Below are 144,179 nucleotides of genomic sequence, written 5' to 3'. Positions count from 1 at the left end.
AGTAACTCTTGTCATCCTTTTAGAATTATTAAATGCCTGGCCAAATATTGCCAAATACATTTCCTCATCTTTGGTAGGTGGCTGGAGATGTTGGGAAGTTAGAAGGCCACAGGTTGCCTATCCTCGCAGAAAGAAAAGGTTCACTGGAATGTTCATTCAGTGATTATGGTCTGCATAATCTGCTTACATCTCACACGAAATCCCAAGTGGAACACTCCTGTCATTTCCTCTCACCTTCATGATAACATTTCTTAATGAAATAACACTTAGACACTTAGTGATGTTGCTAGTGTTGAGGAGATTCTGGAAAGATGCTTACTGCCTGCCCCCCTCACCACCTCCAGTGTAATCCATTCTCTGATCCTAATTTGGTTTTAAGAGGCACCTGTCTAGAGAAGCAACCCAGTCCATATTTTGGGACTAGCCAGAGAGAAGAGGCTAGGGAAGAAAGGGGTCATTCTGTTCTGGTATTAATATTTGATTGTAGTATCTTTCTGGCTTTGGCATGGCATCATTCTTGGATAACCTTTATGGCATATATTACTGAGACCTGGTTAGGCATGGATAAGTGGGGAGAGGGGCTCTGAAAAAGTACCCAACTGAATTTCAGGTATGGCATCACCACGATTGCAGGGAAGGGGCAGGAGAGTAGCTATGGTCATCCAGGAAACCCTTGTAGCTTTCAGGGGTGCTGTTTTGTGGATAACTGGAGATTAGATCCTGTTTGTGAAGTTGAGCTTTCAGAATTAAATTAAACCCTGTTGCCTAGCTGCCTCCCTACTTGAGTTGCTGGAAGCTGTGGCTGGGTTGATTTCCCAGGCTTATTGTGTTAGACTTCAGTCTGCCTTCCCTTGGCACAGAGTCAGAAATGACTAAGGAGTTCATAACCAGCATGGCAACTATGGACCTGGTGACAGATTAGCAGAGGCCCAACTCATATGGTATGTGTGTTTGTGTGTATGTGTATGGGGAGCAGTTGAACTTCAGATTTGACTTTTGTCCATGGGCAGTGGCAACATGATCTGGAATTGGGTGATGTAACCATTACTCCATTGTCATGGACAGATAGATTACTATTAACTTTGGGCTTTTCTATGGCTGCCACCTGCTGTAAAGATGAAACACCTGTTAGATTTGTACAACACAGGTGCCTGATGAACCCCACTGTGTTTCAGAGGGAATTCAGGATTGTCTCTGAGGTTATGGTACATTGTTAAACTGAGGCCATGCTGTTTGGAATGGGCAGGTGATGGTTGCCTTGAATCAGAACATTCCTATGTGAAATCTCTTTATCCGTGGATCCCAGAGAGCTCCCTGGTTGTCATAGGTAGTCAGGAAAATGAAACAGCAGAGGAGGTGCCTAAAACACCACTGGTGGAAGATGAGGAATGAATATGACTGAACATAGGTAATAGTCTTTGTTAAGGATTACCTTGTGGCAATAAGAGTGATAAAACATGAGTATTTCTCCCCACTTATTGCATCTGAAGATTGCTGGCCAACACTGCTATTTAACATAACCTGTTTGCTTAGGTAACAATGGAATAGGGAAGCCCCTTCAAGGCCACTGCAAGGATTGTTCTCAGGTTCTGTTAGATAAAGTCAACGAAATCCATTGCAAATTGGATGCTAGCTATGAACAGGTTAACCCTAACCCTGTTAGTTCTGAGAAAATGGACAGGGTCTTGATGCTGTAGGTTCAGCCTCTTGTGTTTTAGATCCATGCCCCTCCTAGTTGTTTGAGGTCTCCTAGAATGTGGGTGGATCAACATAATGGTGAATGTGTTCTTGAGACAGGGGTGGTCCATCACGTCTTCAAAAAGCCATTGTTGGATCCAACAGAGCTATCAATTTTTGTCCAGTCTCCAACCTTCCCTTTTTCCCTTGCTGTGCATGCTTCCCTCCCATCCCAATTCTTTCTTTTGCCTCTCATTTTATCAAGCAGTTGATAAAAAAAGAATCAACTGATTGTAAGCCTCTCTAAATCATGGCAATGATTTATGGGGACTAAGGCAAGATGTTTGTTTGTCACTTTCCCAATAAAATACTACAAAATATTACCCCATGCATATCATTCATGATCTAGTCCAGAGGCATCTGCAAGGGTGGGGGAACCAGTCAAAAAAGTCAAAATGGTAGCCACACAATTAAAGACCCTGTCATGTGCATTTAAAAGAGTGGGGCCTCAATTGCACGGATGTGAGCACCATTTTGACTTTTTTTATTTCCCATCCCCATGGATGGCCTTCATCTAATCCACAAAGCCACAGAAGGGCTGCATCTGCTCAAAAACCAGAGGTGTCTGCCTCCTGATTGCAGAAGCTGTACTCAACATTCAAGTGGTTATTTGCTTTGCAGTTAAGAAGCAGATCCAGAGGGGTACTGTGTGGAATCATTTGCACAGCCCTGTAAAATATAATGCAAGATCCTTAGGCCAATGTTGTATTTTTCTCTGTGTATGTGTAGAACAAATCAACTGGTGCCCAACATCCAAGTGCTTACTTACCAAATGCTTCCTTATTATTTTTCACATACAAGAAAAAATTGTTCTGCTGATACTGGGCAATACAAATGGAAGATGAAAAAACTTGAAGAAGTTGTAAGATACAATTGGAAGATGAAATAAGTTGACCAATTAGTTTTTGATATTAAGGTTCAAGTCCTTAGTTAGAGTTGAAGCTTGGAACAGTCTCACTGTATCTCTCCAACTATTCTATGTCACAGAGTTGTTGAAAGGATAAAAACAGGTGATTTTTACACTGCTTGCAGGAAGATTAGGATAACCCTAATTTAACTTTATTTCTAGTGTGCATTCTCCACTTAATCTCTGTCTACACTTCACTTAACCTCTACCTTCCAAAGGATTTGTGAACTGCAAGCAACGAGGACACAGAGAGATTAGTTTGTGACTGATTTCATGTTTTCAGAGGAAGTTCCTTCCATTAATGTTCTGCTCCGGAAAACCTTTGAATAATTAAAAAAGAGCACATGGCCTAGCTGGATAAAAGGAAGTGTTTATTAAGTTAAGACTAGTTATATTACATCAACAAATATTTTCTCCTATTTTAAGATTGAAGATAAGTTGAAAAATACAGTATGTTACCTTTTTTCACACTTATATTAATTATTTTTATGGAAACAACCTGAAAAAGGATAATGCCACAGAAAAGGCACTGTATTTCAAACACAGTTGGGTCTAATAAAACTTTAAATCAAGAATGAATGAACACACACACACACACTCCTCTCTAACTTCCCAAGTTTACTTTCACAACAATCCTGTTAGGTAAGTTAGACTGACAGACTGTTAACAAGCCCATGAACTGGCATTTGAACAGTGGAATTTTTTAGTTGTAGTTCAATGCTTTAATACATATGCCCCACTGATTCTGAAGTCAAAGTTATTTCCTTTGATAATTTTACCTGTCCAAAAGCAAGTATGATTTTGGTGTGCATTGGGCTTCTTTCACTAAAAATGGGGCCGGGGGGAATTTAACATCTAAATGAATTAGGGCTAATTCAAATGGTTATTTGCACTGGTTGTTCCCTTTTCACTAGCTCAGCTTTCAGTGTGTAGGGTGGAATAGACTAGTGGAATAATATCATCAACATTGCTTAGATTTATCTATTAATTTGAGCTCAGGCTTAGAGGTAGAATAAATCAGGTGTCATTTCCTATTATTGTTTGCATTCCTGTTACATGAAACAAGATTCTGTGCATGCTAGATCAGTGTTCAAAAGACCAGGTGCCCAATGCCATTTGCACTCAATGTGCATTTGTAGAAGCTCTTTAAGAGATGAAAATCTTGTCAACCACTGTGAATAATTTTACCAAGCTATTTGCCATGGAGGAATTCTTTTGTGGGTGTCATCTCCTTTCAGATCAATCAGCCTGGAATTGTCTGTCAGCAACTGCTTGTCTAAGCTCATGTTTGTGCCATCAGTGATACTATCTAGCCACCTTGTCTTCTTTTGGCCTCTTTCCCAATTGCCTTTGAGTTTTCCAAACATCAGAGGAAGCTTGTGTGCTTTAAGTTCTTTTCCATCTATTTGCCTTGGGTCAGCACTGCCTTTTGACATAATCTTAGGGTTTTTTTATATATATTGAGCAGCAGACTGGCTTTTGCATTTCTTCTTTCACCTTTCATCTTCAGCAAATGATTCCTTAAGGTCTCCTTTGAATTACTGTATATCATTAAAGTAGTCTCAGCAACATATTTGGGGTTGTTGATGTTTCTCCCAGAAGCTTTAATTCTGATTTCTATTTCCTCTAGTCCAGCATTGCTCATGATATATTCTGTATATACATTAAATAAAGAGATAGTATGTAGATTTTCCCAACCTTGAACCATTTAGTTGCTATTTATTCCGTTTAAACTGATGCTTCCTGGCCACCATATAAATTCTTCAGTGGGTATATGGGATATTTTTGAGGGCCATCCATAATTGGTTGTGAGCTACATAGCCAAAGGGCTTAGAATTATCAATAAAGCAAAAATAGGTGTTATGGTTCCCCTGCCCAGATCTAAACAGATTAGAAATGTATGTATTTATTTTAACTCTGTGTGCATTTTTATAGAATAGTTATTCAAATAACTGTGATACATATCTGTGTTAAAACATTTTTATATAAGCTGAACAACAATAAAATGTGCATTTAAGAATAGGAAAGGTGAGTATTCTGCATCCCAAAGGTCAGTTTAAAAGATCTGTGTTGCATGTGTATTGCGTAACATAATTGAAAATCTATGTTGTAGCTTTCATAGTGACAAAGTTCTTCATGGGACTAGACAGACCTTCACCTACTGCCACCATTTGTAAGCCTCCACAATAGCTGTCTACAGCCTAGGAAGGATAATTTTGCTCCATTTTTTCATTACCTTAGCCTATCCAGAAACTAGTGGAAAACTAAGTCTATATTTGGCCAAAAGAAGATCTTTTCTGTAATTTTAATTTCTCTTCCAGGCAGTTTAACAAACTCTGGGAATGTTGTAGTTGTTACTTAAGGTTCATTCCATCCTGAATAAACTGAGCTGTGGGCAGGAGCAAATTAACACCTTGGTTCTAACTGATTTAATAGCTTAGCTGTGATCAGTTTAGTATATAAACAGAGATTGCAGATAGGCTGAGGATGGTAAATCAGATAGTGGTCAGAGAATTCTTTACTGTAGCCTGAAGCAACATGGATACTGCTAAGCCTTTGAAAATCCAAAGCTGGAAAAGTTCATAGGAACCAGTCCAAAGGTTTAAAGCCAGAGATCAATCCATATGGTAGAGAACAGGGAAGCGTGGTGTCAACAGGATAGAAGTCAGAAAGCTGAGAGTTGTTTTCAGCAAGAAGACAGCCGAGGCTTGATTGATTAATGGCATTAATGCCATTTCTTCTCAAGAAATACCCTTCTTGCTCAGATCTCTTAAACAGCTATCTTGTTCTATCACTAGGCATTCTGCTCAGTTATGGATCTGTCTCTCCATAATCAGAGTGAGCACCATCTTTGCTGAGTGAAATTTATTAGACACAGGAACTATCTCCAATGGCTGACTGCCCATTGGCTCCTCAATTACAGGCTGACAATCCACCAAGGTTTCCTCTCCAGATTCAGAGTCTGAAGAATCTGTAACACATACAGGTGAAGAGTTAAGAATCAGTAATAGTTTCCATTGTAATACTATTATGAAGTTTAAATGAGTCTATAAAGAAGTTTCAAATGAAAATGTTGGGAAAATTAGGATTATTTTCAACTGGTCCTTCCCCCCCCCCCCCAACAAGCTGAATAAGTATATAAACAAACTATCATGGAAGAAGAGTAATAGAAAATGGGGAAATATATGTGGTTAAACTATCAATTTTGTAAGAGTATAAAAGGTCAGCTGTAAAATAAGAATGGCTGTGCAAATCCTCAAAGGGATATTTTGCTTTGACAAATGGTTCAAACATAGCAGAGTACAGAAGATGCTTTGCAAAGCAATGTGGCAACTTCACTTACAAGTTGTGTGGCTTGCTTCCTTTCCACTTCTTGAATCTTCAGAATCACCCTCCAAAAGCTCTGAGGAGAGCTACAGCAAAAACATTGCTTCCTTGCTTTGGCATGGCTCACCCCAAGCTTTGGTGAAGCACTCTGGAGAAGACACCTGTCTGCCTTTTCTGACATGGTCTCACGAACGCCTGAGGAGGCTTCTGCCCAGGTGCCATGCTTGTGTGGAAGACTTTTTGGGTGTGGTAAGTGAGAGGTCAGAGACAGAGAGGAGAAGCTTTGAGGCAATGGGAAGTTGTTGATCAAGGCAGATTGCACACTTCAGTGAAGGGAATCACATTGCTTTTGCTGAGAGAACCTCTATGAAAGCAAATCTCAGTTGCCTTGTTCAGGCCTTAAAATAAGTGCATAGAAAAATGGCATTCGTTTGTATACTGGAATGATAGTTATTTATAAATCCTTAGATTCAGGGCAATCTAACTTATTTAAACCAGTAAGATTTCTTATTGTAAGGCAGAAATACATGCACAAAGCATTTTGCAAGCACATAATTCATATTTGGAAATGGGCAACTACTATTGGCATAAATGAATATGAGTTTAGGTAATATTAATTACAGAACAGCCTCAATGAAATTATCAAAACAAGATTAAAACATAACATATGTATAGTTTTGGTTTGAAGCAGGGTTTCTCCTCTTCATATTACACCTCAGTTCTAGCTGTTTATCATCGATGACTGCATAATTTATGCACAGGATGGGGACTTCCCACAACAGAATACTTGGCAACAGAACATTTAGATTCATCAGAAATATAAACTGAATCATTAACTTGGTCTCATACCATTTTCCAGCTCACAGATTTATTCTGGTTTAAAGAAAGCTAAATTCTAGTCTTCTCTGATACTATAAACTTAATAACTCAGTTATTGTTTCAAAATATGCCTACATAATCACAAATGATTTCATTTCACATTCCTCATTTTACATTAAGTTTCACATTAAGGCAGCCAGGACTGCTAAAGCGGGATTGTTTTGTGAAACCTAAAAACCAGCAAATTTAAATGGCATAAGCTTTTCTGGATTACAGTTCCTCAACTGTCACTCTACCTCCTCTGAAAACGTTCACCATAATAACTCAGTTGGCTTTAGAGTACACAGTTCTTTGTTGTTTTGCAGCCTCCCTGCACCCACGGGACTGTATTTCAAAAGCAGTGGTGAAAACATGATTCTTCTTGAAGCAAGGAAGCTGGCACAACTACGTTTGAGATGATTCGATTAAAAAACAGGTCAGTCTCCAGGCAAATGTTTCATAAGAGTGCTATACCTCATGATGCAGATTGGTAATAACTGGATTAAGGGAAAAAATATTATTTTTCCAGCTGCAGAGAACACTTAACTTTAGGACTAAGCTTGCACTCGTTAGGTAGTCAGATATCTGCATTACACTGCCGAAATAGCAAAAAAATGTAAGCAACAGGCAGGTTTTTTATATGGCAAAACATTATTTTTGTTTTTTAATACAAGCAGATGCTCTCTTTCCTCTTTCAGTTGTGAGGAAGATGGAGTCGGAAGGGACCATGGGGCGTATCTACTCCAACCCTCTGTAATGTGCAAGCAAACCAATGAAATCATCCTCAGGAAATGGCTGTCCATGTTCTTCTTAAAAACCTCCAGAGATGGAGAAACAACCACCATTGGTGGGCTCTTCCATTGTTGTACAAATCTTACCATCAGAAAGTTTGTCCCTGCATTTAAATAAAATCTAGATAGCTGTAACTTATACTCATCATTCCTGATCCTAGTTTGTATAACTGCAGAGAACAGTTCCTGACCATCCTTCCTAAGGCACTCTTGTAGGGTATCTGAACTCTATTGTCATATCTCCCTTCACTCTTCTTTTCTCCAGGCCGAACATCCCAAGTTCCTTCAGCCTGTCCCCACTGGGCATGTCATCAAACCTCTGTATCATTTCTGTCACCCTCCTCTGAACCTGTTCTAACCTATCAATATCTTTCTGGAAATAAGATGCCTCGAATGCTTCAAGTTCTTGATCTATTTGGAACATTCAGTTTTCACCAGATGAGACATACATTATAAAAAAATCAAAGCCAAATGACACATATATTTCTCTTTGTGATCAGAACTAAAGTACTCTCAGGAATACAGAAGGAAGCTTCAGTGAGAATTTCCTATTAATTCCATTAACTATTTCAGTGTGATTCTACTGCATCTGGCAAATAAAACAAATCGTCCAAAGTTTTGCCAATTCCTACAGTTAACAGATACAGTTAAACGTACATTTTATTTCAATGTTCATTTCCTTAAATTAAAAAAAAATGTTCACTTCCTTCACTGCTACTGGGAAAAGTAATCCCTGTTCATTTACTAGGGACAAAGTGTATGACAATTGGAAACATGCTAAACAATCCACTGAAACATGAAGATTAAGTTGCAAGGGTCCGCAACAGCAGCAGCAGCATCCAAACCAACTAAGGTAAAGCTTTAACAGAATAAAACTGCTGAATGAAAATTATTTAAGTGTCCATGGCAGTAAGGGAAAGCTCTTTTCATACTATAGAGTTTGAAGTTTCTGATTCAGCAGCACTCATCCAATCAGGTGTAAATGGAGAAATAAAACTAATGATGTTGAGAAGTACCTAAGCTTTCATATTATTTCTGTAGTGTTTCTACAGAAACAAGGTAATTCCATCACTGTGACCCTTATCTTTTTTCTGATAAAATTCCATAATGCTTCCCCATCATGAGTTAAGATAGAGAAGTTATAGACCAAACTACTAGCCTTAGCCACACCCGTGGCACATGTAGCATTTCCTGCTAACAGTAAGGACAGTACCAGTCACTTTTAGGACAACATATCAAAAGTGCAGCCAAGGTCCATTTTCATCCTTCATGCTGTTCTGTGCAAACTAGTATCTCTAATCTAGACACTCTCTTGCAAAACAACATACAGTTCTGTTCAAATCACCACATCCACCAGCCTGGAGGTACTGTCATTGAAAAAGTAAGTATATCACATTTAATGTTTTGACTTTTTCAACATATTTCAACATACAGATATTTGATCTTCATTTCAACAATACTGATAGGTAAAGGATATAACAGGTATCATGTACCACTTACATTTTGTAGTCCATTGTGTAATATAAATTAACATAAATGTAAATTTCACATGTGGAAAAGTAAATACACCCCTAATTTATCACTATCTCAAATACCTAGAATTAGAATCAGGTGCACCAGATCAAGTGCAAATGATTAGAGAGGATCTGGGATAAACCTGTCTTACTGAAACCTCAGACTTTTAGTTTGATTTGCTCTTTAGTGTTGAAGGGTGTGGTGTCACCATGCCTAGCTGAGGCCTTCAGAAAGAAGGTTATAGATGCCTATGCATCTGGGAAAGCATTTAAAAAGATCACCAAACAATTGGACATCAATCATTCCACTATTGGGAAGATCATCTACAAGTGAAGAAGATTTCAAACAACTGCCAACTTGCCCAGCCCAGGCTGTCCCAGTAAGTTCAGCCCCAGAGCAGAATGCAGAATGCTGAAAGAAGTCTCTAAGAGCCCCAGAATTTCATCAGGTGACCTTCAGGTAGCTCTCACCACTACCAATGTCAAGGTACATGAGTCTACCATTCGAAAGAAGCTGCACAAATTAGATCTACATGGAAGGTGTGTCAGGAGGAAACCTTTGCTGTCTGGAAAGAACATCCAAGAAAGACTTTAGTTAGCTCATGAACCACCTAGGTAAAGACCAGGACTTCTGGAACAATGTGCTCTGGACAGATGAGGCAAAGTTTGAGTTATTTGGCCACAGTGCCAGAAGATGTGTTTGGCAGAACCCAAAGACAGAATTTCACCAGAAGAATCTGATGCCAACTGTAAAGCATGGTGGTGGAAATGTTATGGTTTGGGGGCTGCTTGGCTGCATTAGGGTCTGGGCAGCTCACCATCATAGCATCCATTCTGAATTCTTCATTGTACTAGAGGGTGCCTGAGGATCATGTGAAGCCATCTGTTAGAAAATTGAAGCTCAGCCAAAAGTGGACCTTGTATAATGGACTATGAAAATAACTTTGAAGAACAGGAAAAGCTGCAACTAAGACAATAGTCAGATAAGGGAAATCTGAGTCCAAAGCAGGAATGTGCTTTTTAAGAAAGTGTCTCAGTCTTGACCTTCCCCATTTCTCTTGAACATAAAGGTAGGGAGGGGAGAAGCACGTTCAAACTTGCAGGATTCTGTTACTGTAACTTTATAATAAAAGTAGTATTAGCATTCATAACTTTGGTTTCCTGTCTGGACTACCTTGAAGGGCTAACACCTTTGCAGCATGACAATGACCCTAAACATTCCAGTAAATCCTCCAAGGAATGGCTGGGAGAAAAGGGAGGCAGGGTGCCTGGGTGGGTTCTGGAATGGCCAAGTCAAAGCCTGGATCTAAATCCCATGGAAATCCCGTGGGGTGATTTGAAATGGGCTGTGCATGCAAGAAACCCCTCAAATATTCCACAGGTAAAAAAATTCTGCATGGAGGAGTGGGAAAATTCCTCCCAGTCAATGTCAGAGACTGGTAGACAGTTATAAGAAACACCTACTTGAGGTTGTTTTAGCCAAAGGAGACAATACAAGGTATTAGAGCCAAGGGTGTACTTACTTTTTCCATAAAAGGAAATGGCATATCTGTTATTTTTTTGTTGACTAAATGATTGCAAAGTAAACAATTTTTTGTTCAGTAACATCACTTTTATCTTTATATACTGTTCCATGAAGATAAAATATTGGTATGACCACATGCATTAAAAAAGAAAAAAAACTTTCCATGGGGTGTACTTAGTGTACTTTTTCACATGGCTGTATATGGAGTGGACTGACGCATACTGAGAAGTAAAAAGCATTCAGTGACTCAATGGATGTGGCATAAACAAGGGCATAAAACTATGGAGAAGTACCATGAAAAGTGTCATAGTGAAAGTTGCTACATATACTAATTTTATCTCTGTTTCCTTTTCTTTTTATCTCATATCTTTAATTTTATCTCAGGGCTTTAATTTCTTTTAGTATTTCTTACTTTTCTACATTCTGCATAGTAATACTACTTCTTCTGAAGGGGAGCAGTATGGTAGGTATCTATGTATTCATGTATGTACATACGTAATGAAGTTCTGTAGAAGTAACTTTCTACAGAATTGCCTATTTACCACAGCCTAAAAGGTAAGTCCAAAATGGAGAAAGGGATAAGGGGTCAAACAACTGTGATCAGAGATCTTCAAATCACCAGCATAAAACTCATGTTCATTTGGGAGAGGTAGTGAGATAAGGCAAAATATAAATCTCAAACAAATAACAATTTTCCCAGTGCAGGTTTTCTTCATTTGTATATTTAAAAAGTGTGAGCTTGCAATGAAAATATGTACCATGCCACAGATTTCAAATACTACTGTATCACAATTCGATGGACATTTCTCTAATATGTGTTCCTCTGCTACAAAGCTATGAAAATTGGATTCCTGAGAAATAGTTATATTTGTTCAAAGCATTTTCATAATTATATTGTGTTCAGTGGGATTAGTCCAAGAAAAGTGTACCACAAGAATGTAGATCAGAAACAACATATATAAGTGTTGAACAGGCCTCATGGGAAGTGATAAATTTGTGTTTGAAATTTGCTGCTTTGGATTGTACCCATAGAATTCATGTGATAGAGTGTTCATCCACCAAAATAACAATAAAAGGCCTTCCATGTTAAAAAAAAATATGAACATTGAGTTTAAATTAAATTAGACTACATTAGGTAATATTGCACTTCCTATGTAAAAGAAAATATTTGTATAGAACGTAATCATATCAACTCTCCAAACCCAAAAGTATTTCCTCAAATAGCCTTTTAAAAATTGAGCTAATTCAGTTGTCTCCAATTTGGGGTGCCCCAAACATTACCTGTGTTCTGCACCATAAACATTCAGGAATGTGCTTATTATTATTATTGTCACAATAGGCCTGAAATCTTACAATGTTTTTTGTAATGCTTTCTGAAATCTAGCAGTGCTTCTTACCCTTGAACTAATGATCACTAACACTTGGATTTTTAGATAGCTAGATTAGATTAACAAAAAAGAACAAATTCCATAAAAAGCCTACTTTTCATCTTAAATAGGTTAATAACTTAGGCAAAAATATTGGAACAATTTTCCTGAGCAACATGTTTTTACACTAACAGTGTTACTCTGTCTTGCAAACTGTGCTGTGTCAGAAATAGAGTTTGTTTTGTTCACATGATTTTTATAGCAGCAGCCAACGCCTTGAAGGATAAAGTCCCCATCAGCTGCTAATGAAAGAGGCATATGTCTTCTTTGGGATAGCAGCATTGGCAGTCTCCTATCAATTTTCCTGCATTGCACTTACCTATCCTTAGGAAATCTTGAAGGAGGAGTACTTATTCCCTATTGTACCATATAACAGAATTCCTGCTGTAGCTCTTTCAGTGTCTGCCGGGGTAAAAAGCTGGTTGTCAGAAATCAAACATCTGAGACACAGATCTTTAACTGGACAGTATGGTCATACAGCTAAGGGTAGACAGAGCAGAAAGTGTGTAATTTATCTGGACCTATCTGGACCCTGGAGGTTATTCCATCCAGATTGCTTGGCAAGTTTTATCCAGATAATGGTGCATGCCCCTCGTTTTGGTTTATATTTGGCACAGAAAATTCCAGCAGGAGTTAAGGAAGTCTTAGGCTAGATTAACATATTTCACTAAACTACAGTGAAGGCTGTTTGGTTTGAGTTATCAAGCTATGTGAACTCAACTTGCAGTTTGGAAACCATGTTTTACGGTGTAACATGTTGTAAGAACCTAGAAAATTATGACTTATTCAGAACAAAACAGTTAAGGAAATCATGGCTTAGTGAGATGTGAAAATCCATTCATGACCTAGAATTCTTGACAGCTTGTATAATATAAGGATTCATCATACCAAGAAACCACAGAGTGGGGGAAACAGAGGCTATACTCAAAAAATTAATGAACAAGAACTAAATTTAATTAAATTTAAATTCATGCTTTTCAAATGAGATACAGATAACATTATTTTCTGTCCTGTTAAAAGTTACAGTTTGGTGACAATTGGAGATGTCTGTTAAAAGTTACAATTTGGTGACAATTGGAGATGTCTGGAGCTATCCCCAAGGTTCAGGGGGGCCATATGAGACTCTAGCCTCATTTCATACCTCTGTTCTAGCATTTCCTGTCTTTTGCCTTCAAGAGGACCACCTGTGCCAGCAACTTGCACCTCCGAATGCTGCCAGTTCAGCAGCATCATTGGCTGATGTTGCCTTCACCAAATCTACATCCAGGTAGCCTGTATGGATATAAGGAAAATAAGCTTACCCAAATATTCTTAAACATAATTAAAATTTAGCCTTTTCGTAGGCTGTTCTCATAAGTAATAGGATCACCCAACACTCATTTCCACATGCCTGGGAGGGGCCCAGAAGTCAATTATCTCACAGTGTGAAGCTCTGGGGAAATGAAAAGAGCCAAATGAACTTTATTTGTTTGTTTCAAATTTGTTATTGCCGCCCAAGGCTGACTGGTCCTCCATCTGGAAAAGCAAGGAAATTCTGTTGTTTAATTACCCCCTTCCCCCAAAAAAGAGATAGAAAGAACCATCAATAAGAAGGAAAGTCTTTGGTATTAATTCCTATTTGAATCATGATCTTGTAGCAATGAAGTATTTAAGGGCTTGCTCCTATTTGTAACATTGTGCTACTTAGGGGGACAGTGATTTTTGTTTATAACTTCATAGTTTTCTTTGTATTATGACCCTTAGCACAAGTATTTGCAGCCCAGACTAGACAAGTTAAGGCGCTGTTTAGTGGCACTAAGACAAAAGTCATCATGTATAAAACACAGTGGCTGGAGTTACAGCCCAGGCTGGAGTTACAGCCTAGATTTGGCTGGAGTTACAGCCCAGTTACAGCCCAGCAACCTGCTTCTTGTTTAACCAAATCTAGTTTGTTCTTTTCTCATCTATAAAAAGCAACAGGATATTGGTCTGACCTGCTGTATCCATAATATATATAAAGTCTTTTTAGTGCCACATACTGCACTTACATTACTTTCCAAGCAAGGTGGCCTCCATGACATAGATTAACTACCTGTTAATTTTCTCCCTGAATGTTTTTTTTTCTGAATCTTGTAATCGCAAGATATCCTACAAGTAAAAAGTAACTCTACCCAAAACTGTGAATCAAAATTAATAACAAAGAATGAAATAAAATGTAAATTCACTTGCATTTTTCAATGACCAGTTTCCCTTTTATTCTTTTCTATGAAACCCTTCACAAATTGGGCCAGCAGACAGCGAATAGCTCACTGGAAGAGTACCTGTTCTGCATCCAGAAATTCTCAGGTTCTCATCTGCAACTCTTAAGATGAGTTCAATCAGGGATTTTGAAGTTTTGATTTTTTTAGAAATACACTTCCCTACCCAAATAGGAATATATTTTAGGTATTTGTAAAAGGCATCTTCCAGCAATTTGCCGCTGATCTTCCCAACAACTTGATTAGCCTTGATCTTCCTGTCACACTTTCTAATCTTCCCTGTCTGCTAGATCCTCATTTGAAAATTAATGTAGTTTTTGCACTATTTTTTTCTAAAAATATCTCATCCTCATACCCTTCCTCCCCAGAATTTCCACATGCCCCCCAAAAGATATGCCCCTCCAACAGTTTGGGAGCTCCTGTTCTAGACAAATGCCTACCAGATCAACTAATCTCATATGAGAAAGTTTACTATCTTTGTATAACAATGGAAGATAACTACTGTTATTGTTCTATTCTGTGCTTGATTGCTGAGTGACCTTAGTCATGAAAGTAAAGTGAAACATGGAATTAGCTAAAATAAGGTGCACTTTACAAGTAGCAAGTACTGTAAGAACATTTACAAAAGTCACAATGCAGAGATATATTTATAATTTTATGAGAATAGTTTTGCAATCATGTTCACAGTTCAGCCCAACTGAAGACTGCAGAATATGAGTAAACATGCATGGGAAACTCGTAAAAGCTTTGTAATCCTAGACAGGCTTGCCTTAAAAAGGTCACACTTGCAATAGGAAACTGGGCAGAAGCTGCAGTATCAATCACTGATGTATCCTTCTGAGTAACTGATACAGAAACAAGATCCCTAAAAGATAGGCAATACTGTATAAAGATTGGAGAGACCATACCAAATACTTTAGGACCATTTACTGCTGCTGTGTATGTGCATCTGTTTTTTTTTTAATTATCATACCTTAAAATAAAAGAGTTACATTAAAATTTGTATCGTTGGCTTTATGCATAGAAAGAAACTTCAAGCGTTACTGAATAATGAATAATTCCAAAACAACACCTGAGTAATATCTTTATTATAATTAATTAAAATTCAGCAAATGGTAAACAAGGCTTTACGTTTGCCATGTTAAGCAAGACAGAGAGGGAGAAAGCTGGCCTGATGTTGGAACCACAGAGCTGGCAGTTAATTTTTTGATTCACATTTTGTACTAAGCCATGGTTTTTACTGAATAAACCCCAACCCAATGTTGTATGTATGGGTTCATACAACATGCTAAGTCTAAATCAAACATATTACATAATGGTTTAGCTCAGTGTTTGAGTCTAGCCACTCTCAATATGCAAAAGAGCTTGAAAACTTAACTGTGCTCATTACACAATAACCATGTAATTGATGGGTTGCTGACTACATCAAAGACAAAGATGAAAAGGCCATCCTTAATGCTCCTGCTTTCTATGTTCATGCTGCAAGTGCCATTTCTTCTACAACCAAAGTGATACTGCACACACCAAGGGGTAGCTATCATGAGACTCGAAGAACCGTCTATAAGCATATTTAGGCATAAACATCTGCACAGATAGATATTTCGCAGTGGTGGCTAAAGGGTCTTTGCAAAAGATTGTGTATTAAAACTGTACATAAATGTATTCTGTTTGCTCTTGTCCTAGATACAGTTTATATACAAACATAAGAACTAACACATTGTTTAACAAAAGATGAAGCTTTGCAACATTCTATTACCTATAAATTATATTAGATTCCAAAGGGATTGGTGGAATTGGCCCATTGTTGTAGTTTGCTCTACATGTTTCCAAAAGAGGAGAATATGGCAACATTTCTTAGCAAGAAGAAAATCAACTGAGAGAAAGTGCAGACAAAAACAGGATTAAAACTACAACTGTGACTTGGTTTGGATGGTATAAAACTAAAGACACATCAAGTCAGGGGTGACTCCTGGTGAGTACACCCAGCTTTCCTGGCAGAGTTATGGAACTGGTTTGCCTTTGGCTTCTTCTGGATATAAGGGCAGAAAGTAGGGCCAGTTTAAGGTAGTCACAGCACCTGCAAGTGCATTGGGCCCCAGCAAAGTGGAAGCAGGCTGTGGATGAGAAAGGCACAAAAGCAGAGAGTACAGTACAGCTACCTGCTTCTGCATCTACATCTTATATCTGCCTCAGGTTGACCGGGGGTTGGGGCCACAGGTCCACCCACAGACTAATCCAGCTCCATGGGCAGAACAGGTGAAGGAATTTGTGGGGGGGACAGGTCTACTGGTTAGTTAATGTAGCTTTGGGTTGGTGGACAGGTAGATGGGACAATGGTGTTCATTCTCCTAAGCAGAATTTTACTGTTCTGTTCCCCAATCATTGCAAGTCAGTGCAGAGGCTATGGTATTTCCCAAAACAAAGTCTTTTCCACCTCATTTAACAGGAATCCATCTACAATCTTAATCTAGGCCTGTATGTTCTGGAGGCACCCAAAGCTGGTCTTGTACTGGACTCCTACCTCCCTTAAACTGGCCATGGCAGGGAAGGCAATAGTGCCCTGAATGACTTCCTTTCTCCAGGCTGCAAACTCAGGGAGTTATTTTCAGAGGAAGCCTCAGTAAACAGCTGAGGCAGTTTTGCGGGGGGGGGGGGTCGGCTTTTTTGTGTACCGACAGTTTCAAATGAATAAATAAATAAATTGACACGTTGATTGAACATGCATCTTTCCATTTAACAAAGCAAAAGGCACGGAACCCTAGTACAGTATCTCTGCCAGTCTCAAAACGATTCAGGCCCCGGGACGAAGCCAAGGGGAGACGCGAGGCTCTTTCTCCAGTTGCGCGGGCAGTTGAGAGCCCTCGTGAACTCAGCGCCCCTCGGAAGCCGGCCGGAGAGTCCCGAAGAGCAGTCTGCAGAGCGGGCGGGGAAGCCCGCCGCCACTTCGGGCCGCGGCTGCCTCGCTCGCGGTAGGTTGGGAAGTTCGCGAGGCGGGGCTGAGGCAGCCGTGCGCCGAAACAGGCTGGCTGGGGAGTTCTACCCCGTCCCATTTCGCCGCGCCAGGCGAGCGCTCTGCAAGGTGAGGCTTCTGCTCGGGGCTGGGGAAGACCCGCCGCTCTCTCCCTGCGAACTGAACGCAGGGCGCCTTCTGGGGCGGGCGAGTGAGAACTGGCATTTGGTCGCTGGTCCCGTTCCTGCTGAAGTGCTCCTAGGACGAGGTAAACCTGGCGGCTGCTTGGGCTTGGCCAACATTGCTTGCCAAAAGCCCGGCAGGTCGGGGAGCGGGGTTGTTGAATGGACCAGGGGCGTCCTTCGGTGGCACAGCGGCTCAAGTTTGGGCAGTGGGCATTTTCTGCGCTGCTGGTAATGCGGGATACCTTTCTGAAGACTCCTTCGCCTCGCCCTGCTCAGGTATGGTAGTGACCCTTCCCCTCCTGGCAAGCTACGCTTTTTTCTTTTTCTTGTCTTTCTGCCTTTGAGTCAGTGATGACTCCTGGCGGCTGCCTAGACAAGTCTCTGCAGTTTTCTTGGCAAGATTTTGAAAGTGGTTTGCCCTTGCCCCTTTCCTAGGGTTGAGAGAGAGTGACTGGCCCAAGATCAGCCAGCTGGCTTTGTGCCCAGGCGGGGCCAGAACGCGCGGTCTCCCGGTTTCTAGCCCGGTGCCTTAACCACTACACCAGACTGGCTCACACTCTCTCCCGCGCTAGTTCTATCATTCTGAATGATAGGTTGCTACCTTCCCTCCCTCGATTTTGCATCTTGCGTGTTGGATCCGCAGCTCGACCAGCTCTGCGCCTTTTCGGCCAGCTGCCTTTGAGAAGGTCCTAGGAGCTAATTCGAGAGCAGTGAAGATCCTCGGCTGGGAGTTCCGGCTGCAAATTGTGTGCACCCTTAACGCCTGAGCTCCTGACTGTCATTTAACAGTAATAATAACTTTGAACGACTTTAAAGGGTTACCCGAGTCGCTCAAGCAAAGTCTGCAAAGTGTTTTGAATGCTGGGAGCCCGCTAAATAAGTTCCCTATTTCACTGTGAAAATTTGAATATCAAGAAACGCTCAGTTCTGTTACTTACTAAACTTTCTCTCAGGTGCCTTGAAACTGATTTGCTCTTTCACTACTTTGCTGCTGCAAACGCTTCCCATGTGCATTACCACTGTTACCAAGTGAACACTATTCTTTATTATATTATTCGATTTTCTTTTCATGGTGTTATCCCTCCCCCCACTGCCCCCCCCAAGTGCAGAATCCATGCCTGCCTCCTTTAAGGAGTTTTAAAATTCCTTCATAATTGTAAAAAGGATTTTGTAGCCAAACGAGCCTCTTCAATACTGCTTTAAAGCAAAGAAAAACTTGGTTGAAACCTGAAATCTTTGGTGGCTTTTAGTGCATCTATAGTGGGTGTTTTCTAAGAACTACATATTTTGTGTTTTCCTACTGTGGGTATGTGCTTAACACCAATTATTTTATTACAAGAGAACGCAGTGATTACACTGTTGCCAGAAATCCATAAAGGGGAGCTTTCTTTAAATTTAAGAACCTCAGTCTGGAATAAAAAAATCCTGGGAAGTTAAGCACTGTTTAGAATAGTCTCCCCTAAATTAGTACTTTCCTGTTATGCCACCAGTGAGCTGGAGCTCATTGAGAGGGAAATTGGAGGGTACCCACTTGGAGATGTCTGAGCTAAAAGAGGTACTCCTTGTGGAATTATCACTTTGTCTGTTTTCCAGATAAGTTTTTGTGCAACAAACTGAAATGGCTTCAAAGCAAAATACGATTAACTCTAAATAGTCATAAAAGCAATGCCTTTGGTACATTGTAAAGGCTGCTCACAGTGCCTAGATAGAAACTGGGAAAATCCTGCTTTAGGGGGATTCAAATATTTATATTCTACGTAATGGTAACCTTTTTTTGAACATATTAGATGCCAGTTGCTCAACACGGGTCTTAATTTTAGTTTCTTTTACTTACCCTCATGCCTATGTAAGTAATCCCTGTTGATCTCAGTGGAGCTCATTTATAAACAGTCCATTGCCCTTCAAAGATGCCTGAAAATTACTTTTCAGAGAGATACTTTATTAGTCTGTTGCAGCAGAAATGTGAGTCTCACAAAACCTGGATGATTTGAGAAAGTTATTATTATATACATTTTTAATAAATACGATAAAATGGCCTTCCTCTTTTATTAATATCCCCTTTGTTTCTTGTCATTTTCTTTCTCCTCTGTTGGCTGCAGTAAACAGACAGATATTACAGAGGTCTGAACTTATTTCTTGCATAGGCATTTTGAAATTATCCTAATGGCTGTGTAGTGTTCTAGGACCACAGATTGCCCATCTTGAATTATAAACCAAGACAGGTACAGTACAAACCTGTTCAGTATAACAGATAGAAAGTCTAGCAGAGTCACTTTCAGACACTGAAGACTTCTACCCTGGTGAATTATAGCATCATGTTGCCATTGCTGTGCTGATTGAAAGCCTGTCTTCATTCATGTTATATCATCACAGGGTGGCATTCTAAATTAGTAATGTGAAATGTTCCTTTTTCTCTCATGCAAGGTCAGTGTTTTGATCCGTACTTGCACCACTCCTTTTAGTCTTTGAGAACAAAAATCCAAAAGGGGATTTTTTATGAGTTCAGCTGAGTATATGAAGACTCTCCCTTCAAAGGCAGGTGAGGGCAGAGCAGACAAGGACATTGGAGGTGAAACTAGAAACTGAACAAGTTCCACTTCCTCTCATGCTCTGTTTGAACATGTCAGAGGAAAACTTTTGAAAAGAGCTTGTATTCAGAGAGTGTAAATTAGGGCTGTAGATTTATTGGATTTAAGCTCTATTATAAATTTATGTGAATATATATAAATTTATTGGATTTAAGCTCTATTCTACAGAAGGTCGTGAAGAATGACAGGGCTAAGATCCTGTGGGACTTCCAGATCCAGACAGAGAGGCAGGTACTGGCCCATTTACCAGACACTGTGGTAGTAGACAAGGACCAGAAGACAGCGGTGGTGATAGAAGTAGCAGTGCCAAGTGACAGCAACATCAAGAAGGAGTATGAGAAGCTGGAGAAGTACCAGGGCCTGAAGGAGGAACTAGAGAGGATGTGGAAAGTGAAGGCCAAAGCGGTCCCAGTGGTGGTAGGGGCACTCGGGGCTGTGACCCCCAAGCTGGGAGAGAGGCTCCAACAGATCCCAGGAACAACATCAGAGCTCTCTGTCCAGAAGAGTGCAATGCTAGGAACAGCTAAGATACTATACAGACCCCTCAAACTCTCAGGCCTCTGGTAGAGGATCTGAGGTTGAGGAAGACATATTCCACCCATAGGAGTGAGAAGGAATTTTTTTATATTTTTATTTGTTATTGGCTGAATACATCTAAAATGTAAGAGAGCTGATTCTGGATATTCCTTTAAAAATAATAACTGGAGCAGTTAGGAGGACAGCTCTCCAATATTGTTTTACAGTATTTGGAACCACAGTATTGGGACCTGAACCCAGCTAAAATTTAAAAGGTGTGACTTGAGTCTAGGCTATTTAGCTCTGATATACAAATAGGGGAAATAAAAACTTGAAGTTTAGGATTTCTGGAGATTCAAAAGTACATTTAAGTATATCAAGACTAAATTTTTTTGATAGTGAAATATGGAAAAAGTATAACCCATAAGTAAATAATGTTGCTCTGTCACACCAGTGGTCTATTATTGACCACCAGGCTCCTTCTGCAACATCTGTATTAAGAATTTTTCTTTGCTGTACATGTACCCATAAGAACCCCATGTTTTGTTGGAAAAAACACCCAGCTGCTCAGAAGGAAAAAAAAAGGCAAATATAAGCTAGGGTAGTAGACAGCATCCTTGACAGATTGGCTGACAGGTAGCAGTAGCACTACTTTATTTCCTACTGTGATGGTTATTTTTAGCCAAAGGATGATAAAGTGCTTGTGAGCATCATGGCACATATGACAACCCGCTGCCCATGGCATTCAAGGAAGGCAAGCAAAATTTTAATTAGTGGGGTGGGGAGCTAAAAATATATGTGTAGTTATGAGCGTTTCCCATTTGAGCTGCACTGGTTACCAACTGCAATTCAAGAATTTGGTTGTCACCAACAAGCTTAGCTTAGGACCTGGGTACTATGGGACCATATTTCTCTGTTATTTTTACCTGATGAATAAGGTCTTGATGAGTTGGTGTGCTCTGGGTCCCAGTTGTAAAGCAGTGACATCATGTGCGACATAGGATCCATTCATTCTCAGTAGCTGTGCCTGAGCATCCCCCCTGAGATCCCATAGTAACCAGGTCCTAAGCCTAACATAGCTCCAAGCCTGTTAGGCTTTTGTAAAGCTGTAAAAAACCCTGACTTTTTCAACAGGCCCTGGGCTAGGATGTAGTGATGGTAGTTGGCTGGGATCAGGTCTGTTCTAGTTATTGTTTCCCAATGCACTCCACATATTCTGCTGTTCATCTTGTCTTGTTAGCTTTTACTTACCATTTTTTTTACTTGATGCTTTAATTGTATCATGTAATCTAGAGTCACTTTCATGATTGACATGGCATATAAATTGATAAATAAGTAAATACAATCTTCTAAGAGCACCAACTCTGATAGATGTTGATGTTTCCACCTGAAGTTTTGCAAACCTTGAACAACAGTACCAAAGTCTGATAAGATTTTAAGGAAGAGTGGCAAAATCTTGCACGATATGGTGTTCTTGTGAAAAATTTGGCTATTAAAAAGGTATTTTGGGCAACTAACATATCTAATTAATTTTTTACAACATTTTATATTTTCTGGGGAGAATGAACACTAAAACAACATTAGCATTCAGTATTAAAGACTGTTGTGCAATGGTTTCAGTTTCTTCAAAACCTTCCAGCCAAAAGGAGTAACTAAATGAAAATTGCCACCAGAGAGAGTAATACACACCAATTCAGTTATAACCCCATCAGAAGAATCTAGGGAAGTGCTGATGTGATTTAGGAGAAAGTAGTGTCAGTTATTAATTATCTTTATAGTTCTTTAACAGAAATTCCTAAAATAGGTTTAAAAGGAATGTTATGCCATTAAAAGTTTCTGGCTGATTGATCTAAATGATCTTCCACTGTATTTTTAAGGCTTTCAAGATAGTTTATTGTACTGATGTAAGATTTTTATATAAGAATTGAATTTTGATTTTAAATGATAAGAATCATAATGTTTATTCTGACACAGAGCTAAATAGACCAGCCTTTGGTGGTCTATTCTACAAGCACTTTGGTAAAGGTGCAGTAATCTGCCATAGCAGGAGTGTTCTTTCCAATGATTAAAGTTTCATTTGATATGGCACCTATATTTCAATGTGACAGACTTACACTATATTTTAATTATCCTGGGCCCTTGTTTGACCCTTTACAAATAGTCTGCTTCAAAATATAAATTTTCTATTCTGACATTATTGATTTACAATCTGTCATCTGAAATGCTGAAAGGATGGGATTTAAAAGCTAAAAATAACATGCACGAATTGAATCTTAAAATGGGTACAGATATTTTTAAAAAGAAATACAAGACCATCCTGGAGCTTTTAAAGTTTCATTTCAGCTCTCTGCCTCAAAGCATGGTTTTTGCTATACTCTTAAGGTATGCAAAAGTGACCACCTTTGTTGTTACCAGACCAATGCATTTCATGGAATAAAAAGAAACGTGTGGTGCCTCATCTTAGTACTGCACCGCTCTGCATAGTTGCTTAAAACTATGCTCCATTGAACGTGAATGAAACACTTTTGTAGAAGCATGCATAAAATTGGTCTGTCTTTGTTTTGTAAAAACATTTGTTTTAGCTAAATTAAGTTTGCCTATAATTGCCTCAATTAAATCAAAATTATTGTCTTAGCTGGTGGTTTTTAGATTTTCTTACGTCTTTCTGCTGTATTGGTTTTATATTGTGCCAAAGGTCATAGGCTAAACCTAATGTATGTCAATATTAATGAACAATGTGAATAATACAGTACTTTTCTTCTGTATGTAAAACTTAATGGAAAGGGGGAAACCCTTTCTTTCTTTTTACAGTGAATACTCCAACTCATACATTTTGGCTAAATAGCCAGTATTGTCTAATGGGATAGTGTGGGAATGTCAGATTCCCACACTAGTGTCAGATTCCATTCTGACTTCTGCTATGGACTTTCTGGGTATCTTTGAGCAAGCTGTTCTTACTTTTGTAAATGCTTAATATGCTTAATAGGATTAATAATGTCTTAACCACCTTTGATGCAGTTTTTTTTTCTACATGCTGAATTATTGGTTGAATTCAGTCCATGTTAAACTATCATGAGATGAAGTGATTGGTTATTGGTTGGCTGCTTCTGAGCAGAGTTACATTTTTGTGATATGAAGTATATAAAGATGTAAGTTTTTGGATTCAAACATTTTCACAACTTTGAAAATCATGGTTCCCAATGTTGTTGTTTATTCGTTCAGTCGTTTCTGACTCTTTGTGACTTCATGGACCAGCCGACGCCAGAGCTTTCTGTCAGTCGTCAACACCCCCAACTCCCCCAGGGACAACTCCATCACCTCTAGAATATCATCCATCCATCTTGCCCTCAGTCGGTCCCTCTTCCTTTTGCCTTCCACTCTCCCTAGCATCAGCATCTTCTCCAGGGTGTCCTCTCTTCTCATTGTGTGGCCAAAGTACTTCAGTTTTGCCTTTAATATCATTCCCTCAAGTGAGCAGTCTGGCTTTATTTCCTGGAGGATGGACTGGTTTGATCTTCTTGCAGTCCAAGGCACTCTCAGAATTTTCCTCCAACCCCACAGTTCCAAAGCATTGATCTTCCTTCTCTCAGCCTTCCTTATGGTCCAGCTCTCGCAGCCATATGTTACTACTGGGAATACCATTGCTTTAACTATGCGGACCTTTGTTGTCAGTGTGATGTCTCTGCTCTTAACTATTTTATCGAGATTTGTCATTGCTCTTCTCCCAAGGATTAAATGTCTTCTGATTTCCTGGCTGGAGTCAGCATCTGCAGTAATCTTCGCACCTAGAAATACAAAGTCTTTCACTGCTTCTACATTTTCTCCCTCTATTTGCCAGTTATCAATCAAGCTGGTTGTCATAATCTTGGTTTTTTTGAGGTTTAGCTGCAAGCCAGCTTTTGCACTTTCTTCTTTCACCTTCATCATAAGGCTCCTCAGTTCCTCTTTGCTTTCAGCCATCAAAGTGGTATCATCTGCATATCTGAGATTGTTAATGTTTCTTCCAGTGATTTTAACTCCAGCCTTGGATTCCTCAAGCCCAGCACGTTGCATGATGTGTTCTGCGTACAAGTTGAATAGGTAGGGTGAGACTATACAACTCTGCCGTACTCCTTTCCCAATCTTAAACCAGTCCGTTGTTCCGTGGTCTGTTCTTACTGTTGTCATGTTCATTGTTCCAATGCTTTGCCTACATCGTAACGTTTCCCATGTCATGTTTCTGACCCGTGTCTATCACCTGCGGGGTGGGGAATTCCAGCCCTGCCAGGCTGTTATCTTTGTGTTATCCTGAAGGAATGTGTGTTTGGGTTATGACATGTATTCAAGGTTATTTTCCCAGGCAGATGTGTGACGCTTGCCAATGCTGGGAGGGGGTGGTTGCGATGTTGGGGTGGGGGGCGGGATCGGCTTGGAGGCAAGGGTTTTTAGTTTGTATTTGGCGCGCTTTTGCTTATTCTCAGCTTTCTTCGTATTTGCATACTATCCTTTCAATAAATCAGTTTTATTCACTAAACTCTGGTGAGACTGACTTCGTTGGGATAAGGCAATCATTACATAAAGCTGAGAATCATCAAAGAACTTTACCCCGCTAGCCCCTAGCCAGGTTACCTGTGACGGGGAGCGCTAGCGATGTCTGTACTATGAGAAGCCGAGTGGATTGAGGAGGAGCCGGACACCACGATGGTGCGGGTGGCCCGGAGCGCCTGCGCGGAGAGGGCGGCTCGCCGGGAAGAGCTGGGGCTACAACCTGGCGAGCAGTTGGTAACGTCGGAAACGACGGGCACGTCAGGGGCCGAATATAGAACGGGGGACGAGGACGAGGACTCCGCTGTAGGGGACGCCCAAGAGGTCCGGAAACCAGGACCTCCTTTTTCACCTACAGTGGTAGTGGTAACCAGTGCGGCCGAAGAATCGGTCACCCCCGCGCGAATGAAGGCTTTAGAGGAGAAGTTGGAGTCTTTGGCGGTGATGCTAAAGGAAAGCCGTGGGAAGTCGGGGTCGGCTGAGGGAAGACGAAAGGGCACTAGGGAGCAGAGCGCTAACCCGGAGTCACCACCCCCATCCCCGCGGAGAAGAGGTCGGACTCGGTTCCGACAGTCAGCGACAGGGAGGAGGACCCTAGACGTGACTGGGAAAGCCGAACGGCTGGAGGCAGCGAGACCCCCCCCCCTTTCCTGTGAAGTTTGACGGCGATCCTACAAAGCTGTCTTTCTTCATTACTAATGCTAATAGCTACATGGAGGATTGGGAGCAGAGCTTCCGCTCCGAGAGGGGGAAAATCAATGCCATTGCAAATAGGCTGAAGGGGAGGGCGGCGGATTGGTACGTCCAGCTGTGTCAGGCAGAGGCCCCAGAGCTAGAAGACTTCGAGGAGTTCCTGTGGGCGCTAAAACAACACTTTGAGGACCCTCTGGCACAAGAGAGGGTGAAACGGGCTCTGAAGAATCTGGCCCAAGGGTCGCTTTCAGTGGCAGACTACGCGTTAGAATTCAAAGCACTGGCCGGAAAAGTTGAGGATTGGTCCCAGTCCACCCTAGTAGAGCTGTTTAAAGATGGGCTGGAAACTGAGGTCCTTCGGTGGGCTCTGGGGCGTGATGACCCAAAGACTTTGTATGGGCGGATTCAACTAGCTGGCAGCTCTGAAAATGCCCTGGAAACCTTCGCCCATCGTAAGGCGGTGAGGCAAGGCAAAACCATCAAAAGCGCCCGCGCTCCGATCTCTTCAGGATGACCCAGTCAGCGGGTGTGGGAAGAGGAGAGGGAGCGTTGCTTTGCTAAGGGACAATGTCTGCGCTGCGGGAAGGAAGGGCACCGGGCGGCGGCATGCCCAAAAAGACGAGCCGAAGATCACCCCAAAGTCTCCTTGGATTCGTGAATTTTTATCGGCCCTTCATCCAGGGGTTCGCGGAAATTGCACTACCCCTCACTGAGTTGCTCAAAACTAAAGGTTTGGGGGACACACGGAGGGTGAAAAATCCAGGAGCGCTGCTAAAATAGACACCCGCATGCCAGAGGGCTTTTCAGACCCTTAAACAGCTGTTTACATCCGAACCCATTCTGCAGCATCCTGATCCTGACAAACCATTTGTGGTACAGGTGGACGCTTCTAATTTCTCAATTGGAGCTCTGTTAATGCAAAAGGACAACCTGGGACAGTTAAAGCCGTGTGCCTACCTCTCCCGTAAATTTTCAGAGACAGAAAGGAGATGGCACTTTTGGGAGAAAGAGGCTTTTGTGGTTAAAGCTGCTTTGGAAAGCTGGCGTCACTTATTGGAGGGGGCTACCCACCCTTTCGAGGTTTGGACTGATCATAAAAACCTGGAAGCACTGACTGCGTCTCGCAAACTGAGCCCAAAACAAATTAGGTGGGCTCAATTCTTTAGTCGTTTTGACTTTAAACTGAAATTTATGCCTGGGAAAACCAACTTCCTGGCTGATGCATTTTCGCGCCAGCCTCAGGATACCAGTACGGTACCAGATGTAGTGGGAACTCTCTGGACAGAGCCCCAAATGAGTCTGGCAGCTGTAACTCGCAGCCAAACTCGAGCGCAGCGTACAGATGCTTCAGTTTCACCTCGCTTGCCTGTACCCTCAGACTTGCAACAAAGGTTTCTTTCCGAGCTGAAAACTGACACTTGGTTACAAGCAAACCTCAACGAGGTTACTTTTAAACAAGATTTTGCATGGAAGCATGATCGTCTCTATGTACCTGAGATGTTGCGCAAAACCATTCTGTCACGATCCCATGATGACAGAATGGCTGGGCATTTTGGGTTTGGTAAGACCCTTCATCTGGTTAGACGCCAATTCTGGTGGCCAACGCTCCGGCGTGACATCAAAGAATACGTCAATTCCTGCCTAGTATGTGCTGCTTCTAAACGAAAAGTGGGAAAGCCCCAGGGCTTGTTACAACCAGTGGCAAATCCTTCCCGCCCTTGGGAGGAGATCTCTATGGACTTCATTGTTGATTTACCTCCTAGCCAGAGGAAAACTGTCATTTGGGTGGTGAAAGATTTTTTCTCTAAACAAGCCCATTTCATCCCATGTACCACCATCCCATCTGCACAACAGCTGGCCCGCCTCTTCATTGTACACGTGTACAAAATTCATGAATGCCCTGCCCGCTTGGTGACAGACAGAGGCACACAATTCACATCCAAGTTTTGGTGGGAATTTATGAAATTACTGGGTACTAACCAAGCATTGTCAACTGCGTCACATCCGCAGACTGACGGAAATACGGAGGCGGTCAATTCTACCCTTGAACAATATCTGCGTGCTTTTGTCAATTATCAGCAAGATGATTGGGTCGACCTCCTACCATTTGCTGAAGTTGCCTACAACAATGCTGTTCATCAAAGCACTGGCCAGGTGCCATTCCATACCATTTTTGGCCATGACTTTGTCCCGATCCCAGAACTGCCTCAACCAGCCTCCCCCCCGTCTTCACCTGCTGATTGGGCTACACGTCTGGCAGCTGCCTGGCCAACAATACAACAAGCGCTTGCTGATGCTCAAGCCACTTACAAACGACATGCAGATTCCAAACGATTCACCTCGCCACCTTTCCGAGTGGGCGATAAGGTGTATCTTTCCACCAAGTTCATCAAGTCTACACAACCTTCAAAAAAGTTGGCACCTAAGTTTATTGGTCCTTTTCCTATTATTGCTCAAATTAATCCTGTTACTTTTAAATTAGATTTGCCTGCAAATCTTAAATGCTTACACCCTGTCTTTCATTGCAGCCTGCTTAAGTCTTTCCACGAATCAGCCCGCTGGCATCCACAGCCTCCACCCCCTGCACCTATCATGATTGATGGTCAACAACACTTTGAAGTCCGAGGAATCCTGGATTCCCGACGATGTCGTTCTGTCTTACAATACTTGGTTCGCTGGAAACATTTCCCTCATCCTGAGTGGGTGGCCGCCCACGATGTTCACTCCCTTATTCTAGTTACCCATTTCCACGCTGCTTATCCCACTAAGCCTGCTCCGTGAGGTCATTTCCTTTCTTTAAGGGGGGCGATATGTCATGTTCATCGTTCCAATGCTTTGCCTACATCGTAACGTTTCACATGTCATGTTTCTGACCCGTGTCTATCACCTGCGGGGTGGGGAATTCCAGCCCTGCCAGGCTGTTATCTTTGTGTTATCCTGAAGGAATGTGTGTTTGGGTTATGACATGTATTCAAGGTTATTTTCCCAGGCAGATGTGTGACGCTTGCCAATGCTGGGAGGGGGTGGTTGCGATGTTGGGGTGGGGGGTGGGATCGGCTTGGAGGCAAGGGTTTTTAGTTTGTATTTGGCGCACTTTTGCTTATTCTCAGTTTTCTTCGTATTTGCATACTATCCTTTCAATAAATCAGTTTTATTCACTAAACTCTGGTGAGACTGACTTCGTTGGGATAAGGCAATCATTACAACTGTTGCTACTTGGTCGTTATACAGATTCTTCAGGAGGCAGACAAGATGACTTGGTATCCCCATACCGCTAAGAACTTGCCACAATTTGTAATGGTCCACACGGTCAAAGGCTTTAGAATAGTCAATCAAACAGAAATAGATGTTTTTCTGAAACTCCCTGGCTTTTTCCATTATCCAGCAGATATTGGCAATTTGGTCCCTGGTTCCTCTGCCTTTTCTAAACTCAGCTTGTACATCTGGCAATTCTCGCTCCATGAATTGCTGAAGTCTACCTTGCAGGATCTTGAGCATTACCTTACTGGCATGTGAAATGAGTGCCACTGTTCGATAGTTTGAACATTCTTTAGTGTTTCCTTTTTTTGGTATGGGGATATAAGTTGATTTTTTCCAATCTGATGGCCATTCTTGTGTTTTCCAAATTTGTTGGCATATAGCATGCATTACCTTGACAACATCATCTTGCAAGATTTTGAACAGTTCAGCTGGGATGCCGTCATCTCCTGCTGCCTTCTTATTAGCAATGCTTCTTAAGGCCCATTCAACCTCACTCTTCAGGATGTCTGGCTCTTGCTTGTTAAAAAATAATTCCTTATCTCTTCTGGCTAACCTCTGGAATTTTGCATTTAATTGGGCATATCTCCCCCTATCACTGTTGCCTTTTGCTTTCCTTCTTTCTTGGGCTACTTCTAGTATCTCAGCAGACAGCCATTTTGCCTTCTTGCTTTTCTCTTTCTTTGGGATGTATTTTGTTGCCGCCTCCTGAACAATGCTGAGAACTTCTGTCCATAGTTCTTCCGGGACCCTATATACTAAGTCCAGTCCCTTAAATCTGTTGATCACCTCCACTGCATGTTCCTTAGGAATATTAGTGAGCTCATATCTAGCTGATCTGTGGGTCTTCCCTAATCTCTTTAGTCTGTTCCTAAATTGTGCAAGAAGAAGTTCGTGATCTGAACTACAGTCAGCTCCAGGTCTTGTTTTTACCGACTGTACAGATGTCCGCCACCTTTGGCTGCAAAGGATGTAGTCAATCTGATTTTGGTGTTGTCCATCTGGTGAAGTCCATGTATAAAGCTTAGGTTGCCTTTTGCTTTCCTTCTTTCTTGGGCTACTTCTAGTATCTCAGCAGACAGCCATTTTGTCTCTTAGGTTGTTGGAAGAGAGTGTTTGTTATGCAGAGTGAGTTGTCTTGGCAAAATTCTATCAGCCTATGTCCTGCTTCGTTTTGTTCTCCCAGGTCATGCTTACCTGTAATTCCAGGTGTCATTTGACTGCCCACCTTAGCATTCCAGTCTCCCATGATGAAAATAACATCTCTTTTAGGCGTGTTGTCCAGTAGGTGATGCAGATCCTCATAGAACTGCTCTACTTCAGCTTCTTCAGCATCTGTGGTTGGGGCGTATATTTGGATCACTGCGATGTTAGATGGCTTGCCCTGAATTCGAATTGAGATCATTCTATCGTTTTTTGGATTGTATCCAAGCACTGCTTTAGCCACTTTACTATTAATTATGAAGGCTACTCCATTTCTTCTGTGGTCCTCTTGTCCACAGTAGTAGATCTGGTGGTCATTTGATGTGAAGTGGCCCATTCCAGTCCATTTCAGTTCACTGACACCCAAAATGTCTACTTTTAATCTTGACATCTCACCAATAACCACATCCAATTTGCCAATATTACTATTCAATTGTAGAGCTTCATTTTTTGTTCAGGAAAAGTGTTTTCTATAGGAGGGTTTCATGTGGCATACAAGTCCCTTTCTTCAGCCCCAGAAACCACCCTGCCTGCACTGCTAAGTTTCAGCTTCCTGCCATTTTGAAGTACAAAACATATGGAAAGTATAATGTATACCTAAAATAGGTTTAATAGATAATCAAAAGCTAATGATTCTTTGAAGAACAAAATTAGAAAATCCTGGCCCTAACTACTTTGCATTCATATAGATACGGTGAATCCCTGGCTGATTGAACTGGAGGCTATAGATATTTGAGGATTTGTGACACAGAAAGTGATATACTTGAGTCTATTCCTAAGCAGGATGCCAGGGACATGGAAGAGTTCTTACAGTGCTCTAATAGAAGAGTTACCCCCTGCTATGTTTGACACAGAAGGCATGATCTATCTTGGTGTCACAGTCATGGATTTAATGAGGCTTATAAGCACAGGCTGCAGATCAGAAATCATTGCGTTAACTGCTCAAATTAATCAAGATGACACTTCCTGAAATCTTATATAGGATAATAGATGCAAAACTGCATCTAATGTGCAGATAGTTTGAACCTGAAGTATACAATTTTTAATTAAAACTTAACACAATAGAATTTCAAATACCACATACAGTATTTTAATTAGGATTTCTGCCAAACTTCTAAAATGGAAATTGCCCTGAGTTCATCACTGTATCAAAATGAGATAGTATTTTAAAGTGACAGCTGTGTGTAGTAAAATCTGAATTACTTCAGTCAAAACTTTTGCATGTTGATCTGGAAAATGCTTCAGTATTGTTGACTGTGCCTTGCCAACAAATATTCTGTCAAGAGTATTATATCATGAGAATAATGTTCTCTATATTGTTCTTATGGTAGCCCATTTTGGCACGAGAAAAGGGGAACAGCACCAAATACTAGCAAAGTTGCAAGGAAGCAAGAGAAGAGGTAAGCCTTAAACTAGCTCTGAAAAAATGAAAAATTAATAAAGTGAGAAAATGCCCACCATGTTTTATAAAAACATTACTCTGAGATGCTGAAAAACAATCCTATAAAAAAAGAAGCAAACCATAAAACAGATGGTTTATTTTATATACATAGTAGTCTATAACTATAATTCAAGATGATTTTTTTAAAAAAGAAAATGCCATTTGGAGGCTTTATTGATCTGTGCCAAACTACTCTTACTACTGAAGTGGGTAGAGGAAACTTCCTTGTATGAGGACCCATTTAACGTTATTCCATATCCTATTAAACACTACTGAGATGTAGAAATGTACTTGGGTGACATCGTCCCTGATTTTCCAAGAAGTTTGGCATGCAGTATGGAAAGAATCAAGAGAGTCGCTTTAAAAAAAAATCCAAAGGCCCATTGGGGACCAATTGCATTGTCTTCTAGATCCTAGCCATTATATAAGTGAATACAAATTAAAGTTCGCAAGCCATTAAAATGAAGGGTGGAATTTAGCTGACACACATTTCCTTCAAAAATCCACAGGACAGTCAGGGCATGGATAATCAGTGCTGTTGCTCTAGCTTCACAAATCCACTCAAGCATCCTAGAATTTCCCAGCTTTAAGGCCTCTTATGTTAAGTATAATGTCCATCATTTTGAACACTGGATATGATGGTTATGGATGATAGGAGTTCTAGACAGACCTTGGGACTAGAAGTTTGGAAAAACTGTTTTAAAAAAAATAAAGTACATCTTGCCCAACCTCTGAGGCTATTTAGGTAATCGTCACAGAATTTTTCAGGGAAGATCGTTAAAACAGAAGGGGAGCAATTTCTGTACAATATAATGTGCCACTGCTAATGTGTGATATATTTCATGTGCAGCACTTAATTTTCATGCAGTCTTTTCTGTGTATTTTTACTAATGCTTAATATATTGACTGATTTATAATCTGAATTTTAATTTTACTTAAATGATATTTATTCTTTACATCAGGAGCAGGCAGCATGTAAAAAGTCAGCAGCTGCAGCTCTGTAATCTGGCTTCAGGAAGCCATCTAGTGATGTAGTCATGCCACTGGAAGAAACAGAATATGAGTTTTCCTATCTTCTTAAAATTATTATTTGGGAGGTATTTAATAGTGCAAATGGTACTTGGAAGCTTCTGAGAGGCCAACCATTCTGATCATCACCCTTCCAAACTCCCAAGCTTCCCAGAGGGCCCCTAACTATTCTTGGGGAAAACATTTTGGACAGTATGTTGGGAGTTGGGATTTTTAAAGCTGAGAATGAGAATGGTTTGATTCCCAAAAAGGTCCTGCTCCCACCCCATCCTTAATTTTGAAGCAAAACTGGGGGAAAAAAAACAAGCATCACCATTGTGGAATTTCAGCAGCATTATCTCAAGGTGCTGGGGAGGTAAGGATGAGAAGCTGGAAGCTACGTGGAGTTGACAGGCCACAGTTTGCCCCCTCCTCATTGGCATGATAATACTTTGCTTAATAAAATGCAAAAAGTAAAATGAGAAGCTGATAGTTTTGTAAACTGTATTGGTCTCCTAACTACAGTACATGATACTCAAGAAATAATCTGATTTAACTTGTTCATAGACCTGTCTCAGTAGATTTCTCTACCAGGATGTCAGACAAAATATCAAGTACTTTGAAATGATTGTTTTCAAATATTCTATTGATATTTTTGTTATTTTTGTCTTAGTCAACCAGAAAGTACTCTCAATATTCATACTATTATACTCTGCTTTCTTAAGAGACTATGCAGTTTAATATTCCCTCTGCACTATAGTCAACTGAATTATAATGTGCTAGGTTTGAAAGCACATTGTAGTCTTATTTTTTCTTGCATTCTACAAACCATTTTGCATTGCATTTTCATCAGCTATAACATCCTGCTGTGTTTGAGTGGCAGGAAAAAGGAATTTAAATTAATGATTTTCTTCCAATGCTCTAAAGTGGCAAGTAAAATTATTCTTCAGAAAGCTCTGAGCTGGTTTTGCTTGAACCCACTGGTAAGAATCTGGCTGTTAAGAAGGTTTGTCTTAATTGGTGACTGTGAAATTGGCAGATCGTTTAATATGTACTGTACACTGTATAGCTTTTGATAGGAGTTGTGTTTGGGTTCACTTTTGGCATATGAAAGTATTATTCCGAGTGTAAAACTTGTATTAGCTTCCTCCAGTAGTAAATTTATCCATCATCCTGTCTCCAAAAGAGCGGTTTAGCAGCCTATCTTGTTATCAACCTTGCAGTGTGAATTCTGTCATTCTCCTTTTCAGCTAACCTAACATATGCAATCATAGAGTTCCATAAATAGATCCATGAAAAACTAAGCAGGCAGCCTGTGGGGAAAGGGACTGGTTAATCTGGCTGGTAGACAGGCTGCAGCCAGAAAAACAAGTATAGGAAATACTTTTAAAATAGTATTTTCAGCTATAGGGTATGTGTGAAAATGACATAGTAACATAACCAGAGTAGATGAGGATGGGATTTTCATTATTAGGAAGCTGAGTTGGTTTGATTGGATTTGTAAAACGTAAAGTAAGTGCATTAAGCCTTACATGCCTACTTTGCACTTTACATAGCATTTTACTCTTAAAAAATGCTGCTGAAATTGGCAGATCTTGAGAAGCCCAAGTGGTTTCAAAAAAAGAGGCTGGGTGCCCCATTTAGTCCCTGAGATACTACCTGGACCAAGTCAGGAAACCTGTAACCACACCTCAGATTGGTTCACATCGTTGTAATATATTAAGTGTTTTAGTTTTGTCTATATTTTACAGGCCTGTTAAAATGGTTTGCTTGATATGAGTGCTGAGCTGCTAACTGTGGTGAAGAACCAACTTCTGACCTTTCCAGTAACTATCTGCTGATAGGGATAATGTAGATGGAAAGGGCCAGGGAGTACAGGAAAGCAGCTCTTATTCTGTTGTGAGCAAACTTGGATGCCTATACTCATGTTGGATCCAGAGAAGTGGGGTGTGTGTGTGTGTGTGTGTGTGTTGCAACAAAGAAGAAAGGCAATAAGGAGGTTCCTGGGGGAAAAGCTTGGACAAGGAGATTGACTTCCTGGCTGAAAGTGTCAGCTGGCATTTTCATAGGTGAGAGTTTGCTAGTACTGTTCTAGAGATAAAAAGAAAAGTGGAGGAAATATTAAGAACTCACATTTCCATAAGAATTCTGTGCTGGGGAAAGAAGTAACCAGAGGGCTGAATAATTCTTGACTAGTGGAAGAGTCTTGATTGAAAGTTTTTTGCTCACTTTTCCATTATATTTATGCCCTTTTGAATATTCTTCCTGCCTTTTCAGATGATAGCTCTTTCTTCCAATTTAATGTCATCAATAAATCCGATAAATATTCTCACCATTCTTTCATTTAAAATACCAACATATACAGTATCTATATGAACTTAGTGAAAATTTTATCTTACCTGCAGGCTGTATGTTGATATTGGAAGTATGTGAAAATAACAGGCACAGCTGTTGTAGTGCTATAAATTAAACATGATTGAACTGGAACAAATTTCCTTTCCTCAAAATGTATTTCTAAAAAAATGGCAAGTGGTTAGGAAAGCTGTTGTTTGCTGCATTTAAAAAATGATGATAAATAATTCATGTTTTCTAAAAATTTGCCCTTGTTTTGATGTCACCCAAGCATGCATGAGCAAGCAAGAGGAACTGCTAGAGCATTGCAGATTAATATATTTCTGTGGTTCATAAATCTAAGCAATTCTACGTTAGTATACAGAGAGTTTTGATTCAGTTTCCTTTGATCTTAATTCCTTAAGTCAAGCTTCCTAACACTGCTAGGAATATGAGAACAGTCACCTACTTTGTGAATCTTAAGATAGGGATCATAGAGGTGTTTTAAACTCTGGTATTGATTCTTCCACACAGATTACTGAAAGATTATGCATAACTCCTATATTTGCATAAAAGTTACAAGAGAAAGAATAATAGAAAATCAATTGTTTTATTATGTCTTTTCAGATCATATTTTTCTAGAAAAGCAAGACAAGAAAAAAATATGCAGAACTTCTGAAAAGTGAGCTATGCCCTCCTCTGAAGTTGATCAAAAAGTAGGGCCATGAATCTGAAACTAATATATATATCTGTACTGATGTTTGGAGTAGCAGGTCTAATTGTCTTCACATATCTACAGACCTGGATTGAAGACCAACATACAGGTAAAATAAATAATACTGATATCAAGAACATTCTTATTTTTATCTTAGTATAATCAAATTAGTTATTTTATTGAGGATATTGAAATGGCAATTTCATGGCAAAATTGAAAAAATAGCTCACCATCTTCCTGGAGCAAAACATTTAAATTGCAAATATATGGAAATTTCATCCACAGAAAAAAAGACATATAGCTTTGATACTGAGGAAGGCTGCATTTAAAAAAAAAAAGATCTAGAAGTACATGCTTGGATTTCAAGAAAGTTGAATTTAATAAGCTCAGAAAAAAATGCTAAACTGTATTCTAGGAGTAGAGTAGATTTGAGTTGCTGGATTCAACAGCCAAATATGGACACTTCCATAACATCCCATACTGTGAGAGAAGCTGTATATGCGGTTCACCCGATATTGAAAAAAATTCTCATATCCTGCTTAACTGTCAACTATATGCATTCATCAGGCTTAAGTATTTATCTCCACTATTGGAAAGAACAGTGTACTGGGACCCAAATTTCAGACTGTTTTTCTCCAGGGTACTAAAATATATATTATACGAAAAATTGCTTTGTTGATACTGAAGTCTGGGGCTTTAAGATCCCAATATATTGAACAAATTGGGGTATCCTGTAAAGGTGATTCTCTCATTTGATTATTGTCTCTTTGTACTGTGATCACATATATATGTATCTTATTTTACTATTGAATCCCTTCCTATCACCTGATTGCTTAGCTTCATGTTTTCCTCTCCCCAAAGGGAATGTGTTCAATCACATTTAGTCAAGTAGTCTGTTTGTAGTAGTTTACATACTTGTAACCTGTATCTTTGATATGTATAAAGAAACTTTAATTTTGAATACTGCTACTAAAGATTACAGAAATCTTCCCAGAGCCAAGGAAGAACTTCGGAAACTCTTTTTTTTTTCTTTTTAACAGAAAAAGAGCAGAACAGAATCCTATCTGGATAATTGATCAGTTAGGAAAACAATAAACCCCAAACAAACAAACAAACAAAACAGCCTTTCTTGCATTGCTGGAAATTGCTGGAGTATGAAGTGATAATCAAGCAACTCTATTCTGAAAATTTCAATAAATTTTAGTATCACCACTTTTATATTATACAGTAGTAATCTTAATTGTACAAATGTTTACATTTCTGGTGTCTAGTGTGATATGATTTTACAGTGTTAAAAGACTTAAAATGTCAGAAGTAGCATCCAACTCTGTAATTTTATCAATTAAATTTCAGTGGAAGCAGTTTGTGATTAATGTATAACTGAATACACTCAGGACAAACATATTATTGGAAGATACCTGAAACATACTGAACTTGATTCAGAAGAAATAACAACAAGGTTCCATAGATCAAATCAAGGAGACAATAAATAATAGACCTAATCAGGAGCTATCAAAGACTTGAAGACCTGAACCTAGTCTGTGAAGCCATTTAGTGGCCTGCTAGAACCACTGAAATGGAGCAGAGCTTATAACACAGCTGAGAAGCTGGCACAGAAAAAGAATATTATCTTAAAATAGCTTTAATGAGAACACCAGAGAAACACAGGTTATTGATCTTACACACTCAGCCCTCACAAGCATGAAGAATTACATGCTTAGACAGATTAAGTTAAGTTAAAGAATATCTTACTGACTTTATTGTTGGTTCTGCTACATCCATCTTGGTGGAAAAGATGAAGTTCCTTTGTTCTTCTTTTCTTTCTAAATGCTTAGTTTGCCCTAAACCCTTAGCCCTATTTGCTGCCTAGGGCTGTGTGAAAGGAAGGGGAATTCCAGGCTCACCACATGGTGCCCAGAATGGAGGAGAGCAGCATACAGCCATGTGCTTGCTCCTGGTGGAAGGAGGAGGAAGAGAGAGAGAGGAAGTGGGGGTGGCAACAAACAGCTTCCTCAGAAGCAGGGTGAAATTGCATCTTGGGATCAACTAATTTACATGCTAATTCACATGCTAATGAGGCACGCTTGATTTTCCAGGACTTCCAACAGTCTGAACCTCTGGAATGGCAGATTTTTCCTGTGTAATTAATCCTTGGTTTTTCTAAAAAGTTTCTATTAATTTCCTCTTTCAGTGACTTGTATCTCTTGGTAGAGATCCTTAGAAACATGTACATCCATATGAGCTGTTCAGCATAAATCTGTAGCAAGAACATATGTATTTTAAATGTGTATTAGCTCACATTGAATAACATGGACTTTGGACAAACTGACAACTAAGTTTCTGTTCAGAAACTTAATTCACTATACTTTCAGAGTGGAGGAAATATGCACATTTCAACAGTCTTCATAAGGAGGTCAAAATCAGCAATATAAGGGACACAGCATTGCAATGCAAGCTGCTCTTTTTTACACTAACATGCAGTAGATGCCATTGGTGTATTATCTGAAAATGACAGCGCAAAGAGGATGAGAGCCACTGTAGACGTTTTATTATTCCAAATGGTTATAAAGTGTCCCTATTTAACTAATTATAACTAAAAATTTATACATAGTTGAATTTCAAAGGAGTCAAATTGGATAAGTGGTTTGAAATGAAATCTGATTAATTAGAATTTATGGGATTACATGTTCATTAACTATATAGTTTGAATAGAAGACAGTGTTTATATCTTGTGCATACAAGTAGTCCTTGCTTAGTGACCGGTTGCTTAACAACTGTTCAGAGTTATGACTGTTGTGCCAAATGTTGTGCCACCCCCCCACGGTCACATGACTGCATTTTGGGTGCTTGGCAACCGGCTCACCTTTATAACCAGTTGCCAAGTGCCCCATGGTCCTGTGATCACCATTTGCAATCTTCTCTGCCAGCTTCCCCAGAAAGTCAATGGGGAAGCCAGCAGGGAAAGTTGCAAGCGGAGGGGATGGTGGGGAGGAGAAATCCTTCATGGGGCTGAAGGAACGGAGCTCAAATCCTGAAGAATTCTGTTTTGTTCCAGCAGCCCCACAAAGGATTTCCCCTCTGTGCACGGAGGGGAGGGGAAACCCTTCAGCAGGCAGCTCTTTCGCTTCACCCACTTAACGATCTGGGAGATTACGATTGCAACCTGGAGTGCTGGGATTGCAGTCGTTGAGCAAAGCAGTCATGTGGGCATCTCACATAACAACCAATTCGCTCGACCACTGAATTCCAGTCCTAATTGTGCTCATTAATCAAGGACTACCTGTAACCGAAGTAGAAGGTTTTAAAAAGGAATATAGCTGGATGAAAAGCTAAAGAGCATACTGGAAAAATCTCAGTAAAAGTAGGACTTAGTAAGTGAATTGTTTTTGCCAGTTCAAGTATTTGGTAGTTGTATGAATGTTTAGGCTGTTCTTTAAATACCAACTAGGTAGCAAAAAATGGCATATTGAGTGGCTACAACCTGATCGTTGTTGCCAGTTATTAGGAGTATAGTGATCTACAATATTTCTTTCTTTCGATATTTATTAGACTTTCTTCAGTCAAAAGAGTAGCTTATAGTTTAAAGTGTAAATAATGCCATTAATATTGTAAAAGTAGGAATAGCTGCACAATCTCATACAGTTCCAGTAAAGTTATTCTGCTTCAATAGTGGAAACATTGGTCTCTTGTCCTAATAACTGGGCAGTGTTCAGCTAGTAAAGTTTTTGCTCAGAGCAGTGAAAGGATGTTGCTGTTCACAATGCAACAGACAAATGCCACCTTTTGTGATGTTTGCTCCAGCATCGCAACTTGTATGATTAACAGCCAGTTAGGTTCTTGCTGGTTTGTGGCTCTTTCAGTTTCCAGTAAGATACATCTGTCTTATCTATGTATTTAATTTGCTATAATATTACGATGCCTCTGTACAGTTGTCTGAGCGGTGAATACAAATGCAGCTAGTTAAATCTCATGACAAACAACAAATAGCAGCTTGTTGCATGTTGCAGTTTCCCTAAAAACACGCTATTCATTTTGGGGTCTACCATATTCCTAGCTGATTAAAATAATATACCACACTAAGAGAATTAACTTTTGCTGGGAGTGACACAAGTTCAGATCAGCCCCTTCAAAGGCAATATATATTCAGCAAATCATTAAACAACTGTTTTCACTCAGTTTTTTTTTAAAGGGAGGCAGATTGTCAAACCATCACCTTCTTACAGGGTTTCTGTTATAAGACAGCTGCCTCTGCAGAACTGTGAAATGCATACAGTCAAAAGCCTTTCCTCTGCTCTCCTATAGCTTACCCAGAATTACTGTTTGCACCTGTACATTCAGATTACAGTGTATTGAGTGAAGAGGTTTGAATTGATTGATGGACTGATTGGTTGACTTTTACCATTTAAGGTAGTGATAAATTGAAACCATTATGTTTCTCAAGGGTATGTTACAGTCTTAGTCTATGCTACATTGTATAATTAATAAGATTTATTTTTTTCTAAAACAAGTCAATAACCATACAAACAACAACAATGAAACACTAGAATGCTCCAACAATAGCAAGGGTCATTTTTTTATTTTAAAGTTCCATAAATATTATTTGCAACCCTTGCTCAGACATGAGTATTGTATACTTGGTTGTCATTTGACTACAATTGAGTCTGTGAAATATATTATGTCAGCCAGAATTTGAAATGCAACTTACTGCTTCATTTCCAAAGCTCCTTAAGGTATTCTTCAATTATAAGACTTTTACAAAATAATTTTAGTTCACTTCAGCTTGAAAAATGCCATTAAACTCCCTGTTGCTTTTAAAACAACTATAAAGAAAATGGTTTATGGAATTAATGCCATCCTTTTGATCTGTATTAGGGGTTGCCACTGCCATTTAATCCAAAGAGATGAAATGAATTTAGTAACAGTAAATGTGGGAAAAATGTTTATTGAATCATTTGCTATTGTCAGCTTAATTTGAACCCAAAATTTCTCACTTGGGTATGTTTTGGGAAATGGAAGTGAGGAATAAAAAAATAGAGAAATGCTTTAGATCATTCAGTTTATGAAATGTGTATTTAAGTTAAACTTAATATACAGTTGCTGTTAGGAGGCAAGCTGGTGAAATAGGAAACAGGATTTTCCATCCTCAGGAGAACTGATATAACTGATATATGAGAGAACTCAATATAACTCAGCTACTGCTATTGCCCCAGCCTTGAAAAGAGTACCAAAATATCTGTTATGTCAGAAAGACAGGAAAAAGAAATCCTGGAGTAAATAGGTAGGTAGGTAGATAGATCCATCCATCTGTCTGTCCATCCAGGTCCCATCCTTTAGTTTTGAATCATGAAGTCAGGTCCTGAACAAGAGATCAGTCTCAGCAGAGTTGAGATCTCTGTTTCTGCCTGGAAGGGAAGCCTGACAGATGTAGTGCTTGAACATTACTAGGTCATAAATTTCTTGAATTTATAGTATAGTATACTTAATTGCAGAGGTTCCTAAACAACAAAAAATATCAACTTTCAACCCTAAAGTATTGCTGATGCAAACAACGTTTCAATAAAATTTGCAAATATAGCAAATATTGAGGCATTTATCATTAATCATGGTTTTCTATTTATACACATATTTAAAGATATGTGTGTATTTACACACAGACACATGCACACACACACAAATAGACATATGAAAACCAGTATAATATATTGGTTAAGGTGCTGGTCGAGGAGCAGGGAAACCCAGTTCTAGTCCTTGCTTAGAACCTGGAAGCTGGCTAGGTGATGTTGGACCAGTCACACATTCTCAGTCCTACACTGGGAAGTAAAAAAATACCTACCACCCCACACTGGGTTAGCATGGTAGATTATGGTCCATAACCTTCAATGAAGAGGCCTTCATCCTGCAGGGATGATAATAATACACATGTAAGTATTAATTAGATGTTACTAAACCAATCATTCATCAAATTATTCATTAGTTATCATTCATTATTTAATCTTAGCTGATGACTTTTAACTTCAGGGAATACCCTCTTTCAATAAATCTGTAACAAAATAGCACATCATATTGTGCTGATTTATATATGTTAAAAGTCTTTTAATTATGAGTAAAATAAATTAAATTAAAATATTTTAATGAGTTATAGTACTATAAAATTAAGAAAAATGTAGAAATGCATTCTGTAAGGAATGTGAGAAGTCTTCCTGAGTTTGCCTGAGGTATCCCGGTTTTACCCAAAATCTATATTGACTTTTCATTATAAGTTAGTGAAAAATATTGAGTGATATGGCATTGACTTGATAAAGAGGATGGCCCTTTTAGAATCAATATATGGGCAACCTTAGATAACAAGGAATGGTTTTAAAGAACTAATAATAAACAAAATGTTCTGAGAATGAATTTCAATAAGCTTTGATTTCATCTTGCAGCTGGGCCAGAAGGAAGATTTTAGAAATTTTTGTTTCATTTCATATTATAGTATACTATGTCATTCAAATACAGTATGGAAAAATCATGGTTAATCTTTACTATGTAACAGAAACTTGCCAAGTTCAGAGCATAATTTTAGGAAACTGACTATATCAGCTAATTATTGAAGTCCAAATTTCAGATGGTACACTATTTTCTAAATCTAAAATAGAAGGGGAAACTTGTGATTTATTCAGAGTTCCTAAGGCAGAAGAAAGAGAACACATAAATGGAAGGCCTTATAATAAGGTCCATTCTTACAATGATTGTCTGAATGCAGACAAAGCTGCGTAGAGTGTCTGTTTCTTCTTTGAAGAGGTTAAATGTGACGCTGAAGGATTCACATAGGGATCACTTAGCAAAGTACAGTACTTCTCTACCGCTAGAAGTCTTCAGAGTGGCTTCACGTTACATAACAGAACTTTGGAGACCCTGGAATCTGGCAAAGTTGTTCTCCACAGATTCATTTCTGTGTCTGACACATACAATTTGACCAGTGGTGCCTAAATATTTGCATGCAACTGTATAATAATGTGAAAGGATGTAGACCTGCCTTTGCAGTGGAGAAAAATGAGTGGACCTTTAACAGCAGCTTCAGAAAAGATTACTCAGACCCGAGAAAGAGGAAAGCATAAGAAAGAAACTCAAAATAACCCCACCTTGATTTTGTCTGGTATAAAATGAAGAGGAGAGAAACTCTGGCAGGCGTTCAATGAACATTCTTTGAATCTGTACTATGCCTGTTTTTTGACCCTGCCTATCTCTAAAGAATGGTAAATAATAATCTAGAAAACATGTTTTATGATGACTACTAGTAGATATTTCTATTTCATTCTGCTCTTTTTTCATTGTTTGGATTAATCTGTCTGTGATTAGGTTTATATTTATTTTAAATATATATTTAAGTGTCTGCTTGTAGCAATGGTCAGAGGTTCCTCAGAGGTCATGGAGTTACTTGAGCAGCACAAATTTTGTTAAAGCAAAATAACAGGTATATTGTAACAGGAATGTGGCCCATCTTTTTAATAAGGCTAAATAAGATTAATAACACTAAATTATTTTACTAAGAATTCTATAAGTATACCATTTGAAAAATCAGAAGATCAATGAAGTAGATAGATATGCCATACAATTAGGCAAAAGACCACTTTAACTGATTTATAAAAAAAATAATTACAAAGGGTTTTGAAAAATGAAAAATTATGCCTTTGTCTGCATTTTCAAATGAATATAAATTATTCCCAATTATGATTCTTATATTTGTTTAATTCCAGAATATACTAAAGTGAACAATAAAACAATGCAAAAAGTATTAATTATTTTTAAAGAAATGTTCCGCACCTGTGACTGTTTCATTAGGCAGAAATTAAGAATAAAAATTGAAAGTATAAGAGTTGAAAAGTATTTTTGCAGTTTTTTTAATGCAGACTAACTTACTTAATCATTACTTTTTAATGGGACATAAATTCTATTTATTCTGCACCAAAGCCTTCTTAATCCACACTAGTAAGATGAAAATCCACTGCAATGATTAAATTATATGATTATTTGCTTTCTTAATCAAAAGAAGAAAAATACAACATCTCAACTTTATATATCAAAAATGATTGGCTTTGTAATTATTTACTGTAATACTTGATAGAATGTGGGTGAACAACATTTGGACCTTGGTTTTTAAGTGCTATGAAAGAATTTCAGTAAAACTGTTCATATATACTGATATTAAATCCTCTGGCTAAAGTGAGTATTTAGTGCCTTCTTTGACTCTTATGAATCTGTATAAATGAAACTTTGGATTTCATTTATACAGATTCATAAGCTTCAACATATTCAGAAGAGCAATTTAATTCTATAAAGAACAAATAAGCTATTTGCCCATGTAGTAATGTCCAGGATACAGAATGAAGGCTGGTCTCTTATATTCAGTTCAGTCTATTGAATTACAATTATGTTATTCCCAGTTTAAAATATCCAGTGGTCTCATTTACTTAATATAGCAAAAAAAGTCGGTCTTTTTCTTTGATGCTTTATTATATTTTAAAAATTCCCTACAGAAAGGGTTCAACCAAATCTAGGAGATATGTTGTTAAAATTACTGGTTTGGGGCAGAAGGGACATATGCTATATCATAATCTCTCTCCTTGTCTTTCTTTGTAACTTCATTTGAAAGTATGTGTAGAATTTAGGAACCTGATAACTATAGCTTTATAAACCAACTCTGTTTTTCCAGTGAAAGTCGCTCAGGCTGAGAGATGGAGAAATTTCTTTTTTCCTGGTCTGAGTGGGCTGCAGGTCCTGAGAGCTGCAAGGATTGTAGAAGCAAGAATCCTTGCTGGGCCTGGAGTTCAGGTCTTCTTCAATTTTATGTTTTACTATATATTTTTTTTAAAAAAATCTCATTATTTCTGATTCATTTATGAAAACATTACACATTTTGATAAGATCCTAATAAAAATGAAATTCTTTCCCTTGGGCACTGACCAAAATCAATGATTACAGATTCTCAATAAGGACCATGCACCTGCCTACAGGTAGTCCTGATGTAGCAACTGCCTCATTTAGCAACCATTCTCAGTTATGACAGTGATGAAAAAGTAACTTTATGACCAATCCCTGCATTTACAACCTTCACAGGTCTGTAAAGCAAAGGAAAGCTGAAGTAAGATCATAAGCACAGTCACAGTTTCATTTAGTGACCGCTTTGCTTAACAACCAAGTTGCTGGTCCCAACTGTGGTCACTAAACAATGACCACCTGTACTATGTAATTGAAGACTGGTTACCTGGCAGAAAAAAAAATGACACATGAGAAGAGAGGGGTCATATCCAGAGTAATAACTGCTATAATCACTCAAGGCTGTTGTCTGGATGTCCGTTGAAAATTTAACGATTCAAATTCTTTCGATCCTGTTTATGAAGAAGTTTGCATACTTGGGTAAGCTTCTGTTGAGGAGGGGGGAGTCAAGTTTTCATCTTACCCAGTTTGAAAGTTGAGTAATAGAATCCTGTGCTCTTTGGAAGGACATCCTAAGACTTCAAGGATATTGTAGAATCTTATCTTCTGCAGACAGTGAATTGGATGGATGGATGGATGGATGGATGGATGGATGGACGGACGGACGGACGGACGGACGGACGGACAGACAGACAGACAGACAGACATTCTGAATAGTGATAGAATGTTCCCCTACTCTTGCTGCTAAATACAGAAAAAAAATCAGGAATTGGATCTCTTCCTTTTTTCAGACATGTCCCTGGAATGAGACAGGGTCTGGGGTTAATGCACATGCTTTCCAGTGAAGATAATATAAGAACAGTATAATGTAGTAGTAAAATATTGGAGTTGAACTGGGGAAACCCACATTCATGTCGATACTCACCTGTGGAGTTAATTGAGTGACTTAAGAGCTAATCATTCTCTCTGCCCAACTTACTTGAACTTTCTGGCCAATGTGTGCCCAGAACATTTTTCAGGTGGCTATTCTTCCCCATGGGTTATTCTCTCCTTCCAAGTATTGCTTTGTGAAATGAAATGAAATGAAATGAAAATAGAATCATAAGATCATAGATTTGAAAAAGACGGTTTAGGCCATTGAGTCCAACTCTCTGGCTAGTGCAAGAATCCAAATGAAAGCACCCGTGCTCTGAATCCTTCTTAAATTTTGCACTCACAACTGAGCATAGAATAGAGTAAAACAGTTACTTCCCATGAAGTAATTGTTATGCTTCTGGTGATCATCCCTTTTTTTAAAAAAAAAATACACATTTACCCTTTTTTGCAACAGTATCAAACTGCTGGTTTTTATTTAGTTTGCAGTCACCTTCTATTCCAATATTTCTTCGACAGTACTATTATCAAACCAGATATATCCCATCCTATACATATGCATTTGATTTTTGTTTCCTAAATGAAGAACTTTGAATTTATTTGTTAAATTCCATTCTGTTATTTTCTGACCATTTCTGTAACCAGTCAAGATAATTTTCAATTTTATTTCAGTCTTCTAGGGTATCAGCTATCTCACTCAATTTAGTTAATTGAACATTTGAAAAGCATTCCCTCCACTCTCCATGCAAGTCATTAATAAAAATTTGACCAGTAGAGGACTGATCCTTAGGACACCCTACTTACAGCAGTACAATATGGAATACTTTGCTAAATGCTTTATTGAAGCTGAAATACATTATTACAGTATTCCTATAATCTACTAAAGAAAATACACAATTTAAGAAATAGATTAGTCTGGCAAGATTTGTTCAGACTTCTGGTGATTACTGCATGTAAAATTATTACTATCTGTCTCTTTCTGATCTGCTCTAGGATCTTTTCTTGTATCAATGTCAGACTGGTTGGCCTGTAATTTTGTGAGATCTTCCCCTTTCTGAAGTTGGAGACGATTGCTTCCCTCCAGTCACTTGGCACTTCACCAGTTTTCCAGGATTTCTCAAAGATAATCTATAAGGATTTAGCTATACAGCTGTTTCCTTTGGTATTGTAGAGTAAAATTTATCTGCTATTGGAAATTTAAAGTCAGAAATTAAATCACACCCTGCCCATGTTTCTGTCAGTCTCCTGTTTCTATTAAATTTCAGTCCTGCCTCTTCATCCTGCTGTTCATGATTTTCTAATGTTTATTGCTGAAGAAGACTGAACTGAAATAGGAACTGAGTAGCTTTGCTTTTTCTATTACCTGTTAATATTTTGCTGCTTGCTGAGTAGGCGATACAGTATAGCATACAGTGCAAGTTCTCCTCCTTTTCTTTTTCTTTTGTTCCTTATGAACAACTTGTATTCTTCAGTTACTATATTCCAGTCAGTAGAGTCATCTCTATTACATGTTACAAATATTAAATCATATTTACTTTTCTGTGCTGACTTATTTGTTTTTTATTTCTCAGCATTAGTGTATGAACAACAAAGATCATGAATTCTGTGAGCCAGGCTTCTGGCCTAAATATATCAGTGCACCCCACCTACAGTGTTCATGCTTGTCCTGAAGACCTACTTAGTTTCTCCAACTTCCGCTGGATTCAATTTAAAGGCTTTCTGACCTTACTCAGTTTTCATTTCCTTAAAATCAAAACTGCAGCAATATTTGAAACTCTGCATGGTGTTCAAGGCCATATATATGGGCATTTTAGTATCTTGAAGTAAATGGAACTTCCAAGCATGCATCCATAGAATTACAAACATGTCTTGTCCTAGAATTCTACATTTCACAAAGACATAGTCTCAAAGGGGATAAATAGAATCCTGTGGTAGGCCATACTGTGTTTAATTTTTGCAGGCCTAGAGATGATAACAATATGTCACTATTACATGTATTAAAATATTAACAAACTAGATTCTGCTTTTTTACTACCTGACGAAGAATAGCAAATATGACTCCTAAGCAGCCTAAGATTGTACATAAGACTTAATATAGCATATGACTTGGGTCTACATTAAATTATGCTTAATATTATAATTTGATATAATCCTATAGTTTCCTACTTTATAGCTCAAAGCTTTTTCTTTAAATCCATTCAGTAAAGTCTTAACCATAGCCTAATAGTTTCAAAATGTTCTCTGAATTCAAAGCTGGACTTGCAGGAACACTGGTATATGATTTACATGTATAAGTTCTTTAAACAAAATAAACTGTTAGGGAGTTATGAATAGTAATGATATAGTTTTTATTACTAGCAATTTCTTTAAACATGATAGTATCTCGTTACATTTTCAGCAGTTCTGCACAGCTTAAATATTAACTGATCCTTTTTTTTTTTGCTATGGGAATACACCACTGCAATTAGATATCCCTCATGCTCACTTGATCAAAATTATTATGATTAGTCCTCATGCGAGCTCTTGGTTTAAGCTTAAGGAACTAAAATAAGTGTGAGAAGTGGAATATAAGTTGCCCAGAACAGTGAACATCATCCTTCAGCCAATTGAACATCTTCCTTATTACCATGGATCTGAGCAAAACAATCTGCGTATACTCTTGCCAGTAGGTTCTTGCTTCATGAAAGCTGTGATTGACATGATTATTGAAATATGGTTCCATTCTTCCCTTAGCTGAAGACAAATACAGACTTTACCAGAAAAGGACTTAATCCATAGATGAGACATAATAAAACTGAGAACTGAGAACAGCAATAGACATAACAAAAGAGGAGAAAGGAATGTAAAGGTTCTTCTTACATGTTTTTGTTTATTATTCATTTTATATTTTATATATGTGGTTTCATACTTGAAACAAGATGTTTTGTAAAGTTTTTGCTCAGAGTTTAAAATGAAATGTTTGTCATATCACTAATACTTTGTTATCGTTGAATCTATTAATAAAATATAGTAAAATAAAACAAAGTTATTCCATGTCCTAGAGATGTTATCAACAGTGTTGAAGAGTAATAGTCCTATGTATGCACTCAAAGATACCATCTTTATGAGAAAACACAAACATTCATTTTCTTATCATTTTTGGGTAAATGGTGATCAAATTTGGTGAAGCAAGTGTATCACATGTGTTGTCAGTTTGTATAAAACAAGTCATGTGACAGATGGTTGTTTTTTAAGATACACTTCTCCAGGTTCTAAGCCATCTTTCCCTTGCCCCAATCAATTGAAATGTGTAGCTATAAAACATTTTCAATGTTAATAACCTATTTGTGAAATGCTTTCCCTGGAGAGTTTCACCTGGTACCTGTGTTAATTTAAATTGCCCTGTTTATGTTGATTGTGTCATCAAGTTAGTGTTTACTCTTAGTAACCACATAGACCTTTCTGGCTATCCATTGTATTCTCAGAAGTCTTATCCAATATCAAAGTTCAAAAGTATCAATACTCTTTTATTCTGCTTCTTCAAAGTCCAACTTTTGCTACCATGCAGTGTCACAGAGAAAGCCACTGCCTGAACAATTCTGATCTCTATAGGACTAGAAATGTCATGGCATCTGAATATCTTTTCCAAGGCCTTCATTGCTATCTTACCAAGGGTTAGTCTGTGGCATATATCATCTATGACATGCTTATCTTGTCTCAATCCACCTTCCTTTAATATATATTAAGCATATGGGTCACAGAAATAAAGAGTATACAACCTTGTCTCACTCCTTTGTTGATCTGGTATCAGTCTGTTTCTCCATCTTCTGTTCAGACTGTGGCTTCCTGACTTGTGTATAGGTTTTGCATGAGGAAGAGATATTCTGGAATTCCCATTTTCATGATCTGTTCCCCAGTCAGCCTGTGACTACATCTTTGCTAATTGAGCTCTTACCTATCCTGGTACCAATAATATAGTCAATTTCTGTGTACTCCATCTGGTGATATCTATGTACATTGGCTTCATTTTGGTTTTTTGAAGGTTGTGTTAGCAATGAAGAAATCATTGGATTGCCAGAAACTGATAAATCACTTCCTGCTTTATTTCTGTTCTATAAGCTGAACTACATTTTCCTCTTTACTATTTTCAACTTTAATATTCCAGTCTCCAAACCAAAGCAGCATATCTTGCTTGCATCACTGGTTGGATAACTGTCTTATTAAATGGTTGTCCACAAAGTCTAACTGATATTATTTAGGTTTTGCTGTATTCCTGACTATGAAAGCAATGCTGTTCTTTTATTTTTTATGTCCTGAGTAGTAACTGTATAATCTTCTGATCAAAAGTATGCAATTCCTGTCCAATTCCTTGATGCCTAAGATTTCAGCATGTAATCGAGTCATTTCATCCTTCCCTGTGTTGAGCTTTCCCATGTTTATTATTTATTTATTTATTTATTTATTTATTAAATGTAAATGCTACCTGACTCCCGATGACTATGGGCAGCTTACAGTTGTTAAAATGTTTAAAAACAAAGAACAATAGAAAACACAAACACATAGCACAGGACAGAAGAACTATGATAGCAAAGCAAAGAAAAAGATGCTTCTTATATTTCCTGTGTTCCACTTTTTCACTATAATTCTGTCTTTGCAGCTTCCAGTTTTCTTTTCCTGCATGGCAACATCAGCAACTAGAAGTCCCAAAGACTTTAATCTAGCCATGTCATAAACACATTTATTACTCTGAAAGATCCTCAGATTCTCTTCAGCAGCATGTTGAGGCCGTCTAACCTGAGGGGCCCATCATCTGGCAATATATTGTCAATCACTTTAACTTGTCTATCCATATGGTTTTCTTGGTAAAATTTACTATTGCCTTCTCTTGTGAAGTATGAAATGATGTGTTTGCTGTTGTCGCTAAAGGATGCTGAATTGCTGTTTCATGATATAGGCACCTGTTTGCTTTACAATATATTGTAGGTGCCTGTTTGTTCAAGCTGGACAGCTGGTTTGACCTTTACACTTTGGGATATAATACCACTGCTGGGATTATATACTTTTGGCATACCCTCCCAATGTTACCAATAGAAGACAATATCTGTAGCTCAGGGCTGAACTGTGAAGTCCTTACTGCTCTCTGAGCTTGGTTGTTTTCTTGCAGATGTTTTGCTGCCCAGCTAGGCAACATCTTCAGTGCTAGAAGGGAATGGGTTTTTTTCTCTGTTTATATACAGTAGCTTGCCCTGACAGCGTTGGTGGGAGTGTGGTTCTCTTCTTGGTAGCACTGAAGATGTTGCCTAGTCAGGCAACAAAATGTCTGAAAGCAAACAGCCAAGCTCAGAGAGCACCAAGGACTCAACTCTGAATGTTCTTCATTCACTCCTCCCAGAAATAACCCCAGACACAAAGGGCATGTATATTTAGTGATATATCATTGTTACTGTTTATACAGAGTCACTCCCTTCTCATTGCCGTGCATGTTTGCTTTGCATTATTTCTCCAAAACAAGTAATAGATTTAAATGAAACTCACATGGTAGCAACTGACCCTGATTTACTACATTTTTCAGGTAAATATGAACAGATAAAAGATAGAAAGTAGATTTTGAATTAGTAAAAAAACTGATCTGGTCTTTTTGTGAAGTTGCTAGTAAACACAAGAATAGTACTTTTAACTGTAGAAATATGTCTGAAGGACGAAAATGGAAGGCACAAAAGTTTTTCTACACATAATAAACAGTTGTGGTAGAGAACTCATATATGTTATATTTAACATTTCTATCAGTTCCTAGTGTTCTGTAGGGAATGATAGCACAGTACTAGGAAAATATAGCTGCTTCAGACCACATCAACATTGGCCCATCCAGTTCAGTATATTTACAAGGTACAGTGGATGTTATTGGCTTTCCAGGGTTACAGGCAATGGTTTTCCCAACCCAAGAATCTTCCCCCAGAGAATTCAGTCCAGGACTTTGTCATGTAAAATTCATGTGCTACTTTTGACTGACAGCCATTTGATTTATGTCGCACTAATAAAATTAGCTGATAAACACATTATATTCCCTCTCTCTCTCTCTCTCTCTCTCTCTATATATATATATATACACACACACACACAGTATGTTTGTATGTGTGTGTGTGTGTGTATATTTGTGTGTGTGTGTGTATACACACACACACACCATAAATGTTTCCAAATTTTAGGCAAGCTCAGTGGTGTGCTGAAGCTGCTCAAACCAGCTCACAGGAACCAGTTGATAAATTTGGAATTTTGTGAGCAGTTAGATAGCTGAGCCATGATGCCTTGCACACCAGTCAGCTGTTCTGTGGCTAGTGGGACAGCAGAAAAGAAGCCATTTACCAGCACGTCACTGAAACTAGATACCATGACCTTCTTGGCCTCATCATTCTTGAATTCTTCCTGCTTCATCTTTTTTCTTCTACCTTGTGACCAATGAACATATGGAGATTCAAGCTCCAGAACTACTATTTTTGTGTCCTTCAGTCTAGATAATCTACAATCATCTAATTGCTGTTCACATTTCTAATTTTTTTTTCAATTTGAAAATACTTTCTGTTATGTGTATACAGCTTTTATTCATGTCTGGAACAGAAAATCATTGCTGAATTTTGTATAGCAGAGTTGCGATCTGATAATCAACTGCAAGGATCATTACCCAGACATTTTTCTCAAACGATTTATTATTTTTGCTTAAAGCTTGAATGTTGATCAACCTTTCCAACTAGAACAGAAATAAAATTCCTATTCAAGAGTACAGTTTGTAAACCAAAGACTATAGATCAGCTGTTGTCCAATTCATTTTTATGAACTATTTAATTATACTGTCTCTCACTTGTGTGGAAAAAGTAGAAAATTGTTTAGCTGATGTTCAGGGTCAAAGCAGCAGTTTCAATTTATTACTCTGATTTTATTTTATAAAAACTAGGAATAGGGAGAAGAGAAACCATGCCAGGTTGTGTTTATTTTTAATCTAAACATGTAATTGGTTCCTAAGGATTCCTAAGTAATTGGATTCTAAGGATTCCTGAAACCAATTCAATATATTCCTAAGATTAGATTAGATTCCTAAAACAGTGAGACAACAAACCATCTCTTAACAAGGATAGTTTTTGCTGGATGTTAAAAGATTAGCTTGAGAGAAACATGCAAAGGGACTCAGGTTAAAAGCAAGAACAAAAATGATGCTTTGGAATAGATAGTTTTCCAGGCAGATCCTTTTAAATGAAACTGTGAGAAAAGCAAGAGTTCTCATTGTTTGTTTGTTTGTTTTTTGTGGCTAGCAAAATATTCTGAAATGATGACTAATGCAAAAGTAAGTTCCATTTTCCACGCTGAGAAAATGCAGAATTTTGGAAGTGAAAGTGTGGGCATTAGCTGTGGCTTGGGGAGCTGTTTGTTCAGTAAATTTAACCGTTTCTTAACTTCTAAACTTTCTTTTCCGTTCCTTTCTCTTCCTCCTATCTCACTCTGGCTCCTTCCTCCTCCCTTTTGTTGTTCTGCTGGAAGGAGAAAAGTGAATGTGGCTGTAGTAGTATTTTTTTCCCGTGTGAGAGAGAACTACTGTTGACCACGTGCAGTCAATTACTGTAAACGGATAGCTAGTTTTAATTTCTGCTGAGGCATTCTCCCTCTATTTATATTTGTACAGGTCCTTCCTTTGAGAGGGAGTATAGTTTCTAACAGGTATATATGCATGAACAAATATTTACAAATATGTCATATGCAGTGGAAAAGAACCTCCAGGACTGATTTCACTTGGAGCTGGCAACCCCAAATTGATAGGATAGGAATCTGGGTGTTGCATGGGCTTCCCTCCCTCCCTCCCTCCTTCCTTCCTTCCTTCCTTCCTTCCTTCCTTCCTTCCTTCCTTCCTTCCTTCCTTCTGTCTCTCTCTCTGTCTCTCCTTTTCTCTTTTTCTTGTCTGCCTCAGTGTGATCTTCCTTTTGATTAAATATGAGAATAGGTTTCAATACTAATTTAAGCATTTAATTATTCATAAGCATTCATAAGCACTTCTTATCTTTGTGTATCATGATCTGGGCCCTTTCTTTAACTTCTCCATTAATCAAAACTAATCTTAAATTCTATACATCGCACTGTTTATCTTCTTGTGGCACATTTTATTTCTCTGCCACTTATATGCTGTAATTTCTCCTATTAGATGTTTATCTTCCTCTTTTTTCTGTTTTAAAATTACTTAAAACTGTTATTTTTGATATGATATTCTATTTAAGTTATTTTTTTTCTGTGTAACTGTATGTTACTATTTTCTTTACTTTTAATCTTACAAATTGCATTGATTTTCCTCTCCTCATCAAGTCTCCTCTCCTTTTTTTTTCTTTTTAGAGATTGTTAAACTTGGGACAGGGACTTTTTTTTTTTTTAAAGTTCTGCACAGTAGTAGACTAGAGGTAGTTTAATAAAATTAGCATGAGGATATGGAGGTTGTGGGAGTACGTCCTTATGGCTTTCATTTCATTTAAGAATGACTGCTGAGGCAGACTAGAGGCCCAATTAAGTCCAACGTTATTTTTTCAAACAGCAAACCTTACATTCAGATGTCAGAGAAACCAGATAATGCCAGTGTGTGATTATGCATAGAAAAACAGTTGCTTTTCCTCAGAGCTTCCTTACTGGAGTCAAAATGAGATTATTGTAACATAAAAGGAGTTATGTGCTTTTTGTAGAATGCTCAATAGTTACAGAAGAACAGACAAAGGGTCACTTATCTGGATTCCCAAGTTATTCACCAGAAATGACCTCAAGCTATCCCCAGGGGTTGTCCACTAGACATTATGCCTTATCTTTGGCAGAGGATCAGTTATCGGAGTTCCCAATTTATTGACCAGAGATGTCATCAGACTATCCCCAGCTGCTTTCTGTTAGGGACCATGTCTTGCTTAAAAATATCTCCAGCAGAGGGTTCACTGCCTGAAGTTATGATCAAGTCATTGATGGGATGTGCTACAAAGCTATCTCCAGGTGTTATTGTTTAACTCCTGTCTCTTAAGAAAAGTATAAAAAGACAGCAAAAGTCCCCAGATAGTTGGAATGGACCTAAAGTCATGGGAAGAAGAGATACTTCACACCACTGGCCAGCTCCAGGAGGCCATCCACTGCTATTTCTGGAGTTGGAATGGGTATATATTTCTCTCTGTAATTCTCTTAATATTTGTTCAATAACATTATTTTTGGCATGTTAGCTTGGTTTAAGCCTATAGTGTCTGAATTCTAAAGAACCTGCTGTCTCCTGGCCAGCTCCAAGTAGCAGCAAATCACCTCCATCACTGACAGCAATACTGAGGACTAAACATGGTTAGGATGTTAAATATTGGCAAAATAAATAAATAAATAAATTTCAGATCATAGAATTGTGAGAATAGATGGTCAGTATAAGCTTCCTACAAAGTATGACATCCAGCATTATCTGTCCTTTACCACCATGTGTCTTATGTTACAACCCTTCATTTTTAATAGTGGTAGGAAGGACCTATACTGTAGTTCAGGGTTTCCCAATCAGGGTTCCGTGGAACCCTAGGGTTCCACGAGAGGTCACTAGGGGTTCCCTGGGAGATCACAATGTATTTAAAAAATTATTTCAAATTTGGGCAACTTCACATGAAAGAGATAAGTTTCATTCTTTATTTTTGTTTAAGAACATAATTAATGCATACATACAGGCCTACACATGAAACGAATATAATAATTTTGTAACTTAAAAGGAGTTATGTGCATTTCTGTAGAATCCTCAATAGTTACAGAAGAACAGAGTTTTTGAAAAAAATAAAAATAAAAGTGTTAGCCTATATTTGAGCCTGAATGTTCAGGGGTTCCCTGAGGCCTGAAAAATATTTCAAGGGTTCCTCCAAGATCAAAACATTGAGAAAGGCTGCTATAGTTACTTTCATCCATAATTAGAATCCATTTTTTATCTCTTCCTCCTTCATTTTGCTTTTCCTGTGTGAATATAAGGTTAGGAATGCTAGGAAGGAGAAGAGTAGGTTAAGAGGATTTTTGCTGCTGAAAATGTGGGTGTCTTACAACTTGAATTAGTTTGGGCTTCCTTTTAAAAATATTCATCTATGCAATATATTGTGGGGTCGCCTAAATGCGTATTTTGCATACTTTCTCCCATTCATAAGAAACATTGTGTTCCAGTAAAGCACTTTCTGGAATTCTTTGAATTTATTTTCAAATGATAGATGGTACACATGGAAAGCACATATAAGTTTGGAATGCTTGTGAATAATAATTTATATATTATACATTATAGCCCAATAATGTATAAATGTTGTTTCTGTTGGAAACAAAGGCAGATGAAACTCTGACTGTCGTCTTCAGATTCTAAGTTGCATATGATCTTAACATCCAAAAAAAGAAGAGTTCACATTTTCAGTTCTCTCTATGACAGTGCAGACCCTGATCAATGTATAAGCTCATATTAGACAAGGGAACATACCATAACCAGTCTTCACTGAAAGATTATAGAGCTGTATTGGCATTTTCATCTAGAAATAAGTTGCCAGGTACATTTGTTAAGCATCCAGCTTGCTTGCTTGCTTGCTTGCTTGCTTGCTTGCTTGCTTGCTTGCTTGCTTGCTTGCTTGCTTGCTTGCTTATTTATTTATTCATTCATTCATTCATTCATTCATTCATTCATTCATTTATTACATTTCTATCACCGCCCATCTCCCCCTAAAAGGGCGACTCTTACAAGGGGTTTAATATAAAATATAAAATATTCAGATCTTAACCTCTGTTGTCCTTGGTTATCTGTTGCCTAATACAGAATTCATCATGTTCTGTTTCTCAGATAACATTTTATTAGCTACAGCTATTTTATTACAACAAATAGAAGGTTATATGAATAATCATGGCTGAATTTAGTTTCATTTGTATGTTTAGCTGATTTGAAAAATAGAACTTTACTTGGATTAAATATGTGAAACAGCTTTTTTCAACCTAGAGCCCTTCAGATGTGTTGGTACCAATTCCCAGAATTTCCAATATCTTTGCTTTTTTTCAGTTCAGCTACAGAAAACAAACTATTTTGTTTCTAAAAATTTTCCCTCATAATAGAGCTATTTTCTCACTTTTAAGGATAAACCAGAAAAATATGAAGTAATAGCAAATAATTTCATAGAACTAAGAAACTTACTTGCAAAATTCAAGAACATTTTAAACCAAGAGATAACTAAAACTGTGCCAGTCGATGAATAAACTTTAATAACGTAATTATTCTTTCTGTCATTGTAGTTCGTAAAAGGGTTGGAGACGTACAGCATAACTGGTCTTACAGAAATGCCTGTGTGTAATAAGTGCCTATTCTAAAACACTATCAGACTCATGAGCAGGAATTCAAAGATATCTGTCATTGTAGTTCGTGTTCCTCCTCAGTTTCAGTGTAAATGAGACCATCATCTAAATAAACCAGGACCCCTTTAAACAAATGATCATGTAATACTTCATTAATCAATTGCATGAAGACTCCGGGCACCCCTGCCAACCCAAAAGGGAGGACTTTGTACTGAAATGAACCCAGTGGGCAATTAAAAACGGTTTTCCACTCATGTCCAGCTCATATGCAGATGCGGAAATAGGCTTCACGAAGATCGAGCTTGGAGAAAATCTTGCCCTTAGACAAATGTGCTAACATGTCCTTCATGAGTGGAAGAGGGTACTTGTTGCAAATTGAGATGGAATTTAACCCTCGATAGTCCATACAGAGTCGAAGCGTGCCATCTTTCCTGTCCCAGAATAGCACAGGGGTCCCAACTGGGGAATTTGCAGGTTCAATAAACCCCCTTGACAGATTTTTGTCAATAAAGTCCCGTAATGCCTCAAGTTCCTTCTGAGTCATTGGATAAATTTTCGGCTTGGGCAATTGAGCATTGGGAACCAACTCTATTGCACAGTCAGTTTTCCGATGGGGGGTGGGTAGCTGATCTGCTTCCATTTCCCCAAAAATGTCTGCAAAGTCTTGGTATCAATCGGGCAAGCCTTCTAAATGTGCCAAGATAGGGCGCGGCGTGGCGGTCGCAGCCCTTCCAACCCCCGCACGTGCAGCTCTGTCCGCTGTAGGGGCTTGGTAAAACCCATCTTTAAAAGTCACAGTTCTGTGTTCCCAGTTTATATATGGGCTTCGATAGGTCAACCAGGGGATCCCCAGAATTACCAAGGGATTGCCAACAGGTGCTACTACGAATTTTAAAGTCTCACGGTGGCTGCCCATTTGCATTGCGACAGTTCCAGTGAAATGGGTTGCCAGCCCCTCCCCCCGCCATTGACCCATCCAACTGTGTGAAGATCAAAGACTGCTGGAGGGGGAAGCTAGGCAGGTCCAAAGCAGCAACCAGATCAGGGTGAATTAGACACCTGGAACACCCAGAGTCAACTAAAGCCCAGACCTCTGTAGCTTTTGTGCGGGAGCCCAATTTCACTTTTACTGCTAAAGTGGGACAGTCAGCACTCACCATAGCATCTTCGTGCCCATCCTCCTCCACCTGCCCGCAGGCGCTCTTCATGGCAGGTGGCTGGCATTTCCCGCCGGCTCCTTAGAGTCATCTTCAGCCTCTCCCGAGAAGTAGAATACTTCCTCAGCGTCGGCTACGCCCTTGGCTGCTGTCATCCGCCACGAGGGGGGGGCGATTTGGTCGGCGGCTTGCCCGCTTGATCTCCAGCCTTGGCTTTTGGGCAATCAGCTGCTCGATGCCCTTCCTTTCCACATCAGAGGCACTGACCCCTCATGTAGCGCCGATCTCTCTCCTCTTCCCAGGCTCCATAACCTGGCCGGGCAGCAGTTGCAGCACTTCGGGGTCCTCTCATGGTGGCTGGTGGTTTTTCAGGTCTTCTGGTTTGCATGAAGGTATGCTGGGCATGCTCAGCCTTGCCGGCTAGACAGATCCATTCGTACAATGACTCTGGATCATCCCTACACAACGCCCACCGTAGGACATCCCAGTTGAGTCCCTCTTTAAACTGTTCTATTAAGGTTGACTGAGACCAGTCGGGGATTTTCCCAGCTAAAGCCTTAAACTCCAGGGTGTAATCAGCTACAGACAGTTGGCCCTGGGTAAGTTCCTTCAGTGCCTTCTTAGCTCTTGCCTTGGCCAGAGGATACTCAAAATGCAGCTTGAACACCCACATGAAGTCCTTGAAATACTCAAGTTCAGGGGAGTCAGACTCACTTAACTGAACATACCAGTCAGCCGCTCGACCCTTCAACTTCGTGGAAATGGCAGTTATCTTAGCCTCTTCGGAAGGGAAGTATGCTCCAAACTGCCTCATGTAACTTTTAGCATTAGTTAGAAAGAAAGATAACTTGGTTGGATCCCCATCAAACGTGACAGAAAAGTCTCTCACCCCCACCCCTGGTGGAGTGGAATCGGTGGCTGCCTGAGTGGTTGGGCCCCAGGTTACAGTAGTTCTCCCTCTTCGGGGTGGGGACACTGGTGATCAAACCCTGTGGGGTGGAGATTCATCCCGGAGCCGTCTCCGGCCCCGCTCCGCCAGAGGTCCAGGTGGGAGGATGGGGGATGGTTGCGTGAAGCTGGGATCTCCTCCACGCCTCCCCTGCCCCCCAATGACAGAGACAGGTTTCTTAACATGTACTCCATTGATTCTATTTTGGCCTCCACCACTCTTAGCTTTTCAGGAGTTTGAGATTCCTCCCTCCCTTGAGTGTTAGGCTGTCTCTCTGTTGATACCGTGGTAGATTCTACGTCTGGGGTCAGCGGGAACCAATACTTCCAGGACTCCTGGGACATCCCTGGCTGGGGTTCTCCCATTTCATCCCAGGTGATCAACTCTGCGGGCAATTCACTGGGTGCCGGTTGCTCTGGTTCTCCCCCATTGTCAGATTCCTCCACCTCAGGGCTGGAGCTCGATTCCTCCCGGAAATATGAAGGTTCTGGGGTGAGACTCAGTTCTCCACTCTTGACCGTCAACTCGGGCATCAAGCTAGCTATCTCCTCAAGTCCCCTGGTCGTGAGCTTGGACTCAGCCATCGTTAACTATTTTCCCTCACAAGAAACTAATCTTGGTAGGAACTAACGGTACAACTTTGGTGATTCTCAGCTTTATGTAATAAGTGCCTATTCTAAAACACTATCAGACTCATGAGCAGGAATTCAAAGATATCTGATTTATTAAAGAATAGTATGCAGGATCACAGAGAAAGCTGAGAATGATAAAAGCGCGCCAAATGCAAACTAAAAACCCTCGGTGCAAATGAGATCCCTCCCCCTGTAGAATCTTCCCATGTTCACAATCCCAGGTGCTCCTAACGGCTTCTGATGGTCTGCGGGAAAAGTCCTTGAACAGAGAACATAACCCAAACACATTCCACTGTAATGAACACAGATACAGAGCTTGGTACAAGGTTTCACAGCAGCTCCCTCCCAACAGAAACGCGCATCAGCGCCATGGCATGTGAAACGTTACGATGTATACTGTACATTGAAACAGTGAACATGACACTATGACTTGATGACTTGATCCCCATCAAATCCTGTCTAGAGGGAATTGTGGGAGCTGAAGTCAAAACATCTGGAAGATTCTAGGTTGGAAATGAATAACTCATAGATACTTTGGATATTTGGAGAATTCTTACCTCATCAGAGGAATTAGTTGCAGCCAACAAGGTTCATTCAAAGCTGAGGTATCTTCCACTTTCTCTGCTGAAATACTTTATCTTGCTTGGTTGGCATTTGCTCCCAATTGCTTTAAACCTGATGTGAAAAAGTTATTCCCATATGAAAGATTACCTGAAATATCCATTCAGACTGACTTTGATAGGAGCAACATCCAAATGACAAATTCAGTGAAGGGCTGAAATGACAGTGACAAATGATAATGAATAGCCTGGATTGGGGAAAGATAATTTTGTGCCATAAAGATCATCCTTGGGTCCAAGTTTTAAATGAACAATTAGCTCCTTCATTAGTGTGATAAATGAGGAAGCAAACAGTGTGTTTAACACCTGTCTAAAAAGGAGGAAGAAGCATAATAGCAAGGGACCAGCACAACTTAAATATGGAAAGACATTAGCATGGGGTTAGTTTCAGAAAACACATTTATAATGACATAAAATATAAATGAATATATGAATACTTTATCAAAATATTTTTAGTATTTTACATGTATTGAGTGGCAACAGAGCTATCTTCCTAGAACCAAAATGCAAAGCCATCTGTCTGAAAATGGCCATTTGAGAGGCAACATTTCTGCATCAGCAGCCTTTCCCTGCCATTTAGCTGTTGGGGGCGGTATGTGTGGGTGTGTGTACATAAAGGTTAAGCTTTATTTCTACTCTTTCTATTGCTTTTCTAAAGTTGTACCTTTAATGTGTTTGCTGCAATTTAGGCTAACTTGGTTGGAAAATGTAGCAAACAACACAAAATAGTGCATACAGTAAGTACCAGAAGGACAGGACAGAATTGTCTACATAAATATATTTTAAAATCCATTTTGTTCTGTGGGTGGTTTTAACATTAAAACAAAAAAATCAAATTAAAGCATTTATAAATTGAGTAATTGGAAGTCTCAGTACTGTGCAAATGCAAAATAACTACAGTAAAAGATAACTATGAATTCAGAATGTCTTTTGAGCTACCTGTGGTAAAGGTATGATGATCAGGGTCGATTGCTATAGATATAATGCCAATTTAAATAGATTTTTGTAAGACTTCCCATTTTGAAATCCATGTATTTCCAGAGCAAATACTATATGTATGTAATGTAGTTAAAAATAGTAAGTCAAACTTTTATCCTTATAATTAAAATGAAGCCATTGGAGATGAATGAGCTTACTTTTAGCTAGGATGATCCACCATACAGATTTTTATTTACTAAACAAAAATCTCTGTTTAAGGAACAGTTAAATTCTCTCTCTCTTCCTCTCTCTCTGTATGTTCCAGTAAAAATATTAGAATAGAACAAGAAGGAGAAATAAGAGAACAAAGGTAGCAGAAGAGCAATAGCATAATGGAACATATACTGTAGTATTGTAATCTTAGATAAGTGCCTTAACTTCCAGGACAATAAAAAGATTCTGCAATCTTATATTTATATAAAAGGAGGGGCAACATTTCCAGAACTTTGCAGTCACGGAAAGGGAGAATTATTTATTTTTCTGATGGATTTGGGGAGACAGATGCTTTTTTTAAGTCAGTTTGGTGTAGTGGTTAAGGCACCAGGCTAGAAGCTGGGAGACTGTGAGTTCTAGTCCTGACTTAGGCACAAAATTTGGCAGTGAAATAGTGTATCTGCCAAAATTCCATCAACATATAAAGATAATTCCTAATCACAAGCCACCAAAGTAATACCAGTAATGTCACTAGCTTGTCTAATAGGAATTGGTAAGGATTAAATCAAAAAGCAAAGGGAAAGTGAGCAACCCTGATAGGTACCATCTTGCAACTGAAATTCATATGAAATAATAACTTGTGCAGTCTTGCCCAGTTCAGAATGGAAAACAATGAGAATGATAACTTAATTGCAGTTCAAAAACACGTTGTTAAAAGGATTAAAGATAACAGATGTTGTGGCTGTTTGCTCCTCGTCTTTTCTTCTAGCTGAACAGATACTTTGGGTTTGTTAGTATAAGTCTGCAGTGTTTTCAAGCATATGGTGCCGCCACCCAAGGCCTCCCAAAAAACTTCCTTGAAAATAATGCATTTTTCCACTATCTGAAAGTGAGGATTATGCTGAGGTGGGGCTCACATTCAAGCGATGCAAATGCTGTTGGCAAGGCAGTCTTTCCCTCAGTCTCAGCCCCCTAAATAACAGAATCCTCACACATTGTCATTCTGATTTCAAAAGGATTGCGATAATGAATTTACGATCACATCTAACTGTATATATAATTTAGAAGGGAAAAATATATTGGATTTTCTATTTTTAGAATAGTCCTTAGTTACTGCCAGAATTTATATAAATATTTTATAAGGAAGGAAGGAAGGAAGGAAGGAAGGAAGGAAGGAAGGAAGGAAGGAAGGAAAAGAATCTGCATTTGTAACATATGGTTCTTTCACAAAGTTATTCATTCATGAAGCTATAAAGTTTGCCTTCTGAGGTTTCTGTTTGTAGTGGCAATGCAGAAGACCGTTGTATTTCAAGGAGTTTAAGTGACATATTTTGATTTCCTCCTTCACACATAGAAGCTTAGAGTTTATTTTGAGTTACACTAATGTTTAGCGGGCTTGTTTTTTATTTCTGTTTGAAATGTAGGGGGGGGGGAGAGAAGAGAAAATGCCAAGATTGTTTACATTAGCACTAGCTTATATGTATAGCTTCCCAGGCTCTCGAATTATGTCATAAACAGATGCCAGACCCTGGGAACTATCCAGTCAAAGTCATGAGGCTTTAGGGCCAGACTTTGATAAAAACCTTAGGATTGTCTTTTGAGTTTGGGAGCTTCTGCCCAGACCTGAGTGCTGGTCCTATGAAAATTGAGCCATCCTGGGGTATCTCTGCTGTCCTTGTCGATGAAGATTCTCAGTCATCCAGGTGGAATTGTCTGTAGGTCCAAGCAGCGAAATGTTTCTACCAAAAAGAAAGAAATCCAGTTGCCGTGACTCAACCTACAGACTCTGCTGTCCTTGTTAAGGGGCTCCTGACAGCCTGTGGAGATAGGGTTTCAACTTGCTTGGTATGTTACGATTTTCCCTTCTTTATGCTATGCTTGTTATGCTTCTGTTTAATCTGCCTAAACTGTGTTTCTGTTTAAGTTTGTGTGCTTAAGTTTATAACAAAGCTTAAAACCTCTTTATCCACTGGCATGCTTATTGTTTGAACCAATTGATCTGAGCACCTGATCACTGCTTGGACACTTGGCAGAACACTGTTGTAACTTTGAAAGTTAAAGAAAATAATAAAATGTCATTTTTTTCTTCCTTTGTTTTAAACACCCTGTTCTATTTTTAATGTGTTGATCTAACAACATCTATACTGCCCAAAGTTGTTTGTCAAGATGGGCAGTGAAGAAATGTGATAAATAAATAAATGAATAAAAATAACTATTTGCTTCCTTTATGTTTCCTTTTAGATTTGAGAACAATCATTAAAGGATCAGGGTTTTTCTGGGGGGGGGGGGGAAGGGAGTTGGTACATCAAAATATCTGTTCTTTCTGTTGTTTATAAATCCAGACACCATTCTGTTTATTATTTCTATATAATTTCTTCAAACAGAGCTTCCCAAAGTGTAACTACTCCCCTTACTGGAATATCGAAGTCATGACAAAATTTATTATAGTTTGAAGAATTTCATCTCACAGATCATCAAAAGATGCAGTTGTAACTAAAAGCAAAAAACCTAAACATTTGAACACTAGGTAAAAATGTATAATCATAAAATAATGTACTGATACTCAGTTTCAGAGCAGTACTGCAGGGTAACAAAACACACTGAATGGAAAAAATACCTTTTTATAAAAAAATACCATTTATGAAAGACATCTGTGGTTTTTACAACAGTTTGTTATAAATCAGTAATTTAAAAAGTAAGCATGTATTTTGTCACATCCAGTACGAAGATGAATTTATTTCAAATTTGGAGACAAATTGTAGTTTGCCTGATTCAATTTAAATATTAAACTATGGTTTGTTACAGTCTAGGAAATTAGTGAAGAATTCAGGGTTTTGACCCTGAAGATACCAAAGGGATGTTAACTAAAATGTTACAAGATGTTTGTGTGGAAAGTTTTTTATTGAATTGGATCCCAAGATGGCTTCCATAAGCAGAAGGACATTTCGAGGCTAGTACCTGTCAGTCTCCTTTTCAACTGCACTTTCACGCCAATCCATTATATACCAGAGGCGCTCCTTTAGCCCTAAGAATGGATTTGGTGGGTGGCAGAGTGCTATAGTGGCATTGGATAAACAGAATTTTGCTTACACTTATTTAAATACAAGGGACGTGGTGGCGCTGCGGGTTAAACCGCTGAGCTGCCGATCGGAAGGTCGGCGGTTCGAAACCGCGTGGCGGGGTGAGCTCCCGTTGCTCGTCCCAGCTCCTGCTCACCTAGCAGTTCGAAAACATGCAAATGTGAGTAGATCAATAGGTACCGCTTCAGCGGGAAGGTAACGCCGTTCCGTGTCATCATGCTGGCCACATGACCCGGAAGTGTCTACGGAACGCCGGCTCTAAGGCTTAGAAACGGAGATGAGCACCGCCCCCTAGAGTCAGACACGACTGGACTTTACGTCAAGGGAAACCTTTTTATTTAAATACAATTATTTATAAACCACTTTTCTGCAAAGAAAATTAGTATACTGTATAAAAAAAAACCACCATTGCAGCCCAAGTATGAAGAACTTGTAAAATTAGATTACTATAAAGAATACTATAGATTACTATAAACTATCTTTTCTGCCTAACAGAAAAGTTTCCACAACTTTTTCTACAATTTGAGAGAAAATAAAAACTCACAGCAGTTATCTTAAGGGAAGTTATTTCAGCATCACAGTTTAAAACGATAAGCTCTGAATCTTAATTGCTTAAAAGGTCCTCTACAGTGTCACCTCTGAATTGAAGAGGGTGTATTCTTAATGAATCATTTCTGAATGGCCCTTCATGCTTAATAATTAAATAAGAACAAGAAGCTTATATAACCAGTCTTACTTCCTCCAACAATATGATTAAACTGCTTAAAGCAACACAGTAATGACAATCCAGAGAGCTTTGATAAATTTTCCCCAAAGGTGGTTCATAGCCAGCAATAAAGGCATGATTCAGCTAGGCTAATCTGTTCCTTGGCTGCATTCTTCCCAAACATATATGCAGTTACAAACCTTTGTTTATTTTGAGAAAATATAGCCAAAATCTCCCCTAAACATGTGCAGTCAGCTGTACTTTTCTGTAGTGTTATTCGAGAAGAGTTTTGTGGTTTTAACAAATCTACAGTATGCTGTGTACTTCTGCATGATTCAGTAACATTTTTTTACAGAAGCTATTGATTAGGTTTATGGATATGCAACATTTGGTCAACATCAGCAAACAGGGAATCTTCCTCATCCTTGAAGCTGTAAATCAGTTAAGTGCGAGTGGCTTCCTCCTCCCACAGATCACAGGGCTGGGCCTATCAGCAATTTGCTGGGAAGTGGCAACAAAATGGTGAAGGAGAAAGGTCTGTGCCATATGGCCTTCCTTGTACCCCTAGGCTAATCTGCTGCCTCCAAGTGCAGAGGAGGATGTGGTCCCATTATCAGTGCATAAGAAAGATTCAACTGCCTGTCCAATTGTTTTCTGTATATTGAGAGAAACTCATTTTCTTCTTTGCGTACTGCAGCAACATATCTTGATCTTGACAAATAACTTCAGAGGAAGTTAGCCTTTCAGTTTTAGATGGGAAGTAGAGATCCTTCTTTGAGAAAGAAAGACTAGGATGTGATTTCACATGAAACTGGGAAGGAAGTAGCATGAAAGGAAACATAGTGGTGGATGAGATACCACTCTAACATCAAGGTATTCATTGTTACTGAGTCAAGTTCAACTCTTGGTGACTGCATGGCTATATACTTTCCATTTCTAAAAGTGACTCAGCTCATCCAAGAACATTCGAGTAATCTCTTTAATCCTGTCTATCCACTGACTTTTCTCTAAGTTGTCAAGCATAATCTTTATTTCTAGTTCATCATCTAATCATATCACATGCTCAGAAGATGGGGAGACCCAGGTAGTTCACTCTTACTGGATGATTTTGGGTGAGTCACACTTTCTCAGCCTGAGCTAACTCAGGATTTTTGGATGGGTAAAGTGAAGAGATGTCCCTACATTAAGCCATCATGAGTTCATGGAGAAAAGTTGGAACATAAATAAATGTTCATTCCTAAGCAAAGGTGATACTGTATATGATAATACGGCAGGAAAAGACACGGCTGCTTTAAGGTGTTCCCGCAGGTGGTACTTAAGTACCCATGCACTTTTCAAATAGTATTTTGCCATTGGAATCCAGATGTCAGCACAGCCATATCTGATAACTATATTTAGATGTTTTCAGTTTGATTTCAAAAGATGTGATAATTAGATTCTTAAGCCTTGGCCTGAAATTGAGGGTTATGCTAAGAGGTTTGCAAATACTTCCACACAGATTGAGAACGAATTGGATTTTTCTTTTTTTCTTTTTAGTTTAATAGACCACCATCTGATTTTATTTAGTCACTAGAGGGCACTTCACCACACAAAATCATTTTTGTTACTAGACAATAGCATATCTGTTTCAGCGAATAAGGTTTCACACAGTAATGCATCTAAAAATGAAGCTTTTGTGCTATTTTAGTCTTAGAGGCACAGTGACAAACTGCTTCAATATGGCCGGTCAGTTTAATATATTAAATGTAATGCAAGTTAAAACTTAATTTCAGATGGAAAAAATGTTTATTTCTATGGAGACCTTTGTTCTATACACTGTCCAGCCTATTTTCAAATATAATTGTATTTGCAAAACGAAAGAACAATTGGCTTCCTAATATAGGAATACAGTCCTTGTTTGCCCACATTCTCCAGCCAGGAGATGGTAGAAATGAATACTTGCAACCTGTGACATAACAGGGCCCCCATATTGACAACTCTACTCACAGAAAATTTAGCATCAAAAGTTAGCACTGGGACTTCTGGGGAAGAAACGGCAAACTGAAGACAGCTCCACTTTTAGCAGAGCTGACAACCATAGCAGAATGAAGAGCCAGCGAGTAGACCGGCTCTTCGTAATTCCTCTCCAGACAAGGAGAGGACTTCAGATTGCCCACGAGTGCTCCAGACAGTTGCTCCTCATGAGGAGACTGCAAGACAGTGGTCTCCAGTGGGTTTAGAGCTCAGAGAGATGAGGGAATAGCCATATTGCTGAAACCACAGTCAGCACCTTTAAAAAGACACTGGGTTTGCTTCCTTTTTAAATTACTTTCAGAAATTGCTTGTTAACTGCTTTTCAGCTATCTGGAACTTTTGGATCAACAAAAGTTGAAAACTGAAAACACTGGGTGAGTTTCCTTCAGTCCTTAGAGAAAGATTAAATACAAGTTTAAGGACTTTAAAAAAAAAAATTAACTGCAAAAGGCTGATTAGAATTTTGATTTTGGAGGGTTGCAAACAGATCAAAGGTCCAGATGAATGTGAAATAAGATTTTGGAATTAATTATAAGAATCCTTCCTGTGGGAAAATGCTTTTATTTTGAATTCTTTAAAAAAAACATGATAGAATGGGACTTTGAAAGTTGGCCACTAGAGGGAACTAGAAGGAATTAAAGAATACAATTAAAGGAGAAGAACACTTAAATTCAACTTACAAATACAGAATGAAGCAAAATATTTTAACATTGGACATACTGAAGGATATTTTTGAACAATGAAGGACATAATGAAGGATATTTTTGAACAATGGACCCAGAAATTAATTTTAAGAGTGTCTGTCTCTATAGATAGACTGTGTTTAAAAGACATTATGAAAGAGGAATACGTTTTACCTGACAAGACGGAGACTGATCTGAAAGTGGATTTAAAAATGACAGGCTACAAGAATGATATGGAAAAAGATGCTACATTGGACATACAAAAGAAACCAACTGATGTCTTAATAATTAAAAGGGATATATAAATAACAAACTAAGAGAGTGACCTGGATAATTTTCCTATATTGGATTTACAAAAGAAGCTTGTTAAAGCTTTGAAGAATTTGTGAGAAGAGATCAAGAAAAAATGAAAAGAAATCAAGTTCTAGGCCATTATTTGAAGGGACTAAAGGTTAAGATTGTTAAAAGTAAAGAATATAAAGTTGGTTTATTTGATCAAGGTCAAAATAGATATTTTGTTATCTCTGGTAACCCTTAATGGACTTTTGCTGACATCAGGACTGAAATGATGATTCATGGATTTTATAGATAAGAGATGGGATAATAGATAATAGATTGGATATGGGAAGAAGAGATCATTTGTTGTATTTTAAGAGCAGGTGATAAGTTACTAAAATTATTTATACTTGTGATGAAGGGGGAAGTCACTTCTTTATATATTTTCTTTTTCTACTATATTCTTATTTTTTCTTTCTTTTTTCTTTTTCTATTTTTTTCTTTTCTGCACCTTTTTTGTTGCAATTTAATTACTATCAAAAAAGTTAGCATTGGGAGCAGTCTTGTGAAGATAAATTCATAAGAATAATTTAGCAATGTTATGAAATTAGAAATGATAGATTTCTACATTTGCAAAAATAAAAAATGAAGTTACAAGACATTCTCTTTGGGTAGAGAAGAATTTTAAAAATACTAACTGTACCTGAATCTTGAAAATACGTAGGCAAAAATAATATCAGACTAATGATTAGTTCTCAATCAGGTCCAGAAGCATTATACAATGAATGATCCATATTTTGATCCTAGAGCAGGAATGCACTTTAATGGGGCAGAAGCAATATTACACTGGTGCACTCTATGGACAAATGTCCTCTGTTGCATATATGTGTATAATTTTTAATTCTAGATATTTGACATATAGAATTGTGGGCACTTACACAACACTGGATGCAAGGTAGTTACCAAAGAAGTTGTTTCTATCTGCTACAGTTGCATTTTCCAATTAAATCTCCATAATATTTTCTGACATTCTGGATGTGTTATAGTATTTATTGGCATAACTGTAAATCTGTTCTTACATTTATTACTAGATTGTATCATCTACTAGTAACATGCAGTAGGGCAAATGGCCAAAATTCATTTTCCTCTTACTCTGCCCTGTGGGCCGACTACTTAAATTACAGGAAGAAGAAAGATCCCTTGGTATCTTATTGTTCTTTGCCAACTGGCTGCTGCTGCCAGTTACAATAGGTAAATAAAGCATATTGGGATTTGAATGGGCTTTATTGTAGTGTTGGATTATGTAGTCAGTGTGTTAATTTAGTAAGACTTAAATCCATGCTGGGACACAGATATAGCAATGTCTGTGTTAATTGTTCTTATCTAATTTTGTTAGCTATTGCTGTGGAAATGTTACCCTGTCAACGTTTGTTAATTAGCCAAATGTATGATCTGCTTTGCATGGTTCTTGCAAGAATTAATTAAAATTATTGAATTATTTTGGATATACAGAATTCCTATATAAGTACTAAATAATATTTTTTCTATTAGACAGGTAATTCAAGACTTCATATATTTATTACATTTCTTTGTGTTACTTTTAAGTAAGTAGATTGCATTCTCTGTTTATCAGTGAGGTAAAAGTGGCATTAGTTAACAAAACTGCCCCCCTCCAAAAAATTGTAAGACATCTATAGGGTTGCTTTTTTATTTCTTTCTCCAACTAGGTGGCAGCACCTAACTCCCCTTAGCTGCTTTCAAAAAAACTAAGCAGAATTAGAGCTGGTTAGGAGTTGCATAGGAGACTACCAGGAAACATCAGGATTGTAAGGAAAACCAGGAAGTCAAGGAAAATATCCCATAGAAATGGAATGGAAAACGACTGTTGTACTGTTGCACAATCTTTTTCTGGCCAAGGATCACACTTAATTGTTAAGTGAATCCCAGAGGACCCACTCCCTAAAATGAAAATCTTCATTTGTTCAGTTGGATTGGTAATGCTTTAATATAAATTGTGGGGAGAGGTATTTGGATGTTTATCTGTTTCATGGTGATTTTGCTATTTTTCGGAATGTTACAAAACCAAAATTACTTATATTCAGGGCAAAATACTTGTGCACAAGAAGCTATTATGACAAACAGTTAAATACAATTTAGATGTGTGTACCAATAAGAAAGCTCCTTTGTTTATGAATATGACATGTGACCATCCCAGAGTTCTTTAGTTCTTAGTTTATCTCATGAATTGCTTTAAAAATGTTTATCTGCCATGTTTCATCAGTAACAGCAGGTAAATCTTCGTTGTCTTTTGCCAATTCTTTGATGATTCCCAAAATGATTTGCCATGTAGAAACTGATCATCCTGCTAAAATATGTATATTTGTATTGTCTTATGTGCAAATGCATATTGCATTCTGAGTTGCTATATGCAATTGATTATATTCTTGAAGCTGATTATTTTAGGCATATATCTGCTATTTTGATTTCTAACCTGGTTTTATTATGGAAAGAGCAAAAACAAAGACTTTAATTGACTATGTGCCATTAAGTTGTTTTTGAGTTCTAGCAACCACATAGATAGACTTTCTTCATTATAATCTATGCCTAATCTGGAGGTCTTCCAACTGTGCACTCACCACCATTGTAACTAAGTCCATCCACCTGCTGCTGGTCATCCTCTTCTTCTCTTTCCATCCATCTTTGCAGCATTAGAGCCTTCTCTAGGAGCTAGGTCTTTGCATAATGTGTCCAAAGTAGGATAATTTGAGCCTGGTTATTTGGGCCTCAAATGAGAACTCTCAGTTGATTTGTTCACTTCTTCATTGTCCAATTTTTGCTTCCATAGATTGTCACAGGGAATACCATGGCTTGCACAATTCTGATCTTTGTAGTTATAGAGACATCACAGTATTTAAATATCTTTTCCAACGCTTTCATAGCTGTCTACCAAATGCTAGTCTGCAGCATATTTCTTGACTGCTTGTTCCTTTACTGTTAATGGTTGAGCCTAAAAAGCGGAAGCTATTCACCATTTTGATATCTTCATTGCCAATTCTAAGGCTGGTTGTTCTACTTGTCATTAGTTTGGTCTTATTTTTATTTAATTTTAGTCCTATTTTTCACTTTGTTCCTTAATTCTTATTACTAGAGCTTGCAGATCCTCTGCATTTTCAGCTATCAGAGTAGCGTGATCAGCATAGTGCAGGTTATTGATGTTTCTTCCTCCAGTTTTTTAACCATGCTCATCTTCTTCCAATCCAGCTTCGGTTAATTTATGTAGGTAGAATAAATAAGGGGAGAGGATACAACTTTGTCACACTCCTTTGCCAATCTGGAGCCATTCTGTTTCACTGTACTGTGGCTTCCTGGTTTGTATATAAGTTTTTCATGAGGACAATGAGATGTTCTGGGCCTCAAATTTTTCTGAAGACATTCCACAGTTTGACATGATCAACACAATCAAAGGCTTTTCTATAATCAATGAAGCACATAGTAACCTCTTTTTGGTATTCTTTGGCTTTCTCAATTATCTAGTGTTCATCAATAATGTCTCGTGTTCCTCAGCTTTTTCTAAAGCCAGCTTGAACATCTGGCATCTCTTTTTCCATTTCGGGCTCTAATCTGCAGTCTCCAGTTGACAGTCTCTTTTCACGTTCATCCTAAACAACTTATTTAAGTTCCTACCATAATTCCTCTAGTTCTTTATCAATGAGGTTTAGGACTTCAAAGCAATTCCTGATGTTCTCCTTGAAAATAGTGGGGATCTGTTCAAAATCATCTCCTGGAAAGTAAGTAGCTTTCTTCTTCTTTAGCTTAACTTGGTACTTGCACATGAGCAGTTTGTGATCTGTTCCATAGTCAGCACCTGGCCATGTTTTCAATGCTATAATTGAGCTCCTCCACCTTCTTTTAGCATTAATATAGTCAAATTGATTTCTATGTACTCCATCTGGTGATGTCCATGTATATAATTGTTTTGGTTGTTTGAATACAGTGTTAGCTATGAAGAATTCATTGGAGTGACAGAACTTGACAAATTGGTCCCTTGCTTCATTTTGGTTTCCTAAGCCATACAGTCCAACTACTTTGTGCTCTTTAACGTTTCCAGCTTTGGCATTCCAGCCTCCGGTCCAAACCTCCTTGCATGTTCTGTCAATTTCAATTTGAACTTCATCATAAAATTGATTAATGTCCTCTTCTTCTGTGTCAGCGGTTGGAGCATAAACTTGAATGATTGTTATATTAAAGGGTTGTCTACAGAGTCTTATCAATATTATTTGGTCATTTAAAAAAGTAGCATTTAAAAGGTGTGCATTTAAAAAAACTAGCTCTTCTGCTCAGAAAATTAATTGCCATCAGTAAAGGACCAGTCCTACTGTTTTATGGAGACTGCAACTCTGACCATTTATTTTAAGATAATATCCATGAAGAAGTTATATCCATGTACACAGGCATAGTTTTGGTTGTTTGAAAAGAGTGTTAGCAATGAAGTAATTATTGGATTGACAGAAATTAATATGTCATTCTCCTGCTTCATTTTGGTGTCCTAAGCCATACAGTCCAACCACATTTTCATCCTTAATATTTCCAACATCAGCATTCTAGTCTCCAATCACAAACAGCACATCTTCCGTGCATGTTCTATCAGTTTCAAATAGAATCTGATCATAAAACTCATCAGCCTCTTCTTCTGCATCAGTGGTTGGAGTATGAACTTGGATGATCATTATATAAAGAGTTGTCCACAAAATTTTATTGATATTATTCAGTTATTGATTGCATTGCAGCCTTCTGTTCTGGTTACACCCTTCCTAACTATAGAAGCAACACCGTTTTTTCTTTGTTTTCAGGTCCTGAGTAATAAACAGTGTGATCTTTTGACTGAAAGTGCCTGATCCCAGTCCGTCTCATTTCACTGATGCCTAAGATGCTAATTTGTAGCCATTTCATTTCATCTTTCACTATGTTGAACTTTTCAGTGTTCATGCTTTTTACGTTCCATGTTCCTAATATAATTCTTTGTCGCTTCTAATTTTCTTTTCCTGCATGACAATATCAGCAATAGACATCCCAAAGGCTTTAATCTAGCCATGTCATAAACACCATTAGTACTCCAAAGACCCTCAGCTCTTCCTCAGAAGCATGTTGAGTGCCATCTGACCTGAGGGGCCCATCATCTGGCACTATATCCTCAATCATTTTGTATTTTCTGTCCATGTGGTTTTATTGATAAAAATACAGGAGTGGTTTACTATTGTCTTCTCCCACATAGTATGAATTGACGCTTTTGCCATTGTCACTAAAGTGATCATCTGCCTACAGCATTTTCCTATATCACTGCTGCCCAATATAGGTGGCTGCTTTCTTTAGCTGGGCAGCTGGGATGACCTTCAAGCCTTGGGATGACCTTCGAGCCTTGGGATGACCTTCAAGCCTTGGGATGACCTTCGAGCCTTGGGTTACCCTGCTGGGATTATATACTCTTGGCTACACTCCCAACATTCTTTGCTCATCCCTTCCAGGAACACCCCTCCACTACAATGACATACCACAACAAGACTTGGGGGAAAAAAACAATGACTAACCATAATAAAATGGGGTCATGAAAATCTATGCGAACTCAATTTATTTTTTTATAATATCCATGACTAAAATACAATTCTAAATGTTAGGACTGTGCATGCATCGAAAATGTTGCTTGTGAAATTCTTCAGACCTCCAAGCACAGTACCTCTCTGTTCTTCATTAAAGTAACATGACCTCTTCAGTCTTCTATGCAATCCTGAAAAGAGGTGTCCCTCTGCTTTAAGAGAGGCATTAACTTTAATGAACAGGTTCCTTGAAGTCTCCTCAGAAGCTTGGGAAAAAAAATCAGGTTACTTTAATAAACATCAGAGAAGTGCCTTACTCATTCAAAGTCCAAAGAATTTCATCCAAATCATTTTCAGAGAATTTCACAGTGATAATAAATATTCCACAGAATTTTATAGCACTTGAATAGTCCAATGAGTATTTTAAAGAAATATAAATTCCCCAAAATGGCAGAAAGCAAATGCATTGATGCCATTCTGTGACCAGTACAAAAAACCCAGAATCATAATTTGAGTAGCAAATGCAGCAACATACAATTTCAGGAGCATTTACATTTGTGCAATTGGTTTTCTCTCCCAGGCAATACTGTGTCCTATAATCATGGCACCATGTCACAATTACTGAAGACGTTTCTTTTCTTTTTGTGGTTTTGGGAGCTAGTTATCTCTGAAATCCAAAGGGAAACAGTATTTAAAACAAGCTGGTGTAAACATCTGAATGACACAATTTATTAATGAAAGAAGGCTGTTTATCAAGCTAACTGAAGTCATCATATTGGAGATGAATAATTAATACTGCTCATTTCTTTTTTATCTTCTATGCCTAACAATAAGTGACACACAGGCAAAAACTGAATATTTTTTTATTTCTGCCGGTATAGAGAAATATTTATAGGTGCATATGGGGTATGTATGAAAATAAATGAACAAAAAATGTTCAGTGTGAGAGGGAAGAACAATTTTATTCTGACTTGCTCAGCTACAAAGAATATTGCAAAACCAACTGCTGGTCTGGATCCTGAAAAATGAGTATCTTAGTTTTTTTTCTGAGGCTAAACATCATAATTGCCTATTTTTTTTTAATCCATAGTATGCAAAAACTAAGTTTTCTCAGTTCAGTCATGGAATTTGATTGTTGTGAATAGGCTTCTTAACATTGGCCTTCTTAAAATTGCTTTTCAATTTTATTGTATCTATTGATTTTCTTTTTTTCTAGTTTCAGAATCGTTTTTCAAAACTTTCAGTCATTTTTTATCACATGTTTTTGATTGCAAAAATTGCATGCTTAAATCTAGGCCTAGCCTGAAACATTTTGCTACCCCAGATAGAGGATCACCATATAGAGGCCCACTCATTCAAAAGGTGTTACCTTCATGTTAAATTCAAATCATGACCATAAGGGAGAAAATTCCATTAGCATAAGTATTATAGCATTAAACATAAAACCACAACAAAATAAATGATACACTTTTTAAAAAATAACAAATTATATTCCAAACCTTATACTGTGAAAAGTCTAAAAATCCTGGTCAATATCTCAATACTCATCTTCCAAAGTTCAGAGTACTCAACTACTAAGTACTGTGTGTAAGAATTTGCCTACTGTAAGCAAGCATGTCCAGACTTTTTGATGTTTCTTCACCTTATCTTCGGGGCCAGGATTCTATAATGACTAATGGATAATTGGGTATATTAATTCCAGCAAAGCAGGAACTGTTCTACTGGACAATTTTTGATGGTATCACATAGATCTTAACTTGTGCTTCTTGAGATCTTCCGAAATATTTCCAATTGGAAACATTTCAAAATATCTCCCATATAAAACCAGTTTAATAAAAAAGATTAAAGGCAATAGAAAAGGCAGGATATCTTTAGAATCTGTAAAGATAAATGTGCTATATACAGTATATGCCCTTATCAAAAAAACACAACTAACCTGCCACATTGTGGAACACTTGTAAGATCTGTTAGGAAGTTTCACTTTGAGTATACAGATGAGAATCAGAAAATAGCCTCAGATAGTGCTGTTGCTGTTTCCAAGGATTTTGCAGATGGTCCAGACCATAATTTAGACTTTTCTCTGCCACTTAAATAGTCTTAAAAGAATAGCTGTTTTTTTTTTTAATCGTATGGCATAGCAGTTCAGTGTTCATGCTGCTTTTTTTCTTGCTGGGAAATCCTTGTGAGGTCCAGCAGTCAGATGTGTAGACTATTTAGCGGTTGCCCAGGGTGCACCATGGGGAGGCTAGTCTACATTGCACTGAGCTGGACTGAGAGAAGGTGACTGACCCAAGGTCACCCAGCCAGCTTTCATGCCTAAGGCAGGACTAGAACTTACACAGACTCCTGGTTTCTAGTGCAGAACCTTAACCACTAGACCAGACTGGCTCTCAAAAGGATAGCTGTTAAAATGCTTATTCAAAAGGTTTTCTTGTAAAGCTGCTTTCATATTGATTCAGACCATTTGTCCTTCTATTTCTGATACTTGAGATCCTTTTGCTATAAAGTTCTAATCCTGACCCTTTTTCAGTAGGGCCTGAATGTGAGAATAACTGTCAGGTAGACCCTACTAGAAACTTTATGCTATCAGACTGAGTCTCTCCCCAGACTCAGAAGTTTTCTTACTGCAAACTTACCCAAGGCTAACCAGTTCACCACAGGCGGTGCAATCCTGCTTTTTTTTTTTTTTTCTGATAAGGCATTCCTGCATTGTTGGGTCCACTATTTAAGAAGTCAGCTTGTGATAGTACAGTGTTGTATGGGTTCTCTGATCTCACCCCAGGCTCCTGCAAAGTCAACTTTATGGATAGCTTTTCTGAATTCTGATCCCTGCCTTGTGACTTGATTTTGTCTTTTATCATCCTTTGCTTTTCATCCTGATTTTGCTTTACGGATAGGCTGTATCTATATTCTTTCTTTCACTGTCACAACTTCTTGACAGTACTGAGGACTGAACCTGCATGCAAAGTGAATGCTCTACCACTGATTTATGGTAGCAGAATGAGATTACAAAGAAAAGATTGGCCAATTTACTGGGGAAAAATGGCTCAAGTTGTTTCAGTTGGGCTTCTCCAATACATTATCTAAACTGGACAAATTCTTCTATTTACTTTTGACAGGCAGTCCATCAAATTATAGCATGGAGCTCAGGAGCTCCTCCATCTAGCTGAGTTCTGAATATGTGAGCTGCTAATCAGCAACATTGGAGAGGAAAAGTTTAAGCGTCCCAAACTAATTGCTTTCTTGAAGTAATTGTTTCCTGTGGCAATTCAGATTATAATTTCTCTATTTTTCAGATGAAAAAACAACTTTGCTTTAATTATGGTCTTCCTATATATGCTTCTGAACTTCAAGATGTAAAAGAGTACCGCCATGACCTCCTGCATGTACAAAACTGGGGTTTCCATTCATGAATGACCTTTAGCCAGTTAACTGCAATAAATGCAGTTGAGTCTGTGTTTCAGAAAGGTCCTAATGCAGCTGTGCAAAATGTAGATAACATGAACTCCTTGCAACAGTTGATTTGCTGAAAATCTTTGTGTAGTGCTGGCACAATCATCATTTCAATTTATGTATTAGGAATTAATTTAAAAGTTATGCCTGGAACTGGCTTGTTTCCATTTTCAGGGCATTTCACAACAAATGAAATGCCTTGGATGATGCTTCTTTATTGTATATTAATAAAACTCAGAGGCACGGTAGGAATTAAAAGGTGTTTACAGCCTTTTTTCACTGAGCTTGTTCTTTCAATATTTTAATATCTGCTTGCCACCTTAATCAGGGAAAGTATTTATGTTCAGTTGTACTTTTCCTACAAATGCAATTTACCACTCAGTTCAATAAAATCTCCCCTGGCTTTGGCAGTTTGGGTCCTTGTTTATTCCCTCTTAGGAAGTTCACCGATTGGCATTACTTATTATGGCTGAATTCCTCACCAGCCTGTACAAGTTTGTCAAATTAAGGATTTATCCAGGTAATTAGTCCAACTGTATCCCAGCCACATATTGCAGGATGGTCCCAAATCAGACATACAGGTAGTCCTGATTTAGCATCCACAATTGGGAACAACTCAGTTGTTAAGTGAAGCGGTCACTAAGTGAAACCACAATTGTGTTTACAATCTTACTTTAGCTATTGATCGCTTTACAGGCCTGCATATTGGTCACAAATTACTTTTTCATCACCACTATAACTGCGAACGATTGCTAAACAAGTCAGTTGCGAAACAAGAACTACTGGTATTGCAATTAACAGTTTGGAAACGATGGGTATGCAGTAGGTGTGTGTCTGTTTTGGGGGATGGGGAAATAATTGTTTCATTGGTTTCCTTTTCACTACAGTTTGTGTGCCATTTTAATTGCAGCCTATGGGTTTCCACTCTGGAAAGGGAAAGTTTATGCTTTGTGTGGTCTAAGGGAGAAACAACAATGTTTCTGAAATGGGCATGAAAAAGGAGACTTTATTTGCTTTTTTTTGCTTTTTTAGTGACTACAAGAGCTTTACTGCATTTGAGTGTCTAGAAAAGGACACAGTCCATATGTACATTATTGCATAGATCTAAAAATAATTACAAAATGGTCTGAGCTTTAGAGAACAGACTTTGACACCACACTTTTCAGTGGGATATAGTGAAATATATAAGGAAATAATCCAGGCATTGGAGCTGAAGTGTAGTAAAATGTGGTCCACTTCCATTGTATTGGAAGTGCTTGGTGAGGTGAAATGCATTCTTTGACTGATCAAAGTATGTTTGAAAACCGTGTTCCCATAATAACTGCAGGGAAATAATTTTAAAACCTAACAGTATATAAGTATTCATTTAAATGTTTCTACTACTGTTTTTCACTGTCCCACATCAGGTTTAACTTAGTCAAGTAAAATAATGAGTCACAGAAACTTCAAACATTATTCAACTGACCTAGTTAATTAATCCCATGAGGGTCAGATTTGGACCATATCTTACACAAGTTCAAATTAAGAACTCCTTGTGTCATAGGAACCCAAACCCAGTCAATTGCCTACCTAATTCCCAAAACAGAGAACTGGAGAAAAGGAGTGGTGGAAATAGCCCCATTTGTCATTTTAAATTCCATTGCTTTGGTCCTCCCAGCTACAGTACTAAACAAGACTAACGTGCAGTTCCTTCAGAGACAACCAGACTGCAGGTACACACATCCCCATCAGACCACTTTCAGACACACCTTCTGTAAGCATAACCAACAATGAAATCAAATGGAACAACCTTCCGTGCAGTTTCCTGCATGCTGCTGTAAACAAGCAGTAGTCTAAAATATGCTGCATGAAAAATGCTTGTGTGCCTAGCATAGGTCATGCAGCAGGGTCATGTGATTGCTGTCCTGTTCCCTCAGGTCTGTCAATCTTGGCTATGTATCCCAGATGCAAACATTCATTTTCCAAGGATACTTTCACGTGTTTTCCTCACACCTCCTTCTTCCCTTTCTGAGCCATTTTAAGGGACTTGTAGTTGGGAGTGGCTGTCTCCTTTGCTGTTGCCTTTCTCCTTCATTAAGGACTTTGTTTTCCTGACAAAGAATTTGAAGGTTTTCCCCCCATCGTGGGTCCTGTCTGAGAGGTGGTGGTGGAAATGATGGAAGGCTTTTCAGTAGAAATAATGGAAGGCTTTCCCTTTGTAGCTTGTCTTCTACTTTCTATGGCTATGTTGGAAATACTGAACAAAGATCAACCAAGCGGATAGTGTATGTTGGGGTTTGTGTGGGGCATGCATGGGGAAGGGGATTCCTAGAAGACGGGGAAACGGAATAGTAGGCAGCCAGAATGAATAAGAGCTTTTGTGTGCTCTGGGACATACGGCATTGTTGTTTTCCCTTATTCTCCACTCTTTCTCCCTTTCTTTTCCTTACCCTCTGCTGCCTGCTTGACAGTAGGAAACCCTTGTCAGTATTCTCCTGGTGCAGGAATTGATGTGACCCTAGGTGCTTTCTGGAGAATGTAGCAGCTTTGTATTTCTAACATGATAACTTTCAATTCCAGTTAATGTGATTAGATGCTGCCAGAATCACTTATAAGAAGCTCTGAATGGGTTAGTAACTGGACAAAACATGTTGGTGGGTGGGAACAAAGCCAATATGGTCTTCTATGTGGTTTATAACACCACATTTGAATAAGTACAAAAACATAAATGTAAAACCCAATTGTGTAATTCAGATTAATCAAATTTAATGTCAGATTTTCCTCTTTACAGTTAGACAGCAAATAGTTAATCCAAGGAACAAGAATCTTAGAGTTCTGATTAATAATATTTAGTAGAAGGAAGGTTAAGGTTCCAATGCAAGAATTCTATTTAGTGTCCTCCTTTATCAAATAAGACAATGATATATAAACAATTTAGGACAGCAAAATTCTTGTCCATTTTCTCCTACTTTTTCAAAGTAGAGAGCTGGAAGCTTGCCTCTTTTCTGAAGGTGAGACAGTCTGCATTTGTTCCCTGTTTTGAAAACTGTAAGTCCTTTTATTAGTATAATAACTCTCACATTTTACTGGGCAAAGGAAGCAGTTTTTCTCCTCATGCTGAAAGCTGAGTAAATACCCATAATAAGGATCCATGGATACTGTCACAAAAGAATCACCTTCCCTGGTAACTATCCACCCTATATCTAAAGTTACAGAAGGTCTAACACAAACGTCCATGTGAGATAGTTATTATAAGTGATTGATGATTGATTATGTGTCATCAAGTTGGTGTTGACTCTAAGTAATCATACAGATAGATTTTCTCCAGGAGGATCTGTCCCCAACCTACTCCTTCAGGTCTTCCAGCAGTATACCCATTGCTGCAATAATCCACCTTGATACTGGTCATCATCTTCTTTGCTTTCTTTCCACCTAGACTTCTTGGCAGAGCTAGGTCTTCACATAATTTGTCCATAAATGTCATCATTTGAGCCTGGTAATTTGTGCCTTGAGTGAGAATTCTGGGTTGATTTGTTTGATGATCCATTACTTTGCTTTCTTAACTATCCATGGTATTCTCAGGAGTCTTCTCCAATACCCGAGTTAAAAAGCATCAATATTCTTTCTACCCTGCTTCTTCAAAGTCCAACTTTTCACTTCTATAGAGTGCCACAGGGAAAACCACTGCCTGCATGATTCTGATATTTGCGGGTATAGACACTTCAGAGTATCTGAATATCTTTTCCAAGGCCTTCAGTGCCACTCTACCAAGTGCTAATCTGCAGTGTATGTTTTGACTGCTGGTTCTTCTACTCTTTGTATTTGATCCTAAAAGGCAGAAGCTATCCATCATTTCAATATGAGAAAATACATTGATATTTCAATGTATTAGCAACTTTATCGGATTCTTCCTGCTGCTCATGTTGCTACAATTGTGTTATTGGCACAGTAGCATTCTGGAAAAAGAATTACAGTTGCTGAATATTAAATATACAAGTGAGAAGTCTTTCTCTATAGTTGCATTGGCTTGCTGTATATCATACATGCTACTGCTTCTGAGATTAACTGTGGAGGTCTTAAGGAGGACTTTTCTGAGATGTAGCTAGAAAGATGCCATTCAGATTACATAGACATAGTTATCATAGTGCCAAACTGAAATGCCAACTTCCAAACAATTATTTATGCTACTTTTATGAAATGATAAAAACTTTTAATAAGGGGATGGATAGCAGAAGAAAAGGGAAAATGGCACTATTGCCAAAGTAACCAGACAGGTGCATCTTTGTCTCAATCTAGTTATGCACAGTTTATTAATTAGAACAGTATTGGGATGAAGATGTTCAACTGGCATAATATGTCCATAGAAGCAAATGCAGTTTAGACAGATGGTACTCACATCTGGATATATACCTGCATCACTATCCATTTTCCACAACTATACGTAGATCAGTGTGAGAGAATATCTCCATGCACATGAGAGGTGCATAATTTGATGTTTCACATTACACCGTAAGACACTATATGAATTACAGTAAAAGTCTTACTAGTGGATTGTTTGGGCAGGGAAGTTGTCTTCTGTCTCTTTCTCTCTTTTCCCATTATAATGAGAGCAACAGGAAGGATTTATTTGACTTTGATGATATCAGGTAAAAGCTTTTCATAGGTTACCTGGCTCTGGAATTCATTGTGCTTACTTTAAGATACTACCAGTTGAATCAGCCAGGGTAGAGTATCTTGGTATGTTGAAAAAAAAAGTGTTCCAAGCAGTATGAAGGGAAGAACAACTGCTGTGACAAGAAATGGGAAAACATATATATGAGAATTTGTCTAAAACTTTTTCTGTGCCTTTTTCTGATGGATAGCTTGTAGCAGACAAAATGAAGCTTTTAAATTAGTGAGAGTTGTTGGTTTATCACTCTCAAAATGCCAAATTTCATCTTGCATGTTATAAATTGTGACGTGCTGCTTTCAAAGCTCTCAAATTCTCAAATTCTATCCTTCTGACTTGTGTGTGTTGACAAGGCTCCAGTGATTACTGACCACTTTGGGGAGTACACAGTAAAAATTATTCAACTCAGGATTTTACTCTGCTGAAATAAAAAAAGAACTAATGTAACTGTTGGCTTATGGTTGAAATCTAATTTCAATTTTCCTTATTTTATTCACGAAGGCATTTAATGTACTCCAAATGTCTATTCACATGAAAGCCCCTTTGGCAATATGATAAGAGTATCTTATTTTCTTCTAGATTGTATTATTTATAATGACTTCATTAGTCAGAAACTGAACGTGCACACATGGGTCAGCACAAGCTATTTGGCTGCATTTGCTCTTGCAAATGTTTATGTTCCCAGGATCCTTTGAACCTTCTAGGAACAGCTCTGTATCCTTATTACAGTCTGACAATTAAAGGGCTGTTTTCATACCAAAAAGTAGTCACCCAAAAATAGCCATGAAAGACATAAGATACTGTGAAAATTCCAACACTCTAAAATGGTCAACTCTTCTTCATTTGGTTCAATCAGTGTCAAGTCAAGGTCTGTTTTCAAGTTTAATGTTGCTGGAATAACTGGCAAATTGGCACTGTGACAACATTTTGGAACTAGGCAATGCTAAGGAAAAGATCATTAATGCATTATGAGGCCATTTCATCATACCCAGTTGTGTTATTTAGCAGAGAAGTCTGTGAATAAATATGCTGAGGTTATAATGTACTGCGAAAAAAATGGAGAAGAGAGTACCAGGACAGATTTTTTAAAAACATCTTAACCAAAAAAAAACCCTGACTAATGGATAAATGTTTTGTAGGAAGAAATACGTTTTACATTTTCTGGTCTGTAACTTGCATTATTCTTAAATAATTTGCCAGTGTAAATTTATAATGTTATTAAGAAATATGAAATCCAACTCCCCACTACAAGGCAATTCTATAATCTAGGATACACCAAGCTACTCAGATCAGTTTGTAATGAGAAAGTACTTTCAAACTAGAGTAGATGCAAAAACCAGTAATTCGGAGGGTTGAATGAAAAGTAATGTCTCCAATGTTACAAGTCACCAACAGATGGTAGTACTGATATGCTAGAAGCTGATGTGTTCTTTAGCATCTGTTCTTGTACTTTAGTTGGCAGAAATTGGAAGAAAAGCTTGTGTTGCTGTCATTCATGAAATAGATGCCTATAGTGAGTATTTATCAGTGCAGCTTAAGCAATGCACCATGACTAATTTTGATTGCTGAAAGACTCCCTCCAATTGAAATTCTCTGCCAGATGCAGGTTGTTTATGGAGATGATTGTGGATGTGAGTACTGTGTGTCACTGGAGCAATAAATATAAATATGGTGAACCAGGAAGAGCTGATTTGTGTGATCGAGAATGGGAGGATGACCTATGACAGCAACCAACAAGTTTCACATGAGAAACGTTGATGAACTGATTGAGGACAATCAGCAGATCACTAAAATGGTAGTTGCTGCCCAGCTTGGCATCTCACACGAACATATGGGTCACGTTATTGATGTTCTTCAATACTAGAAGATTTGTGCAAGATGAATGCCTCACATGTTTACAGCAAAGATGAAACTTCAAGAGTTGAAAATTACCAGCAATTGTTGTCACTCTGCAAGAATGAAGGTCAGGAATCTTTGCAACATTAGGACAGCCAACAAAACATGGACTCATCATTATTATCCAGAAACAAAGCATCAGTTCATGGAATATCATCACCTGTGGAAAAAGATTTCAAAACCAGGCTACAGCATGAAAACTCATGGTTACAGTTTTTTTGAGACACAAATGGTGTTATTCACATGGATTTCCTTGAAATTGGCACTACTATCAACTTACAACACTATTGCAACACTCAAAACTTTGTAACAATTAAGTAAAGTTTGGAAGCTTAAGAAGGAATTTTTGCTGCAAGGTGACAATGCTAAACTTTATACCTAATAAACCACCCATCAGGCAACTGAGAAAATCTTACCCCATCCACCATACAGTTGAGACTTGGCACCATATGACTTCTACCGTTTCCCCAAAATTGAAAGAGTACTTTCATGGGCATCTATTTGACTGAAATGAAGAGGTAGGGAAGAATGTCGGGAACTGGTTGAAAAGACAAAGCATAGAGTTCCTTTATGATGCCTTTAAGAAGCTTGTCCCTCTTTGGCAGAAGTATATAGAAATCACCTTGGTGGTGATTATATGGAGAAGTAAATACAGATAATAAAAGAGCTCATTTCAAAGATTATTCTTCTGTTTCATTTATTAAAATATCCTATTTAAACTAAGTTATGGAGGTGGAGGTATTACTCTTCATTCAACCCTCACAGAAAGCTTCCACAAGAGAAAGATTTGAACCTTATATTGATTTACAAGCAATTACTAGAGAGATAATATGAAAGCACTATAACTAATAAAGCAGATGTAATAATAATACAGGACACAGATAATTATTTAGGTTAATGAAGGATATTGATATTAGTATTAATGGCTTCACATCAGCAACCCTGCAAATACAAAATTCTACTTTAGTTTCTTTATCAGCCTTGTTGGGAAATGATAATGTACTGTCACAGTCATGGAACTTACAGCAATAATTCCCAAGAAATAAATGATTTTTGGTCTTCGAGGCTTTATGCCAACGGACATTTTATCAAAACTTAATTGTAGAGTTACATCATTTCTTTGTTGGTTTGATGTAAATACTATAAAGTTGATCATCTAATTTGCATTTGTAGGCATCCTGTCAAAACAATAAAATGGGAGACCCATAAACATACAAACTCAATTTTCCCTCTTGGCTGTCTTTTTAAATTCATTGATGTCACTTCCTTCCTAAGTTAGCAAGTGAATTTTTCTTTAATTCTTAGTCCCAGCTGTCTATGTTGTCAACACAAAGTTATTAAAATTCCTTTAAAGTGAATAAAAATAGCCTAAAAACAAATGTACTGGGAAGCAGGAAAGCATCAGTATTCAAAGTCCACAAACCTTTGAGCAAAATAGAGTTGATCCAAGTAGAGATTGAAAACATTGGTCTTTCCTAGCATCTTGTACATCATTAAAGGTTGTTTAAAATACATTTGCCTTAATCTTTTATTACCCCCAAAAAGAGAGTGCCTTATCTGGTAAAAAGAAGTAGCCTCAAGATGCGAATTTTCACAATGATGTACTCAGTGAACTCTATTGCCTACTGAAAGTCTGCCTAAATAATGTTTAATTTTCTTTCTTAAAGCAAAAAAAAAAAAGGTAACATATCTGCAAAACAAAATACTGCACTATTATGCAGGAAGTAATTACCATAAAGAAGCAATCCTCTGTCATAGCCTAAAGCAATAAGTAATCTTGATTTTGTTTTATTTTTTAGGAAGATTATTATTTTAGGAGATCATTAGGCAAGTTACTTTCCTACTTGCACCAGTGGACTACTTTTTATCCCATTCCATCAACTTACTTGATTTTGAACACAGATATTTTATTTTATTGTATTTACTTTTATAGAAGCTCAAGATGACTAGGTAGTTCTTCCTCATTTATCTTCTGGATGGTATGGTAGATGGTGACTGTCTCCACTTAGTTTTGTGCCTGAGTGGAGAATGCAGACTTGGACCTTTCTGATTCTAATGTGACATTCTAACCTCTACAGTACAACACACTGGTTGACATTCCCTCTTCCACAGAAATGGCTATAAACTTTGCCCCACTACTGAGTTACAGTGTTATTCACCCTTGTTTGAGTCAGTAGAAAATTAGACTGGCATGAAATTTGCTGTCCCCATTGTCAATCCCTATACTGCTTCTATTCCCAACAATTGCCCCATCACCTGGCCTTTCTTCAGGGTACCAATGAAAAAGCCTAACAGATGTTATATACCTTAAGGTTGCCCTTGAGTAGTAGCAGAATGAGGAGTAAGATCCTACTTTAACACTGGTACAGCTAAGAATGATTTAAGCCTACATCATTGCATTCGGTGAACACCATGTTGTTGGAACAGAGCAGAAAAAAGATGTTGCCAGGGCATGGTTGGTTCATTGTTGGGTGCAAATAGTAACAGAACCTCTATGGTACTTCTTACTGAACCAGTTGGTTCCTTTATCTTGACCTCTAGTGTCTACGGGGTGTTACCTCTCCAGGTTTTCAATATAGTTAAGACCTGGCTATGCCACCTCGCTTGGGGCGAGAGGGGGGATAGTCGATCATGGGGGTGGTTGGTTCCATGATGTCCTGGAAAATTTTATTAAGACCATCTTGGATTTTTTATTTTATATTTCATATTTATTTATATTTATATTTTATAATGAACCTTTTATTCTTTTATTCATTTGTAAACAGCCCAGAGTTGTCACAACATGAGATGGGCGGTGAAGAAATTAAATAAATAAATAAATAAATAAAGTGATTTCCCAGGAATTAAGCTGGAATATTCTGATGAAGAGCATATGCACTGCATACAAATTAAAAAAAAAATGTTTCTTGATTTGTTCTGGCTGTTGCTGATGCAAAATGCTTCTAGGAAACCCTGGGAAAGCTGGTGAGCACTTATAGATGGAGCCTTTGTTATTCTGACCAGTTGTTCCACTATGTATTTAGCAAAGCAGAAATGGATTGTCTTTTGTTCTACAGCCATGAATACACAGCAAAATAAAGATCTCTCTCCTGATAAGCATAAATGTATTCAGATTAAAAATATTAAAAACCTAAAAGAATCTTTATGAGGAGATGTTAGTAGCATAAGAACTGATTAGAATATGCCCTAGTTCAACTAGTCAGTTCATTTAGATCTGCAAGCTTCTGAAAACATCTTATATTTTTAAAGATATAACTCATATGAATTTTTTGATAGAATTTCCTCATGAAACAAAGGAAGCCAAAGTCTTTATTAAGTACACTGTTCTGTAGCTTATATGAATCAAAAAGTAATTAATTTGTCATCATGCAGAAAAAAGTTGCAGTTCTGCGAAGAGGATGGCAAATCTTCAACATTCAGTGTTTGAACAAATCAAAAACAAGAATATTTGTTTGATGATTTAAAACTGCCAGTTTGATAGTTTGCCTCACATAGTTCCACAGCTGTCCCTCGAGCTCCACAAACTATGACACTGTCAAGCTGCGAAGGGACTGTCTTCCACATATGCTTGGTCCAGAATTTCTGATAGATGGAGTTTGACTAAAAATTCCCACAAACAGTATGAAAACTTTTCAACAGTGAAGATAACATTATGAACATGAAAAGTGAAGAATATCCCCTTTTGTTTTCTTAATTTTGTTTTCCTTTATATCCTTTTAAATTGTACAACTGTTAGGAAGGGATTGGGAACAATTCTGGCCTCTTACTATCTTCATTTTCTAAGTGAACCTGCTCGATTTTCCTTGTTATTTTGGAAGTATAAGATGATTTTGTAGAGGTACAAACCTTTTAGTTATGGATCATAATTATTAAATTAGGTAGTGTAGATTACCTCCAATGGTCAATCATTCATTCATTATTTTATTTTAAAAAAAAGTCATATTCTTTTTTGTAATATTTAATTGTGTGTAGGATTTGAGACTTACACAATTAAACCATAAATATGATTATTATAGAAGAACTGTTCTCCCAGTTAACCCCTTAGTGAGGCAGATCTGTAGAATTATGGCATGGAGATGTTCCTGGAATCCATTTTGGATCATGCACGCTGGGAGTAAATTGACCAAGAAACTGGGTATTTTAGGCATGGTGAGATTGCAAAAGGTTCTGTATATTGGACTATCCACTACTAAAATGAAGTAGAATGATTAAAATTAAGTTATGTATGGCATGTAGTAATTCATGTGTGAAGAATTAATCCACTATGTTATAAAATCCATGTCCATGCTAATATTTCTCACAATGCTTCAATTGATATTTTAGCAATCTTCCCTAGCCTAGTGCCTCCAGATGTTTTGGCACTATGACTCTCAAAATTCCCACTGACTATGATGGTTAACAAATCTTGTAGTGATGATCCCAACACTCCTAAAGGCATTATTTTTTTTCATTGACCTTGCTTTGAAGCCTGTGGGGTCACTTTCTCTAAAATAAAAACTTTTTTCTTTCTTTCAGGGTCTCAAGAAAAAATACAACAGCAGATAATTAATCAGGTATTTCAACCATTTTTACATATCTTTCAGTTGCACAGTGAAAATCTATAAATTCTGCATTATTTATATGGGAAGAAATACACAAGAATCTGCAGCCAGATAGTTATGATTTATCTTACAAACAAATACACAAATGAAGACCTCTAGGCAATCAAACAGGCTGGAGAGCAGGTAGCAGAAATCCAGCAAAGTTGATCAAGGACAAGCTAGCACACATCATCATCATGCCTATTGTTATGTAGCAAAAGCACCCATTTATTGCTAATAGTTGTACAGCACAGCTATGTGTTTTGGGGGCTACTAACCATGGATGATGCTGTGACTCCAAGACACTTTAGGGATAAAATGTTAGCTGAGATGTACATCTACTGGAGGTACTCCTGGAGCCACAGCTGTGGATGGAGATATAAATGGACTTTCCTGCCAGGAGTGCCTTTTTTTTTTAAGCTCTGGCTGCTTTACTAGATACAGCCAGGAATAACTTAGCCACAGAAATCCATGCAATGGATAGATTATTGCAATGTGCTACATAATAGGGCTATCTTTGAAGTCTAGTCCTGGAAGCTACAGCTAGTGTGAAATGTCCCAGCTAGTTATCGAGAGGTAACCAACTGTGAAGATAGTAACCTGTTCTGAAGGAACCACTGTTTGCTACTGAACCAAATTCAAGACGATCTTTATGACATACAAAACCTACGGCATATGGCTTAGGACCTAAAGGCGCATATAAGTCCCTAATACTGAGAGTGCTGCATCTGTCAGTGGCCCCTTATGTCATGATACAAGACAAAATTCTTGATACAGATGGCTCGTTGTGTGCTTCTCTCCCTGTTCCAGTGCAGCTTGTACCAGTACATTTAAGAAGCTGGACCAGCTTAAGATGTAACTGTTCAGCCAAACCTTTAGTTAAGCCATTGTTGCTCTACTTTCTAAGCTAGTCAAATATTCTCACGCATCTTAGATTTTAAGCTGTTTATGGTTATAAGCATGCTGGTTTTTTTAAAAAAAGTTTTTATTTATTTATTTATTTATTTATTATTCAAATTTAATTACCGCCCATCTCCCCCCAAAGAGGGACTCTGGGCGGTTTACAATAAAATCAAACGACGACCATAAACGTTAAAATCTCATAAAAATCAAACACATTACAATTATAAAATACAATCAATGAATATAAAATCCAAGAGGCTATAAAATTCCAAGCTGGTGGGAGGGACTCTAGGGTGCGAGCCACCCCCAAGAGTGGTTACCCACTTTCCCACCCCAGGCGAGACAGCAGAACCAGGTCTTCAGGGCCTTCTGGAAGGTCAGGAGTGAAGGGGCCTGCCTCACCTCCGGGGGCAAGATGTTCCAAAGGGCGGGGGCCACTGCAGAGAAGGTCCACTTCCTGGACCCCGCCAGATGAAATTCTCTTACAGGCGGGGTCCGTAGCATGCCCTCTTTGGATGATCAGGTGGGGCGGGCCAATGGCTTAGGACCTAAAGGCGCATCTAGTCCCTAATACTGAGAGTGCTGCATCTGTCAGTGGCCTCTTATGTCATGATACAAGACAAAATTCTTGATACAGATGGCTCGTTGTGTGCTTCTCTCCCTGTTCCAGTGCAGCTTGTACCAGTACATTTAAGAAGCTGGACCAGCTTAAGATGTAACTGTTCAGCCAAACCTTTAGTTAAGCCATTGTTGCTCTACTTTCTAAGCTAGTCAAATATTCTCACGTATCTTAGATTTTAAGCTGTTTATGGTTATAAGCATGCTGGTTTTTTTAAAGTTTTTATTGAATTATTTATGTTTTTGTTGGTTTTACTTGTTATAAATAAATATAATTGTTCTTACTTTGGGGATCTGTATTTTAAATTTTAAAATCAAGTTTAAAGAACTATTTTAAAAAATTAAATCCTTTTAAGGTGACTTAAATGACCCTTCAAACTCATATGAGCTCCCTCTGAAATGTGAGATTTTTTAAAAGAAAAATCTAGATTATAAATAATAATGCAAATGATAGTACACTTTTCAGAACTAATTATTTTTAACACAAGTAAGGGACTGGAATTAATGAAACTTAGAAAATGGCAGAGCAGATACAATTTTTATGTGATATGAGAAATGTTATAGTATGTTATATGTTATTGGTTTTCACTGGAAGTGTCATTGAAACATTTAATAAAAGTAGTGGGTTCTCAGAATGATCCTTTTTTCTCTCTCTATAAAGGAACAAAGGGAGGGAAGGAGGGAGGAATACTGAAAACATTACAGATAAATATTACTCCCCTTAGTTGTAGGCTGAATAAAAGATTATATTTTTAGAAATTTAAAATTGTTGTGTGTTTCTGATTTTAATCCTTTAGTCAGTTCTTTTTCCCCTTAAAAACCATACTCTCAATACTTACATTTGTCTTGCTGCATAATATGTAGTATGTATGAAAGCCATGCTTGCTTAAATTTGGTTAGACCTGTTATGAATATATGCTGTTAATTTTGCCATTACTGCTTATTCTCCAAGTTTGTTTTTCCAGCAATGTGTAGATACATCAACCATAGCATGTTCCAGCTTTCACCAAGTAGTGCTTGGTGTGCCTTTGGTCTGTTCATGGATCCTGAATGGACTATATCTGCATATGTAGTTGCACTTTCTTACTGTAGTTACCTCTGATAAGAAAAGCATTTGAAGGAGAGATAAGCAATGAGATTGTTGGACTTAATTATTTTTCTTGTAAGGTTCCATGCTTTTACCAAGCTTTGTCTTACAATATGTCCTTTTAATTTTTTGTCCTCTTTCTTATCCCTGTACCATAAGCATCTATGAAGCCCATAGCTCCTTCCAATGTTGACACTCTACTGTTTGGGGATTGTATCCATTCTGTTAGCCATGACAAACAGCTTGCTCTGTTTATTCTTCCTCATAGATTCATAGGTATTTTCAGCCATCTATTAATATCACCATTAATTTGTGCTATGCAATTTTAAAGATTCAGATCTATCAGCAAATATATTTCCCTGGGGATAATTATCCTCAAATATTTAAAGCATCTCATTTTTATATTTCCATAAAAACCTGATTACCTATTGGCAAAACATTAAATTTGTTCCAATTTATGGTTTATCCAGAAAACTTTCAGCCTCAACAACATTAGATAAAAAACTTTGGTAATCATTAAGAAGGCCCAGAATATCATTAATATATCTAAAGGTGTTGAAATTGGAAGAAAATGTTATCTCACCCCCCTCTCCCCTTTTGTTAGAAATGTCCTTTGAAACGAAGCAATACAAAGGAAAATATTTTTCATACTTGATCACTTTTCCCCCCTCTTTGGAAGGTCAGGCTGTACACTTACATAATTTTCCTCTGTTTTAACAGGATTTCAGAAGCTATTCTACAAAGGAATCTGAAAAGCCAACAAAAAATTGGATTGTAGGAAGATATTTCCACAAAGAGAATAAAACTTTGATTGAGAGTGAAGATTTTAAGGAGCCTAATCTTTTTTTAGGAACAGAAGATTCTTTGACCACTGATTTTTCTGAAGACCCACAGAAGGTTCTTAAACAGCTCCAAGAAGTGAACTTATCATCCACCATGCGTCCTTTAAGTAAGTTCTTTGTTAGGGAGAATCACTGGAAAACTACTGATGAGATACAAGAGAGGCGGAGATTTTTTCTTCATGATTTCTGCAAAAAACATGTTAACGGAAGCAGAACCCAGACTCCTCTTGTGCACATGGTCTCTAGAATATATGTAGAAGATAAATACAAACTCTTGTATTGTGAAGTTCCTAAAGCAGGCTGTTCCAACTGGAAAAGGACTCTGATGGTACTCGGTGGCCTCGCAAAATCCGCTACTAATATTTCCCATGATGCTGTACATTACGGAGATCATCTGAAGAAACTAGATAGTTACAACTTAAAAGAGATACATAGGCGTTTAAAAACATATACCAAAATTATATTTGTACGTGATCCAATGGAAAGATTAGTGTCTGCTTTTCGGGATAAGTTTGAACATCCAAACAGTTATTACCATCCTGTATTTGGGAAGGCAATTATTAAGAAATACAGACTCAGTGCAGATAGAGAAGCATTGATAACTGGCTCAGGAGTGAAATTTAAAGAGTTTATACAATATCTATTAGATCCCCATCGGCCATTAGTTATGGATACTCATTGGGAGCGGATCAACAGACTTTGTTATCCTTGCACTATCAATTATAATTTCATTGGCAAATTTGAAACTCTGGAAGAAGATGCCAATTATTTTTTGAGACTAATAGATGCTCCAGATGAGCTGTTATTTCCTCATTTCAAAGACAGACACTCCACTGACAAAAGAACAAATGAAGAAGTTGTAAGGCAGTACTTGGCAGAAATTCCTGCCACAGAAAGGCAGAAGGTTTACAACTTTTATTATCTGGATTATTTAATGTTTAATTATACTGTACCATATGTGGAATCCTAACCTTATATAATGCATAATCAGTTTTACCTATAACTTGTGAGAAAAAATACAATTTCTTAAATGGAGATGTTTTTGATCTGCTAAAATTTTCATAAACTTAAGTGCCTAGCATTTAGGAAACAGCATATTGCACAGTGTTGTCTGGGAGAAATTTAATTTCATACTAGAAAATTATAGAATATAATGCAATATATCTAACACAAATGGTATTAAAACAAGTGTATTTTACTGTATTTATTCCATTGCTGCAGATGCATTTTTCTACATTCTAGGGAACAGCAGTTAAAAGCTGGATTTATAAATCTGAGAGTCTTTTATTATCAATCAAATAAGGAAATATTAGAGAAGAGTGAATATGTGTGTTCTCAGAAAAACATATGCAATGGTTCTACATTAGCTTATCTGCCTGAAAACCCCATTTCTGTTTGGGCAAATAGTTCTCAGAAATAATATATACTGCACATTCCAATTTCCCTAAAACTATTAATATTTATAGGGATGCGGTGGCGCTGCGGGTTAAACCGCTGAGCTGTCGATCGGAAGGTCGGCGGTTTGAAACCGCGCGGCGGGGTGAGCTCCCGTTGCTCGTCCCAGCTTCTGCACACCAAGCAGTTCGAAAACATGCAAATGTGAGTAGATTAATTGGTACCGCTTCGGCGGGAAGGTAACGGCGTTCCATGAGTCATACTGGCCACATGACCCGGAAGTGTCCTATGGACAACGCCGGCTCCAAGGCTTTGAAACGGAGATGAGCACCGCCCCCTAGAGTCGGACACGACTGGACTTTACGTCAAGGGAAACCTTTACCTTTACTATTAATATTTTGGGTATTTTTTTATTGTGGTCATTGACCAGAATTGCAACAAAAACACATTGAAAATACAAAAGTAAAAACAAAGCAAGATAAAATGTTTTCTAAAACTATTTTCAGAAAGTAAAATACCTAGTTTCTTGTTTAACAAACAATTCCCCATTGTATACATCACATAGTAATTTTGACAGCAATTTGAATACACCTTTAACACCTATTTGTTTAGTATCTAAATTCTTCACACTTTCTATTGTATACATCCTTTGCTTGACATCAGCTACTCCAAATATAAATTGTTTTATGTTATTACTTACTAACATCCATTCCATTATCTGCACATTTCTTTGGCATCCTTGTGTTTATTGCTGCAAGACCAGATAATTTTGCTTCAGTTTGTTTAGTACTCATTTTAAGCATTTTTAGCTGTTGTTAAATTAATATTTCATACTAAAGTGTCCTGTATTTCTTTGAGGGGAGAAAGTTATCAATTTCTTAGCACTATTTCTAACTTAAGAAATCAATTATTCACTTAAACTCCAAGATCAGTATCCCAAAGCCTATTTTCACACATACTGCAACTTGTATTTAATGTTATGTCTTAATAACACAATTTTCATTTCTTCGAAACTATTGAATTCTGTAGAAAAAAAGAACATTACTGTTGAGCAAACAAAACAATTCTCCTTTCACTGCAGGAGCCCATTCTACTAAGAGTTGTTCCTTGTCCAGTATAAGCAAAACCCTTGACAAATTTCCTTTAATTTAATATGAATAAAAACAATGGTTTGTGGGATCTTATCTGGCTACCAAGCTAATCATTAATCAAGTTAGGAATAGAGGAATGGGTTGTGTCCATACAACATGCTGAAACACAAACTAGCTAACCACATTTCAGTTTAGTGTGTTGTATAAATCCCTCATGTGGTCAGTGGTCAGTATCTTGTGTGAATCTAGAAAATAAGTTTCATTGATAAAGCTTTGTTAAATTAATTATGGGCAAGTGTAGTTTATGAATAGCAAACAACTTAATTATGGACAGTCCAGGATTCAAGCAATTGTAAACAACAGCCAAAGTCTGGTTTCAAAAGTGAGTCCAAGCTTAAATCAAGTACAGCAAGGCCAGGTATTAACTAGTAGCATAATAGGCTTCAGCGCTATTGGTTGAAAATTCAGACCCACATTCTGCACGTTTCTTCAAAGAGGCTTACATTAAGCTATTTAAAATCAACCCTGCTAGTGAGTAGGTCCTTTGGGACTGTAGGCAGTATCCTGCCTACTATCATGTCACATGAGATTTCAAACCTACTCATTGTTCTTTTAGCTGATTACATGAGCTGGAAGAAGAGTGAACACATTTTTATTGCAAGCAGAGATTTCTGACAGAAGCTGAGAGCTGATGTGCTGCCAGGAGGAAGGAGAAAGTTGGCTAGACTTAAAAAAGAGGCGGTTTAGTAGAAGAGAAGAAAGATGGCTGGAAAACCTTGGAATGAAGTAGCAGTTTAAACAGATGAAAGCAAACACAAGAGTTGCTAAAGTGATCCAAAAGGGACTCTGAGACTCCTGAAAATGGGCTGAAGAGATCAACCATCATCTGTGTCCCAAGATCATGTTTGGTGGAAACGTTCACAAGAAGGATCTTTGGGATGCTCTGTTGCATCAGTTCACATGAAGCCCTCATGAAAAGGTGGTAGCAACTCTGAAAAGATTTGAATAACTTAACAATACAACCTTGTGAATGAAACAGAGAAGGAGAATTTGTCCCATATCCTGCTAATACCCAGAGAATTTTGCAACTGCTGGAGGAGGCAGAGAGGCCATATACCTATGCTTTTACAGGGCAGGTAGCTAATGTGCTTGTGAAGCAAAGTACAGTCAAGCCAAAAGCTGAGCTTTTGCCAGTGGGGGAGAAAGAGGAGAATGAATCTTCTGAGGGGGAAAACAATTTTACCATTGCAGGTATGGGAAGTAATAATAATGTATTAGATTTTTAAGGCCACCAAATCAGAAGACTCAAGGCATAGTACAGGGTTAAACCATCCTGAAAATACGCAATCAAATACAGATATAATAGTACCCTTGATACATACACCAAACAAGAAAGTTCCAGACACCCATCATCAACTAAGCAGGATGACAACTCACCCAGCCTCTGGCCTGTTTGAAAAGCAACATTTGCAATGCTTTTCTAAAGAACAGCGAAACTGGTGCCAAATGGGCTTTGGGTAGCAGCAACAGAAGAGGCCAGAGATGGACAGCAGCCAGTCCTGGTGCTAAATTTAAGGTTGCTAAACCTCTTCCCAGAGCAGTTGAGGGAGGGGACCATATCCAACCATTTTTAGAAGAAGGAGATGGTGATTGGATAAAATTGTTCTGGAGAAATATCAGAAAATGCCCTGACAACATCAACAATTGCCAGCAAAGCGTAATCAATAGAAACAGATATAAATGCCTTAGATCAATACTGTTTGGAATCCCTTAAAAAGGAATCTGCATTGTTGAAAGAAATGCTTCTCTACTTATTTACTCTCAAATAAAAAGGAAAAAATTCACAAGAAGGATCTTTGTATGCTATATGTTGGATCATTTCCCATAAAGTCTCAAACCTTTATCACACCTTTATTCTTAACTAATTTTTGTTACAAAGAGGCCTGTACTGCATTCTGACTGCACTCAAGCATGTCTATCCTATCAATGGTTTCTTCTCCATCTGAATCTGGCTTGGGAACCTCAGATCCCAAGCTTCATCCCAAGTTTCTGTTTCCAAGGCAAGCCCACAGGGATTCACCACTATTTGCTAATGAATCCTGCAGAGGATGCATGACATCATAATAACGAATAATATTGCTATGCTATTAGTTTAGTATGCTATTTTTAAAACTAGCCAATTTAACTAGTCAAAGCTATATTAACAACCCATTTAAAGTGCAGGGGGCAGGGGATTCAAAAAAGGAGAATGATGTTGCCTCCTAAATGTGATTGGCAAGCTAAATGAGAAAAAAAATGCTGAATACAAATTTTAGACCACACCTCAGTGTCTATGATTGTAGCCTTAAGTAAAACTTAAAGTAAAACCTAAAGTAAAGCCTTAAGTAAAACCTAAAAACCAAAGCCTTCTCTGTGTAGAATTTACAGACTTTGTTTTGTAAGGTTTTGTCTGCTTTTCAGTGAATCTGCCAAAGGGTCCTTTCAATACATTGTAGGCCTATAGATTTACTTATTTTACAACATGTACAACCCGCTCCAGTCTAAACAGACTCTGGTCAAGGTACAACAAAATCAGGACAAAAGTAAGACATTAAAGATCACATAGGGATAATAAAAATAATCAGTAAAAATCTAACATATCATAGTGTTATTCAATTAATCTAACCTAAGGGCCAAATGCCGACTGGAACAATACTGCTTTGACTACCTTTTGAAATGCCTGTAGAGGGAGGCTGTCTGTACCTCCAAGGAGAGAGGTCCCATAACGGGGGGCTAGCATATCACCCAGCCCATGCCTCATGAACCTTCTATGAAGGTGAGATCTGCAGTGGGCCCTTTCTAGATGACCAGACCAGAAGAGCAGATTTGACTTGAGCAATGTATCTCTGTGCCATGAAGAGCTTTAAAGGTAATAATCAATAGTTTGAATTGATTCTGCAAGCCTACTGGGAACTAATGAGATGACTTCAAAGTAGCTGTTATTCCCACCAGGTCTGTGCATTCATCCACTGTCATATTGTGAATGGACATGGTCTTATTCCATACAGATACGGTGTTTACCAACAGCAGCTGGAGATCAAGGCATCCAAAATTTGGACACCTAGGCCCAGATCATTTAGAGAGGCAACCTGTGAGTTTCTCTTTTCCTGGAATGGCCTACCCAATGTCCCCTGCCATAGCTCCCCCTGCCCATCACATTCACCCATTCATTCATATTACTTGCCCACCCTATTTCTCTAATCTTCTCTATTTAATCCCCTCCCTGATACCCAACAATACTCCATTTCCTGAGAGCTTCTTAGCCTCTTAGACTCTAGATTATTAGCTATGTTCTATCTTAAGAGGCTTCCTTCCACCCCTATGGGGCAAGGAATCTTCTTCAGCTTTCTCCATCTCTCAGCAAGGGGGAATGATGGAACTGTTCTTTTTCTGACCAGGTAGTACTCTTCGTCAAGCCTACCTAATGTTCTGGGGTCCAAAGGCTAATCTCTGGAACCATCAGTCCTCAACAGCTGCCAACAACTGTTCTCCAAACAGCAGCTGGGTTTTCTGCAGCAGCAATTCACCACAGTTCCTGGAGCCACTCAGTTCTCACTCTGTTGTGGTTGGCATCTTCCATCATTGACTGATTTGCTCAGTCCAACTGCAATGAAGTCTTTCTTACCTGCATAAAATGCAGCCAAGAGTACAACTGCAGCCTCTGCTTCTCATTCTGGTCACATTTCCTGATTTTGAAGCCAGCATCAGCTTTCAGTAGTGAATACTAATGTAGTGAAAAACTGGAACAGCTCTGAATGAGATATTACATAATTTTATTCATTTATTTTATAATTTGGGGGATTGATGAAAGGTAATAATTTAAAATGGTCTTCATGCCTAATAATTTTACAGGGTGTATAGAAAATTAAATAAAGGTTACTTGTAGTATTCACTTCAGATAATAGTGGCTGCTTCTCTTGGATGCTTAAAATGTATTTATTTCCAGAATGTCAAATTAATGTAATCTAAATATAATCCTAAATCCTAAAGCAATACTTATTCTAATGATGCCCATATTCTCTCCATAAAAGAAATTTGTTAGGGCTTCAAGAGTTAAGGAAAAAACAATGGAGGCCACAACTTTTTCTTTCTGCCTGAAGCACCTTTTTCTCTCTTTGTTTTCTCTGTGTTGAGATTTTTGGAGCATCAGATCTCTCTTGCAAGAAATCTAAACTGATCCCTTGCATTGAAAGCATGAAATTAACCTTAGAATCTCATGGGCCTCAAAGGCTGCAAGTTGTCCATCTTTACCACAGTGACTTACACTCCTATAAGAACATACTGTACAATTTTGTGACATAGCAACAGTTTTTAGAAATAAGAAGAAATTATGTTTAATATTTCTTAGCTTAAATTTGCAGTTCCTGAAATATTTCAGATGTCTTACCTTACTTATCTAGAACATGAAAGCTAACTAGGATATTGGTGAGGTTGATTACATGAGAATTGATATTTGCACATGCTGCCACCCTATATTGCTTTCTTATGAATACTGGCATGCACGGCATGGGCTCAGCTTCTGTAGCATACACAGGGGTCCCATATCATCAAAAAGCAGTTGCAAAGATGTTATACTTACCATTACTTTCCTCTTGCATTTGCTTTGGAGGATATGATACAATCAGAGCATAGATTTGGCATTATAAATGAGCATGTAGGATCAACCTCTGAATTCCTGGATTCTTGAAATGAAACCTGGGCATAGTTTTAAAAAATCCATAATGGTGATGTCTCTAAAACACAATGTCTATATTTTGAATTTATTTATTTATTCACATTTATATAGCTCCTCGTCTCACTAAAAGTGACTCTGGGTGGCATACAACAATATTCAAGATATCCAGTTCTCCCTCTGAACATGCTACCAAGAATTCTTGAATCAAGTCCAGTTCTTCTAAGTTTCTAACAAATATTAGCCATAATGAAGTTATAAATATTTTGAGTTGCTATATGTTCTTGTGTCTTTGTCATGAAAAGAGTTGATTATGATAATCTGTCTCTGCCCAAAAGTCAAAAGAATTATTACAAAAACTTGACTGTTGAGACAATTGCATTCTGGTTTTACTACCTTTGTTGTTTATTCCTTTAGTCGCTTCCGACTCTTCGTGACTTCATGGACCAGCCCACGCCAGAGCTTCCTGTCAGTCGTCAACACCCCCAGCTCCCCCAGGGATGGGTCCGTCACCTCTAGAATATCATCCGTCCACCTTGCCCTTGGTCGGCCCCTCTTCCTTTTGCCCTCCACTCTCCCTAGCATCAGCATCTTCTCCAGGGTGTCCTGTCTTCTCATTATGTGGCCAAAGGATTTCAGTTTTGCCTTTAATATCATTCCCTCAAGTGAGCAGTCTGGCTTTATTTCACTGATGTTACATTAATGCTGCTGTTCCTTTTCCTGGCTGTATTTGTCAACACAAGGTACTTCCTTACACGCACCTTGATGCTCATTCTTCCTATCTTTGAGTAAGCAGAATGCTACTCCAACATAATTCACAGAGGAGAGGCCTCACAGCTGTGCTTTACTGTGCCTGAGCAACAAGACTGAGGAATAATGCTGTCATCTCTAATGTGAGACCATTTTAGGGCAGCAATGGATGGATTCCCCTGCTTCGTTTTCCTACCACAAATCTCCATATTGTGTGTCAGGATAGAGTTGAGGGAGTCAGGGGACTCCCACCCATTTCATACCATACCTTTCCTGTGTACCACCAGCTAGTCCACTTGGATTTTTAAATTTTAATTTTCATTAATGTTTCTACCATAGGACTATTGAGCTTGGGAGATCAATACACTGATTGCAAAAAAAAAAAAAAAGTACAAGCCAAGAATCCAGTTTCTCTTGCAACCCAAGCCAAAATGCACCAAGTGGGAATTATCTTGTGAGAAAACAGGAGAGTAATGTTGGTCTTCCAAGAGATCATAGACCCATTTTTAAAAAATGAACCCATTAGTTGGACAAAATAAGAACTTCAGAAGAAGCTTTAGCCTTCTTTGAAGCTGTGTGAATCTTTTACTCAATACCCAACATTCATGTTCACCAGCAACTATGAACATAAGCCAAGGGTACTCTCTGCCTGAAGAAAATTCAGCATTCTTCTCTGAAATATGAATAAATCTGAGGCTTACCACAGGACAGGGTTGAAATGTTTATAGCAAAGCTAGATTGCTTCCTGCTCCTGTCCTGTGAAGAAGTAGGTTTTATTTAGGTCAGTTCAGAAGAATAAAAGTTGGCACTGATTTCATGGCAATAAATGCATTTCACAAAACATCGTGTTCTGGAATGGCTTTCTTTTTATGTTGTTCCCCTATTTAAATTCCCTTTTTGTAATTCCTCTTTGTTCATTTCCTCTTCTTTCAAATTTCTTCTCTGCTCCCCACATTCTTGGCAGCAAGTTTAAGTGGACCAATTTCCAGCTCAGGGGAATGCAGATCTGAATAACAATGATTTGGGATGAAGATGGAATGAGATTCCATCAAGTGTTTGTCACTTACTCTTTGAAAACTGTTTTATTCTTTGAAATTCTACCAGACTACGTATTCTAGCTGCACTGGCTTATTAAAATTTAGCCAAATAATTTTTATTTTATAAAAATTAATTTTATAAAAGTAGTTCCACCCTCTGCACCTATTTGTATTTTATCAAATAAATAATTTTGGAAGTATGTAACTGAATTGTCCAAATCACTTCACTTTTTAAATATGGCAGTGTTTCCCCAACTGGTTTCACAATAAGAGGAAGACAAAATTTATATCATGTTTATGTCATTTTCAAATAATGAAAGAGCATTTGATTGAATTTGGATAAAGATGAGTTTCTCCTAAAAATTTCAATGAATTCCATTATGGATAATTTTTAAGTGTATTTACATATTGCAGAATCCCTTGGGGAAATAAAAATCTGGAACATGGTGGGTGCAGCATCATGATCAAAGCTGTACCTCCTTATGTGCAACATCACTGCATGTACAAAAGGACCAGGCCTTTAGCAACAAGACCACACCCACCATCTTGCAGACTCTCACTCTGTGGATGCTGCTGTGCAGAAAGCAATTTAAATAGGAATGTAATGCTCTTTATATGTTCTGTAATCATATGAAGTAAAAAAAATACACATCCCTCTTTAAGAAGCTTTCAAACAGTTACATAAATGAGAACTGATGACTTCCTATGAAAGCAAACCTCCTCAGTTCTCATTCATGTAACTCTTGAAAAGCTTGTTAAAAGGAATGCATTGGCTTCAAGCTTCGTGTGCCAGATCCTCATAATATTCAAGTATTTGTGTGCATACAATTTCATTCTTGCAGACAAAAGACATGTGCCAGACAACAATTGTTTATGCAAACCCAACACACTGTCGTGCAAAATGGAAAAATAATTGTTAATACTATTAACCATCTCCAGAAAAAATGTTCAGGATTGTTAGTTGAGAAAAACACTTCACAATTATATAAAACACAGCAAACCAGTGATTAGACCAGACTATTTTAAGGACCAGATAGCTATTTCAAGTCTATTTAGCCATGAAGAAGATGGATGGGTTGATTTTTTTTAGTCAGAAATGGCTACTAGCCACTGTCCTTCTTGTGTACTAAAGACCACAGAAGTTCAATGGGTTTATAAAGCCCATGTTAGGCTTAGGCTTTTTTAAAAAAAATGCATTTCAGCATAAACAAATACTGAATAACTTGGGAACTGCCAAGTCAGTCAAATTTAAGAAAAGAAACATCTCTACAAAATAATTCCCATGCAAATGTTTTAACATTGGGAGTTACGTGCAGAAGCCTAGTACAAAGCAGTCACCTCTATTCACTTTCAGTTCTGTTTTTCTTCCCAAAGAATTTATATTGCCAAAGAAAGCAAGATATTCCAGGGTAAGTTCACTTTATATTATCCATTTTCTTTCTGCCAAAATTGTTTTGCTGGCTGAGTTATGTTGGTATGCTGAATGAGGGTAGCTGGGCATCTGTCATGCAGAATCAGCAGTTCATACTTGGACATTCTATTCTGTTCACATTTATTAGATGTTAAATAAATTTATTGGCTTGGAAAGAAACAATGGAGGGACCTCACAGAAAACTATTTTGCTATAGTTAGTGGTAGTGAAAAATCCAGGTGATCTCATCCTCTGATGAGGATGTCAGTGTTTTCAGTTTCACTCACTACTACTTACAGTATTAGGAAAAGCAAAAGCAAATTAAAAAATAGGAATGTTTTTCACACTTCAATATTAAAGGCATCTGAAATAAAACATGGACAGGCTTTGAGCCAAGCTTTCCCAGTCATTTGGACTCTTAACTCTTACCTTCCATAGTCAACTGGCTTGAAATGGTGGTCTAACACATTTGGAATGACTGAAATGAGTCATGTTTTCATTTTCTTAGTGTTTTTTTCATTTCCTGACCTTCTACATAATGATGCCCGGGGGGAGTCAAAAGTCAAGGTGGCAGTTGAAGCCCTGCCCCCCTTTTACGTGCATCATAAAATTAAACAGACCTCCTTAGCCTGTTGTTCTATTATAGTTTCATTAGATTCCTTTATTCTTTTAATGATTTTTAAGTACTTCCTAAGAGAAATGAGGCCAAGTGAATATTGCCAGAAAAACTTTAAATGCCAGTGAAAAATATTTGAGGCTCCTAAGTCACCCACTGTTCCCCAGTCTTGTGTATTTGTCACATTGTTTTTTTATAATAGTCAAAACGACCTCCAATTAATAAAAACAAACAAACCAGAGGTCCTAGTAAAGAAAAGTCCAGAAATCTTCAAGTGTTTTGCAATTTTGGCAAATAAAAGTTGGGTTTACATAGCACCCTAAGCCTCTGTTTGCTAAAATATAGTTTCTTGAATAAGCCACAGTTTCTGGGTTCCCACATGGCACAAAAGTAAAAACAAACCAACTACCAAATAATATGTGTAAAACCAGTCAGTATCTCTTTTTAACAGAAGATGCCTTCCACACAACAGTCCTTCCTCTTAGCACTACTGTTTTGTGCCAAGACTTAATATTTTCAATAGATGAATGTTATCATCCATAAGGGACGCGGTGGCGCTGCGGGTTAAACCGCTGAGCTGTCGATTGGAAGGTCGGCGGTTCAAAACCGCGCAGCGGGGTGGGCTCCCGTTGTTAATCCCAGCTCCTGCTCACCTAGCAGTTCGAAAACATGCAAATGTGAGTAGATCAATAGGTACCGCTTCGGCGGGAAGGTAACGGCGTTCCGAGTCGTCATGCTGGCCACATGACCCGGAAGTGTCTATGACAACGCCGGCTCCAAGGCTTAGAAACGGAGATGAGCACCGCCCCCTAGAGTCGGACACGACTGGACTTTACGTCAAGGGAAACCTTTACCTTTACCTATCATCCATAACTCCATAGAAGCTGTGGGGAAGTTTACACAATTGGAGTGGATGAAGGGCCTTTCTTGCTTCCCAGTGTAGCACTAGAGCCCCCTTCCCATGCTTTTCCTGCTGGATGAGGAAGTCACAGAGCGAGAGGTACAGAGAAACCTCTGAGAACAGGGCCTCTGCAAGCTCTTCACTACTTCTTCTACAGCAGATCCATGAGCTCCAGCACTTTTATGACCCTACCCAGTGTTTGGTCAGTAAAAGCTGCTACACACAAGATGGGGGGCGGTGGGGGCTACAGGGAACATCATAGTGGGAAGAAGGACTTTTGGCCCCATGCACTGAATTTAGGATTTTTTTTCCTTTTTCTTTTATAATTTCAGAGACAAATTTTCCCACTCAAGCTAACTAGGGTAATATTGCTTTGTTTTGTTTTCATACTAACCTGTACAGTACAGATGATTTGGGGCATGCCTATTCCCACTGAGTTAGCAAGTAAGAACTTTTTAGGTAACCACAGCTGAAGTAATCAAATCTCACTAGGTCACTGACAGGAAACTTTATATTCTATAGAACATTTATTATTCATAATATTTTCAAGTTGAATTGGTATAATCATAGGTTCCTGGTAATTCCCTTGTCAAAACAGGGGTATGCCTGTGTCTGATACGTGTGTGTGTGTGTGTGTGTGCGTGTGCGCGCGTAGACAGTGTCTCAGAGACAGAGAAAGACAGAGAAAGAAACATACATATAGATTTGTTTTTGTGCCTACTCCTTTCAATTCCCACTTCCAGCTTTAAAAGTTTCACAACTGGAGGCTTATGGATAATTGCTTCAATGATGCGTGTAGCTGAAAAGAATTTAATTTTGGATTTAATGGTAATAAAAACTCAACACTGGCAGTGAAATAACAAATCTGCAGCTTCAGCTGGAGACGAACTATACATGGTGAATGACTGGCATGTGAAATCCAATGTTTCTCATCCTTTTAGTACAGGTTTTCTTCAGACAACATTCTTGCATCACCAGGGGTTTGAGCAAGAAACTTCCTTACAATGTGAGGGACTGAAAGCATTATCATAACATTTTACTATAGGTAATCCTTTGTATCATGCTTTCATAACAGACTCATCCCAGTCTTCCCAAGTGGGAGTTTTCCAACTGTATTGTCCTACAATGCCCATCACTTCAAGCCACATACACAAATAAACTCACTCAACTTTCTCCTAACAATTGAGTTCTTCCCCCAGTAACAATAGCAACAGTAACAACAACACCAATGGAGTTTGACTGCAGAATAAGAATCTCATTTTTTGAAGAAGAATACAGGACTGAAGGGAGCTTTAGCCATAACTTCCAAAGTAATGACCCCTTTTGTCTAGGAGCAATGCCCCCCCCTCAAAAATTAGCCTTAAAAAAGCCCCCATTGATCTAAATGCATGCTTTTTTAAAAGACTGGTTGTAGTTTAGGGGCATCTGAAAAGTGTCACATCGCTGAGAATTAGATGTTGCTACCCCATTTGAAAATGTCCAACTGAACATAGCAATTAGATTTTAGAATATCATCCCAAGTCATTAAATAACATTTGCCTTTTCTAAACTTAGGTACCAATAAATTGAATAATCTCTGTTCAACACAGAGATCTCTTTGAAGGCCAGCTTGCATTTTAAGTCCTTAGGACATGGGACTTCTTAGAAAAGTTCCCTAAGACTTCCCTAAAAATATGGGTCAACTGAGTAAAATGGGAAACAGGGTTTGGTTTGCTTGCTGCTCTATAGGACTATCTGACAAGAATTTAAGTACAAATGCAGGTTTCCACTCATGCATATTGAGGAGATCTCTGCGGGTTAAACCGCTGAGCTGCCGATCGGAAGGTCGGCGGTTCGAAACCGCGCGGCGGGGTGAGCTCCTGTTGCTAGTCCCAGCTCCTGCTCACCTAGCAGTTCGAAAACATGCAAATGTGAATAGATCAATAGGTACCGCTTCGGCGGGAAGGTAACGGCGTTCCGAGTCGTCATGCTGGCCACATGACCCGGAAGTGTCTATGACAACGCCGGCTCCAAGGCTTAGAAACGGAGATGAGCACCGCCCCCTAGAGTCGGACACAACTGGACTTTACGTCAAGGGAAACCTTTACCTTTACCTTTACCTAGTTCCCAATGCCTTCCTTTTAAAAAGTTAAGAATCTATATACTTGTGAGCATTTGGATAGGCCTGCTACAGTGAACAAGAGCCAGCATGGCTTTGTCATAAATTAATCATGCTAGACCAACCTTATTCCCTTTTTTGATAGAACTACTGGCTCAATAGATCAGGGGAATGCTGCAGACACAGTGCACCTGGACCTCAGCAAAGCTTTTGAAAAAGTTTCACATGATATTATATTTAACAAAACCATAAAACATGAACTAGATGGATTGAATTGGCTGAATCACCTGATTGAAAGAGTTAATTATGAAGCCATTAGTGGACAGCTAGAACCACTGAATGGAGCAGAGCTTAATACAGTGAAAGATGCACACAGAAAAAGAATATTATCTTAAATAGCAATAATGAGCACATTAGAGAAATATAGGTTAGTGATCTTACACACTTAGCCCACCCAAGCATAAAGAATTACAGACTTAGACAAAGTAGGTTCAAAAGTAAATAAAAAGTCTTACTGATTTATTTGGTCCAGTTACATCCATTTAATAGAAAAATGATGATTCTTTTCCTAAACTGAATTGACCTTCAGCCCTCATTGCTGCTGAAGGCTGCATGGAGAAAGGGAGAACCTCCTGAATTCTAGGCCCACCGCATGGCTCAGGAGAGATGAAAGGAGCTGCAGCCACATGCTCCCTTCCCAGATGGTGAAGAAGAAGGAAGTGAGGAATGTGGGAGGGGCAACAAACAGCTTCCTCCAGAAGCACATAGAGAATTTGCATCCTAGAGCAAACTCATCCACATGCTAATCAGGCATGCTGATTTGCTGGGACCTCCAACAAATTAATGGTTTCACTTCACTGAGAGGAAAGGATTGAGTAAGTTCCACAGAGTTCTGTCCTGAGCTCTGTACTCTTCAACATTTTAATCAATGACTTGGATGAGAGAGTGGAGGGGATGCTTATCAAGTCTGCTGATCATACAAAGCTTGAAGAAGTGGTTAACATTTTAGAAGACAAGATTCAAAAAGATCTAGGCAGGCTGGAGCAGTAGGCTGCAATGAGTAGGATGGAATTTACAGGACAAAATGTAGAGTTCTGCATCTGGAGAGGAAAAAGGAAAGGCATTAGTATAGCAGTGCATGTGAGAAGGAGTTGTGACCATATGTTAAATATGGAACAGCTGATAAAAAGGAACCCATTGCCCAGTGTTCATCAACCAGAAATGCCCTAGCTGATCCAGCACTGAGTAGCAGGTTGAGTTACATGACCTCTCATGTACAAAGGACAGGGGTTCAATGGTGCTGCCACAACTGCCCCTTGCTTGTTTTGACCCTCCCACAGATGCCATTGTTTCTTTTACAACCTATCAATTAAAAAGTAGCTCTTCTGCTTAGGAAATGAATTGCCATCAGTAAAGGACCAGTTCTACTGTTTGATGGAGATCACAATTCTGACCATTTATTTTAAGATAATATCCACAAAGAAGTTATATCCATGTACACAGGGATAGTTTTGGTTGTTTGAAAAGAGTGTTAACAATGAAGAAATCATTGGATTGACAGAAATTGATATGTCATTCTCCTGCTTCATTTTGGTTTCCTAAGCCATACAGTCCAACCACATTTTCATCCTTAATATTTCCAACATCAGCATTCCAGTCTCCAATCACAAACAGCGCATCTTCCGTGCATGTTCTATCAGTTTCAAATTGAATCTGATCATAAAACTCATCAACCTCTTCTTCTGCATCAGTGGTTGGAGCATGAACCTGCATGAGTTGTCCACAAAAAAATATTGATATTATTCAGTTATTGATTTCATTGCAACCAAGTACTGTTCTTGCTATACCCTTCCTAACTATAATAGCAATGTCGTTCCTTGTTTTTCATGTCTTAAGTAATAAACTGTGTGATCTGACTGAAAGTGTGCAATCCCAGTCCATCTCAATTCACTGGTGCCTATCAATTTGTAGTTGTTTCATTTTTTCACCGTGTTGAGCTTCATTTCATCTTTCACCATGTTCATCTTTTCTGTGTTCATGCTTCTACATCCCATGTTCCCACAGTCTTTGCAGCTTCAGATTTTCTTTTCCTTGATGGCAACATCAGCAGCTAGATGTCCCAAAGGCTTTAATCCTAAATAAACATATTTAGTACTCCAAAAGATCCTCAGCTTTTCTTCAGTAATACGTTACATGCCATCTGACCTGATGGGCCATCATCTAGCACTTTATTATCAATCATTTTATATTTTCAAATTACAAATGACCAGGCTCAAATTATCATACTTTGGACAACCTAGCTCTCTAGAGAAGGCTTTAATGCTGGTAATCTGGAAGGAAAGAGACAAGGAAAACTAGCAGCAAGGTGGATGGACTCAGTTATAGTGGAAAGGGGTACACTGTTGGAAGATCTGAAGGACCAGGTTAGGGATATATTGTCATGGAGAAAACCTATCCAGGTAGTCACTAAGAGTCGATACTAACATGATAGCACATAATCAATCAATCAATCAATCAATCAACAAAAACGTTTCTTATCCCTAGTTGCAAAAGGAGGAAATTCTGGCCAAGTACCACAGCCTGAGATATGAAGACAGCTGAATTTGTACTTGTACACCAATTATTTCTACATACTTGTGAAGGAACAATAGGCATCATTTGAATGCACACATTTCCATTTTACATGAGTTAGTGTGATCAGTTGCAAATAAAAGTCCCATGTCCATGATGTTCTCATTTTCAACAGCAATCTAATAAAAGTGCTCTTGTCCTAAATGCCATAGCAACTTAATAATTCCTGTTTTATTTATCACAGTAACCTAGTATAGGAGTTTTATTCCATGTAGCAAATTGTTAGCTAATTATTTAAGTAAGAGTTACAGAAACAAGCTATTCTTCTGTATTTTCCATAAAAGCTGAAAGAAACTCTAAAATGCTCAAATCAATTATGTTGCTTTTTCTACTTTCCCAGCACAGGATTATGTATGAAACTTCTCTGGCAATATACTCTGCATCTGCTGGAAAAGAATAGTCCTAGTGAACTCCTGGGACTACAGCCAGCAGCAATGGCACAAACTCTTGACTAGTTTCTTGTGGAGCTCTTGATAAAAGTTTCAAGGGACGAAGCATCTATTAAGACTTAATGCACTGGCCAAGATTGGATGACAACGTTCAAAGTCTGAAACTTGTGCATCACCATGTAATCCAGTCTGGAAAGACAAAATTAAAAAGAAAATCTGGATTATTGCTGGATACATTTCTGAGTAGGAAACAGAACAGTATACATCTTTCTTCTGGGATGTATTTGCAGATTGTGTTTGTTTTTATGAAAAATAAGGATCTGCTTTTGTACTATTGGCCAATTTAGGGCAGTATTGTCTGCCCTGTTTTCTCGTTAGTGTTCGAAGAATCTGGAAAGTTTTATGCACAGTATGTGTTCCAATTCTTAAGGCAAGTTGTTCTGTTTGGAGCATTCACTTCATGGAAACCTTACTATGAGCAGCATGGGATAAGCATCAGGTGATCAGCAAAGCCATGAAAACTTGTCTACTGGGTTTAATGTGGTTTCAAAGATGAGACACACTTTACTTTTCAACTTGCTATTTTTATTTTTATTTTTTTGCTATTTTTAATGCCTACTTAGTACTAAATGTTGGGTACAGAAGTTGCAAATTTGTTTTTTACAGCTGAGAGAAGAACCAAGGATGGGGAAGAAACATCATGGGTAGGTTCACACGCAGTCTACATGATAGGGTTTGGAACAATCTGTGGCCCCAATTTAGGGGCAAGATTGTCCCAGCCCCCATACATAAAGGTCCCATTCAATGCATGGTTCAATAATTGAAATAATGTGATGGATCAATACTTTTCATCCAAAATAGTAACATTAATCTGTTAAATTGTATCTCTCAAAGTTATTTAAGTATTTTGGGCTTTCTCCTCACACTTCCTTTTATTGGGCCATTGACCTGAATGAAAAGGAAATAATAGAAGAAAATTTCTGTTTTCCTAGGATGCAGGGGGAAGAAGGTAGGGTGCAGGCAAATAATCTTCTGCTGCTGGGCTTCTCAGAGTCTTGAGAAGGGTCAGACACAGCTTATGGTTTGCTGACACCAGGCAGTTGTGCTTAAATCATGGTTAAACAAAGCATAGTTTAGGATGAGGCAGGTCCAGATTCTGCAATAAAGAGGTCTAGTAATTTCTTTGCCGCGCAGCGGGCCGGCCTCTTCTGGGCCAAGCCGCTCTGCTTCGCCACGAGCCAGGCGGGAGGGGCCTCCCCAGCTCAAGCACAAGTTTCCCTTTGAACGCCATTCCTGGCAAGGGCTGGCAAGGCCCGGGAAGCCCTTTCTTTCGGCTGCTTCGGTTCAGCATCTGAGATTGCGAGCCAGCTGTCCGCGCGCCCCGTTCCTCTCCCTTCCTCCGCGGCAGGCGCCCGGGCTGCGGGACGCGGCTCCGCCCCTCTCGGGCTGATCAGGTAAGGGAAAGTTATTCGGAGTTCAAATATAACACAGCCTCCACTCGGAAAAGTCCGACGGGCCAGAGAGGGGCAGTAATCCGACTCCCCCGAGCACCCCGGGCTCCGCCACTCCCCCTCTCCCGGCACGGTCTCTCGCCAGGCGCGACACACGCGGGAAGGCATGAGCGACGAAGCAGCGCCCAGAGCGTGGGGGTGAGTCGAACGGCCGGGGCCGGGGAGGGGGATGCCTCAGTTAGGAAGCTGCGCCTGGGGACCGCCTTCCTTCCACCGACTCTCCCCGGCCCCTTCGCCCAATTCCCTCTGCCTCCCCCGAACAAAAAGTTTCAACGGAGGGGAGACCCGGCCTTTGTGCCAGCGACCCCTGGAGAGGGACGGAAGGGGCCCCGCGCGAGTCCCTCCCCCCGAATTTGGAGGATGCATAGCAAGAAGTTCTTGAAGAGGGGCAGGGAGTAAACGCGAGGTCCCGGCAGACCCTCCAGCGAAGGGCCCGCAGAGGTAACCGGCCCAGACAATAAGCGGGCAGAAGGGCTGCGCTGACACGATCTTGGCTCGCGCTGGACCGCCCGCCCTCGCCGCTGCGGAGCCCTTCCCGCTCCCCTCCCACTCCCAGCCAGCCCCCGACAGCCACGGCGCCGGGTGCCTGCAAGCCCCCGGCCCGTCCCGCGCAATGGATTATGCCTCCGCGCTTCCACATCCTATTGAAAGTTGTTGGAAATTACACACACACACACACACACACACACACACGACTTTCTGATTATCTTCGGTCGCTTCCCCACCTCCTACCCATTTATTGTTGTTGCCACTTGCGTCGTTGTTTAATCTAATGGTTTTCTCAGCTTTACTTTTTCTAAAAAAAGTTTTGTAAGAAAGCCATTTGCGCCCTTTTCTGGTACCGTTGGCATCTATCAAGTATTTGTGTGTCTTTGTGTGTGTGTGAGATTGAGGAGGGGCGGGGAAGCGTGTGGAGGCTTTCTGGCGCGCATTAACGGTACGAAACGTTAAACCTGGAAGATTTGTAACTGCTAAATGTCAAGGGCAGTTCCCGTCATTTTCACCTATTTGGAAAGGATCCTAGAAATACTCCTTCGCCAGCAGTTTGCGCTGCCTCGTAAACAGATCGCACCGGCTCAGGACGCGGACCCCGTTAGGAAGCTGCGTCCGCGGGGCGCTGTAAATCTTCCCCAGCTCCGCTCCCCGCGGAGGGAGATGCCCCGCGCGCTCCCTGGGCTTAAGGGCGCAGCAGGCTTCCAGCGCTTTCCTGCCTTCGAGACTGGCGCCCCCCGCACTGCCTTCCACTTCGGCCTTTGCTGACCTGTCGAAAGCGGGAGAGTTTCGCGCCTGGATAAAAGGCTTTCATTTCCGTGCCTGCAAAGACAGGGAAAGGGAAACCAATCTGCCGAAGAGACCGTGGATCTAGGAGCGCACCCGGCCTGGGATGGAAATGCCCTGGTGCAAAGTTCCTGTAAGGTAGAGAAGCCGGCTTCCTTCCCTTTGGCGGGATGCAAGGAGCAGGCCAGCGAGGAGCAGGTGGACTTAGTGGCTCTACTGAAGGCTTTCATGAAGCAGTTAAAGAAAATGCCTGTTGTGTTGGACTTCAATCCCTTTCAGCGTGGCCAGAGAGTGAGATCACCCAAGGTGGGGTACCCCATCCAGGCTAGGAGACCAGGGGAGCTGAAGTCTGACCGATCTGAAGAGCACCAGCTTGGGAAAGGCAAAGCTAAAATCTGGATGGTTGTTCCTTTTCTGCAGATTCAAACCATGCAATATTGGCATCAAGCAATGAACAAGGTATTGAGTTTTGTTTAAAAAGCATTGAAAGCAATCTTTTTGAGACATGTTACTCTTCTAAGGTGATTTTAAGAACTCTAAACCACACACAAAAACAGTTTCAGCAAGCAAAAATCTTGGAGTTGACATTTTATAACACCATTCATTCTTAACTGTGTTTGCAGAGTATTTTCGTTTGTTTTTTCAAGGAAGAAACCAGCAGCAATGAGCTTATATCTATCCCTTTGAAGGGGGAATTAAAAAAAAAAAAAAACAGGCACCTTGCACTCAGGCCAGAACAAATAGGCAGATTAAGTATCCACAGTACAGGATCCATGTAATATAATCAGAGGGCCTAGATCTCACAAATCTTTGGGGTGCCATATTTCATGCAGGTTGCACTTTGTGAAATACCTTCACATTGCCAGCAGCATAGCAGAACACATCATTACTTTCCCTAGAGCCTTAAGATTATTTAAAACTCTACCCAAGTCACCTTTTATCAAGGTCTCTTCCCTTACAATCTACCTATGAATGATATCCTAAATCTACTATGTCTGGTAATCGTTGCCATAAAATCAAACAACAAAATAAATAAAGGGGTGAGGAATATCAGCCAAGCCAAAACAATGCCTATTAGCTGCCACAAATAATTATGGTTACATCATTCATAATGGTGACATGATAGCACAATCAATGTGCTGGTATGCTGACTATTGGATATATCTGAACAAAATTTGGACTAACTGAGACTGCAGCTTTGGATACTGATGACAAGAGATGGACAAAAAGAAAGCCTTTTTTCTATCTTTAAGATTTAGCCCTGTCTAAAATAGTAGATTCTTCAGCAAAGGATCGTTACCTTGTCATGGTGCTGGAGTTTAAGCACCTCAGTGAAGCCATGAGCTAAACCGTGAAGGGCCACCCAAGACGGGAAGGTCATGACAGAGAGGTCAGACTAAATGCGATCCCTGGGGAAGGTAATGGCAACCCACCCCAGTATTCTTGCCGTGAAAACTAAATGGATCAGTACAACCAGAGATATGTCGGTATACCATTGGAAGATGAGACCCCCAGGTCAGAAGATGGTCAAAATGCTACTGGGGAGGAACAGAGGATGAGTTCAACTAGCCCCAGACGTGATGACGCAGCTAGCTCAAAGCCGAAAGGACGGTTAGCGGCCGACGGTGCTGGTGATGAACGGCGAATCCGATGTTCTAAGGATCAACACACCATTGGAACCTGGAATGTAAGATCTATGAGCCAGGGCAAATTGGATGTGGCTATTGGTGAGATGTCAAGGTTAAAGATGACAGAGATAGACATTTTGGGCGTCAGTGAACTGAAATGGACTGGAATGGGCCACTTCACATCAAATGACCACCAGATCTACTACTGTGGACAAGAGGACCACAGAAGAAATGGAGTAGCCTTCATAATTAATCGTAAAGTGGCTAAAGCAGTGCTTGGATACAATCCAAAAAAATGATAGAATGATCTCAATTCGAATTCAGGGCAAGCCATCTAACATCACAGTGATCCAAATATACGCCCCAACCACAGATGCTGAAGTAGCTGAAGTAGAGCAGTTCTATGAGGATCTGCAGCACCTACTGGACAACACGCCTAAAAGAGATGTTATTTTCATCACGGGAGACTGGAATGCTAAGGTGGGCAGTCAAATGACACCTGGAATTACAGGTAAGCATGGCCTGGGAGAACAAAACGAAGCAGGACATAGGCTGATAGAATTTTGCCAAGACAACTCACTCTGCATAACAAACACTCTCTTCCAGCAACCTAAGAGATGGCTTTATACATGGACTTCCCCAGATGGACAACACCAAAATCAGATTGACTACATCCTTTGCAGCCAAAGGTGGCGGACGTCTATACAGTCGATAAAAACAAGACCTGGAGCTGACCACGAACTTCTTCTTGCACAATTTAGGATCAGACTAAAGAGATTAGGGAAGACTCACAGATCAGCTAGATATGAGCTCACTAATATTCCTAAGGAACATGCAGTGGAGGTGAAGAATAGATTTAAGGGACTGGACTTAGTAGATAGGGTCCCGGAAGAACTATGGACAGAAGTTCGCAACATTGTTCAGGAGGCAGCAACAAAATACATCCCAAAGAAAGAGAAAACCAAGAAGGCAAAATGACTGTCTGCTGAGACACTAGAAGTAGCCCAAGAAAGAAGGAAAGCAAAGGCAACAGCGATAGGGGGAGATATGCCCAATTAAATGCAAAATTCCAGAGGTTAGCCAGAAGAGATAAGGAATTATTTTTAAACAAGCAATGTGCAGAAGTGGAAGAAGACAATAGAATAGGAAGGACAAGAGACGTCTGCCAGAAAATTAGATACATCGGAGGTAAATTCCAGGCCAAAATGGGTATGATCAAAAACAAAGATGGCAAGGACCTAACAGAAGAAGAATTGATCAAGAGAAGGTGGCAAGAATATGCAGAAGACCTGTATAGGAAGGATAGCAATATCAGGAATAACTTTGACGGTGTGGTCAGTGAGCTAGAGCCAGACATCCTGAAGAGTGAGGTTGAATGGGCCTTGAGAAGCATTGCTAATAACAAGGCAGCAGGAGACGACGGCATCCCAGCTGAACTGTTCAAAATCTTGCAAGATGATGCTGTCAAGGTAATGCATGCTATATGCCAGCAAATTTGGAAAACACAAGAATGGCTATCAGACTGGAAAAAATCAACTTATATCCCCATACCAAAAAAAGGAAACACTAAAGAATGTTCAAACTATCGAACAGTGGCACTCATTTCACATGCCAGTAAGGTAATGCTCAAGATCCTGAAAGGTAGACTTCAGCAATTCATGGAGCAAGAATTGCCAGATGTACAAGCTGGGTTTAGAAAAGGCAGAGGAACTAGAGACCAAATTGCCAATATCCGCTGGATAATGGAAAAAGCCAGGGAGTTTCAGAAAAACATCTATTTCTGTTTTATTGACTATTCTAAAGCCTTTGACTGTGTGGACCATAACAAATTGTGGCAAGTTCTTAGTGGTATGGGGATACCAAGTCATCTTGTATGCCTCCTGAAGAACCTATATAACGACCAAGTAGCAACAGTAAGAACAGACCACAGAACAACAGACTGGTTTAAGATTGGGAAAGGAGTACGGCAGTGCTATATACTCTCACCCTACCTATTCAGCTTGTACGCAGAACACATCATGCGACAAGCTGGGCTTGAGGAATCCAACGCTGGAGTTAAAATCGCTGGAAGAAACATTAACAATCTCAGATATGCAGATGATACCACTTTGATGGCTGAAAGCGAAGAGGAACTGAGGAGCCTTATGATGAAGGTGAAAGAAGAAAGTGCAAAAGCTGGCTTGCAGCTAAACCTCAAAAAAACCAAGATTATGGCAACCAGCTTGATTGATAACTGGCAAACAGAGGGAGAAAACATAGAGGCAGTGGAAGACTTTGTATTTCTAGTTGCGAAGATTACTGCAGATGCTGACTGCAGTCAGGAAATCAGAAGACGCTTAATCCTTGGGAGAAGAGCAATGACCAAGCTCAATAAAATAGTTAAGAGCAGAGACAACACACTGACAACAAAGGTCCGCATAGTTAAAGCAATGGTGTTCCCTGTAGTAACATATGGCTGCGAGAGCTGGACCATAAGGAAGGCTGAGAGAAGGAAGATTGATGCTTTTGAACTGTGGTGTTGGAGGAAAATTCTGAGAGTGCCTTGGACTGCAAGAAGATCAAACCAGTCCATCCTCCAGGAAATAAAGCCAGACTGCTCACTTGCGGGAATGATATTAAAGGCAAAACTGAAATCCTTTGGCCACATAATGAGAAGACAGGACACCCTGGAGAAGATGCTGATGCTAGGGAGAGTGGAAGGCAAAAGGAAGAGGGGCCGACCAAGGGCAAGGTGGGTGGATGATATTCTAGAGGTGATGGACTCGTCCCTAGGGGAGTTGGGGGTGTTGACAACCAACAGGAAGCTCTGGCATGGGCTGGTCCATGAAGTCACGAAGAGTCGGAAACAACTAAACAAATAAACAACAAAAATAGTAGATTAGATGATATTAAGTAGAATCAATTGTTGGCTAGTACTTTAGTCTGATCAACAAGTAAGTAATTTCACAAGTTTGTCACCCTACTTCAAGCATGTTTCTGTGGAAGTATTTCTGGGGTTCATAAAAATCCAGTATGATTTGGGATTACCAATTCTTCACCATTAGAGGCTACAAAGCATGGCAACATTCAGCAGATAAATACAAAATTTCCCTTTATTTCATCTCCATTCCAGATAAATTGTCACTTGCTATTTGGGGGGGGGGGTGTCTTTCAGGAAAGCTGCACAAAGAGACACTTGGAAGCCTTGTGTGGTGTTTCTGACTACCCCACTTTCACATTATGGAGCTTGTTTTATGCTCTTTGTTTAAATGGAAGCATTTCTAGATTTTCTATTATCTGGTCCTCAACCAAAAACATTGCTTTCTAAAAGTCAAAGTGTAGTTATTGGACAGTATATGAATCATGTGTCCTGTAAATTATTGAAAACTTCATTGAATTGTAGCATATTGCTATTTGAAACTAAATATATGAGCAAACACTTGATCCTATTCAATGGAAGCATTATATAGAACAACCTTCCCCCATCTGGTGCCCTCTAGATGTACTGAACTATAGTCCTTGCTAATTCAGGGGCTACATGACTGTGGAATGATGGAGATACATGCAACACATAGCTTGAAGTTAGGGAAGACTGAAATAAAATATAATGGTGGTTAGCTTTTGTTCTGAAGAAATGTGGTCAGAGATCAAATACAACAAATGGCAAGAAGAAAATCCAAAAGATATAATAAGCAGGTAGCTTTGCATTGTTATCCTATCTGATCATTGGTAGGACTGGGAGGCAAAGTAGGTTCAGACAGAAGCAGTGGGTGGAACAATGCTTGTAGAAGTAAAGCATTGGATGGAAGAAGAGGCAGCATAGAAAACTATGCCAAAGTAAAAGAAGAAAAGTAGGACCTGTAGAACAGAAGTCAGAACAGAACAGAAGTCAGAAGTCATGCATTATCCAGATGTCATAATGTACAGGCAACTTTATAGCATAATACTTGTGAGGTTTCAGCCAGCTTCTGACTTAGAAAGCAAAACTCATTCTGAGTCAGAAGGGGAAACAGAAACTTACCAGGCAGAAACTGGGACAGCAAAACCCAGAAGTGACTCAGCAGCGTGGGAGAAGTTACAGACGCTGATTAGCCAGTCTTTGGAGGAGGATTTGGATCCACCAATCAGCATGCAGGAAAGATGTGCAGAAAGAAAAGATTCTTGCAATCTCAGCCTCACATCCAATTCCGAACTTCATCGCCACCATTCAGCGCATTCCAAGTGTGTTCCCAGCCTTGTCCCTAGCTCTCAGCCTGGTCCAGGATCTCCAGCCCAGTCTCATCGTGCTCCAAGCTTCCAGTCCTGCCCAGAATCTTCAGTCCAGCCTCGTCATGCTCCAAGCTTCCAGCCTTGCCCAGGATCTCCAGTCCAGTTTCATCATGCTCCAAGCTCCCAGCCTTGCCTAGTATCCAGTCCAGTCCAGTTGTGCTTCACGTTCTCAGCCTTGCCCAGAATCTCCAGTCCAGTCCAGTCGTGCTTCAAGCTCTCAGCCTTGCCTAGGAATTCTAGTCCAGTCCAGCCTTGCTTCCGGTTCTCAGCCTTGCCTAGAATATCCAGTCAAGCCCAGCCTAGCCTCCAGAGCCAAGCCTTGTCCAGTGTTTCCAGTTCGGTCTCGCCTAGCCTCCCTGTGCTCAGTCCAGTCGGTGTTCCAGATTGTGGACTCTCGTCTTCAGTTTCAGCCTTGCCACGTTTCCTAGAATCAACCAGTCCCACAGTTCCAGTCAGCGAATCCTGCCCTTTGTGATCCTGCAACTTTGCCTGGTCTTCCGTTGTTGCCTGGGTGGTCTCGATCAGAAACAGTCTTACCTCATCTATCATATGGACTTATTGTTGTAAATAGTTGTCTAATAATATTCCTGTCTAGCTGCCTCATAGTCTGAACAGGACAATACTCAGCTTAATCAGGTACTTGCACCTAACTATGACATAAACGTACCCTGGCAACATCTTTTTTTTGTGTGTGCTATGTCCCCAGGATGTTGCCTTTATCTCATCCTCAGCCCATGAATGAGACAAACTGAAGTATTTTATCAGTGTTAAAATGGCATTTCCCTCCATTATTCTAACATCGTCCAAAGGCAGATTCAGGGTATAAAAATCGATTAGGCTATGACACCCATTACCTTGGGGGAAAGTCAGGTGGCTGTCAGTGATTGGGGACTGAGGCAATGGAGACTGCGCATTACATGCTGGCTTCATTTTCTGCTGATTCAAGTGGATAACACTTCATTTAAGGAACAGGGAAGGCTTATAGTATCCAGGCTGAACTTGCAGGACCTTGGATAGCTCTAATACTGGAACTCAAATCAGGCCTTTGCTCTCTCTTGAGACATAGGATAGTGTTAAGTCTCAATCGTACTTCTCCGTGGCATGCATCCTTAGTTTTCCTGATCCAAGTGACTCTTCTCCGGTGTCAGAGTACTGGCTTTTGAGAGATCCAGAGTCACTCACACCAGCAGACACCACCACCCTGGTTTGTCTAATTTACACTAGCAACTGCTAATATCTTGAAGCCTAATGAATGATCCTGTTTTCAAATGTTGCAGAACATAGTACAAAATAATTTTGAGCAGCTCAAGACTAAGGCTGGCTTTTGAATTATAGAACTTGCTTACTCGACAAATGAGCACTTGTACTGTGTGGCTTTGTAGTACCGAGATGGACAACCCATTGCTTGAGAACCACGTGGGCCGCTGAGCAGGTGATTTTGGTCCCAGAGTCATGAAGTTATGTCATTAAAATTCAGTAGCAAACCATCCAATTCAGTGTTTCTTTGAGTGTTCATTTCAATGTGAAGATTATTTTTAAATGGATGGTGGTGGTGGTGGTTTCCATTCTCCTAGGTAGCATAGGTTCAACTACTGCTACCCTTGGTCAGTAAAGAAAATGCAGAGTGGTTCCCAGAAAGTGAAATATTACTCAGTCCTGCATTAGAGAAAGTGCGAGATTAAAAGAACTAATTATGGTGGCTGTTGCAAAGATGTTGATGGGCAGGACAACCATATCTAAAGTGGCATATGGGCTTTTGTGGCCAAGCTGGCTGCTGCTGAGCTGGCATGAGTCAGGAGACAGAGAAAAAAATGGGGAGGGGAACTCAGGTACAGGTAGTCCTCAGGTTACAATAGCAAATGGGACCAGAATTTCTGTCACTAAGCGATGTAGTTGTAAAGTGTGATGTCATGTGACTGCATCACTTAGCAGTGGCAATCCCCAGCAGTCCCAGTTGCCATCATAACCCAGAGACCATGCAGGTCATTAAGAAAGGATCTCACATGACCAGAGTCTTAGGCAAGCAGGCCAGTGGGCGAGAGCTGCAGGTGGGTGGGTGGGTGCCATGGGCAGGCACTACTGAGTGTGGGCAGGCCAGCAGGGACCACTACAGAGTGCAGGCAGGCAGGGGAGCACTATGGAATATGGGATCTTGTACTCCATCACAGGGGTCCTTGGGAGAAAAAGCAGTGGGATCAACTTATGGGAGCAGCTTGCAACTTCCCTGCTGGCTTTCCCATTGGCTTTGCTTGTGGGACGTCTGCAGGGAAGGTCGCAAATAGTGATCATGTGACTGCAGTTCACTGTGACATTGTAATCATGAGCTGGGCACCCGAGCACTTGGATGACTGCGGGGACACTGCAATGGCTGCAGCTGTGCAGACTGGCCATAAGTCCCCCTCATTTAGCACTGTCATAGCTTTGAATGGTTGCTAAATGAGTGGTCATAACCCAAGGACTACCTGTATAGTCTTGGAGTGCAGTTGCACTATGAACTGCCCTGGCAGCTAGCCCAGACTATTGTGGGACCGAAGAGGCAGCATTCTGGCTGGCCTAACCTAGTATAAAGAACTTGGGATCTAAAGCCCTGGGGGAACTCCACCTCCTCAGTTTCTGGAGGAAATGCTGCTGGTTTGAGCTGTAAAGAGAGAGAGAGAGGAGAGGAGAAAAATTCCACGTTCGAGTCAGTGCCACACTAAGGCATCAAGGCAATAAATGCCTTTGGAATGACAGTCCAGGCAGTAGGTGCCTGGAAAGAGACATCACTGCGAGTGTGCTGAGCTATTGAAATGGGAAGTTGCAGTTTCCTGAAGAGGGATGAAGATGTCAGCTGGAAGTTTCTCTGGGGGAAGAAAAGGAAAGACAGAAGGATGTGCTTCACCCCAAACCCAAGGCAGACAGGGACAGAGGGAGGCAGCTGCCTGCAGAGGGTTGCCTAGAGACCTCTGGGAAGTCTCATTCCAGGAAGGGCTGGGCAGAAGACCCAGAGGGAGGTGCGTCAGGCAGCATCAACATAGAGATAACTGAGGTCTGAGAAAGCACAAAGAAAGGCTTTAAGTACATACCAAAGTAAATCAGCCGATTCCCACCCTCTCTCTCTCATTGAAAAGGTAAGGGGGAGGGAAGAAGAGAAAGAGGAGGAGTTGGTAGCTAAGCAATGGTGGGGGAGGTCACCAGCAAATAGCCCCGGGAGACAGGTAGAGACATTTGGAGCCTTTCAAGAGACAGGAGGGAGAAAGGCATTTTCTATTGGAAAGTTTAGACCCACTGCTGTAAATCTTTTTTCCTAATTCCTGTAAATATAGTTGTATATAGTAAAACAAAAAGCCCCTGTGGTCTCTTTCCCTCTGAAGCAATTGTTCTGCTTGAAGTCAGACACCCCACATCAACTATACAAAGTACCATCAGTCATGCTGTGATGTGTGCAACATATTTTTTAGATAATATTCTTAAACAAGGCATCTCTTCTCACACCTACTATTCCTGAATGTAACTTCTGGGTAAGAAGAAGAAAATCAATCCTCGCTTTCAGCTCTGTGCTTGGTTATTCTAGGATCTGAGAAGATTTAGAAAAGCCCATCACTTGTTCCTTCTATGGCAATAACTTTAATCAGGGATGGGAGGTTGTTGTTGTTGTTGTTGTTAGTTGCTGTCGAGTCATTTATGACTCATGGCAACCCTATGTATAACAGAACAAAATGCTGTTCAGTCTTGTGCCATATGCCTGACTGTTCCAATGTTTGCATCCACTGTTGTGGCAATTGTATCAATCCATCGCACTGAAGGTCTTCCTCTTTTCCACTGGCCCTTGACCCTACCAAACATGATGTCCTTTTCAAGCAATCAGTCTTTTCTGACGATGTGCCCAAAGTATGAGAATCTAAGCCTCGTTATCTTTGCCTTTAGGGAACATTATATTTCTTCTAAAACTGATTTGTTCATTCTTCTGGCAGCACATGGTATTTTCAATAATCTTCACCAACACTGTAATTCAAATGCATCAATTCTTCTATCTTCCTTTTTTAATGTCCAACTTTCACAGGCATATGTGGCAACTGAGAAGACCATGGCATGAGTCAGATGCAACTTTGTTTTTAAACTGATGTCTTTACTTCTGAAAACTTTAGATGGGTCTTTGATGGTAGATTTTCCCAGCACAATACGTCATTTGATTTCTTGAATTACTCCTTCCCTTGGCATTGATCATTGATCCAAGTAGAATGAAATTGTTGATGACTTCAATTTCTTCTCCATGTATTGTGACATTGTTTATTGGTCCATTTGTGAGAATCTTCGTCTTCTTTACATTCAGGTGTAGTCCATATTGCTGACTACAATCTTTGATCTTCATCAGCCAGTATTTCAAGTCGTCTTCATTTCCAGCAAGCAAAGTAGTATCATCTGCATATTGCAGGTCGTTACTGAGTCTTCCACCAATTCTGATACCACATTCTTCTTTGTACATTCCTGCTTCTCAAATTATTTGTTCAGCGTACATATTAAATAAGTAGGGTGGAAGTATACATCCTGGCCACACCCCTTTTCCAATTCTGAACCACTCGTGTCACCATTTTCTGTTCTAACGACTGCCTCTTGATCCATGTACAGGTTCCTCATGACTACAATTAAGTGCTCTGGAATTCCCATTCTTCGTAATATTAGCCATAACTTGTTATGGTCCACGCAGTCAAACACCTTTGCGTAATCAATGAAACAGAGATAAATATCTTTCTGGTATTCTTTACATTCAGCCAAGATCCATCTGACATCAGCAATGATATCTCTCGTACCGCATCCTCTTCTAAAACCAGCCTGGACTTCTGGTAGTTCTCGATCGATGTAAGGCTGCAAATGCTGTTGAATTATTTTCAGCAAAATTTTGCTAGCATGTGAAGTCAACAAAATCGTTTGATAATTTCCACATTCTGTTTGATCTCCTTTCTTTGGAACGGGCATGAATACGGATCTCCTCCAGTCAGTTGGCCGGATTGTTGTCTTCCAAACTTCTTGACATAGAAGAGTAAGCGCTTCCACTGCTGCATCTGATTGTTGAAATATCTCAATTGGTAATCCATCAGTTCCTGGAGCCTTGTTTTTTGCCAGTGCCTTCAGTGCACCTTGAACTTTTCTTCAGTATCGACGGTTCTTGATCATATTCTACCTCCTGAAATAGCTGAACATCGACTAATTCTTTTTTATACAGCGATTCTGTATATTCCTTCCATCTTCTCTTAATACTACCTGCATCATTTAATGTATTGCCCATAGAATCCTTAAGGATAGCAACTCGGGGCTTGAATTTTCTCTTCAGCTCTTTCAGCTTGAGAAATGCTGATCGTGTTCTTCCTCTTTGATTTTCTAGCTCTAGGTCTTTGCATATTTCATCATAATATTTTTCCTTATCTTTCTGAGCTGCCCATTGAAATTCTCTATTTAGCTCTCTTACTTCATTTTTCTTCTATTAGCTTTAGCTACTCAGCGTTTAAGAGCACGTTCCAGAGTCTCATCTGACATCCATTTGGATCTTTTCTTTCTTTCCTGCCTTTTTAATGATCTTTCATTTTCTTTGCATATTATGTTCTTAATGTCTTCCCACAACTCTTCTGGTCTTCGGTCATCAGTGTTTAATGCATCAAATCTATTTTTGAGGTGATCTCTAAATTCAGGTGGGATGTTTTCTAGATCATACTTTGGCACTCTTGGACTTGCTTTAATTTTCCTCAGCTTCAGCTTGAACTTGCACATGAGCAGCTGATGATCCATCCTGCAGTCAGCTCCTGGCTTTGTCTTAACTGATAGTATTGAGCTTCTCCATCTTCTCCTTCCACAAATGTAATCAATTTGATTTCTGTGCAATCCATCTGGTGAGGTCCATGTATGTAGTTGTCAACTGTGTTGTTGGAAAAAAGTATTGCAAATAAATAAATCATTGGTCTTACAGAATTCTATCATGCAATCTCCAGTGTCATTTCTGTCACCAAGGCCATATTTTCCAACTACTGATCCTTCTTCTTTGTTTCCAACTTTTGCGTTCCAGTCACCAATAATTAACAAAGCATCTTGATTGCATGTTCAGTCAATTTCAGATTGCAGCATTTTGTAAAAGTTTTCAATTTCTTCATCTTCAGCATTCCTGGTTGGTGCATAAATTTGAATAATAGTAGTATTAACTGGTCTTCCTTGTAGGCATATAGATATTAGTCTATCACCGGCGGCATTGTATTTTAGAACTGATCTTGAAATATTCCTCTTAATGATGAATGCCACACAGTTACTCTTCAATTTTTCATTCCCAGCATAGTATACCATATGATTGTAAGATTCAGAGTGACCAATGCCAGTCCACATCAGCTCACTAATGCCTAAGATGTCGATCTTTAGGCATTCCATTTCATTCTTGACAACTTCCAATGGGAGGTGGAGAGTATCAATAAAAAAGTAAGGGAGCATGCATAGTATATGACAGTGCAGAATAGAGTAGACAGACTGGATTCTTCACCATTGTTTGCTCCATGCAGACTTGGGGCCTATTACTGGCTACAGTAGTTACAAATCTGTGATAGACCCTTATAGGCTGCTCCTGTTATCATTTCTTTGCAAACAATACCATGTTCATTTAAAGCGTTTCTTGAACAACTGGAACAACTTCTTACGCTGCTTTGTTTTCCTTTTCAGTAAGTGTGGCCATTGGTGTAATTGTGAGGCTGTCATGGCAGCATTTAAAGGCATCTGGACCCGGTCCTTCTGGAAGTCTGTTTCAGCAGAATTTTTGGCCATGCTCATTTTTGTCTTCCTCAGCCTTGGCTCTACAATCAACTGGGGTGGAATTGAAAAACCCCTGCCTTTGGACATGGTCCTTATTTCTCTGTGCTTTGGACTCAGCATTGCAACAATGGTCCAGTGCATTGGCCACATCAGTGGTGGCCATATTAATCCTGCAGTGACGGTTGCAATGGTTTGCACTCGGAAGATCAGCCTTGCCAAGTCAGTCTTCTATATTGCAGCCCAATGCCTGGGTGCCATTGCAGGGGCAGGAATCCTCTATCTTGTCACACCGTCAAGTGTAATTGGGGGACTGGGAGTTACCCAGGTAGGTCAGAAGAATGGAGAATTACCTATTCTAATGAAACGCAATAAAACAGAACCTAAACCTTGCAAACCCATTTCAGCATTTGCTTGAATGTGCTTGGGGCTTCATAACAGAAAGACAATAACATGCTGACCTCATTCAGTTCCTCAGCTTGAGATCTGAAGGGGTGAGTCCTTGCATTGGCTTGAGCCTGAGTATAGTTTGAGACTCTGCTGACTCTGAAGCTCTGGATTTTCTATGCACTGGGATTGGCAATAGTGTGAAAACATAAAGGACATCATCATAGATCCTGAAAAAAATTCAACAAAGATGGAAACTAAGGGGAAAAAATGGGTTGGGAAAAAGAAGAGAGGATCATGTTGTTTTCCCCAAGTAGGAATATTTATTGTGTAAATGGGAAAAAAGCCCTTTCTGCCTGAAAATGGCTGAAGTACCTCCCCCCAACTCTTGAACAAAGGAAGTGGTTACTCACTTGCAAGGGGATAGCTCTTCTGCCCAAAAATGGCCAGAGAAGGAGGGGGGAAAGTCACACAGCACCAAGCAGTTCATTTACCCATGGATCCTTGCCCATGGGTGTGATTCTACTCCTATAACCACTGTCGTCTCCACATAATTTGAAAGAAAGGGGGCTGGTAATTATCTCCAATGCAAGTAAATGGGAGATTTGTTTACTTCCTGATTTTGTTCAGTTTATATCTGCCTTTCCTCTAAGAGCTAGGATGAACTGAGAGAAAGTGACTGGTCCAAAGTCAGCCAATGGGTTTGCACAGCTAAGGCTAGACTTGAAATTGGGCTCTCTTCCCCAGGCCTAGTCCAATATCTTCACCAGGAGGTTTTCCTTTCACATGCATATTGAAAACACTGTGCAGAAGATACCTTGCTAAAGTCTTGGGAGAAAACCACAGCCACAGATATTAGATTGAGGACCTAGAAATGGGTTTTAATTCATCTCTGTATTGGGAGAGAATGCCCAGTTAATACATTCAGAATAAAAAATCACTTTTTCCCCCTGAGGAAGCTTCATGCAATTCTTGCTTTAGTAAGTTTATAATGCAGATGCACATTTTCCAGTGTGGTCTCACATTCAGATCACATTTATACTGGCCACATAGTAAGTACCTCACTTTTGTTACATCTGGCTTCCACAAACATACAATCGAAGTCTCATACCTGCATTCATATTTTAGCATGGATCTGGACAAAGACATCCTCAGACAAGATCTGTAGAGCTTAAATTCACTTCAGCAACTTTTTGTTGTTGTTGTTGATATTGATGCAAAAGGCTAAAATGGATATGGAATATGGAATTGAATAAACTTCATGAAAGTATTTTGAGAAACTGCTTTAAAATTTGAGTAGTGGTTTCTCAAATGGTCCACATGATTATTTTTTAATTCAAAAATGACCTTTTGATAAAACTCAAGGGTCATGTGGAATGTGTTTCTTTAAACAGATTTAGAATGCCTTTAAGAAAAGCATTAACAAGAAATTTTGATAGGCAGGGTGACCCATGCCCCATAAATCCATTCTTTACTGTGAACTAACTGCTAAATACTTCACAGCACAAAAATATACATGTATCAGGTCCTAGTAAATTGTGGGTAGCATGTATAGTTTAACTTAAGGAACTGATTTTATTCTAATACATTTGGTTTATCTTGTGGTTTTTTCATTATTATTTTATGCTTGGAAATTGTTCCTTAGTAGATATTTCTAACTTTTAAAAGAAGAGTTGATATTAGGTATAACATCCAGGCATGAATTATTTTAAGAGAAAAGTATGGACATGTTAAAACAAAAGAATTGTATATTTTGGGTAGCTTTTTAAAAATAGACTTTGCCTTTGGTTCTAGCTTTGTTCTCTTATAAGAACCGATCTATCAATTAGCCTCACTGCAGGACATGAAACTGTACTTGAACTGCTATATGCTGCCAATTTTTAATTGAAACTGAAATTAATTGAGTAAGAGCTAATTAATGGATTCATAATAGAAAACTAAATCATGGTTCTGCTAAAGAAAAAAAAGCTGTGCTCTTAAGAATCTTGTGTGAAATTCCCATCAAAAACCTAGAGTTTGGGGGATCTTTTGTACTTTATACACATACACATATAAATAATGGCCACAGCTGATGTTAGGTTAAGTATAAGACTTGGTGGGTAAGCCATAACAGCTGGATCTACACTACAATCAGAGCCAAGCAAACCATCTTATGGTTTAGTGCAGTGCTGGTTCCATGTAAGAACACAAAATAGACATCCCTGTAACCCAACAAGCCAATGGCTAATGAGCCATTAACAGGAGCATTTCAGAGCCTCCTGTCAAGGAAACCCAGATCACCCAAGAGGGCTGTTACCTAAAAGGCTTTTGCAATGTATTATTTCCTTGCCCTATTCTATTCTCTCTTTCCAGAACACTTATTTACATTGAAACTGTTTTAATTAGTGGGTTAGTAATTACAATTTCACACTTTATTTATGCTGCCTGGCTCTCCTGTGTCTTTCCTCTTCTAGATACATGCAGAACTTTCCACTGGACATGGGCTCTTGGTAGAGCTGATAATTACCTTCCAGCTGGTTTTTACTATTTTTGCCAGCTGTGATTCTAAACGAAATGATGTCACCGGTTCTGTGGCATTGGCAATTGGACTATCAGTTGCAATAGGACACTTCTTTGCTGTAAGTTGCCAGCTTCTTTCATTTGCCTTATTAGCTAGGTACTTGTAAATTATATATAGTAGCAGTGTTTTAAGTAGCTTATTAGTCATATTATTCTAAAACCTATGCATGGTCCTAGGTGATAAGCTTTCAGTTAACTTTATTTAGGACATTTATGTACAGCCAAGTATATTTGGAGTTACTTGGTTCAAATCAACATTAAAATTAATAACATATTCTTATATGTTTACATACATACATACACACACACACACACACGAAGTGTATATATATATGTATGTGTCTGTGTGCGTAAAACTATAATTTATTTTTTTAATATTAAGTTGTTTCTAAATTAGCTTACTTTGTATGTGACAGAAATAATGCTGGCCCATTTTACTGTTCAAGAACCATCTAAAGTAAATAAAGGAACATTTATCATTATCATCATCATCATCAAACTTGTATGCCACCCAATGGCTGTGGGCGGCTCACTGAAATTACAGTACAATCAATCAAAGATCAAAGATGGCGAGTGTGACAGACCAGATGGAATGTAGCAAGGGGTCTCACTCCCCCTCACCAAAGGCCTGGGTGAAGAGCCAGGTCTTCATCACTTTTCTGAACCACAGCGGAATGGGGGCTGTCCAGATCTTGGGGATAACCTCATTTTAGAGGGCAGGTGTTGCAACAGAGAAGGCACACTTCCAGGTTCCCAGTAGATGGCATTGTTTAATCAAAGGGACCCGAAGCACACCAACCTTGCCAGATTGAAGTGGTCAGGCAGATGTTACGGGAGACAGGCAGTCCCTGTCCTAACAGCCAGGAACCACGCTGAGACAAGGAACAGGTCTCTAGTGTTTTATTGCTGCTACATAACAGGAAAATCCTAACAAACTGAAGAAGCGTGGGAAAAACCCAGACATATAAACCCCAAAGGTTAAGGCGGGCCCGGTCTGTGTCTCTTGGAATGGCTACCTAATTCCTCAGTGCTACGCATGCGCTTTACGGCCTGGATGGGAGCCCCCTGCTCGCCATCCTTACTCATGACAGTCCCACAAGTAACCAGGCCCTATGCCATATAGGGATACATGTATGTGTGTGCATGTGCATGTTTGTGTGTGCTGAAATATTTGTGTCTGATGAACTCTGGCCAAATCAGGGATACACATGCTTATTCTATGAGGCTGTTTAATACATATTCTGTAACATCCATAGCAAATGGCTGGGCTCCTATGACATGGAACAATAGCATGGTCATTTTTAGTTTAGTACAATGTATGAATCCACCTATTATGGTTACAGTTTAATTATGGTTTAATGTCCCAGTATCCATACAAGAAATGGGATCAGGTCTCCCCTTCCAAAACTGGAGACAAAGCACAGCTCTTGGAGAAGATCCAACTGCCTGTTTCTAAGCCCTAGCAGAAACTTACACAGTGTCAAAGGTACTCTAGCATCAAACACCAGACTTACAAAATGCAGAAAGAATCAGAAAATGTGTTGCCAGTCAAATGGGAAAGACTCATAGGACATTATCAGACATGAGTTCAAAGCTCCAAGTGAATTGTGTGAAAACCTCACTGTCATGGTAGGAGGGAGCTAGACCTGCTCCAATGGAAAAGGCCCAGCAGTGCCATCAACAGATTGGCAAGTTCCCTTTCCAAGCAGATGAAAACCACATCTGGTAACCCCCTTCATCCACAGATATGCCCCCAAGGGAGGGAAGATGCAAACCAGCCCTTGGATTGGCATACATCATTTCTACATAACTGGAAAAGGATGATTCTACAATAATTCTAACCACTTGTTTGATAATGGTTGATAATAGTCTTCATTTCAAATACTGTATATTTATATATTTGTATGTGAATATCTACTGCAGATCAATTACACAGGGGCCAGCATGAACCCTGCTAGGTCATTTGGGCCTGCAGTTATCATGGGTAAATGGAAAGATCACTGGGTAAGTTATTACACTTTAGTATTCCTTATTTTTCCACAGCTCTTAATACCTGTAATTGTTATTTTACTTTGTTATTTTATAAAAAAAATAAATTATAAAGTGGCCTTTTTGTAAAAAAGCACAACCAGGGTTGTTTTTTTTAATCATAGATATCTTTTATTCTTTTTAAGATTGCTAAATCAAGATTATTTTCAGGAATACAGTATCTATGGGGAAGGGGTCAAAGCAGTCAAAATTGAAGCTTTACTGCTTGTTTACATTCATCATGCATGCAACTCAATAAGAAAAGGGCTTAGATTGCATGGTTGCAGCTGCCAACCTGACTTTTTGACCCCTGTGCAGGTCTCCTTCCTATATTTGTCATCTTCCATCATGATCCAAAGACTTCATGAATAAGAAAACAGACTGTGATCCAGTCAGAATTCAGGAACACTAGCCATTTTTCATTCAATACATTTAACACATTTTCTTTGAGGAAAGACACAGTGTATCATTGTAGAGCAGCACTACAGGAACATCTAAAAGCTATAGCTTAGTTTGGCTGTGTCTGAGTACTCATGCAGTGTGCCAGTAATGCTTGGCCCCTTGCAGAATGTATAGAAAAATCATCTACTGCTAAACCATATAAGTTGCTCCTTTCATATGTCCTTGTAGAAGTATGAGAAGGGGTAACCAATCATGTCATTGCAAGTCATGTGCCAAAGGAACCTTACTGTCTGCCATTTTATATATTAGCCACTTTCTAATCCTCCTGCATCAGATTTCTTCTCCTTCTGATTCTGTACAGGTATACTGGCTGGGACCAATTATAGGAGCTGTCCTGGCAGGTGCCCTTTATCAATATGTCTATTGCCCTGATGATGAGCTTCAACACAAATTCAAAGAAGCATTTACGAAAACAAGCCAGCAGTCCAAAGGAAAATACATTGAAGTAGAAGACCCCAAGAGCCAGGTGGAAACAGATGATCTGCTCCAGAAGCCTGGAATGATCCACTTTATTGATCTTGAAAGGGGTGAGGATAAGAAAGGAAGAGATCCTACCAATGAGGTGCTATCATCTGTATGACTAGCAAAAAGCACTGAAAGCAAAGATCAGCCTGCTAGCATATCCACGGATAGTTTTCCACCTATAAAAGAGACAGACCTGTTGTGAATTAGTCACTTAAGATAACGTAACATGTAGGTCAATGTAATTAGTTAATTAGCTGTTTGATCAGACCGTACTCCTATTCTGTGAAATGATAGCAATGTTCTAAATTGAGGGAACTTCATGGATTATGCCCAATTCATAAATATCCTTGTTGGTTTATTGGTGTAAGGAGAATCTGAATTAAGTTTGAAAGATACATTGATTTTAATGCAAGCAGTTATGAGACGGAAAGAGCCATCTTTAACAGTCAGATTGGCAGATAAAATGTATCTGAACTTGCCTATAGAAACAAGAAACAATTAGATTGTTCTTTTGACACTTAATTGGCTGTTGTCAATTCCAATTAGAATTTTAACCGTAAAGTCTTTGGCAGACTCAGTGGCATGTAGGACGTGAAAAAGCCCTATCATTTGTCTCTCCCTCCCCAACCAATAAAATACTAACTCTTTCCTGTCTTTTCTCCACAAAAAGTCTTCCTCATTAATAACCTTGCAATTAAAAAGTGTTTTGCATCCCAAATAATGCTAAAATATACACCAATTCCTTGTACTTCTATGCAAAAGTTCTCGCAAGGTGTAGCTGTTCATCACATACTATATAGAATGATAGCAGCCATATAGTGGACAAGAGAAATCCACATCAGCAATGTGTACAATCCACTCTAAGTTAAGCGTTTAGAATTCCTACTAAGTTTCTTATCAGGCAATCACGCTCATTTTTTTATCTCCCCTGTTATAAAAGGTCTTAAAAGAGATTAACTTCACATAAATAAATCATAAACAAACAGAACATTACTGTGCCAATTTTATATAAGTAAAATGTGTAGCTATCAGAAAAAGGTGGAAGCTGATCTGTTTTCAGTGCACTTATTCAAACAAATAGAACATTATTGTGCCAATTTTATATAAGTGAAATGTTTAATCTCCTTATCCATTTTGCTTACACTGTGATTTTTTAAAAATAATTATAATAAAGCGGCTTATTTATTTATTGTTTAAAATACTGCTGGGATATTTTGGCAACTGATGTTTTGCATTTAAATACTCTGTGACTAACAAACAGCTACTTCTAAATATATCGCCTTTATGAAAGCATATATGGGAAGGAAAACGTTTGCAGAAAAGCATAGAGATTGTTACTTTGGACGGTCATAGGTGTTTGTAGCTTATACTGCTCACATCTAACATGTACATATTGGAAAGGCACCATCAGCAGAGGCATGTGCAGTTGTCCCTCAGGAGTAAAATCAATGCAATTCGGTGACCTCTGCAAACTTCCCATGTATCAAGCCAGGGAAGGTCAGAAAAATCAAGATGGTGACTTTGCCCGCACAATGAAAGCCCTGTCCCTTTCTATGGGTGTTGCATGCATGATTCATGTAAAAATGGTAGGGCTTGAATTATATGTCACAGCCAAGATCTTGACTTTTCTGACATCCCCATCCTCACCCCACATCAATCAGCTAGAACAGTGTTTCTCAACCCTGGCAACTTTAAGATGTATGGAGTTCAACTGCCAGAATTCTGCAATTAAAGTCTTCACATCGTAAGGTTGCTAAGGTTGACAAACACTGAGCTAGAGCATGGAATGGCATGTGACCTTACATGATACTATGTGCTGAATTGTATGCATGCTTTTTATATGCTGCAAGTGCTTTTGGTCAAAAGGAGTAATGTTTACATTTGCTAACTGTAGCCAGGATTATAATTTTAGTATAGCATGTTTTTTGTTGTTGTTCAGAATTCATCAGTCCCCATTCAGGGTTGATTGGTGAAAAGTGACAAATATATAGTCCAAGTCTGACAACACCCATTCTTACAAGAAATGGTGATTAGGGCTACCTTACAAGGAATGGTTATTCCTATGCTGGAAAAAAATATATAATGTCCAATATAACACATATATATTGGGGGGGGGGGGTTCTGTTCTATGAAAATGGTATTTATTAACACATCTGTCAAGTATGAAATACTTTAATTGAGCCAATTAAAAATTAGATTGCCTGGATTTCTGAAGGAAGAACAAAACAATCAAAATAGCAATAATCTGATTCTTTCAATTTTCAAGTATTGAAAATACTTCTTGCAAATAAAAAGTCCAAATTAATGTATACAAAAATAAACATAAAATGTAGTCCTTTCCCCCAAATTAGGCAAACATAGATTTTTTTTTATTTTCTACTTCTACTGATTAATCATCATCCTAAAACCAAAATGTTAAGCTTTCACAGAGCTTAATGTATAATCTTCATTAATGTCAGTGATGGGACAGTTTTGCTAACAAATACACAGATAGACCTTTTTCTTCTCATGAGGAAAATATGTGAGGTCAACTGAACTGCATTAAAGCAAGCTATTGATCCAAGAACATGTATCATTGTGTAGACAAAATTCAAAACAAGCGATATCTTTGAGATATCTATGGTCAAACCTTTGAAATTTCAAAGCTCGCAAAAACTCCAGCGAAAACGATGTTTGAAGCACAACAAATACCAATTCTCAATGTCTTTCATACCCATAAAAATCAGAGAGATCACTCAGCGTTTGTTGATACGAAAAAGATGAATTTACTGAGCCACAGTTTGTCCACAGTTGCACATGTCGCTTCTGAATTGTTTTGCAAGATAATAACTATTTTATTGAACATTAAAGGTTCACTTTTCATACACAACTATATTTTTCATCTGATGTTCCTGATGTTCCTCTTTAAATGTATAATGTTTCATCACAGCATATTTATACTGTATATTTTATTCTCATTACGTATGATAGAATTACTGAACTATTTTACAAACGAATGTAACGTGTGAAACTTATATACTGTATGTTAGAGGAAATAGAGTTGTGCTTTTCTGTTTTCAACAAGTTAACAATGTAAATAAATCAAATGGATTTTTTTCAGGCATCAATTTCTACTCAAAAAAAAAAAAAACTACAGTAAACCTCTACAGTTGATGCATCCCTTGGAATTTAAATGCATCCAGTTTAGCATTTTATCTATTTAGCTTTTTTGATATACCAAAGCTGACCAGCAGGGAGACTCAGGAATTATTCTGAAAGGATATTTCAACCATCCTTCCTGCTTTCTAATTTTCCTGGTTTTCACCTGTCATTCAAAATCAATTTGGGGGTGGGGGAGAACATTCCAAATCTGGGCATGGGGAAAGTAGTGGAGCAACAACTACATCCTAGAAACATCTTTTTTTTTAAAAAAATGCACTCTCATTGATGCCAGTGGGAGGAAATTTACCATGCTAGTCTGGGATGATATAATTTGGGGACATTAAGGGAGAAAAGATCTGGAGAAAGAAGAAATAGGACCCTATAAATTATGGGTGTGCAACATTTAACCCTTGGGCAAAATTGGTGCAGCCCTTGGCTTTTTTGCAAAACTCAATTAAATACAGAGATCTCTGATCAGATAATTATGGTAATAGATATTTATCCCTTCCCTGCAGTCTAATGTCTTGTGGGTGGTGGGAGTTGGCGGTGGGGAGAGAGACAGGAGGATGTCAGAAAGAGTAAAATGGAATCTTACAGAATAGGTAATTCCCCATTTTTGCCTCTGGGCCTAACCAAAGTTTGCTTCAAGTTTACCGACATCTGGCAGTCAACAAATTACCTGTGAAGGGAATGTAGCTATCAAAAGGTAAAACATTGCCCATCTTTACAATAGATTCATGGCAAAGCCAGTATATCCCATTTTCGCCAACCCCAGAAAGACATCTGCCATCACAAAGCTTTTTTTAGAAGGGTGGTCTCCATAAGAATATACACTTATATCTCTCTTCATTAGTAGAGCTGCATTTAACCCTAGTTCTTACGTCCCTTTAGCCTGATGAATGCCAGATGTAGGATTGTTTACCAAACTGAAATAATTTGAGTAACTGAGTTTGGAAGTATAATGAGCAGAATTTTTATGTGTTTGTATTTAATATCTGTACTGTATATACACAACATTCAGTGCTATCCTGATAAAAATTACAGCATGAATGTCCATCTCTTATTGTATGTTTCATCTAATTTTTTAAAAAAGTAAATCCCTACAGACAATTTGTCCAGAAATTTAGTTCTCTCCCTCTCTCCCCTGCATATATATGTGTGTGTTGTGTCTGCATTACTCACAAAACAAACTTGGAAATAAGAAATCTGAGCTAAATTGTCAGGCAAATATCTATTGGACTGCATCCTTACAAATTGCTTCAGTTTAAGCTTGTTTTCTAACACATAGCATCATTTTTATTTAGCCTGTGACCTAGAAAAAGAGAGCCAGTTTAGTGTAGCGGGTAGGGTGCTGACCTAGAAACCAGGGAAAGCCAGCTGGTGACTTTGGGCCAGTCATTCTCTCAGCCCAACCCACCTCACAGGGTTGTTATTGTGGGGAAAATAGAAGGCAGGAGTAGTAGGTATGTTCACTGCCTTGAGTTGTATGTAAGGAAAGCAGGATTAAAAAAAGATGATGGTGGTGATGGTGATGGTGATGGTGATGGTGATGATGCAGCATATCAATTTCTCGATCATTTGAAAGATGTCCCATTTTGAAAGATGCTCCATCTGAGATTGGATCACGTTTTGCTAGTGTTTGAAAGATATGGACTGAGATCATAGGAGAGAGGCATAGCATTCTACTTTGACGTACTATATGCAAAGGAAATAAGCATCAAAGCAAGCATAAAAAGCTGCAATAAATAAAATGAAATGTTACAGTGTTGACCAATCTCATCTGTCAGATTCTTATTCAAAAACAATTTTTAAAACATTTATTCCCTCTAGGGTTGATAATTAGAGATGAACTGAATATAAAAGGATTGAGTATATGGCCATTATCAGAATTAATATGAAAATAGTATTGAATCACAAATGTATTTGGAATAATCTATGTAATTCAGATATATTACCATCATAATAGATACTTATCTTCTTCCCTTATATTCAGCTGTATCCTAAAGTTTAATATGTTGGAAATTAAATATTTAATGTTTTGAATCAATTGTGCATACATTCTTGGCATACATTCAATAACAGTATAAAGCAGTTAGATAAAACAATGTTATAACATTATGTGCAGCACTGTATTTTCATTTTGGTAAGAAATGAAGGAGCAGATTGAGATTATGAGCAATCTTCCAGAATCAATATGGATGTGTCAGACTTTCTAAGACACTAACTATTAATATTATAGTTGACAAATTGTACAAGAATATTAGGAATAATTATCATTAAAATCCTATTAAGTTTATGTAAGTAAAGTTAAACCTAACTCCTGGTGACTAAATGGATATATCCATTTTGTTTTCTTGGCAACAATACAAAATTGATTAGCCTCTGCCTTCTCCCATAATTCTTCTTTTAATTTATCTATCTAGTCTACAGACTTGAGATTTCCTGATTGTCTCCTTTTCAAGTACTAATCAGGCCATACCCCACTTAGCTCTTTCCAAATCAGCTAAGGTCAACTAGTTGCTACCACTAGTATAAAATTTAAAATTAACCAGGAAAAAAAAGGGTTTAAAAATGACGAAGGGAAAATTTTGAATAAGAATACAGAAATTGCAAGCTTATCCTTTCAGAAAATTTTTTTATCACCTAATTCAGGCAGGGCAGAGATACAAAAGTGGTTATTCAGAGGAAAATTAGAATCCTTCCTTTATCAATGAGGTAATAGGTGATAAAGGACTTTAATAATAACAAACTTCCAGGAGAAGATCTCTTTTGGAAGCATTTGATGGACATCTTACTCCCACATATGTGTTTGTCATTTAATAACACTTTAAACAGTAATCCCAAATTATACAATACATTGTACAATACAATTATACAATTCAGAATGGATCTCCATTTGAAACCAGACAGAATATGGATTGGTTAACTTTTATAGACCTACTACATCAATTAATCAGAATGCTAAGATTTTTACTAGCATTCTTGCAAACATACATCAAACAGAGTTTATAAAATCTCTGCTTTGATATCATTGGATACTGCTAAAGCCTTTGACATAGTGGAATGGGAATATCAGAACAAATTAGCTGCAATTCAACAGATGGGAGAGAATTTTATCACTATCTTGTATTTTGTGTAATCAGAATTATGTTACAATTAAAGTTAATGGTTGGTAGCAACAGGATGCAGTGCAAGTTGAGGCATTAAGCAGGGTTGCCCATTATCACCCTTATTGTTTGCATTTTCAACAGAAAACAATTAAAAATAAGCAATATAAAATTGATTGATATACTCCTCTCCCTTGCAAATCCAAGTGAATCTCTGAAGGTAGCACTACATCTAACTAATATTTTGGCTGTTATGCATAAATATGCAAAAACCAGAGATGTATTTTCATCTAACAAAGTGCTGAAAGAGAAGATGATAGACCCTTACCTCATCGTCAACAAATAGATTTGTATCTTGTTTAGAGGTAAAATTTCCCAAGGCGATCAATAAGACAATAAGACTATTAATTATTCCCTGTTGATTAAATAAATGAATAATGATCTTGATAAGCGGTCTAGATCATGGATGGGTACCTGCAATTAAAATGGATATTCACCCTAGATTGATATATCTAGTCCAAGTGATAGTAAGTCACATGCCAGAAAGAATGGGGAAAAAAGATTATTTTACACAAGGGGGCAAGAAACCATGGCTCAATAAGAGAACTATCTATATGTGGAAGGAGGCTTGGGTGTGCTTCAGTTAAGAGGGCAATTGGAGGCTTTCCAATAATTTATTGATTATGGTCTAACAATGGCTCACTATGGAAATTGAGAAATGTGCTACAGGGGACTTCTGGGAAAGAAATGGTGAACTGAACCTCAGTGGAATGAAGTGCCAGCGAATAAACCAGCAATTTGTAATTCCTCTCCAGATAGGGAGGGGACTTGAGATCACCCACAAGTGCTCCAGACAGTTGTTCCTCACAACGAGACTGCAAGATAACAATCTCTGGTGTGTTTAGAGCTCTGGGAGATGAGGAAATAGCCATCTTGCTCAAACCACAGTTGGTGCCTTTAAAAGGACACTGGGTTTGCATACTTCCTTTTCTAAACACTTTTGGGAATTGCTTGTTAACTGCGTTTCAACTATTAGGAACCTTTGGATCGACAAGTTTTACAGCACTGGGTGAGTTTCCTCCAATCCTTAGCGAAAGAGGTTTTAAATACAAGTTTAAGGACTTAATTTTGGGATAAACAGCAAAAGTTTAAAATTTTGATTTTAGAAAGTTACAGATGGACTAAGGGTCCAGATGGATTTGAAATAAGATTTTGGAATTAATTATAAGAATCCTTCCTGTGGGAAAAGGCTTTTGTTTTGAATTCTTTAAAAAAGCACATGATAGGATGGGACTTTGACGGTTGGAGACTAGAGGGAACTAGAAGGAACTAAAGATTACAATTAATGGAGAACACTTATATTTGATGTACTAATACCAAATGGAGCAAAATATTTTAACATTCAACATACTGAAGGATATTTGTGAACAATGGACCAAGAAATTACTTTTAAGAGTGTCTGCCTCTATAGATAGACTGTGTTTAAAAGATGAAATAGAAGAGGAACAAATTTTACCTGACAAGACAGAGACTGATCTGAAAGTGGATTTAAAAATGACATGCTACAAGAATGACATGGAAAAAGATGCTACACTGGACATACAAATGAAACTGGCTGATGTCTTAATAATTAAAAGGGATATACATGTATATTCTTCAGCAAAGGATTGTTACCTTGTCGTGGTGCTGGAGCTTGAGCACCTCAGTGATGCCATGAGCTAAACCGTGAAGGGCCACCCAAGACAGGAAGGTCATGACAGAGAGGTCAGACTAAATGCGATCCCTGGGGAAGGTAATGGCAACCCACCGCAGTATTCTTGCCGTGAAAACTAAATGGATCAGTACAACCAGAGATATGTCGGTATACCATCGGAAGATGAGACCCCCAGGTCGGAAGATGGTCAAAATGCTACTGGGAAGGAACAGAGGATGACTTCAACCAGCCCCAGACGTGATGACGCAGCTAGCTCAAAGCCGAAAGGACGGCTAGCGGCCGACGGTGCTGGTGGTGAACGGCAAATCCGATGTTCTAAGGATCAACACACCATTGGAACCTGGAATGTAAGATCTACGAGCCAGGGCAAATTGGATGTGGTTATTGGTGAGATGTCAAGGTTAAAGATAGACATTTTGGGCGTCAGTGAACTGAAATGGACTGGAATGGGCCACTTCACATCAAATGACCACCAGATCTACTACTGTGGACAAGAGGACCACAGAAGAAATGGAGTAGCCTTCATAATTAATAGCAAAGTGGCTAAAGCAGTGCTTGGATACAATCCAAAAAACAATAGAATGATCTCAATTCGAATTCAGGGCAAGCCATCTAACATGACAGTGATCCAAATATACACCCCAACCACAGATGCTGAAGAAGCTGAAGTAGAGCAGTTCTATGAGGATCTGCAGCACCTACTGGACAACACGCCTAAAAGAGATGTTATTTTCATCACAGGAGACTGGAATGCTAAGGTGGGCAGTCAAATGACACCTGGAATTACAGGTAAGCATGGCCTGGGAGAACAAAACAAAGCAGGACATAGGCTGATAGAATTTTGCCAAGACAACTCACTCTGCATAACAAACACTTTCTTCCAACAACCTAAGAGATGGCTTTATACATGGACTTCACCAGATGGACAGCACCGAAATCAGATTGACTACATCCTTTGCAGCCAAAGGTGGTGGACATCTATACAGTCGGTAAAAACAAGACCTGGAGCTGACTATAGTTCAGATCACGAACTTCTTCTTGCACAATTTAGGCTCAGACTAAAGAGATTAGGGAAGACCCACAGATCAGCTAGATATGAGCTCACTAATATTCCTAAGGAATATGCAGTGGAGGTGAAGAATCGATTTAAGGAACTGGACTTAGTAGATAGGGTCCCGGAAGAACTATGGACAGAAGTTCGCAACATTGTTCAGGAGGCAGCAACAAAATACATCCCAAAGAAAGAGAAAACCAAGAAGGCAAAATGGCTGTCTGCTGAGACACTAGAAGTAGCCCAAGAAAGAAGGAAAGCAAAAGGCAACAGCGATAGGGGGAGTTATGCCCAATTAAATGCAAAATTCCAGAGGTTAGCCAGAGGAGATAAGGAATTATTTTTAAACAAGCAATGCGTGGAAGTGGAAGAAGACAATAGAATAGGAAGGACAAGAGACCTCTTCCAGAAAATTAGAAACATTGGAGGTAAATTCCAGGCCAAAATGGGTATGATCAAAAACAAAGATGGCAAGGACCTAACAGAAGAAGAAGAGATCAAGAAAAGGTGGCAAGAATATACAGAAGACCTGAATAGGAAGGATAACAATATTGGGGATAGCTTTGACGGTGTGGTTAGTGAGCTAGAGCCAGACATCCTGAAGAGTGAGGTTGAATGGGCCTTAAGAAGCATTGCTAATAACAAGGCAGTAGGAGATGATGGCATCCCAGCTGAACTGTTCAAAATCTTGCAAGATGATGCTGTCAAGGTAATGCATGCTATATGCCAGCAAATTTGGAAAACACAAGAATGGCCATCAGATTGGAAAAAAACAACTTATATCCCCATACCAAAAAAGGGAAACACTAAAGAATGTTCAAACTATCAGTGGCACTCACTTCACATGCTGGTAAGGTAGTGCTCCAGATCCTGCAAGGTAGACTTCAGCAATTCATGGAGCAAGAATTGCCAGATGTACAAGCTGGGTTTAGAAAAGGCAGAGGAACTAGGGACCAAATTGCTAATATCTGCTGGATAATGGAAAAAGCCAGGGAGTTTCAGAGAAACATCTATTTCTGTTTTATTGACTATTCTAAAGCCTTTGATTGTGTGGACCATAACAAATTGTGGCAAGTTCTTAGTGGTATGGGGATACCAAGTCATCTTGTATGCCTCCTGAAGAATCTGTATAACGACCAAGTAGCAACAGTAAGAACAGACCACAGAACAACAGACTGGTTTAAGATTGGGAAACGAGTATGACAGGGCTGTATACTCTCACCCTACCTATTCAACTTGTATGCAGAACACATCATGCGACAAGCTGGGCTTGAGGAATCCAAGGCTGGAGTTAAAATCGCTGGAAGAAACATTAACAAACTCAGATATGCAGATGATACCACTTTGATGGCTGAACAAAGAGGAACTGAGGAGCCTTATGATGAAGGTGAAAGAATGAAGTGCAAAAGCTAGCTTGCAGCTAAACCTCAAAAAAACCAAGATTATGGCAACCAGCTTGATTGATAACTGGCAAATAGAGGGAGAAAATGTAGAAGCAGTGAAATACTTTGTATTTCTAGGTGCGAAGATTACTGCAGATGCTGACTGCAGTCAGGAAATCAGAAGACGCTTAATCCTTGGGAGAAGAGCAATGACCAATCTCGATAAAATAGTTAAGAGCAGAGACATCACACTGACAACAAAGGCCCGCATAGTTAAAGCAATGGTGTTCCCCATAGTAACATATGGCTGCGAGAGCTGGACCATAAGGAAGGCTGAGAGAAGGAAGATAGATGCTTTTGAACTGTGGTGTTGGAGGAAAATTCTGAGAGTGCCTTGGACTGCCAGAAGATCAAACCAGTCCATCCTCCAGGAAATAAAGCCAGACTGCTCACTTGAGGGAATGATATTCAAGGCAAAACTGAAATCCTTTGGCCACATAATGAGAAGACAGGACACCCTGGAGAAGGTGCTGATGCTAGGGAGAGTGGAAGGCAAAAGGAAGAGGGGCCGACCAAGGGCAAGGTGGATGGATGATATTCTAGAGGTGACGGACTCATCCCTGGGGGAGCTTGGGGTGTTGACGACTGACAGGAAGCTCTGGCGTGGGCTGGTCCATGAAGTCACGAAGAGTCGGAAGCGACTAAATGAATAAACAACAACAAACATACATGTAACAAATCAAGAGAGTAACCTGGATAACCTTCTTATATTGAATTTACAAAAGAGGCTTGTTGGAAGAATTTTGTGAGAAGAGACAAAGAAAAAAATGAAAAGAAATCAAGTTTTGGAACATTATTTGAAGGGACTAAAAATTAAGATTGTTAGAAGTAAAAGGAAGGAATATAAAGTTGGTTTATCTTTTCCAGGTTAAAATAGATATGTCATTATCTCTGGTAATCCTTAATGGACTTTTGCTGACATCAGGACTAAAATGACAATGCTTTATGGATTTGTTTATAGATAAGAAATGGGATATGGGAAGAAGAGATCATTTGTTTATTTTAAGAGAAGGTTAAAATAACTACTTAGTATAAACATACTAAAAATGTTTATATTTGTGATGAAAGGGGAAGTCATTTCTTTATATATTTCTTTTCTTTACTATATTCTGATTTTTTTTCTTTTTTTCTTTTCTTCACCTTCTATTTTTTATTTTTTTTAATTTGTATTAGTTTGTGTTGTTGTATTTGTAATTTTTAATAAAATTACTATTTTTAAAAAAGAAATGTGATATAGAATTTGTAAGAGCACAACTTTTTCAAATGTAATCCTAGACTAAGTATATTTTTTCAGACAACCATTCAATCAGTCTAAGAAGGACTGAACTATGCCTCAGTATTTCTTTTCTTTTTTTTTTTAACAACAACAAAGTGCTTAGTTCAAAGACTAGGACAGAGCAAATCTCGACAGACTCAGGAATCCCTATAATAAAGGAACAACCCCAAACAGGGACCAGTTAATTAAGGATCTGGAGTAGGGTTAAATATAGCTGTTTACAGATTCATCAAACAATACACTTATTTCTATCTTTAGGGTTAGCCCATCGGTAAATTGGTGATCATAGAGAAACTCATTTTATAATATACAGAGAATGCAAAAGGGTTGACTTCAAAAATCTTTAAGTGCATCAGGGTTAAAAAAAGGTAAAGGTTTCCCTTGACGTAAAGTCCAGTCGAATCCGACTCTAGGGGGCGGTGCTCATCTCCGTTTCTAAGCCTTGGAGCCGGCGTTGTCATAGACACTTCCGGGTCATGTGGCCAGCATGACGACTCGGAACGCCGTTACCTTCCCGCCGAAGCGGTACCTATTGATCTACTCACATTTGCATGTTTTCGAACTGCTAGGTGAGCAGGAGCTGGGACTAGCAACGGGAGCTCACCCCGCCGCGCGGTTTCGAACCGCCGACCTTCCGATCAACAGCTCAGCGGTTTAACCCGCAGCGCCAGGGTTAGGGTTTTAAAAAATAGACTGAATTCAAGTATGCTGTAGAATTATACAGAAAAAAGGTAATGCCATGTCACAAATTGGCTCTCTTATTGGTATCTGATAACTTGCATATAGAGCTACTAGATACTGATTTTTCTTCGGACAATCACCTGTCAAGTTATAACTTATTCAAGGAAGAATGCAAAAAGATATTCAAATTAGTCAATCATATAAGAGGATATGAAATTTAGCCTTAGGTTAATATTTAACCAGTCAGGAGAAGTTGAGCAGAAATCTTAATTACAGAGACATTATTTCTTTAATATGGTCTTTGTCTATATTTAAAGGGAAGCTGTGAATATCCAACCCTCATACCCCACAGTAATCTGTCAGGTGATTTGTTGGGCTATTAATGAACAAGGGGCGTATTGGTAGCAATCAGTAATTTTTATACTGTTTATTACACTATCAATAGCTGTCTTGTTTCACAGTATTATTCTATCTTTGTTTTTTGTGCCTGTGTAAGCACTAAAACGTTATTTGATGACATTTAGGATTAAAGGAATTAGCATCTTTCATTAGATTGACCTCTTATTTATCTTAATATGCTATTCACACATAATCAAGTGATCCAAAGCTAGTTAAGTAACCACTACCTAAGCTGACCTCCATGAACCAAATATATAGATGAATTATATGCTACCGTACAGTGAATAATCTACAGGCTGCTGTGCCCTTCAGAACTTCTTTACCTTAAACTTGTTGCCTTTACTTTAAACTTGTTGACTGTTAAATAAAATAATTCCATACTCTTGTATTACGATAATTTTGTTCTTGTCATTTCCTCCTCTTCCTAATTTTAGAAGGAAGCACTTCTAAGTCGTGCAGATGTTTTGGAGTTCCCATCAGATCTAGGCAACATATCCAGTTGCAAAGAACTGGGAATTAGTCAAATGCTTCTGGATGATAAAAAGTTGGCTACTCATGTTTTCTCAATCTTCTTCTTCAGCTTTTGAAACTATTTGCCTTAATATGATAACCTGCTTCTGATTATTTTACTTCTCTTTGTTATAATTCCTCAAGTCACATCATGGATTTCAAGCTGTTGCAGAATTAAAACCATTTAATGTCCATGAGAGATCTGTGGGAGTTTTATGGGTCTAACTCTCCCGTGTTGCATGTGTATTTATTAGAGTAACATGATTTTCTTGGAATACTAAAACTTATACCAATACAGACAGACCCTTTTCTGTTTATGCTGCAGTGAACCCAAGCTATTCTGTGTGAGTTCTATGAATTCCTATTTGATATTATATCCTCTAGGGAGGTCTAGGGAGGTCAAGCTTACTCAAGGTTCATTTTTTTGTGTTTTTGTTTTTTTAACTTTTGTTAATTCAGATCATATGTCTATTCTGCTCTGTCCAGGATTACATAAATTCCAGACTTGTGATCTTGGAGGTGCTTAACAGCGAATCTCTCTGTACTGGTGAGAAATAGCTAATCCAAGAGACTAAGCAAGTTTGATCATGACAAATTTATATCAAGTAGAATTTAGCTGCTGCTTATGTAACTTTTTGGGGGTGCAGCTGTATTATCTGAAGTTTAATGAACTTCAGACAATAGTAATAAATAACTACACGCCTGCCTACTATAGAAGAACCAAGCTCAGAAAGAGTCTGAAAATTAACACAGATCGTAAATCTTCATCTCAGAAATTATGCACTTTAT

At 38.8% G+C, this 144,179-nt stretch overlaps 2 protein-coding genes across 2 annotated transcripts; both read left to right on the top strand.

Annotated features, from left to right (window-relative positions):
* Positions 1-25,242: 25,242 nt before the first annotated feature.
* On the top strand, positions 25,243-93,100 carry CHST9 (carbohydrate sulfotransferase 9). The gene is made up of 2 exons (XM_063299958.1): positions 25,243-25,323; positions 91,590-93,100. The coding sequence occupies exons 1-2, from the start codon at positions 25,243-25,245 to the stop codon at positions 92,679-92,681; spliced, it is 1,173 nt and encodes a 390-aa protein (XP_063156028.1). The 3' UTR covers positions 92,682-93,100.
* A 17,262-nt stretch (positions 93,101-110,362) lies between these two features.
* Positions 110,363-130,881, top strand: AQP4 (aquaporin 4). Its single transcript, XM_063300233.1, has 5 exons — positions 110,363-110,390; positions 124,082-124,496; positions 127,009-127,173; positions 129,038-129,118; positions 129,906-130,881. The coding sequence occupies exons 2-5, from the start codon at positions 124,116-124,118 to the stop codon at positions 130,182-130,184; spliced, it is 906 nt and encodes a 301-aa protein (XP_063156303.1). The 5' UTR covers positions 110,363-110,390; positions 124,082-124,115; the 3' UTR covers positions 130,185-130,881.
* The last annotated feature ends 13,298 nt before the right edge of the window (positions 130,882-144,179 follow it).

Source organism: Candoia aspera, chromosome 3 (genome assembly GCF_035149785.1).
Source record: "Candoia aspera isolate rCanAsp1 chromosome 3, rCanAsp1.hap2, whole genome shotgun sequence".
In the NCBI taxonomy this organism is placed as follows: Eukaryota; Metazoa; Chordata; class Lepidosauria; order Squamata; family Boidae; genus Candoia; species Candoia aspera.
The sequence above is the reverse complement of the archived record's forward strand: the minus strand, read 5'-3'. Positions and strand labels throughout refer to the sequence as shown.

Excerpts from the sequence above, each read along its gene's own strand:
- CHST9 (XM_063299958.1), top strand. The coding sequence starts at position 25,243 with ATGGTGCGGGTGGCCCGGAGCGCCTGCGCGGAGAGGGCGGCTCGCCGG. Across the intron at positions 25,324-91,589 it reads TACAACCTGGCGAGCAGTTG|GATTTCAGAAGCTATTCTAC; the intron begins GTAACGTCGGAA and ends CTGTTTTAACAG.
- AQP4 (XM_063300233.1), top strand. The coding sequence starts at position 124,116 with ATGGCAGCATTTAAAGGCATCTGGACCCGGTCCTTCTGGAAGTCTGTT. Across the intron at positions 124,497-127,008 it reads GGGGACTGGGAGTTACCCAG|ATACATGCAGAACTTTCCAC; the intron begins GTAGGTCAGAAG and ends TTCCTCTTCTAG. Across the intron at positions 129,119-129,905 it reads GTAAATGGAAAGATCACTGG|GTATACTGGCTGGGACCAAT; the intron begins GTAAGTTATTAC and ends GATTCTGTACAG.